This window comes from Rattus norvegicus, chromosome 5 (genome assembly GCF_036323735.1).
Source record: "Rattus norvegicus strain BN/NHsdMcwi chromosome 5, GRCr8, whole genome shotgun sequence".
In the NCBI taxonomy this organism is placed as follows: domain Eukaryota; kingdom Metazoa; phylum Chordata; class Mammalia; order Rodentia; family Muridae; genus Rattus; species Rattus norvegicus.
This window is the reverse complement of record NC_086023.1, coordinates 31146399-31290577: the sequence shown is the minus strand read 5'-3', so window position 1 is coordinate 31290577 and position 144179 is coordinate 31146399. Positions and strand designations below refer to the sequence as shown.

At 37.6% G+C, this 144179-nt stretch overlaps 1 protein-coding gene and 1 long non-coding RNA gene across 3 annotated transcripts; one reads left to right on the top strand and one right to left on the bottom strand.

The window, feature by feature from the left end:
• The first annotated feature begins 24326 nt into the window (after positions 1-24326).
• LOC120102833 (uncharacterized) lies at positions 24327-31882 on the top strand. Its single transcript, XR_005504658.2, has 5 exons — positions 24327-26149; positions 26269-26360; positions 29850-30002; positions 30595-30666; positions 31021-31882. It is a non-coding gene; the product is annotated as an uncharacterized LOC120102833 (long non-coding RNA).
• On the bottom strand, positions 28873-101762 carry Triqk (triple QxxK/R motif containing). Of its 2 annotated transcripts, none has more exons than XM_006237906.5 (5): positions 101628-101762; positions 90310-90465; positions 55738-55816; positions 35415-35500; positions 28873-29963 (listed from the first exon to the last, which is right to left on the bottom strand). In XM_006237906.5, the coding sequence occupies exons 3-5, from the start codon at positions 55796-55798 to the stop codon at positions 29850-29852; spliced, it is 261 nt and encodes an 86-aa protein (XP_006237968.1). In that variant the 5' UTR covers positions 55799-55816; positions 90310-90465; positions 101628-101762; the 3' UTR covers positions 28873-29849. The 2 variants fall into 2 exon arrangements, with proteins under 2 accessions (XP_006237968.1, NP_001165273.1); NM_001171802.1 differs by having other exon boundaries at positions 55738-55819; positions 101628-101744.
• Between the last annotated feature and the right edge of the window lie 42417 nt (positions 101763-144179).

The following is a 144179-nucleotide window of genomic DNA, read 5'->3' as shown; positions in this document are numbered from 1 at the left end:
AGAAATCATCAATTGCTTTGGCATTGCCAAGATTGTGTTGATACTTATTATGCAGCAGGCGATTTGTAGCCATAACATCGCAGGCAGACATCCGTTCTTGGAAATATTAAATCTAGGGGCACTGCCATGGACACTCTGTTCTGTCAAGTGCCAGGGGTACTTTAATCCTTCAGGCAATTGCTAATTGTAAGCCAGACTTGCAATTAGCCTTAATAAACAGAGCAAAAGTGCCTTAAATTAACTGCACTTATGTTGGTTTTGCCTCTTGTTTTGATTTCAAACACATAGCCAAACAGGATGACTCTTGGTCATTATCCTAATGATATGGGTCTCCTGGCCATAGTCAGAATGTGCCAGACACCTGTGGCCATTCCTTGGCATTCTTCATAGGAAATGTGTGATGGCGTCAGGCAAATGGATGCTGAGTGTCAGCACACTACAGGGAAAGCATTACATGGAATCTCAGAATTTTTGATATTTCGGACATAAGATTTTATTAAATTGTATTAGTGTATTAATTATCTTTGTCTTATCTGTGACACAAAGCGACATAAGGGATGAGTGTATTTTGTGTCATGATTTAGAGAGAGTACAGTGCATCAGTCATAGTGATGTGTGAAAGGGTCCATGAGAGTAGGACATGAAGCTGGTATTCTTCACGTCAGCGGACCTGGGAGTAGAGAAAAAGGGGAATGATGATTTCCTTTTTATGATATTTAGTTCGGGGCATATCATCTGGACCGTCCCATTATGGGGAAGTAGATTTTAAATGGCAAGTCTACTCCCGAATCCCAACCTCCCTGAATCTTCAAATCTCTTCATTTATGTTAAGCTAAGGGATATCATCAGGCTTGCCTAACTCATTCATGGTAAACTATCTTTTCAACCATACTTTAGCCAACAGATTAAACTATTAACTATTACCATTTTTAAGCAGTTCAAGATTTAGCATTAAATAAGAACCTTCGAATTCAACAAAATCTAGTTTTACATTTCTTCTACCAGTGTCTCCAGTCCTTAAAACCTATTTGCATATGTATTTCCAGCTTTCTGTTCACACGCATTAAAAAGCTCCAGAAGTCATGTGTGAGGATAGATCATTTCCTTTTGCATTGTTCTCTGTACTGCACCTCTACAGGCTTGATGAGGCTTGAATCTGGTTATCAGTGCAGAGGCAAAGTTGTAGATGAGAATTGGCACTGAAGAGCATCAGCCTTGTAGGCATCTCATTCAGAGAAGGTCATTGTTGTGTCCATTGACAATGGAGGGTTAATTCCCTCAAGCTAGTGCAGAACTGCAAATAGCACAGAGGTGGGATGGAGAGAGCTACCCCTAAGGGTGGGGGAAGTTCAGTGTCCGAGCCTCATCCCAGTCCTTCCACATGTGTTTGACCTGTGTTTCAGGAGTTGTGCTTTCCCCATTCCTGCTCTTACTCTAAATCCAGATACATGTTGGGAATGAAACTTAATATACGTTCTACTCCACTAGTTACATGGTGATGGCTTGTACTTGGTTTTTAGTAAGTTCAGATCTACAGCTGCAGAGAGAGGCATAGTTAGAAGCCTTCAGAGTTCTTTCTGCACATACATTGCTGACAAATGGCACCTTTGAATACTTTTCATTTGTTACTTTATAAAGATATGCTTTTTAATTGGTTATTTTATTTATTTACACTTCAAATGTCCGCCTTCATAGTTTCCTCTTTGCAAACCACCTATCCCACCCCTCCCCCTGCCTCTTGAGGGTGCTTCCCCACTCATCCACCCACTCCTGCCTCACCACCCTAGCATCAATTCTCCACCTGACTAAGTGCTTCCCTTCCCATTGATGCCAGGTATGGTCACCCTCTGCAACACATGCAGCTGGAGCTATGGGTCCCTCCATGTGTACTCTTTGGCTGGCCATTCAGTTGCTGTAAGCTCTGGGGAGGATCTGATTGGTTGTTATTGTTGTTCTTCTTATGAGGTTGCAATATCCTTCAGCTCCTTCAGTCCTTCCCCTAACTCAGAGATGCTTTTTTAAGAAAACTAGCCAACATCAATTTATTGATGATCTTTCTAGAAACGCCTACAGGAACTATGTTGAGATCCACTAAACTCCTTGCCTTTCACAAGTGGTAAACCAGAAGTATAAAGTATATTCTGTATCTTTATCAATGCTTTCCTTACTCTTTGAGTGTCTTTAGTAAATATGATTAACTAGAGATCCAAGTCCCACAACAAGAGAAAGAAGTTTTTAAAATTATGTGTCCCAATAACTGTCTCACTTCCAGCACCAAATCTGTATGAATCAGGGTTCTCTGGGGAACAGAATCATTATGATGTAAATATATTTTACATCTGTAAAAAAGGATTAATTTGACTTGCTTGTAGAGGAAGAACTAAGTAATCTAATTTTGTCCATCTCCATGCTGACAATTCAATGTCTGGTCCAAGACCTTAGAAGTCTCTGCAGTACCCATAAGTCAGTGAAGGTTGAGTCCACATTGGAAGGCTGAATTTGCTGGAGTTTGGCATCAGTAGAGGATGGCAGCAGGGGTGAGCTGTGGAGTTGTCATGAGGAAGAAGTAATGGCGTATCTTTAGTCACTCTGATTTTTCTCAGACATTTACATATCATCAATAAAACCATTGGAAGGCACTAGCCACTTCAGTTCATCTTCTACGAAAACTCTTCCATAAACACATCCCAAAATGGGTTTGCTAGCTCATTCTAAACCCAGTTACACTGACAATCCAACCATCAAAATCAATAAAACATCCTTGTGTAACTCTAAGGCATCCTGAGGCATATATTATCAGTGTTTAGTGGTCAAAAGCAGGCAGAGAAGTAAACGCTGAATACTTCACTACTGTGAGAAGGTTCTTATCACCAGCTCTGTGGGCGTGTGTGTTTTAAATAATTTGTTCATCTTGGAAAATAATACAGTTAGGTCATTTCACTCACCTGGTCTTCATTTGTATCTTCCACCTGTCTTGGCATCCAGTTTTCTCTTTCTGTATCTCTTTCTTTTCTTTTTATTGCAAAAGATTTATTTTTATACAATATACCTGATCATTCTTTCTCCTTCCCTGATCCTCCCTGATCCTCCCCGCCTCCTTACCCACACAACTCCATACTCTTTCTTTCTCTTAATCTTTAGAAATCAAATACAACACTATCAACTAAACCAGACCCCTCAGAGCCTCCAGAGACTAAGCCACCAATCAAAGAGCATACATGGGTTGGCCTGTGGTACCTGACACATATGTAGCCTTGCTTGGGAGAAGATGTGCCTAATCCTGCAGAGACTTCATGCTCAAGAGAAGGGGAACTGGTGGGGGTGACGTGGGGGAGCACCCTTTCAGAAGCAAAGGAGAGAGGGATGTGAAAAAGAACTTGGGGAGGTGGGACCAGGAAGTGGGGGGAGCAACATTTGAACATTTGGAGTGTAAATAAAATAATTTAAAATCAAATTATCTTTTTCTCATACTTTCACTCACTCTTATTTAACCACTCTTCAGTATGTTTGCTCTCTCTCTCCCCCCTCCCTCCCTCCCTTCTTCCCTCCCCCCCTCACTCCTTAGCATTCTCTGATTCTCTGCAGCTTAAATGACAATGACAGGGCCTAGGTTATTATCAGTTATCATAGCAAGGTGATTCACCTAGGTTCTTATCAGTTCATGGAAATTTGAAGAGATCCCACTTTTATCTCAGTGATCACCACAAAGCCAACTGCTCACACCCAACTCATGCTCATGGTGTTGGTTTTACTAATCCGTGAACATGCAGGTATCAGAAAGGACAGTGAAAGCATACACTCAATTGATTTGGAGGAATCAGAATCTACTCCCTAACTCATGAACAGTCTTGGTTTCCTTTGAAACAATCTTCCATTGGCCAGTGAGAATATGTCAAAATAAAACTGGCATTCTATTTGGAAGAGTAAATTAGAAATATTGTTAATTGTGACTAGTGGTATGCTCTTTGGTAAAAATTATTTGTATGTTTAAAGTACAGCAGAGAGGGAGACATAGGGTCTGAAGAAAAATTGCCAGGATGATCACCCAACAGTCAGAAAAATGAAGTCCATAGAACATTCTGGTGAAGAAGCAGAAATGCATGTTCTGTGAGACTGAGGATGCCACTGTTGGCAGTCAGCACTGAGACAAGTCTCAGAGGACTTGCCTTGTCCTGGAGGATAGAGATAACAAATTAAACACATAAATAAAGGAATTTCTGAATGTGATGAAGTCTGTGTTCTTGGTTTAGAACAAGAACTATCATGGCCAGACTTGTCAGGGAAGGCATATTTAAAGATGTAATGGTCCAAGTTCAGAAGGAGAACAGTGGCACCATCAAAATTAAATTAAAATGCATGTTACAGAGACTTTTCTTGTGACTTCATTTCTGTAATGTCATCATAATAAGTAGAAACATCTTTATTCAACAAGTCACCTGCTAAGAACTTAGATTCATTCAATGACTCTTCACTAAGTATCTATTATGTGCAAGCTGAACACTAAAAAACAGGATTAACAAAACCAACACTATTCCTACTGAGGATCTGATATTCTCATCATAAAAACATTCAACAACCAGAAACAATGTGATAAATTGTTATCATATTTAGTAGTTTACAAATATTTGTTTTGTAAATACATATTAAAATTCATTTTTAAAATTATGTGTGTTCATGTGTGTGTGGTGTGCCCATGAGTACACATACCTGGATGTGGAACTGGAGTTACAAGCAATTGTGAGTCACTCAACATAGGTACTAAAAAAATCTCCCTTAAGTCCCCTTAAGGGACAGTATGTGCTCTTAACTGAGAAATCTCTCACCCCACAAAAACATATTTTAAAGCACTTTCAAATTTTAAGTTATATACATCTCTTTAAAGGAACAAATAATATAGGAAACATTTGTGATTTAAAAATATAGGCAGTAACAAAGTCATATGACCTCAGTCTCCTATTTGCTCAGTGAGGCTGGTGGGTATGTATGAGGTCCTAAAACAAAAATTACTAAAACTAAATTATTTATATTAATTAAATTATCTTAATAAAAATTTAGATCCTAATGATGATGAAAATGTAAATATCTCTAGCAATGGGTTTTAAATGGAATTTGGTCCTGAAAGACCTGTAAATGAATATGCCTAGTTTGTAAACTCCTGGCTTCTGTGCCCTTCAGAGGAGGCATCATTGTGTGAAGATGAATGCCCACAGGTTTCAGGGACATTTGCTAATTGAAAATAATCCAGAATCATCCATTTAGGTGTCATATAACTCTGGAGGGACCTTTCTAATAGATTTCAAAGTACAAGAATACATTCAAGACCACATATCACCCCTAAATAAGAAAAATTCTTTAAAAAGTATAACACCAAAGAATACTACCAGACCGTACGCCCTGAGTTATCTGAGGTGACTTGAAACCTGCTAAGGACAAATATCACAGTATCTAATTTACACCACAATAAGAGGAAGGGCAGATTTGCCACTGTCGGGTTAAGGTCCTGTGATTTTGCTCCCTTCTTCATAAAGAAACAATCTCCAGATGGGAAATGTTGTGTGAATAACAGGAAGAGAAAGCCGAAGCAAAAATTCCCCCAGACAAATTGAACTGATCTCTCTCAGTTGCACTTCTGTCTCCTGGTATTTCCCAGAGTCCTTTAATAGTTACGGAAACCTTGCTTCTTCCGTTCATCACTGTACTTGGATATCCTTTAGAAAATCGTGCAGCATTGACATTTTTACTTCCAAGTTTTAGAAGACTACAGGAGGTTAAATGTGCCTGATCCTCAAAACCGTATTGGAGAACTGACTCCAAGCGAGGGTCTGACTGGAGCTCTCCTAAAAACCAAGAATTTTCAACCATGGACCTTTTGAAGCACATTCTGATTAAAATCCATTGTTAGCGATAGTTCCATTTTTATCCTTATTACAATGATAAAATTTTCATTAAGGCAATATAATTAACATAAATAATTCAGTTTTAGTAATTTTTATTTTAGGGGTCTCATATACATTCCATACACATTCGGCTTAAGTATGTGGAGGAAGATTTAAAGTAGAGATAATGTGGGGCTCGGGAAATGGCTCAGTGAGGAGAGTGTTTGCTGAAGAAGCGTGGATACATAGGTTCGAATCCATACAGCCCCCATAAAAAGTTCCGTGTGTCTGTGTACACCAGTGATCAGTACTGAGAAGGGGAGTCAGAAGGATCCCAAGTTTCCACTAATCAGATTTCCATGCACTTGATGAGCTCCTATTTTATAGAATGGGTCCAATCCTAAAAAGTAAGGCGTAAAATTATAGAGGAAAAATACTGACATCAACCTCTGATCTTCACAGCCCATGCACAGTCCCACACCCACACCTATGCATGGGAGCATGCTTCTGCAAATGAAGCTGGCCCTCTAAAACCTATCTGAGGCTCACTTTTTAAGCTAATCGTTCTCAATTCACATAGCATGGCAATGAAATAAAGACTGCATGCCACAGAGTATTTATAAGTTCCCTATTAGGCGATATTGCGGGTTTTCCTATTAGAACACTCAGTACAACACAACCTTGGATGTTAAATCCAAGAATAGGTCAAGTGGATTAACAACCTCAAGCGTGCCACTCATGGAGAGCGGAAACGGTAGCTGAAGAAGTATTCCTGAAAGGTTCGGTCTGAACTCCGACACTTTCACTGGGGAAGCACGAACTCCTAATTTCTAGACTGTGACATTGGAAGAATTACTTCACATATCTAAGCTCCAGTTTCTTCGTGTAAAGTGGGAGCAACAATGCTAATCATGGGAATTCCCGAGGCTCCAAGAATGCCAGGCACTTAGAGTGCTCACTGATCGGCGAGCGTGGCAGAGGCCTCACTGACTGATAGCTGCTGCTGCCATTATCATTCCTAGCTAATTAGATTTGGTGGTTTTGGAAGTGGCGAGCCCACACAATGCTCAAGGAAAAGGGGGCTTGTATAATGGCATAATAAATTTTAAACTGTTAAGAGAAATTATCATATGAGAAAGCCCTAATCTCACATGTTAATATAATACTCCATTAAAATGTTGTTAATAATCATTAATGTTAATTTTATTTCAGGGTGAGCTCTGCCAAGGTAGTCATAGAACAGTGAAATCATACATAATAAATGTCTAAAACATTGTAAAAACATGTATTAATGCACACATAAATGGCTTGCTGACAGTAATGAAAGACAGTAACTATTGCGTGTATAATTTCATGTGTGTTTTTCTGTTTTAGTGGCCAGCTACTTGCGATTATGAAGAAATACACAGTTCCCTGTAAATGTGAGTGGTGTCTACTGATATGTTCTGGGAAAATAGTTTTCTCTGACCTCAGTTTGTAAGTACACTGCTCAATTTGGAATACTTGCACAATGGTCTTTGCCTGGTGACTTACTCTGATGCAGAATATTAGCTATTTCTAATTGGTCATTTGCATGTTAGTCATGAAGAAATATAAAATAGATGGCTTTCTTGCACGGTACATAACTCATTGGACTTCCAATGAGTATAAACACACACAGGCTATAGCCACTGCCATATAGGAAAGATGAATTGGACATGGAGCCAGTCCTCAGGGTGGTAGGAATCTGCATGCACCACTCCAATTGTTGCCAAATTCTCTAGCAAAGGGGCTACTGATATAACCAGAAGAGGAAGAAAGTGCCACTGTCAGCGGGTTAGTGGTGAGAATGAGAACACTGGGAAGTCGGGTCAGAATGATTGAAGAGAAGATGTGTGGGTAAATGTTCAAGAATTTAAGTGGATGGAAAAAAGGACTTCGTGCAGATTAAATGACTTAGGAAAAAGGAAAGAGCACCCCGGACTTATCCTTGAAGACCATTGCCATTTATATGCAGAGACAAAGGAGGGATAACCTAGGTTTTCAGGAGGTTCAGGAAAGCTAGCAAAAGCATGGTGTGACAGGAACTAGAAGGAGAGGCAGCATCAAGCAGAAGTTGATGAATGCTGTAGATAGGTAAGGCGAGGATGAGGAATAAGTGAAAAGGTGGGAAACCTGGTAAAAAATCAGCCAGTGAAACTGACATCTCAGAGAGTTTAGCTAATCTCAGGTAGAACACATGTGGTGTAGAGATATCATGAGAGACGAGAAACAGAGTGGATGCCGACAAAGGGCAAGGCACGTGTTTAGATGATGTTCACTGCCACACCTGATTAGGAAGAGAAGCCAGTGCTAGAGACCTACAGCAGACTTGGGCAGAAAAGCTCAAACAGCAAGGCTGGGACACAGATGTGAGAGACACAGGAGGTGTAGCCAAGAGGACAAGGACTCCAGCAGAACAAGCTGTGCAGTCACAGAACCTGGCCATTGTTGGGTGAAATGAGCTGAAACGGACATGGATCCTGTGCATAATGGAGGGAAACTGTTTGAATCTTATTTTCTGGATCAAGGTTTGTTTGTTTTCTTTAGCGTTTAAGTGCACTCTATTATTTACAAAATATACATTACATTTTTCTTTAAAACAAACAAAACCCCCAATGTCTCCACTCCAAGTAAACCACAATGAATATTTAAAGAAAAACTCACTGGAACTTCCATTGCATTTGTCTTAGGTCTGCTTTTGTCTGGGTGATAAGCATCAGCCAGTCCTTGTAGCAGGCAACAGATCCGAAGCAACTTCCCATTTTGTTAATATTTTCCCTTAAAGAAAATCTTATCTGGTATCTCACCATTCATAAAGTAGTCCAGAAAGCTACTCTGCCATCTCAATTCATGTTTTCACTAACCAGTAAGAACGCTACCTCCTGACGTTTAGTGAGGTATGTTTGGATTGCCTTCCAGCCCCATCACAAAGGGGTTGACTCTTCCTAGTTCCTATTTCTCTGTCTGCCTTTAAGTGCTTTCAGTAGTATTTCACATACTAAGTCTCTTATGTAGGGCTGCTTTCTTGCAAGTGATGCTACCTGACGGTGTTAACACTCGCCTTGTTGTAGTTTGGGTACCTAAGTATATGGACCTTCAGAAGAGGAATTTCTATCAATGAGCAGATCACGTTACCCCGTGTCTGACTATTAGCTGGCACCACCTCAAAGCTCGGCCCATCCTGGGTTTTGCAAACGTTGGATAACTGCTCTCCATGGCTGATGAGGTCCAGCTAGACGAAAATGAAGGCAGTGAGAGGAAGATGGTGGAGGGTCTATCTTAGAACATTAATGTGAGTCGGTCTAAATAGAGATGGGATGGGGATAGGGAAGACAAGAGCCTGGGAGAGAGGAGTAGGAAAGTTACATCAATGGTTTCTACAGTGAAATATGTGCATCATAAGGTATTCAAACTTTTTTGATTCATTTACTGAATTACACTACAGTTTATGAATTATAATCTACGTGACTAACTTTTAAAAACATTTTTAAATCCTTATAATACTTTGCCATGAGATTGGAAGTAACAATAATGTATTTTTACCACCCAAGGCAAATATGTCTTACAATACTTTGCAATGAGATTAGAATTAAAAATCAAATATTTTTAATACTAAAGACAAACGTTATTTTGTGTTGGGAGCACAAAGGTCCTATGCCCACAGATCACTAGGAAAACCAGGAATGTTAAACCCAGAAGTTTGTCTCCTCAATAAAGGAAATAAATAGCTGTTTTATATTCAGAAAGCTGGGAGCGGAAGTTGTTAGTGATCTGGTGACCTTTGCTATCTACAGAACCAGACCTTCCCCAAATCCCCCAGAGTGTTTGTCCCAGACGCTCCCTCCCTAAACCTTTATCTTTAGCTCTCAGTTAACAAAACCCATCCTTAGAGGGAGGCATCACATGCCCTTCATGTAGCCTACTGACCTCCATGCTATGTCAGAGAATACATCAGATCCTAGGCCATTACGCCATAGAATTCATCTTCATAGTCACAAGTGGTTTAAGTTGGGTTTCGAAGTAATAATGACTCTTTGTGCACCAAATATTGGATTGTACCAAAGAGGTTTTGTTCTTTGTTTTTTGTTTTTGTTTGTTGTTGTTGTTGTTTTACTGAAATTGTATGGTGTTGAACTGCACTTACAATAAACCACCTGGTGTCAGACTCCTGAGGGGACTGAACCAGCACCTACTGAGTCAGGCTGAACTGAGTTTTCCTTCTTCCCACTTTGTGATTCATTTCCCTGCCAGCCACGAGGTTCACAAGGACCCCTGTAAGAGTTTAAAGGGTAGGGAATCCCAAAGAGAGGATACAATCTAGTCGTTAACAGAAAGGAGATGACACAACGTTTTCTACATTCGGTGGCTTTTCCTTGTTGAAGTGCCGTCTTTGACTGGCCATAGGATGCACACTATAGGTGCGCCTTTGTCCCTGTTCTGTGGCCAGCTCTCCTCAGCCTCCTTCTCTGACTCTTCTTCACCTTACTGGTTTTTATTTAACATTTTCTGGGCTGAATGGCCTTGGGTCTTGTCCATTTTATAGTTTTCCCATGGGACTGATCCCAATTTTCAGAAATAAAATTTCCTTCTTTATAACTTCTAGATTTTTAATTCTATGCCTGATGTCTTCTTAAACTTTGAGTATTCTATTCAACATAACCAGTATAAGCATAAAATAAATATCTTTGAACATTCTTGTTCTAGGGATTAGCTTCAGCCCTTTACACATTTTATTGACTAGGCAGAAAACAATCTAGTCCATAAACAGAAGAATGAGATATAATCCATGAACATTAAGTTGGAAAAACTGGAAATAGACAGTATGCTTAACAAAAGTATATATAATTCTCAGAAGGGATATGGTTAAGGAGTGAGGACATGGCTGTGACAAGAGATTCGATGGTTCAGGGTAAGGATGAGGCATCAGGTTAAAGTTTAATAAGTTGTGTGCACCTAGTTAAGAAGGTGGCATATGAACAAGTGTTAGGACATTCTGAGAATGCAAAGTGGGAGCCAAAAGGCTCTGTGGGAAGAGTAAAATCATTAGTTTAAAACCATTTCCAGCTACTAAAACTGCCTTGCACTTCACAGAAACCCAGTATTTGCAGAGTGAATTAATGAAAAATACAGCAACATTTTGTGCCAATTTCTACCTACTTTTATATATCTTTGATTTAAGACAAAAATATTCTGGATCTCCCTGTAGTCATAGGCAGAGGACAAGACACAAATAAACTGCAGATTTTACATGGCTATGAACACTTCCTAGGCATGTAAAGCAAATATGTAAAGATATATATCAAAATAAAAATTATCAAATAACATCACAGACTATTTGTATAATACAATTTATCTTATTTTTTCTTATTAAAGGGTAAATATACCTATGTGCATGATCTAAACCTGTTATATAGGCTGAATTTATCTAAACTTTTGAGACGGGATAGGATGGTCAGTATACACTAAAGACTCACCTTGGGATCTTATTATAATTTTCGCCTCAGTAGACAGAGTCTAATTGTGGTGTACCTCCACATGCCACAATTTAATGAACCTGGAGCCTCATTTCTAGGACCAAGGAAGACAAGAAACCTGGAGCTCAGTAAGACTGTTTTGTTTCATTAAATGTTCTTAACTGTTGGTGTGGAAAAGAATGTGACTTGTCCCTGACAGATGATGAAAGGCAGCGGACATCATTAGTGTCCATCACATGACTTCTGACACCTACTGGAGAGAAGGCCTCTGTTTGCTCATGATCACAAGTAAAATCTTTGCACAGATTGATGTGAAATTGCTGCTTAACTCGGTGTTCAGATTGAGCCATGAAGCCTGGGTGGATCCTGTTCCCACCTTAAACACCTTCTCGGGTTTTCAATCACTTTAGCTGCACATTTCAGAATACTTCAAGGGGCAGCGAAGCTTACAGAGGAAGAAGGTTCCAGAGAATGCTTTATTAGATTTTCAAAAAATACCATCTCTTGCACTGCTCATTACTTGAAACAACCTGATGCCAGGCAATTTATGATTATTAAAACATATAATTTGCATTTAAATTAAATGAATTAATAAATATGCAAGATTAAAATAATGTATCATATTTTCTTATTGTTTGCTGCTTTAATTTTCACAAAAAAACAATAGGAAATAAAGCACATGAGCTTTTATTTTTATTATTATTATTTTATTAACTGAGAAAGGAAGAACTGAGAAAATGTGAATTGGGAAAATTTGTTTTTATTATGTCCAGCTTTGTCAGGAGAATATGAACTTGTGTGCATTATTTTACATAAAGAGTATTTTAAAGAAATTGCATTATATTGCATTTGTTTCATAAAATATTTCTCGGTACACATCTATCTAAGAAACTTTTAAAAGGACTTGTAATATAAGTGATACAACATGTTATTATAAATTTAATATGGAATAATTTTCTTAGAGCAGTAATAGTCTTCATAAGTAATGTACTGTGAAAGCTATATGCAAGGTATTATATAAATAATACTATGAAAATCGAACTACAATGTCCCTTCCTCAAAGTACAGAGTACAGTAAATCAAACCTGTGGAAAAGTTTAAAATTCAAGACATAACAAACCTATTGGGGAAATTTCAAAGTAATTTTTTATACTTATATTATTAAGTATATTAAATATATACTTTTATTATACTTTATTTTTATAGGTATCTTTGGAAAATGATAAATTAAATTTCTGTTTCCAGTGATTCTTGGACTGAGGATAATAATAATTAACCTGAATCCATTCTTAAAACCCATCCAGGCCTCACACCAGTACTATAAAAAAAAATTAGGGGCAAGGGTACCTGTAATCTCAGCACCCAGCATGCAAAGGCAGAGAGGTGATGAGCTCCAAGCCTGAACTGCATAGTAAGACCCTGTTTTAAAATTACAAAAATGTACAAGTAAGGCAAGAAAGGACTGAATGGTAGCTTTATTGAGAAAAGGAAAATGCTACATTTATCAATTTATTATCTGATATATAATGCCACGTGACAACAAAAATCTGGCATGACTGAGCCAGCAGGTGCACCAGAAAGCCTAAGGGTTACACGGGAAAGCTGTGGTATTGTGCACAAGCCACAGACTCCAGTGATTTTTAAATAATGAAAGTTTTAACCTGATTTTTGATATTTCGTCTGATATTTTTTTAACACTGGCAACCAGAAGTTCAGTTGCTAAAGTACTTGGTTTGGCATGCATGAAACTCTGGGTTTGATCCCAAAAGCACATAGATTGGATAGAGTGGTGCATATCTATAAGTCCACCGTTTAGAAGTTGTCACAGGGGGAATAATTCAGTCATCCTTGAATACACAGTAATGCCAGCTTGGGCTACATACGACTTGTCAAACAAAATGAGGGAGGCTGATGAACTCAAGAGGAGTATGGTGTCAATGAGCGGGAAGAGAGAAAATGTGGCACTGCTGAAGTGGTACAAGTGAGAAAGAAAGACAAGAGGAAAAGTGAGGGATCTTCCAGAAGTGTAAAAGAAATGAAGGGTACCATTCTTTGCCCAGGACTTAAGAAAGACTGGCCTCACACCACCTTCTACTGTTACACTAGGGACTTGACTCTTCCTATCAATAAAAACTCAACCAGCAGCACTTGGCAAAGCTAACAGAATAAAAAAAATTGTAAATACTTTAAGGGATATCTTGTCTACAAAAAGAACAAATGAAGAGTGTCTCGAACAGGGTCTCAAACATAATCCTAGTGTTAAATTACTCTAAAAGAGTTTGACAATTAGAGCTCTACATGATAAGAAGGTTAGGTAAGTGGATGGATGAATGTAATAAAGTGTAAACAAAAGAATAAAAGTGAAATGAAGGCATAATAGAGCAAACACACACACACACACACACACACACACACACACACACACACACACACTGAAGAAAACAGATAGTTAAGTCCATCTCAGAAGAAAGTTAAACTATGCCCAAAGTATAATGAATTCCAGTGAAAATTCGAGGGGGGGGGGTCAGTGAATAATCAAGGTAACAAAAGTGAGATAAAACTTCCCGGTTTCATCTTAGTCTGCTTTGTGTTGCAGTGATGAAACAGTATCCAATAGCAACGAGGGGAGGCCAGGCTTGCATGCTCTGACCACAGCCCATCACAGAGAGAAGCCTGATATGGGCCAGGGAAGGAACCCATAGACCCTTGCTAAATAGCAAAGCATCAACAAAGGGAGAAACATTACATGGCACAAATGTCCATGGACACGAAGACGTGAAGTTAACCATTCCCAAGTGCCAGCCAGTTTCAAAGTGTAAGTGACCTTTAATTCATGTGTTTCAGGGAAAAAAATCATGTTAGGTCAAATGGCAAATCTCAAGACAATGTTTTATATGAAGAATTCATCTGATACTCAGTGATTTTAAAAGTCTGGTTTTTTAATATTTTGGATAAAAGATGTGTAAATGGTAATATAGAGAAGAGATAAGATGAGAAATAGAGAAGTAGATGATAGATTCAGATAAAACATAGATGACAGATAGCCAACAGATAATAGGTAGATATAAATAGATTATATATCAATAGACAGACAGATAGATAATAGATAGAAACAGATTAGAAATAGATAGATTATACATACATAGATCATGCTTCCATTACACTTTTACACAATGATGTAACAGAATGAGTCAGTAATGTTATAAAGATGACCACATGTTATACCTGTCAGGATAGCTAAGATCATTAACACAAGTGACAGCTCATGATGGAGAGGATGTACTTACTGTATGGGGAACATTCCTCCATTGCTGCTGGGAGTGCAAATTTGTACAGCCATTGTGAAAATCACTATGGTGGTTTCTCAGAAAATTGGGAATGAATCTATGTTAAAATCTAGCTACACCACTTCTGGGCATAAAAGCTAAAAGTCAGCTCATCCTACTACAAGGACAGTTGTCCAACTATGTTTATAGTGGCTTTATTCGTAATAATCATAATATACATGATATATAAAAAACCCAGATGTCCCTCAACAGAAGAATGGATAAAAATATAGTACATTTATACAACTCAGCTGTTAGAAAAAGTGACATTATGAAACTTGCTGGCAAATGGTTTGTAATTGGGAAAACAAACAAACAAAAACCATCTTTCATGAGACAACCTAGATACAGAAAGACAAACATGATATATACTCACTGACTGATAAGTGGATATCAGCCCAAAAGCTCAGAATACCCCAGATACAATTCACAGACCATATGAAGTTCAAGAAGAAGGAAGACCAAAACATGGATGCTTCAGTCCTTCCTTAGAAGGGGGGACAAAATATTCACAGGAGGTAGAGGGTGGGAGGAACTTGGGAGGAAGAGAGGAAAGAAAAAGGGGGGAAGAGGAGCAGGATCAAGTATGTGAGGAGACAGGGATGATATACAGAGGGTTGGGAATTTGAACAGAGGTGTATAGCAATGGGGGATGAGAAACTGGGATTAGCAACCAGAAAGTCCCAGATGCCAGGAAAGCAAGTGACTCCCAGGACCCAAGATGAATGAGATTAGCTGAATTGCCCAACAATGGGGAGAACCTGTAGAGACCATATCCAGAGGTTAGGTAAGGCCCCCCTGGTTAGGTGATGGGACCAGACACTCATCTCCAATTTCTTAACCCAGAAGGGTTCCTGTCTAAAGGAAATACAAAGACAAAGTGTGGAGCAGAGACTAAAAAAAAAGGCCATCCAGAGACTACCCCACCTGGCGATGCAGCCCATATGCAGCCACTAAGCTCAGACACTATTGCTTTTGCCAAGAAGTGCTTGCTGACAGAAGCCTGATATAGCTGTCTCCTGAGAGGCTTTGCCAGAGCCTGACAAATACATAGTCAGAGGCTCACAGCCAGCCACTGAACTGAGCACTGGGTCCCCAATGGAGGAGTTAGAGAAAGGACTGAAGGAGCTAAAGGGGTTTACAACCCCATAGGAAGAACAACAATATCAACCAACAAGACCCCCTCCCAGAACTCCCAGGGTCTAAACCACCAATGAAAGAGTACACATGGACCCTTGGCTCTATCCGCATATGTAGCAAAGGATGCATTGTTTGGTATAAATAGGAGGAGAAGCCCTTAGTCCTGTGAAGGCTCGATTTCCCCAGAGTAGGGTAATGCCAGGGCAGTGAGATGGGAATGGGCAGATGGGAGGGGGAACACCCTCATAGACACAGTGGGAGGGGGTATTAGAGAGGTGGGTTATAGAGGGGAAACTGGGAAAGGAGATAACATTTGAAATGTAAATACATAAAATATCAAATAAAAATTACAAAAATTAAAAATGACAAGGCATACATCACAAAAACTAAGTGGACATTATCTGTTAAATAAAGAATCCACAGACCCAGAGAAGGTAGATAAAGAGGAGATGTCCAGTAGGGCATTCATGGATTTCCCTGGGAGGAAGAAAGGGAATAGATTCTGTGGGTGATCTAGGGGCTGCTTAGGATGGGAACAGGAGGGATCAGGTCTGGGAGGGACAAATGGAGGGAGGGAGAACTGGAGAAGAGACAGGAATAGGTAAGCATGAAGAAGTGATGTGAAAGCCTAATGTACTGGAATGTTCCCAGAACCTTTGCGTATGACCCTCTTGATGACTCCTAGGAATGGAGGACAGGGAGCATGAACGAGTTTTCTTCTGTAACCAGGCTAGGCTCCCAGTGTTGGGACAAAACCTTTGACTCACAATCTGTCCTGCTAATCAGATGCACTGGCACAATGGTGGCTCAGAGCTTTCGGGAGTGGTCAACCAATGACTGCTCGCTCTAACCTGAGATTCAAGCCATAAGACCGAGCCTATGACTGACCCTGCCTGGATGACCAGGGTTCAGAAGCTAGATGCCTCAGAGACCTAGGGTAGACCCAATTATGGTCTACCAGGGGGAGGAAATGGTCAATAAAAAATTCCTAATGATAGTCTGCTATACTCCGAGATCAGTGCCTAGTCCAATTGTCATCAGAGAAGACTCATCTAGCAGGTATAGAGACCCACACCAAACATTAGGCAGAAGAGGGGGACAGAGGATTGTAGAAGTCAGAGGGACCCAAGGCAAGGCCTAGAATCAATTAACTTGGGCTCACAGGGGCTCAGAGTGTCTGAAGCAGCAACCATGGATCTTCCATGGAAGGCCCTCTGCATACATGCTATGGTTGCTTAATTTGAGAGTTTTGTTGGACTCCTAACATGGGGGTTGGGGTAACTGACTATTTTGCCTACTCATGGGGCCATTGTCTTTCTACTGGGTTGCCTCATCTAACCTCAATATGAGACTTGATGTCTGGTCTTATTGCATTGTGTTATACCATGTTCGCTTGATATCACTTGGAAGCCTGCTCTTATCTGAAGGGAAACAAAGGAGCAGTGGACCTGGGAGAGGAGAGGTGGGAGGGAATGGGAGAAAGAGGGAGGGAAGGCTGTGGTTGGGATGTATCCTATGATAGAAAAATAAAGAAAAAGGAAGGAGAACCAGCATCATTATTACTGTTTCACATTATCCTAATATCATTCTTCATTTTTTATTGCTATTTTATTTATTGGCATTTCAAATGTAATTCCACTTCTTAGTTTCCCCTCCACAATCCCTCATCCCTTCCTCCCTCCCCTGCCTCTATGAAGGTGTTCCCCCACCTGCCCACTCACTCCTGCCTCATCACCCTAGCATTCCCCTATACTGGAGTATTGAGCCTCAATAGGACCACGGTGCTCTCCTTCCAGTGATGCCTGATAAGGCAATCCTCTGCTACATATGCAGCTGGAATCATGTGCCCCCCTCATCCCCATTGGTACTCTTTGGTTGGTGGTTAAGTCCCTGGTATCTGTGGGGGATCTTGTTGGTTGATATTGTTTTGATGTTCTTCCTATGGAGTTGCAAACCCCTTCAGCTCCTTCAGTCCTTGCCCTAACTTCTCCATTGGGTTCCCTGTGCTCAGTCAGATGTTTGGTTGTGTGCAACCACATCTGTATTGGTCAGGCTCTGGCAGAGCCTCTCAGGGGACAGCTATACCATGCTTCTGTTAGCATGCACTTCTTGGCATCAGCAATAGTGTCTGAGTTTGGTCAATAGATGGGATGGATCCCTAGGTGAAGCAGTTTCTGGATGGCCTTTCCTTCAGCCTCTCCTCTACTCTTTGTCCCTGTATTTCCTTAGGACAGGAGGAATTCTGGATTAATATTTTTGCAGTGGGGGGGTGTCCCATCCCTCAATCAGGGACTGTGTCTATCCATTGGATAGGGTCTTTACAGGTTCGATCTCCCCATTGTTGGGTATTTCGGCTAATGTTCTCCCTATTGGGTCCTGGGAACTCTTGGGTCCCTGGCATCTGGGACTTTCTAGTAACTACCCCCCATGTCCCCTCCCCGAATGCTACTCTCCTCCTTTCAAATTCCCGACCCTCTGTACTTCTCCCCCACCTCCTCCAGTACCTGAACCACCATCCCCCCTCTCCCCTTCCTCTCCTCATTCCCTCCCAGATCTTTCTCCTCTACTTCCAGAAATTATTTTCTCTTCCCTTCTGAGTAGGACTGTAGCACCCAAACTTTGGTGAGGTCTTCTTTCTTCTTGATGATCTTTAATAAAGATGATTGTACCCTTGCAAATCTTTACAGAATCAAGAGTAAAACCAAGTAAAACCAGAAAATATTTTGTAATACAATATAAATAGCAATAATTTTAATCACCTACTTATTTGTCCAAAACAGTTTTGGTAACAATCCATGTTTCATAGTAGTGACTGATAGATGTATAAAAGGCTGGCATACCTAAAACACGACTATATTAGATACCAATAACTGTTACAGAAAAACAAACAGAAACAGGAAAAGTGCATAAGAAGCCCCCAAATAAATAGGATTTCCAATTTTAAATAGGGTAGACTTTGTAAGACAACACTTATGTAAAGGTAAGCAGGCTCTTCCATAAACAAGTCTGAGAGACCCAAGTTAAAGTTTACTTTGGGAAGAACTGGGGGCACTAACTCAGTGTGAGATGTTCCAGAAAGGTAACTAGCACTAGAGATGGAAATGGACAAAGTTACCATTTATTTGAACTCAGTGCCCTATGCTTATTCTGTGCCTTTACAGTACTTCTTAGAATATTAGAATCAACTCATTGTTTAATACTACTATGTCGATGTGATTGATATGCAAACACTGTCTTTCTACACAGCAATAAAAATAATTTTAAAATGGTTACATTTAAATAGATGGGGACTTGGTGGGAGGAGAGGAGATTAGCTCGGCAGCTGTGTGGGATGGGGACAAAGGTGGGTGGATGAGTGTGACCAGAATGCATTAGACACGTGTGAAATTGCCAATGAATAAATTCATTTTAAATGGCCAGGATACTATAAATACTGAAACATATCTAAGAATGTCTCTGACAAAATATTCACAAAGTTTTTAGGCAAAAACTTATGTAACTCCTTTAATGAAATGGACAGAATAAATAAAAGTAGCGTGTTCCACGGACCAGGTTTGGATTTTATGAAAGCAGACTTTTCTCTTGTCGACTTGAACAATTATCAAAGAAAGAGGACAACCATTGGATGCATGGAAAAGTGTACAAGTCACATGGTCTTCTACTCTCCGAGGAATTACATGGAGATCTCTCAGGTACGGACCTCAGAATGATGTTCCAGATTACAATCTTGATCTTACATTGTTCAGAACGTTTCAGAGAGGTACCTCAGGTTACTGGGACAGGAACCAGACAGCTGCTCATTAATAATATTGTGACAATACACACAATGCTGCCTCCCAGGGTACTAGTGGGAAAATCAAGGTTGGGATAGGAAAGGCTACCCAGAATAAGTCAGGTGATCACGGCAGACATCACTGAAAATAGAATGACAGTACTTAAGTCAGTCCTGTGGGGTACCTAAAACTCTGCCAGGTTTTTAAAAGTATCAAAGATTTAATTGTAACAAAAAATAGGAACATTGAGAGGAAAATATGTGCATGGCTCTGGAGGAAGAAAGCTTGCTCTAATCTCAATAATTAGTGAAATAATGTTTCAGCATTCATCATCATGTGATGAACATTAACTTCTTTTGACCAACTGACAGCTCAGAGAAAGTGAGACGGAGACACACAAATCCTCATATTAGATTGGAAACATATAGACCCATACAAAGCTGATAAAAATTTGTTAGTAAATTATAAGAATTCTACTTTTAGAAATATGAACACTTTAAAAAGTTTTCTGTTTATTTTTCGCTATGTGTCTGTGAGTGGATAAGTTTACATGTGTGCATGAGCACACACAGGTCAGGAGCGTTGGACCGCCTGGATCAGGAATTGCAGGCACTTGTGAGCCACTTAATTTGGGTGATGAGAACTGAACTTAGGTCGTCTGCAAGAACAGTACAAGCTCTTAACTGCTCAACTGTTTTCTTCAGCCTCCACAGCTTCAAATGGACAAAATATGAACAAAAATTTTACAACTATAGAATGTAAATGAATATAAATATATATTAAAAGTTGCTTAACTTCAAGATCAATAAGTAAAGCAAAAGATTACAATAAATGTATTTTTATATTTCAAATTGTAAAAATGGAAACAGGAAATAAAAAATATTGGCATGCTGGGGCATTAAGTATGTGGGTGTGCTAAATTTTTAAAAATCATTCTTTCAATATCATATAGGTATATATGAATTGTCTCAATTTTTAAAATGTAATTATTTGCTATTGAATACAAAACAAAATAAAAGTAGACATAGTGTATTAGTGATAAAGAGTTAACACAGGAAGTTCCAAAAGGCTTGCTAAGAGTCAAACACATTTTTAAAACTTTTCAATTGGCTACAGTTTAAGCTACTTGTCTCATACCTGTAACAAAAACCTGACAAAAGGGAGTGTTATTTTGACTTAAACCATCCCAGGGATGCAGTCTATCATAGCAAAGAAGATACTATCATAGCAGGGAAGGGATGGGTTGGTGTCAGGAGAAGGTAAGTGTTCTTGTATCTAGAGTCAGGAAACAATGATAAATGTCTATGCTCAGCTGGTTTACTCCTTTCAAGGGCCAAAATCTTTCAGTGGGGAGTGTCTTCCCACGACAGATAATCTGAAAACCCAATTATAGACAGGTTTAGAGGCTCCTTCCCCTGGTGATCCTAAGTGTTACCATGTTGACAGTCAAGGCTCACCTTTAAAGCTATGGATGCATAAAAGTTCTTTATAGTGAATAATATTTTAATAAAAACCGAATACCAGAATGTAAAGCTATTCCAGCTCTGCATATATAGCAGAGGATGGCCCTTTCGGGCATCAATGGGAGGAAAGGCCCTTGGTCCTGTCAAGGCTCAATGCCCCAGTGTAGGGGAATGCCAGGGTGGGGAGGTGGGAAGGAGTGGGTGAGTTGGGGAGCACCCTTATAGAAGCAGGGTGAGAGGGAATAGGAGAGGAGGTTTCCAGAGGGGAAACCAGGAAAGGGGATGACATTTGAAATGTAAATAGAGAAAATATCCAATTAAAAAGGAAAAAGAAACATCCAGCAATTTTCTCAAAAAATAGAAAGAAAACGTTAAGAGATTAAAATCTGTTAAGAGTCTAAAATGTCTTGAATAAAATTAGCTTATTTGAGTGACTAAATATTTTAAAGTCCCCATTCCCCTCCTCTGTGAATATAACAACAAAGGTAAGGTTATGTTATCATCAGGTATTTGGAGAGAAATGTCCTATACATGATGCCCTCAGTGTCTCACTACTCAGGTGTCATCTTTAGCGCAGGGTTCAAGTCCAACAAATAATGTACATTTAGGAACACCTATATTTAATCAAAATGCCTCTCATCAAAAAAAGGCACTGGAAAGGGTCATCTTGTGCTTTCCCATTTCCACCTAAGGGTCATTGGGATTATGGTTATTATTGTTTCTAGGGCTTTGCTTCTGAAAATTACACGGTGATTGACGCTGACTCAGGGGCATCAGCACACACTGAGCAGACACATGCACAACGACGGACCTGCCCCTCACCTTGTCTGCGGTAGCAGCGCCATTATTGAGGACCCATTCTCGGGCACGGAGTGTAACAGTGTCACGCTCAGTCAAAGGTAAGTCAGGAGCAATGCAAGGAACTGCAGAGCCAGCAATGAAAGCCAGCGAGATTTTCTCTCCTTAGATTTGAGTAAGAAAAGCAGTTACAATATAGATAACTAGTATGGAATATATTATATGAAAGATTTCAGTAGGAGTTACCTCATTTGGCTTTGGGTGAGAGTGAGGAAGCTCAGGGAATTCTGGGAACTGATTCATCTTAGATGATATGCACATAGGAATTTCTCATTTTGAACTAGAGAAAATCATTTTGAGATAGTGAAAGGAAAGACTAGTGAGCACAGCGGATGTTAACAGCCTCCCAGGCCTTCAGCACCATTCACACAGTTTATTCTAGATAGTAGATGGAAGGGACTGGGCAGTAAATACATCAGCACTCTTTTCTTGACTTCTCCCATACAGTCTCATATCATCTCACCCTTTTGCTCATTTTCCCCTTTTCCTATTGGATAAAAGCATCAACTTCCATCAATACTACTCTTATGAGATAAGAGTGCATTTGAATATTCTCATTTCTTTGGAGACTCAGTTCAGTCATGTGATGTTTTTCTGGGAACTGACTTATGAGAGGATGTTTTTGCTGAAGCAGACACATGAAGGATGTTTTGCTAAGAACAGACACGTGGTGTTCATCTGGAAGCTGTTTGGAAAATGTGCCTGTGCTGTTTTGCTACAGAGGACTCTTGGAAGAATACATGCTGTTTGGAAAGGGTATAAGTATAACCCTTCAGAGAGTGGGCAGTGCTATGTTGTATCGGTTCACCCTTCGCTGATCATTGCTTATTGTGACTTCATAGAGAGAAATGCACCAAAGAACTTAGGGTGGTCCTTTCTGAGCCTTCTTGTTGCTTCTGCTGACGTTGGCTGATTGGCAGAGCCTAGTGGTTTCTTCTGGATTGAACTGTCATCTGATTCATGACTAGTATTTCTGAGTGGATCTAAACAGGTCTCCTTTGTCCTACTAACTTTTCCTTTACACTACCTATGGGGGCTAGAAGTGAGGTTAAAGCATTTAAGTACACTTGTTAAACTAGGATTTGAAAAATACAAGAACAGTATTGGCCATTTTTTTTTCCTATGAGCACAAAGCACAGTGAGTGGAACTCGGAAAATAAACGATAGTTTGTGTATAAATAATGAATAACTTTGTCACTGTGAAAAGAGTAAAAATATGTCAGCCCTGGTACTTATTCTAAGGAATGTTAAAGGCTGACAAGACACACTTGGTACCTAATAGATACTTAAGTCACTTGTTAAGTGACTGAAAAAGAAAGATACATGCCTAGTAGGCATTTGGACCTTTAAGTAGCTCAATGAGTCATTTTCTTCTTAGCACTCTCTGAAGAATAGAGACGAAGAACTCAGCTTAGTACAATGAAGGAAATGAAGATTAACTTGTACACAGAGGTCAATTCTCTTTCTAAATGCCCTTTCTATGCATTTAAAATACACATGTACAGAGACACACATATTTAAACAAAACAGAATTGCATGCCATGTAACTATATAAGGAACTTTTCATTCTCTGATCATTCAGTGAAATACTTACACTTTAAGGACTATGTCATGCTTCCTTTATTGACAGTCATAGCTCATTTGTGATCCTGTGTGAGGCACTTACATTGCTTTTGGTCCTTTGGGTATTATGAAAGGTGCTTTGGCTAACATTCTTAGCTCCTTTCACACTATTGGTGTCATCTAGCAATGAATGTGTAAACTATGTACAGCATTTGAAGCTTTAAGGTACACTGTAAAAGAGCCTTCCAGAGAACAGGTTCCATGACCACTCTCAAGCAGTGTGTGAACGACACTGTTTCTTCAGATCCTTAATTAAGGTCAAGGCTGCAATGTTAGATGGTATTTAATGTGCGGCTATCTAAGAGTATTTATATTATGATGGTTAATTCAGAAGTCAATGTTTAGACATAATTTCCTATTACAAGATTCTAAAGATCTTTGTAATTTATCCTCATAACTTATATGATTTCATTTTTTGTAGAGAATGACAATCAGAAATTAATTTAGTCATAAGTCATACTATACAGGAATATTTATATTTATAATTTAATATTCTATCTCTTCATCATTATTATATATGTTCATTAAATAAATGTATATGTTTAGATCTTACTACATAAGGCATCTCTTTTCTTGCAGCTTTGTTTTCCCTATGAATACATACTATATTCTACTAAATGTTATACTATGTTAATAGTTTACATATTATTTCTTTATCCTGAAAATATACTAAGAGTTCATATATTAAATTTCTCTGTACTCAAAAGAATATATTAGTACAACTAAATCATCCAGTCAGGAGAACTGGGAATTTCTTTTGTATCAAAGCTTCCTTATGTTCTTGTGTAGAGTTTGTATTTTTTTAACAAAGATTCATCATACTTACTAAATTATGTATATGCACAATAACTTAAGGTGACATTAACAAAATTACATTTGAAGTTATATTTACTAACTTGTGAATTATTTCCATATATATGTAGATTACAGAAACTATCATCATTTATGTTCTAATAGGGTATGTTATATAAATCTCATTCAATATTCAATATGGTATATTAAAAATCTTAAATTAAACATAGTAGTTCATGCTGTAATCCATGTACTCTGGAGGAGAAAGCAGAGAATCAGAAATTAAAGGTCATCCTAAACCTGCCTGTGCTATATGAGCCCATCTCAAACAAACCAATTCACAGAATACATACATACATACTGACTTACATAATATATACACATCGAACCAATTCACAGAATACATACATACATACATACATACATACATACATACTGACTTACATAATATATACACATATACACACATTCATACATACCTATGTACTGGTTCACATGCATACATAAACATATACTTACATCTATATATGTACATAAAATCTTATTGCACTGGCTCTTGCTTTCATAGAATGTCAAATAATGTAGAGGAACATAATTCATTATTTTAATGAAAATACTGTGTCAATCATGATAAAATTTTCATTTCAGTAATAAAATGGCAGTTGCAATAGCCAAAATATATCACATATAAAACCCTGTTATGTACAATAACAAATGCTATAGCAACAGCAACAGTAAATCTCCCTGGGTCACAAATAATTGGGACTACCAGACAGCTAGTTATCCGGCCAACTTAAGAGTCCCATTTTGGTGTTTCAAGAAAAATACCATGGGAAGATGAGTGTTATAGCCTCCTTTATTTTAGTCCTTTCAGCAAAAATGATAGATACCATTTTCTGTCGCTTAACTATAAACCAATTACGGAACTTCCAACTTAAAGTGTGTGCAATGTTATGTAAATATGAGAAAAGGAAGGAGATTTTTTTTTGAGTTTTTGCTATCATCAGGCACATCGCACAGGAAAGGCAGTGAGGGACTTGCCCTCCCACTTCAGCAAGGCAAATGCAGACGCGACTTGTCAGCTGCAGACAGACAGCTGTACACTGAAGAGGTTCACAAAGGAGGACGAAATTAGATCTTGATATCCACTCCTTTTCGCTTTACCAGGAAAGTTGAGCTCCACACAGACCATTTTATTTGATGAAGTTAAAAACATAAGACATACTAAGATGGGTGCCCGCGACAACAGAACTGTACACATGCTATAGCCTTTATACTCACCATGTACTTCATTGGTCCAAATATTTATAGTTCATTGTTGTGACTGCCGAAACTGGCAACCACGAGGATTGTTGTCTCAATTAGGACAGTAAACAGATTGTCTCTTTTTTTAATGAAAAAATCTAAAATGTAATACTTCACAGTTTCACATGTTTATTCATCCAAACGAGCTAAAAAATAATGGTGCGACATCTGTTCGAGAAACACTGGTACCTCAAAATTTGGCTGCCTCCCCACCAATTTGGTTGTTGTTTTAAAAAATGAAAAATAGGAGGGGGCACTGTCATCAAAAATCTTCTGGCGTGTAAAGTAACTTATTTTTCTCGAAATAAGCATCCCCTATCTGTTGCTAAGGATACAAAAAATTGTGTAACAAGGCGTTACTATGCAGAATAGGGCTGCAGTTCAATTGTTTTAAGTGGTTCTCTGATGCACTGGGACTGGTCCACAGTTGTGCACCTCTGCACACGACTCTCCGGTTCTCCTTTGTACTTACCTATGCAATTACAACCAAGGGAAACGGTGAGACTGTCTCTGTAGGGGCTGGATTCCTCTGCTACAATTGTGTTTTGATGGAAGGTTGTAATGATCCTAGAAATGGTGTCAGTGGAACACCATCTAGCTACCATCTTTCTATCCAGGTGACACTGGTGTAGTGCTAAGAAGACAAGGCAGCGCTCTGCTAGGGGAGAAGTAGGAAGTGCCCCTCCCCCTGCCCCCAGAGAAGCCCCAGGTAAGTATAAAGAAGTTTCCCTGTTGCTGGAGAGAGAAGAAAGACTCAGCTTCGGATAGTCTCTGGCTCGGAAGTTTGTTACAGATGCAGTACATTAAAATAGAAACATGTTTAATTTCTAAGCATTTATTTATGAGGCTTATCTAATGTACAATTCACTGTGATGAATTATTATTGACTATATACTTTTAGAGCCTAGAAAACTGAGTGCTTTAGTATTCACGTAAAACATTATAATAAAAATTTAATTTTATTTTCATTTGAAGTGAATACGTATGGTAAGTTGAAGTGAAATGCTAAGAATGTTTTTAAATAAATATGCATTGATCTCCTAAAAGAGACCGCTGTTCCTAATTCATATTGACTTTGTACAGTTCTTTAGATCTGCAAGAAATAATCATATATACATACAGTTTATACATAGATTATCTTGCATTACACCAGAAAAGCAAAAATGCTAATTTCTGGGTTGACTAATACTGTGTTTAGATTTATTATTAAATTTAAACTTTTTTAAGCATTTAATATATGGAAAATCACCGAGTCATCTAAAATGAATTAAACCAAATTCTTGCTTGCACTTAAATTCATGAGCAGAGGACCACAAACCGGAATGGCAGAAATAAAACAATCCATGTTCTCAGGATCTCTCTGTTGACTGGAGTTAGAGTTCACCATTAGTCTATATGACGAATTGAAAGAGAAACTCTTGATATACGTCGTACTTGGAAAACAACTATATATTTGCACTGAAGTGGGATTTTCTTTGCTTAGAAAGACTATTAGACGATGTTATACTTTTACAATATTTTCCCCAAATGAATTTAAATGGCTTTATCTAAACCTGCATGTGAGATCATTCCCTCTGTATGCTATTCACAGCTCTCTACTGCTATGTGATCTTAGTTGGACATGTATGCCACAGTGCACATAGGCAGATCCCAATATTTCTTAAAGACCATTATAATGTCTCCCTATTTTTGTCTCGATCATTCTTGGAAGTGTACATCATTATAAGAGGAGTAGCCACGTCTAAACATTATACTTGACGCCAATCCCGCATTTATGACAAATGCTACTCACTAATCAAAAAAAATGTTGTCCCCTGAAACAGCATGGAGTTAACATCTTCCTGTCTGGAAATATTCAAACTAGACTTTCAGTCTGGTATTTCTGTTTGGGAGATTGGCTGCTTCCTGGGAATGTGAGTTCATGAAATTTGCAATTGCACTGCAGTTGCAATGTAAAAATATCATTGTCTCTCTTTCCCTGCTATTTGCTGAAATCAAAGATTTGAGCCTGGGATTTGTTCTCTGGGAATGTCATAAATCAACCAGCTACACAAACAGACCCAGAACACTGATAAATTCAGGTAGTGAAACCTGCTTATTATTACAGCGGATTTCAATTGATATTTACTATTATAGAAACAATACTTTCTCCCCAGAGCACATGTCATGAGTGAAACAGGAAAGGGGGGGCTTTTCTCAGAACAGCCACTTGTCAAACGTTTCCAGGAGACGCACTGAGAACTGCAGAACTATCTGACCTGGATAGGTATCTGATAAGCAGTTATTACATGTCCTTTCACTTCAGTTACCACGGAGAACCAGAAATAAGCTTCATTGGATGTGACTGTTTTTACCACCATATGGGAGGGAAATAACTAAATGAAAATTGCTCACGTAAATGTGATGAGACTGGAAGAAAGCAGCCTTTCTTGACATGTGGCGTGTCACTCAGGAAAGGAAAAGGCCCATCAAATCCAAAATGCCAGCTTGGATATTCCCTTGCCTCCTGCTTCGCGAGCAGACATACCACATGGCATAAAATGCTGCAACCTTTCCTAAAAATGCCACTTGGATGAGTCCTCTGTGGTGAGTGTGCAAGAGCTCTTGTTCCCTCTCTTGAGCCTGTGAGTTCAAAAGGAAGAATCCAGCAAATAACTCTGGCCACATTTTGCCCTCAGATGTTTGGCATAAATAATATGTGAGGATATTGGAACCTTTGGCTGTTTCACACTGATGAAATAAATTATGCTACTTAAAAATTTCTACAGAACAAATGCTATACTGACATACTGTTTTTCTTTCTTTCTTTTTTTTTTTCAAAAGTACCAAATAATATCTGTTCCTTTAGAAACCAGGCTGAAAAGCCTGATTTACTCCTTGAGTATTTATTAGAGCATCCGTCTCCTGGCAAGTGCAGAAAGGACCTTAGAATCATTTTTAGTTTTTTCATAAAGTGAATGTACAGTCTTAAAGTCCATACCTATTTCAAAATAGTTGTTTTCTATGCATCTTTATATCAGATAGGAGCTAACAAGAATGTATTATATACTTAAGTACATATAGGAATATATATGTATATATATATGTAGTTCTAGGCTTTGTGTGCATGTGTACTTTACAGTTTTGTTAAAATTCTGGTTACCAATAAAAATATTGAATAGTCATTACACTAAACCACAAAATACATAGAAAACATTTACAAAAAGAACTACACATAAAGGTAAAATGTGACATATTTTTCTATTGTTTATTTTACTCTACAGAGTCTTAATTAATTCACAAGAGACAAAATGCGATAAAAAACTTTGTAATGCTCAAATTTAAGAGACGAGCCAATAAAATAATTCGATGTACGTACGCCCCTGCTAACTCTGCAGCGTAGAAAACCCTGCACGATTAAATGGCAGATTGTTACACAGCTCCCTAAATGAGGGGCAAACTGATACTGCAGGCAGCCAGAACAACATAATTAATATAGAATCCCAACTTTATATTAATGGTGTAATAAGTTAATTAAAATCAAGATCAGCTGAACTTTCTATTTACACCAGTTCAGGCAGCCCAGGAGACGAGGAACTCCACTTTAGGGACATATGTGACTCTTTGAGCTTCTGTCATCCAGGTGCCATTTCTGACGCAGCACATGTGCACGAACAGTTGGCAGGAAGGAAAAGATTACTGTAGATATATGTGCAGATAGTCTCCCTAATGACATAAAATATGTCTGCAAAGAAAGCATGCTTCTTTGTAAATTAGAAATTTCCTATCACTTTCTGTTCCTTCTTGGATTCTGAATATAATTTTGAGTATGCTTCTTCAAATGGCAATATATAATTTTCTCACAATATACATAGGATATAATAGGTTTAGTGACTTGTAACCGATGGAGTTGTACATGTAAATTGGAAAGAAATCTGAAAAAAAAATGTTTCCATCTTGTTAAACGGTACCCTGAAGAGGATATCTGCCAGGGCAGAGAGATTTATAAAGTATCAAATAGATACATGATCCTGGATTGCTGGGTAAAGTCTTTTTTCTGATACCCTATGCCATTAAGCACAAAGATAATTCTGCAAACTGACTGACAGTACCAAGAAGCAAATTTTCGAACTGTTCTAGTGTTGGAAATTGCAACGTATTTGTCCCCAGAGATGCTCATATCAGACTTAGTTCTTTTCCTTTTCTGATTCCTGCTCAGCTAGTCTTCATCTGGGTCCAGATCAGCGTCGATATTCGTGGACAGTCGGAGGTAAAAGAAAGCATAGAAAGCCAGTAAGAGGGCCAGTATAGCTGCAAGCATGAGGCCAACCTCCTGGGGAAGAGAAAACGGGAAACCTGAGCAGATGAAGAGGTCAGCTTCAGCACATACAATAGCCTGTGCTATTGGTGTAGGATAATAATAACAGCTCTATATTATCAATTATTAATCTATTCTCCATAAACAGCAAGTAAATAGTGTGTATGGTGTTTCTATTATGATTTTTCTAGGGGTAAAATTTAAATTTATTGTTTTAATATATTTTCTTAACCTTGACATTCAAAATTTTAAGTGCATTCAGTGAAGTTTATGATTTTATATTCCGGTTGTTCTCTGAGTACACATTACTGGTTTTTAACTATTATGTTATTCATTAGTGATGTAATTTAACAGAAGATATTTTACAAATTATCACTGTTTTCTATTGCAAAGAAACACCCATGATAATTGATTTCAGGAGATAGATGCTATACAAACATAGCCATTCACATTTATTCTTGGTATTATTATGGAATTATAGATTCTCTTTCCCCCCTCCTCCCCTTTGCTTACATCCTTCCCTGCTCAGTTCCACATCCTCCACTCCTCTGCACTGTTATTAAGCTTTGCTTCTTTTCCCTCTTCTCTGTTTCCTCCTCTCCACATCTCTCATTTTTGTTTGTTTGTTTGTTTTTATCTTTTTAAGACAAACTGACCTCTACCTTGGTAAATGGCTGACCCTGGCCTCCAGCTCCTGTTCGTCCTTCTTCAGACTAAGGTTGGAGTTCTGGGATTGTAGGGTTATGCCAACATGCTTAGCCACATATTCCACTTTTTAGAGCCCTAAAAATCTGTAAATTGTAGAGTGGGGAACAAGAGTGAACCCTGAGCTCATAAGACATAAACTAGTGTGGTTCACTTTTGCTCGGAAGACAGGGATTATATGCTACCGTGGTATTTTTATGTTAATTTTATCAATCATTGGTATTAAATAGTGGATAAAATTTAACATACAATAAAGCCACATTCCCTTCAAAATGTGTGTGTGTGTGTGTGTGTGTGTGTGTGTGTGTGTGTATGTATGTTCTGAAAAGTACTTTACTCAATATTAACATGTTATTTTACTGCACAGGAAGAAAGAACAGAGTCAGTCCATGACCCAGAAGGCTCTAGAATACCAACTGGTTTCCACCTTTGCATCACACTGCTTACCTTGCTTTGTTTCATGGGGAAGCAATTCATTTGCATTTGTATGAATATATTTTACATTTCATATGAATGTAAAATAAATAATTCAACATGTGCCACCTAATAAACTTTAAAAAACATTAAAATGGATCTGATGTATACCCAAATTTCAGATGAATGTTGAAAATATGAATAGACGTTATGTACAGATTTTCCGATGCTTGATTACATTTATTTAAATATCCAAAGTATGAAAATAAATATTAATAAAAAACCCATGTCAACAAATTTTGTGTTACTTGATTTTTAAAATATCATACATCCATGTACTGTCAAACGAAAGTGAAATTTTCTTTGTTACAGCTGGACCACTTTGACATCTCTAAAGGGCAAGGAGGCATCAGACAGGTTTCATTTACTGTCTCCTATCCACAGCTGTGCCCCCAGGCCCATCTGGGTAAACGGCCACTAATTTTAAGAGGATGTAATAAACAAGTGACACAGCCACCAACCCCATCTGCTCTGTAAAGTGGACAACAGGATTGATCAACAGCAGCCGTCGCTTACATAAGCTCAACCAAAGAATGACTTTTTATTCTCGAATCAAGACCCTGTTTCTCATCTTACTGGTAATCATTCTTAATGACTGCTTTCCCATCCACTGTTCTTAAGGTAACCTGCCATTCCCTCATAAATGAGTTCAGGATATTCACAGGTAGTAAGAAGAGGGTTGGCCATAGAAAGCAAAGATTATGTATATAGAAAGGCCCCTGTCCTTCAATGCAAATGCAGATGAATTAAAAATCACGGTGGACAATGTCTCTAACAGTTTACTTCAAAATGCATTTTCACAGAGGCAAGCACTGTGGAGGGTGACTGTTTTGAAGTTTTATGCCATGATCAAATCTTGAAATAAAGCTTTTAGATTGGCGGAGGCTGTGACCATAACCTTAGACACCTGTAGGCATGTGACTCCCTTTCCAAGTCTTGGCTGCTATTCAGATTTGAACCCGAAATAACAAAAAGAACAAACAACATTTCAAGCTGTTCATCCCAAAGGGATGCTGGCAGGATCTGCTTGACACTGAATATTTTATTTATGTGGAGAAGCTAAGTTTTCTATCCTTACTCCTTTGTGATGACTATGTTTTTCTAATAGACTTTTAAAATTAGCAAACAAAGATTTGTTTCCTTTTTCTTGTTGGGAACACAGGTATCTGCATTGTGTAAGAATTTTAGTGACATGTACACATGTGTGTCTGCGTCCATGCGCGTCCCATGCTTTTGCTTTGCCTCTTTTTCTTCTCCTTAATGGTTTGTTCCTATTACAGCTTGTTTAGTTTTGTTTTATAGTATTATTACTATTATTATAATTATTTAAGCGCCTGTATGGCTACTAGGGAGAGACAAAAAGGGTGTGGATTTGGATGGGAGGGCGGTGTGGAGGATCTCAGAATATTTGGGGGAGGGGAAACAATAATCAGAATATACCATATAAAAATTTACTTTTAATAAAAGAAGTAAAAATTAATTTTAATGGTGGAAAATTAATCTTCTATTTGAAAAACAACCTACTATGAACGTTGTTTGTAGAAATACTTTTCAGTGCCACACGCAGCCGTTTTATGTCTTAAATTATGATACTGATTCATACTTATGAAGCAAAAAAAATAAGAGTGATTTCTAAATTAGAAGTGAATTCTACTCAATGTGATATATTCCTGTATTAAGCTGAACTAGTTTCCTTCCAGAACATTTTCTATTACTCTGCTGGGCATGTACAGCTAAGCAGCAGAAGCCTTACTTGGTCAATGCCCTACTTCCCATCTCTTTCCATCTCAGGGGCCAGGGTACTTTGGTTTAACATGGTGACTCAATCTGGAGGGGATTTCCTGCATACTCTTTTCAAGAACACCATGCCTTGCTCACCACCTTCCATAGATTCTACAATATTGTAATAGCTCAGAGTGATTTCTCAGACACACTGGATCAAGTGATACCTATATGACTTTGATAGTAAGCATATTAAAACTGGGACAGTTTCAAGACTTTAAGTCATGAATATCCACAGTACTAACTCCATAGCAAATGCAAGAGCACTTTGCATTATATCGCAATGGCTCCATTACGCAAGGTCAGCTGAAGTCAGGAAGGCTCTGACAAACACTCATGGGAAGTCTTCTTTATCCAAACCAGACACAGCTAAGTTTGAGTTTTCCCTGTCACTTAACAGTCACAGAAGCCTTCAGCCTGGCCAGAACAAGGCTCTGTACTGCTTGCCCTGTACAGTCAGCTCTGTGGACAGCTCTGAGGTAAATGATAGCCTCCAGCCCCAAATACAGCTTCTCAGGCTTAGATCACCCCCAGCCATAGGGAGAGCCAGAGGGATGAGATCTCAGGGCCTTCATTGTATACTTAGATTTGTAGCCATTGACATTTTTTCTATTCTGTGGAATTGTTCATAGTTTCTAGGGACATAACTCACTCAAAAGTAGGCAAGTAGTAACATAACATTATGGACATCGTGTATTACCTGGATCAGAGTTAAACATGTTTGATGTTCATTAGTCCTCAGTTACTTCTCTGACATTATCAATATAGATAAAATCACTCACCAGGGAAATTAAAACACATTAAAAGACAATTGCTGAAGGAAACTCTGTTATTTAAAATCCTATGCCAAAATGACAAGGTACTCAAAGTTTGATGGGGCAAACTAATCACTATGCTAGATTCAAAGTGCAAGACACCGTCATGGTTCTGATTCTTAAAAGTTTCATACCACAGTAATGGCTGCAAGGAAAATAATAGTTTTTTATTCTCTAGACTTAGCAATCAGAATGATATGTTAGATTGTTAAAATATATCTATATTACATACTTTTAATACATACTTTATATTGTGAGGCAAAGCTAAGAAAAATTCATTCATCATAGATTTTGAAGCAGATAGTAGCTAATAGTAGTGTGCACTGGACTTTAACTTATAATCAGAGCACAGTGATTTCTTCTAAGCATTCCAAAACAAAAGTATAAAAGCAAACTAAATGAGGGGTGTGTATAAAAATGTGGTATAAAATATATAAATGGCTATATTGTTCTTCAAATTTTAATATTTAACTATTCATTAAACTATGTTAGGAATATATTTTGTTATATTAGTATTTCCTTTTAAAATGCCTAGCATATTATGAAACAAAAAAGATTATTAACTGTTTCCTTGGGGGACAATGTGAAAATTGTTCCTACTACAAGATTCAAATCACCATGAGACCAAACAGAAAATAAATGCTTAGCGTTGCTTTTGAAAAATTCATACCATAGTGTCTTTTATAAATGAATGCAACTTCATGTGTATTTGAAAAAAATATAAAGTAAGTTTTTCTTTTAAATGAAACATTATTTTATCATTAAAACCTACATCATAGTGCCAACTGAGGAAACTGTGCTGTGCAAACAGCACAGTACTCAGTAAACCTGGGTCAACATCAGCAATCAGAAGCAAAAGGAAGGCAGTGTTTCATGATCATAATAGCAAGCTCTGGAAGATAACCAAATATATCATCTGGCAGCTGAACAGCTTTACAGCTTGCTGGTAATACCTTGGCATTTGTTATAAGCTATAACTTAGAAAAATTGATTTTTTATCTGCCAGATGAAAACCCAAATCTTCTTTTAACAGTTTAATATTTAAATAAAATATTTGAATTGGTCATTTTTACTTTACACATTTGGTAGTATTATTTCCAAGTGTCCTCTCCTACCCAGCTACTTCATTCTAAGTCCTGGGTGAACATTTGATGAGAATAATAGTGAAGATGATGACGTTGGCTTTGCTAGCACAGTAAACCAGTATCTGCTGACATCATCCTCAGTTGCAATTATCCCACCTAAGCAGATAAACACTGGTTTACCAAAAGGACAACTTTGAGAATGTCATTAGAATTTCATTATACAGAGTACTGGAGACAATAAAACAACAGAGATATTACAACAGTAGCGTAAACAATTTTGTAGGGGAAATTTACTCAAAGTCCCAAAATCTGATGAAGACACATGACTGAAATGTTTGAACAATAGTAATAGCAGCTAGAATAATAAATTTAGCAATAACTTACTTTCTATTTACTGTTTATGTTATACACTTTAATTATTCCTTTTAAGAGTCCTCAAAAGATGGTAAAGAAATAAGTAAATTTACAAAACCCCTCACGTTTGATATTTTATTGAGATTTCTCCTAGCTTAGGATGTTCAGAATTCAACACTAATACAATTCAGTTGTGTCAAAGGAACTGGCATGCACACATCAAATCATAACTTTATCACACAGAAGCATACCTTTATGCCGATCGCTGTTTTCTTCGCTTCTGCTTTTAGTTTGGTTGCTCGTAGAATAGGTTTGGTTTTTTTATAATCTTGTTTACCTAGAAAGAAGTAGTTTCAGACAATGAATTATGTTTATGTACAATGAAAACTTCACAGTCACCTATGAAATTTCTAAGAATGTTGACATAAAGAAAAGCATAGACAGAGAACGACATGCGCATTCACAGTTGAGATTAGCATAAACATAGCTAAAATCAGTATGTCCTTTTACTCTTTTAGGAAGAAGTCTCTGACAGACATCTTGATTCAAAGTGCAAAACATGTCAAAGCAAAATTACAACTTTAAATTTTTAGACAGTAAGATATTCAGAGTAAGTGCATCTTTTGGAAATAAAGGCACTGATAAATAATAAACACATAATTATATTATCACATTATTTTGTAAAGTTAACATTGTTTTAGCAATTATAAAATAACTCCTGATAAATTTATTATATTGTAGATAAACTAAATATTCAAATGATTAATTTAAGAAATATTCGGAGCTCCTGCTCCCAAACCCCGTGGGAGAGAGCGCGGACCACCCAGATGTGTGGGCAATCCTGAGACACCAGGGCAGGAGAGATCACCACTTCTGCCCACCTTTGCCCACCTCCTTGGCCCAAGAGGAAACTGTATAGTGCCTGTGGGCAGAGGAAGATTGCGGCAGTCAAGCTGCAGGAGCCCTGTAGTCCAGATAGCGCCCAGATCTGAAAGGATCTGGTCAAACAGCTCCCTATATCCAAATCCCGTGAGAGGGATAGCTAGACCTTCAGAGGGGTACATACACCTGGGAAACCAGAGGAGACTACTCTCTGACCACATTTCTGACTCTACAGGAAAACACCTAGCCCATTTTGGTACCCCTACCCACAGGGAACTAGGAGAAGTAGGGGCAGGCCCTTTTGGTTCCTGCCCACAGGGACAGCTGAAAGCCAGTGGACAGGAACAACTGACTACATGTCTGAGAACAGAAAACTCTGTTCCCATAACTGGCTGAAAGAAAACATGAAAAAAGGTCTATAACATTCCTGAAACACAGGCCTATAGAACGGTAAAGACACTCTCAGAAATAGTAGAACAAAAACACCAGAGACAACCTGATGGTGAGAAGCAAGCATAGGAACCCAAGCAACAGAAAGCAAGAGTACATGGCATCAGGGGTTGGGGATTTAGCTCAGTGGTAGAGCACTTGCCTAGCAAGTGCAAGGCCTTGGGTTCAGTACCCAGCTCCGAAAAAAAGAAAAAAAAAAAGAGTACATGGCATCATCAGAGCTCAATTCTCCCACTAAAGGAAACACTGAATATCCAAACACACCAGAAAAGCAAGATCTAGATTTAAAATCACGTATGATCATGACGATGGAGGACTTCAAGAAAGACATAAAGAACTCCCTTAGAGAAACTCAGGAAAACACAAGTAAATAAGTATAAGACCTTAGAGAGGAAACACAAAAATCACTGAAAGAACTACAGGAAAACACAATCAAACAGGTGAAGGAATTGAAAATGGAAATAGAAACAATAAAGAAAGCACAAAGGGAGAAAACCCTGAATATAGAAAACCAAAGGAAGAGACAAGGAGTTGTAGATACAAGCATCACCAACAGAATAAAAGAGGTAGAAGAGAGAATCTCAGGAGTAGAAGATTCCAAAGAAATCATCGACATTCCAAAGAAATTATCGTCAAAGATAATGTTAAACAGAAAAAGCTACTGGCACAAAACTTACAGAAAATCCAGGACACAATGAGAAGATCAAACCTAAGAATAATAGGTATAGAAGAGAGTGAAGACTCCCAATTCAAAGGACCAGTAAATATCTTCAACAAAATCATAGAAGAAAACTTCCCTAACCTAAAGAAAGAGATGCCCATAAACATACAAGAAGCCTACAGAATTCCAAATAGATTGGACCAGAAAAGAAATTCCTCCCATCACATAATAGTCAAAACACCAAATGCACAAAACAAAGGAAGAATATTAAAAGCAGTAAGGGTAAAAGGTCAAGTAACATATAAAGGCAGACCTATCAGAATTACACCAGACTTTTCACCAGAGACTAAGAAAGCCAGAAGATCCTAGACAGATGTCATACAGACCTTAAGAGAATGCAAATGCCAGCCCAGGGTACTATATCCAGCAAAGCTCAATTAACATAGATGGAGAAACCAAGATATTCCATGAAAAAAACAAATTTACACAATATCTTTCTACAAATCCAGCCCAACTAAAGATAATAAATGGTAAAGCCCAACACAAGGAGGCAAGCTACACCCTAAAAAAAGCAAGGAACTAATTGTTTTGCAACAAAACAAAGAGAATGAAAGCACACAAACATAACCTCACATCCAAATATGAATATAACAGGAAGCAATAATCACTATTCCTTAATATCTCTCAACATCAATGGTCTCAACTCCCCAATAAAAAGACATAGATTAACAAACTGGATACGCAATGAGGACCCAGCATTCTGCTGCCTACAGGAAACACACTTCAGAGACAAAGACAGTCACTACCTCAGAGTAAAAGGCTGGAAAACAACTTTCCAAGCAAATGGTCTGAAGAAACAATCTGGAGTACACATTCTAATATTGAATAAAATCGATTTTCTACCAAAAGTCATCAAAAAAGATAAGGAAGGACACTTCATATTCATCAAAGGAAAAACCCACCAAGATGAACTCTAAGTCCAAATCTATGCTCCAAATACACAGGCACCTACATACATAAAAGAAACCTTACTAAAGCTCAAAGCACACATTGCACCTCATACAATAATAGTAGGAGACTTCAACACACCACTCTCATCAATGGACAGATCATGGAAACAGAAATTAAACAGAGACATAGACAGACTAAGAGAAGTCATGAACCAAATGGACTTAACAGATATTTATAGAACATTCTATCGTAAAACAAAAGGATATACCATCTTCTCACCACTTCATGCTACTTTCTCCAAAAATTGACCATATAATCGGTCATAAAACAGGCCTCAAGACATACAGAAAGATAGAAATAATCCCTTGTGATCTATCAGACCATCACAGGATAAAGCTGGTCTTCAATAACAATAAGGAAAGAATCCCCACATATACATGGAAGTTGAATAATGCTCTACTCAATGATAACCTGGTCAAGGAAGAAATAAAGAAAGAAATTAAAGACTTCTTAGAATTTAATGAAAATGAAGGTACAACATACCCAAACTTATGGGACACAATGAAAGCTGTGCTAAGAGGAAAACTCATAGCGCTGAGTGCCTGCAGAAAGAAACAGGAGAGAGCATATATCAGCAGCTTGACAGCAAACCTAAAAGCTCTAGAACAAAAAGAAGCAAATACACCCAGGAGGAGTACAAGGCAGGAAATAATCAAACTCAGAGCTGAAATCAACCAAGTAGAAACAAAAAGGACCAACAGAATCGACAGAACCAAAAGCTGGTTATTTCAGAAAATCAACAAGGTAGATAAACCCTTAGCCAGACTAACCAGAGGACACAGAGAGTATGTCCAAATTAACAAAATCAGAAATGAAAATGGAGACATAACAACAGAATCAGAGGAAATTCAAAAAATCATCAGATCCTACTACCAAAGCCTATATTCAACAAAACTGAAAAACCTAGAGGAAATGGACAATTTCCTAGACAGATACCAGGTACCGAAGTTAAACCAGGAACAGATAAACCATTTAAACAACGCCATAACTCCTAAAGAAATAGAAGCAGTCATTAAAAGTCTCCCAACCAAAAAGAGCCCAGGTCCAGATGGGTTCAGTGCAGAATTCTATCAGACCTTCATAGAAGACCTCATACCAATATTATCCAAACTATTCCACAAAATTGAAACAGATGGATCACTACCGAATTCCTTCTATGAAGCCACAATTACTCTTATACCAAAACCACACAAAGACCCAACAAAGAAAGAGAACTTCAGACCAATTTCCCTTATGAATATCAACGCAAAATATTCAATAAAATTCTTACAAACCCAATACAAGAACATATCAAAACAATCATCCATCATGATCAGGTAGGTTTCATATCAGGCATGCAGGGATGGTTTAATATATGGAAAACCATCAATGTGATCCACTATATAAACATACTGAAAGAACAAAACCACATGATCATTTCATTAAATGCCGTGAAAGCATTTGACAAAATTCATCACCCCTTCATAATAAAAGTCCTGGAAAGAACAGGATTTCAAGACCCATACCTAACATAGTAAAAGCTATATACAGCAAACCAGTAGCTAATATTAAACTAAACGGAGAGAAACTTGAAGCAATCCCACTAAAATCAGGTACTAGACAAGGCTGCCCACTCTCTCCCTACTTATTCAATATAGTTCTTGAAGTTCTAGCCAGAGCAATCAGACAACAAAAGGAGATCAAGGGGATACAGATCGGAAAAGAAGAGGTCAAAATATCACTATTTGCAGATGACATGATAGTATATTTAAGTGATCCCAAAAGTTCCACCAGAGAACTACTAAAGCTGATAAACAACTTCAGCAAAGTGGCTGGGTATAAAATTAACTCAAATAGATCAGTAGCCTTCATCTACACAAAAGAGAAAGGAGCCGAGAAAGTAATTAGGGAAATGACACCCTACATAATAGTCCCAAATAATATAAAATACCCCTGTGTGACTTTAACCAAGCAAGTGAAAGATCTGTATGATAAGAACTTCAAACCTCTGAAGAAACAAATTGAAGAAGATCTCAGAAGATGGAAAGATCTCCCACGGTCATGGATTGGCAGGATAATATAGTAAAAGATGGCCATTTTACCAAAACAATCTGCAGACTCAATGCATTCCCTATCAAACATCCAATCCAATTCTTCAGAGAGTTAGACAGAACAATTTTCAAATTCCAGATTTTCAAATTCATCTGGAATAATAAAAACCCAGGAAAGCTAAAACTATCCTCAACAATAAAAGGACTTCAGGGGGAATCACTATCCCTGAACTCAAGCAGTATTACAGAGCAATAGTGATAAAAACTGCATGGTATTGGTACAGAGACAGACAGATAGAGCAATGGAACAGAATTGAAGACCCAGAAATGAACCCGCACTCCTACGGTCACTTGATTTTTGACAAAGGAGCCAAAACCATCCAATGGGAAAAAGACAGCATTTTCAGCAAATGGTGCTGGTTCACCTGGAGGTCACCATGTAGAAGAATGCAGATCGATCCATGCTTATCACCCTGTACAAAGCTTAAGTCCAAAAGGATCATGGAACTCCACATCAAACCAGATACACTCAAACTAATAGAAGAAAAAGTGGGGAAGAATCTCAAACACATGGGCACTGGAGAAAATTTCCCAAACAAAATACCAAAGATTTATGCTCTAAGATCAGGAATCGACAAATGGGATCTCATAAAACTGCAAAGCTTCTGTAAGGCAAAGGACACTGTTGTCAGGACAAAATGTCAACCAACAGATTGGGAAAAGATCTTTACCAATCCAAATCTGATAGAGGCCTTATATCCAAAATATACAAAGAAGTCACAAAGTTAGACTTCAGGGAGACAAATAATCCTATTAAAAATGGGGTTCAAAGCTAAACAAAGAATTCACAGATGAGGAATATTGAATGCTGAGAAGCACCTATAGAGATGTTCAAGATCTTTAGTCATAAGGGAAATGTAAATCAAAACAACCCTGAGATTTTACCTCACACCTGTCAGATTGGCTATGATCAAAAACTCTGGTGACAGAAAATGCTGGCGAGGATGTGGAAAAAGAGGAACACTCCTCCATTGTTGGTGGCATTGCAGACTGGTACAATCATTCTGGAAATCAGTCTGGAGGTTCCTCAGAAAATTGGACATTGAACTACCTGAGGACCCAGCTATACCTCTCTTGGGCATATACCCAAAAGATACCCCAACATATAACAAAGACACGTGCTCCACTATGTTCATAGTAGCCTTCTTTATAAGAGCCAGAAGCTGGAAAGAACCCAGATGCCCTTCAACAGAGGAATGGATACAGAAAATGTGGTACATCTATACAATGGAATACTACTCAGCTATCAAAAACAATCAGTTTATAAAATTCATAGGCAAATGGAGGGAACTGGAAAATATCATCCTGAGTAAGGTAATCCAATCACAGAAAAACACACATAGTATGCACTCATTGATAAATGGATATTAGCCCAAATGCTCGAAATTACCCAAGATGCACCAAACACATGAAACTCAAGAAGGCTGACCAAAATGAGGATATTTCATTCCTTCTTTAAAAGGGGAACAAGAATACCCTTAGGAGGGGATAGGGAGGCAAAGTTTAGTACAGAAACTGAAGGAATGCCCATTCACATCCTGTCCCACATGTGGTCCATACCTATACAGCCACCAAACTAGATAAGATGCATGAAGCTAAGAAATGCAGGCTGACAGGAACTGGATGTAGATCTCTCCTGAGAGACACAGCTGGAATAAGGTAAATACACTGGTGAATGCCAGCAGCAAGCCACTGAACTGAGAACAGGACCCCCGTTGAAGGAATCAGAGAAAGGACTGAAAGAGCTGAAGGAGCTTGAGACCCCATAAGAACAACAATGCCAACCAACCAGAGCTTCCAGGGACTAAGCCACTAACAAAACTCTATAGATGGACTGACCCTGGGCTCCAAATTCATAGGTAGTAATGAATAGCCTAGTAGGGGCAATAGTCGAATGGGAAGCCCTTGGCCCTGCCAAGGCTAGATCCCCAGTGAACGGGATTCTTTGGGGGAGGCTGGTAATGGGGGGTGGATGGGGAGGGGAATACCCACATAGAAGGGTAGTGGGAGGGGTTAGGGGGATCTTGGCCTGGAAACCGGGAAAGGGAATTACAATAGAAATGTAAATAAGAAATACCCAATTCAATAAAGATGGGGAAAAAAAGAAATATTTGGTTGTTTTTCTCTAAGACTACAAAAAGAACCTATAAAGAACCAACTTTCTATCCCCTAAGTTCATTAGAACAAAATACTTTACTTTCATTTCCTCCCCCGAGGACACACAGACCTGACTAAGTACTGTGGCAAACAGCAACATTTAGATGTGACACTCAGTCTTCATTACCACACTTCACAGCCAAGAAACAAGCAACAATGAGTCCGTGTCATATCATGTTTAGTTTTGGTGTACCATCTGGTGACCCTACTGACAAGGCACAAAAGAAACATCGCTCAGCCTCAGGGGGGCAAAAGTAGATTTCACAACAAAAGGTTTATCAAGAAAACGTGTATTCAAAAAAACTCTCAAAGGAAATATATGGGAGTCACATTACGTGTGAAAACTGAGATGTGATTCTGAGCAATGGTCACATGACAATAGAGGTAATTTCCAATCTCCACTCTGCGCTCCTATTCTCACCTCAGCCCTTCTCCTCTCAGTGGTCCATTTCCAGAGCTCATGCACACACTTCCTCCTTTAAATGATACTGTGACTCTCTCTAACTCCACATCTTCCTCACATGCAAGCAAATCGGAAAGCAGTTGATCTAAAGTATATCATAAAAATTTAATGTGAAATAAATCTGCTTCTTAATGTGTCTACTAATGATTCAAAAGTACCTTTAAACTTTCATATAGATCTTTAGAAGTAGAAATGGCGGAGGAGTGAGGCAAATGGATAGCAATGAAGAGTTCTACAGTGGGGTAGAGTTCATTACACATACAAGTGCTTCTCTGCCTGCAGAGCTGTGTGTTAGTTCTTAAAGCAAGAGCGTGTGGTTCACCCTGCTGCAGTGCAGCCGCTCTGAATCCAACAACAGAAACTTAATCAGTTGTTTTTGTTGGTGGGGTTTAGTGATTTAGAAATGAGTCAATCGTAAAAGAAAATGCATATCAAATGTTCTAAGATTAAATCAAGGAATAAATAATTTACAGAGAAACATGACTCTAACCCATTTTAAATTAGTAACATTTAATTTTGCTGAAAAAAGAGAGAGAGAAGAAAGCTTGACAAGTGTTCATTCTGATTTCACATCTCAACAGTCAGGTTATTCTTGTCATTATTCCTGCTGTGATATAAACACCTCAGAACGATGAACATGGCGACACAGTCCTCCACTCAGGGTTACCAAGCACATTCCTAAGGAAAAATCTAAAAACAAATGTGAAAGTCTCAGAGATGAGCAGAAAGACGACATTCCTACTCATCTTCTACATGCTAAAAAAGGGAAAAGGTAAGAATGAATGATGGTTTCAAACAATACAACTCATCAATAATGTGCACTATTTTTATAATGTTGTCATAACACATGGCAGATTGACATTAGAGTCATGTAACAGTAAGAATTTACCATTCAGCTTCAGTGCCATGAAACCATTGGTTACGTTACTCTCTCCCACCTATAATCTTTTATAAAACAAAACTTTTAGATTATCATTGAGGTTAATGTGAACATCTAAACGTGTATTTATAGTAGATGTTATTAAAATTAATATACAGCTGGCACATTTCCAAGCAGCACATCTGGCATTAATTTTCCATTCCCCTTCTGGTCCATGAGACACAAGAGCATACACTGCACAAAGCAGTTTGCAATGACAGCACTTACAAGGCCTCTTCTAAGGTCTTCAGACTCAGTCTACACTTCTATTATGGGCAAGAACTTTTAAACCTTGAATCTTCTTGTTCTCTGAAATGTCTTGCTATGTAGCCCATGTTGTTCTAGAACTCAGGGCAACAATCCTCCTGTGTTCATATCCTTAATACTATAGTTATAGATGTGTGTTTCAAATGTATAGGAAATCGATACTCCTATGGCTTGAAGACAGAAGTCTTTCTCCTTAATGGCTGTAAAAACTGTAATACACAGAAGTCCCTTGTGTTTAGAGTACTTGTATTTAAATATCCAAACTAGATAATCTATATTTTATACGTAAAGTATTAAGCTTGCATTTGTTTCTGGACATGCCAATAATGCAATAGGAATGGATAGAGTAACACAGTGATTACATATGTATTTAGCATCCATGAGGCCCTAGATTCAATCTTCAAGCACCTATAACAGTGAGTAAACAGAAATAAATGTGCCAAGTATTTCCAAGACAGTTACTTAAGTTGTATGTAGGGAACCATAAACTAATAATTCAAGACAATGAAGATAATCATAGTGAGATTTGTGTTAGCACAAGATTCCCTGTTTTTAGGTATAGGTTGCCAGCTCATATGTTAAATATATGTATTTATCATGTATACTTATATCATGAACATATTTATCATATTTGTGGAAGAAGCCAGGCTGAAACTTCTGTCATCTGCTCTCTTATGATTTAGATATGAAGTGCAGTGAAGGCTTGGCTCTCCTCTGGCCATGTCTTTGGGGGGTGATGGACACTTTAGAGGGTTGAACATACCTGGAGGTGGTAGGTCATGGGAGACAAGCTTTCCAAGGTTAGACCTAGTCCCTAGACCCTGTCTTTTGTCTGATTTCTGTGAGCCGGAAGATGAGTAAGCCTCTCCTACATGCCCCTGCTGTCAAGGGCAAGAATGAAAAGACTGTAGACTGCCATACTGGAAAGCATGAGGCAAAATTAATTCTTTCTTCCAAAGATATTTTGTCAATTATTTCACATACTATATGTACTTCAGAACACTGTATGCATTATCTCTGTGTACTCAATAATAATTATATAATAATTTTCTTCCCAACTCTATTTCTTATCACTTGAATTATACTTCATTTCTGCAATTTAATTCGGATATGTTTAAAACTGGGTTTCTTCACTTATTCATTGTGTGTGTTTATATCGGCTATAGTTCATGTGTGGAAGTCAAATGACAGATCTCTGGAGTAATTTCTCTTATTCTACTATGTTGATACTTGGGATCAAACTGAAGTTGCTAGGCTTGTTGGCAAGTGTCTTTCTCTCTTAGCTATCTTGTTTGCTCTTATGATAGTCTTTCAAAAAATCATGTGTCTGATGTGTGTGTATGTGTAGGTGTGTGTGTGTGTGTGTGTGTGTGTGTGTAGGTATATGGGTATGTGTGTACTTGGACTAATCTAGGTTCTGTACAGGAAGAAACAATGATCTTTGTCTAAGCCTTACTTATTTTGCTTAATATAATCTTCAGCTCCATTTTTTTCTACAACTGACATAATTTCATTATTTATACTTAAGGATATGTCCACTGAGGCAATAGTGGCATAAATGTTATGGAAGTCACTAATAACATTCTAGGACCAGCTCTTTTAGATAGCAACCATACCTGGCACTGTTAATGGAGCCAAGAGCCTGTGGATAAATAGTTTATAGGCACTTGGAATGAAGCCAAGACTATTCTGTTAAATGGATATACCCATAGATAGTGTATCTGTCAACACTCATCAAAGAGGCTTCTTTTTTCAGTAGATGACAATTAACATAAAATTAACATAAAGACCCTCAACTGGTCTGAGGTACAGAGATCAAGGAATGGCAGATACTGAACCACAACTGGTCAATGTACAGAGATTAAATATGGCATATACAGACCTACAACTGGTTAATATACAGAGATTAAGAAATGGAGGATACAGAAGAAACCTGGAAGTTGGGTAGGTAGGGAGATGAAGACAGAGAAAGCAGATCTCAGAGATGTTAGGGAGGTAAATGTGATCAAATTATATTGTACGATATTATAAAAATTTAATAAATAATACTGAAAATGTATTTTATATATTCAGTAATACTAAAATTTATCTAAAAAGTAAGAAATATTTAAATGAATATAACACTTATATACTGAAAACACATATATAAAATATATTTAGTAAAAATCATACATTTTAATAGTATACTAGTTATCGATATTCATTCACCATATCACATTGTTTTAGCAAAGGATATCACAATTTATATGATGCTCTAAATTAATATATCATCTATATATAAGCAATTATTTCCTATTGAAAGTAATTTATGCTTTAATATTACAAGTAGGAATTTCCTTAGTTTAATAAAAAAACAAACCAAAAAGCAGACAATTGACTTTGGTTCTTGCCTAGTCATGTCTTTATCATTGGGCTAACTTGGATGCTTAGGCTCGTTATCCAGTGACTGCCTGGCTACTGTCTTGTAAATGGTCATCTTTCCATGAGCGTGCAGCTCTTCTCTTCACTCCACACTGGCCATGTTCACTATCATCACACAGCAGCGCTGCTCTTCCTCAGCCTGCACTGCTTTCAGCATTAATGCTCTCTCTTTTCTGAATGCCGCCTAAGCTGCTTATAACTCCATTATGCTATCAAACGGGCGCATGCAGAAAAGCTTCCTAAACTGTTATTCTCTAGATGAGAATGCAGCTGGTTCTGCTTCAAAGGCAGAGCCTTTCACCTGCAAATGGACTTGCTCCTACACTTATTCCTTAATTCATTGTCTTTTATTTGTATCCTCAAATCTTTAATTGCCTTTAATTAGAAAAAAAAGTAAATTTAGTCCTTTAATCTTTCAAATGCATTCCATCATAATTCTGTCTGGGATGAATACCAAGCTCTATTCACTGTCTGATCTCTATAACAAAGATATATAATTTATTGTCCATTTATATAGACCACACCAATTAAGATACAATAGAAAAGAAGAGAGATAACAGTCAAAATATTTGAAAAGAAAAATTTGCAATCTAAATTTAATTACTCAAATGAATTATTGGGAGATGAGTTATTTGCAGCACTGACAAATAATATTTGCTAATCAACAGTAAAGACTTTTATCTTGCCTTCAACCTTAGAGTAATTTTCAACTGCTTCAAATACCTCCTCTTTTATTCAAGTCAAAAGTATTATATAATTGTTTCTTATACTATCAGAAGTAAATGTAAGGCCAAGACAATTTGTTACATAATTTCCAAACTGCCATTGAACTGCTGTAAGATATCTTTACTGTATTACAAACACCATATAGCTGCAAAAATTACACTACAAAAGCAAACTCAACAGTCTTTCTCAGAGTATTTATAGAAAACTCTAGTGTCCGGGTAAGTAAAAACTTTGTATTTTGATGTCTTAAAGATAAACCAACTTATAAATACTCATAAGAAAATGTATACTTAGAAATAATAACCAAGTTGGTAGAATTACTACATAATGTAAAACAATTAGAAACATTGATCTGTAAGGATATACAAAATTAGCTGTTTCAGTCACTTAAAATGATGCCATATGCTTTTTAAAAGATAAAGGTAATATAATAGTAAAATTTTAAAAAGTCATTTATTTTTAGACAGGAAGAATTACGGGTCAGAGTTTTGACTGTGGGATAGCAACCTCAACCCTCACTTGATGCTGTCTTTCTGCTGGAGGTGGGCTCTAATTCTTCCTGTCTGAAAGAAATTCAGGGAAAGAAATGGAGAAGAGCCTGAGAAAAGAAGGTCCAGTGGCAGCTCCAAAGTGGGATCCAGCTCAAGGGGAGGCCCCTAAACTTGACACCATTACTGACGCTTTGGGGCACTCACAAAAAGGGACATGTCATGACTACCCTCCAAAAGACCCAACAAGCAGCTGAAAGAGTCAGATGCAGATATGTGCACCCAACCAATGGACAGAAGCTGCTGACCCCTCTGTTAGATTAGGGAAACCTGGAAGAAGCTGAGGAGGAGGACAACTCTGTAGGAGGACCAGCAATCTAAGTTAACCTGAACCCCTGAGATGTCTGACACTGGATCACCAACCAGGCAGCTGAGATGAGGTCCCCAACACATACAGCAGAGGACTCTGGGACTGGGTTCAGTCAAAGAATATGCACCTAATCCTCAAGAAACTGGAGGTCCCAGGAAGTTTAGAGGTCTGGTCGGGTGGGTGGGGCGTGGGACATCTTCACTGAGACACGGGTGGGAGGGGAGGAGGCATAGGAAGCAGAAGAGTTGGAGGGTGGACCAGGAGGGGAATAAAGTCTGGAGTGTAAAAATAAACAAAAGACTTAAAAGAAAAAATCATTTTTTTTCAAAATTATACAGACATCTGGATTACAGCAAGCAACCTGGTAAACTAATCCCTAAACACATAAACATGGGCCAAACATTTAGTTTAATGATGTTACAGAGATAATTAGAACAATTCCCAGCGGTAGGTAGAACATACTGACAGCTATCATAGATTTCAAAGACCACATCATCTACTAATACCATATAAATAAACAAGCACTAAGATTTATGGTACTAAAGGAAAATAAAACAAAAAATGGCTAAGCATGAGAAAATAAGGTATTTCAGAAGAGTTACATAACTATACCAACTATATCTTTTAACAAGTTACAGGGACAAGAACACTAGACATTCCAAAGTGGACACTGAAAGCCCATGAGAGAGATGTCAGCCCTTCATAGGGTTCTGCAGGTAACTGAAAGGTGCCGAGGGCAGAAGACAATGTCTTCTTCACCAACTTGTTTTCCAATAACAATGCTCAGACCTAAAGACATACACACAAGCAACATTCCATAGACTGCGCAGGTAACATTTAGAAATACATGTGCACATACCTGTACATATGTGTATGTAACAGCAATTAATGAAAAAGAGATTATGAATTTGAACATCTTGTCAAATGCTTTCTCAGCATCTAATGAAATGATCATGTGGTTCTGTTCTTTCAGTTTGTTTATATAATGGATCACGTTGATGGTTTTCCGTATATTAAACCATCCCTGCATGCCTGGGATGAAGCCTACTTGATCATGGTGGATGATTGTTTTGATGTGCTCTTGAATTCGGTTTGCCAGAATTTTATTGAGTATTTTTGCGTCGATATTCATAAGGGAAATTGGTCTGAAGTTCTCTTTCTTTGTTGTGTCTTTGTGTGGTTTAGGTATAAGAGTAATTGTGGCTTCGTAGAAGGAATTCGGTAGGGCTCCATCTGTTTCAATTTTGTGGAATAGTTTGGATAATATTGGTATGAGGTCTTCTATGAAGGTTTGATAGAATTCTGCACTAAACCCGTCTGGACCTGGGCTCTTTTTGGTTGGGAGACCTTTAATGACTGCATCTATTTCCTTAGGAGTTATGGGGTTGTTTAACTGGTTTATCTGTTCCTGATTTAACTTCGATACCTGGTATCTGTCTAGGAAATTGTCCATTTCCTGAAGATTTTCAAATTTTGTTGAATATAGGTTTTTATAGTAAGATCTGATGATTTTCAGCAATGAGGGGTAGAAGGGAAGGGTTTGCAGGGAGGAAAGAAAAGGGAGAAATTATAATCTAAAACTAAGAAATTGAAGATATTTAAGCAAGTCTTTATTAAGTTCTTCTGTGACATCAGTATGGATACAAATAAATAAGAGCATCTGCCTTTAAGAATATTAAATTGAATAGATGCAAACACTAGCCCCATATGAGAAATAAGAACCCTCAGTATGATTTCAAAGTTGATGAACATTACATTTTAGTAAATCCAATGTGACAGAAATAAAAACAGAAAATATAAAAAAATCCCAAGAAAGAAAGAAATGAAATACTTATGAAAGAAAAGATGTAGTCCAAATATTACAGAGCTGTAGAATAGGGTGCAAACCAATAGAGAACATTAACTTTAGCTGAATATAATTTTAAGCTAGAATATAAAGAACTTCCATTTAAGCTACAAATTAAATTTGTTTGTCCCAAAATAAACATTTTGAGGACTATATATAAGAACATAAAATCAAAAATTTAAAGTCCAGTAAAAAGATGATTGAGAATTAGACAAAAGGTAGAAGGAAGTTATCAATACTACATTAAAACAAAAGGCTCAGAAAATAAACAAACAAAAGACTTTTAAAATAGTTTTTAAGTCATTAAAAGACAAATGGGGAAACAGAATAAAAAAATAAACATTAATTTTCACATATTAAGTGACAAAAAGATATTGTCATTATTTTGGAACATTTTAATTCTTCTTTCTTAAACAGTAGAATGTATATATATATATATATATGTATATATATATATATATATAACACAAGAGATCTGCAAATCATGATTAGATGAGCAGTACTATATCTAAATGTAAGATAGTAGTTTTCTTTCAACAGCAGAGAGGATGTTAGCAAGATTGACTACACAGAACAAAATATTTAGCAAAACCTGATAACACAAAAAAACCTCATTCTTTCCAGCTTTGTATGCAATTTAAGTTGTTACCAGCCTTAGCTGGACTATTATGTTTCATGTAAGCTTCTGAGCAATTAGAACCAAACATCAATAGTAGACACAGAAAAGAGAAAGACTTTATAGCATTAAAGAACCATCAAATTGCAAAGAAACAACAAGGGAGGAAAAAACTTAAAAATTGAAACCAACAAAATGGCAAAAGTAATTCATGTTCTATTGACAATTATTTTAAATGTAAATGCATTAAATGTACCAATAAAGAAACAAATAGCTGAAAAGAATTTTAAAACACACAATTAAATTCATTCAAGATGAGATTCACTTTAGATTTAATGATACATAGGCTGTGTCATTACAGAAACAGAAAGGATATTGAAGAGTGAGGCGGAGGGAGGGGGAGAGGGAGAGAGGGAGGAAGAGGGATAGAGAGAGAGAGGAGACAGAGACAGAAACAGAGACACAGGGAGAGACACACAGAGAGAACTCTAGAACCAGTCAGCCAACAAGCACAGAAGCATCTAGGCTTACATCTGACAAAACAAACCTTATAAAAACTGTGGTAAATAAAGAGTAACAATGTTATTATAACTGAGTTAATTTAAGAAATGGATATAGTAATTATAAATGTTCCTTTGTCTTCAGAAGATGGTTTCAAGACCTCCTGTAGAGGCTCATGTCCAAGAAACCTCAGATGCTATCTACATATGCTGCTAGCGTAGAGCTAACATGTAGACCTCAAAACACCTCTGTTTCTTAGAGTCCCCGATGCAGTACAAAGCCTACGGTAAAATGCTGTATTCTTTACAAAATGGGTGAAAATGAAAAACCATACTCATGTTAAAGTCAGGGAAAATGTTTTCATTCTGAGCTTAGCTGACTCCATCAACTCTGAAATATGTGGATTAAGAAGATATATTTGGTATCCTCTAAACTTTAAAGTACATACACATAAAAGCATATATATATGTATATATGTATATATATATGCATATATCTGTATGTATGTGTGAGATAGATAGACAGACTGATTGGTAGATAGAGACAGATACTAATACATGGATAGACAGATGGATTAATAATAGACAAACTAATCATGAAACTCAAGAGATCACTATGATTAGAAAATAATTTATTGACAATATGCAGCTTTTTATGGATTGATCACCAATATAGAAAGAGTAAAATTAGATAACACATCTCATAGGTGAATATAGAGTATCTAATTCTGTATTAACAGATTACACAGTTCTAAGTGCATGCTTACATTTTCCAGGATGATTCACATGCTAGGGCACATGACGAATTTTATCAAACACAAGAAAGAAAACTAAACTCAGTCAACATATCATTACTGTATACAATGGAATCACACACCAGCAAGTCAAATGGGAATTCACAAATATGATGTGAAAGCAAGTAACCAACTTAAATCTTCACCAATTTTGTGCCTGAAAATGAACAAATTAATTGCATGCTACAAAAGTAGATGCCGAAGTTTGAATGCCTTTTTCAAAATTCACGCTGAAATGTAATAAACAACCCAAATGTTGCTAATGCTTGGAGGTAATTAGGGTCAGGCAGGATCATCAGGACAGGACATGGGGGGGCTGGTGACTGAGGGCAGAAACATAGACTGAGCCAACTTAGGGTTTTTCTCACTTTCTACATGACACGTGATGACATTAAGTCACATCGAAGAGGCATATGTGATATGCCAGCCAGTGGGTAGTCCCCTGAACATTTCTTCTTCACATACTACTGGCTTTAGTTCAGTTTTGTTAAAGCAGCAATGGGCTAATACAGAGTGATATATAAACTAATAACTACCTGAATTGAAAAGAATCATTTCTACTAATCAACCCGAAGTGCTCAAAAATTATGTAACAATAAATTAAGTTAGTACAATAAAGGAAATAATACTAGATGCATGATATATGGACCAAAATACAATAGGAAGAACATTAACAAAAGAGATTATGAATTTTTCTAGACTGAAACAAAGTGAACAAATATCAAAATGAGGAGAGCGTGTAAACTCAAACATAAAAGCCTGTAACAGGCTATCATGAATAATTATATACCAATGAGCTAAATAACTAGAAGAAATGCAAGTATTTATATAAACATGGGTATATTCCTAGAAACACTGTTTCAGCTCATGGAACCAAGAAGGAATCAAATATAAATAGAAAACCTAAAAATACAAATAATAAATAAAGATACTGAATTACTAATCAGAGATTTCCTGACTAAAAGCATCCTAGTACCAGATGCCAGTACAGATGAATTCTACCAGACATTTAGAAAAGAACATTCTTCATAAACTCTTCCAAAATATATTAGAGAGATCACGTCATTTTCAAGAGAGTTTAACTTACATTCTGAAGCTAAACAAAGACATTACAAAGCAAAAAATAATGCCTCATATTCATGAGAAAATAGTTGCTAAGATCATCTACAAATTAGTAGAAAAGGAAATTTGATACTACATTCAAAATATCATTCACACTCTCCAAATTATATTCATCCAAACTGTTGAGGTTATTTTAACTTGTCAATTCACCTAGATTTGGAATTATTAGAGAATTATACCTTTGGGTTTGTCTGAGAAGATGTTTCCAACAATGTTTAGCTGAAGAGGGATACCTACAATGAACTGTGTGGCTACATACCATTGCCTGGGCTTTTTGCCTGAATAAGAGAATGAGACTTGAGTAGTATTCATTTCTCTTTGCTTCTGCCTATGGGAACAGTTTGACCAGCTGCTTCTCAGCCCCATCAATATGCCTTCTCACACAGACTAGAATACATCCCGTGAACCAGAACCCAAAATGTACCTCTCCTTCCTTAAGTTGCTTTTGTCAGACATTTTGACCCAACTGTGATGAGAAGAAGTAACAGAAAATTGGTACCAGGAGAAGGGTTATGACTATGATGAACCTGATCATTTGTTTTGGTGCCTTTGGAACTAACTTGTGCGAAGAATGTAAAAACTTTTGGATCTGCAGGCAAGAAGTGCCCTATAATGTTGTGATAGAGCTTGACTGACAATTCTTGGTTAGCTAGTGGTGAGTGGAGGTCCAGACCATGAAGTTCAATCAACAAATACAGTATGTGAAATGAAATAGAGGCCATTCAAGTTGTCTTCTGCCAAAGAATCTTACTTAATTTTGCCCACAGCCTGATAACTTGAATCAACTGAATTAAGGGTGCAGAAACTGAAGGAAGGGCCATTCAGAGCCTGCCCCACTTGGGGATCCAGCCCATATACATAGAGCCACCAAACATAGACAATATTGCTAATTTCAAGAAGTGCATGCTGACAGGAGCCTGATAAAGCTGTCTCCCGAGAGGCTCTGCCAGAGCATGACAAATACAGAGGCGAATGCTTGCAGCCAATCATTGAACTGAGAACGGGGTACCCATTGGAGGAGTTAGAGAAAGGATTGAAGGAGCTGATGGCATTTGGAACTGCATAAAAACAACAATAGCAACCAACCAGAGCTCCCAGGGACTAAACCACCATTCAAAGAGCCATGGCTCCAGCTGCATATGTAGCAGAAGATGGCCTTGTTGGGCACCAAAGGGAGGAGAAGTCCTTGGTCCTGCCGAGGCTGGATCCCCCAGTGTAGGGGAATGTCAGGGTGGGGAGGCAGGAAAACATTGGTGGGTGGGTTGGGAAAGGGGATAACATTTGAAATGTAAATAAAAATACTCAATAAATAATTTTAAAAAGAGAAGTAATATCTATATAACAACAATAAATGAAAAAAAAAAAGAGGCCATGAACTTTAAGTAGAATAGGGGAAATAGGGAATTTGGAAGGGGCAAAAGTAAAGAAGAAATGCTATGATTACAGTATGATCTCAAAGAGAAAAGGATTTAGAAAAGAAGAGATGGACGTCTTTGGTTCTTATACAAGTTGAAGGACAGAAATGGGAATATTCAAGTCCAAAAGTGCAAAGCTGTGGCATCTAGAGATCTAATACCGGCTACATTTAATAATATTGTATCGTGGTCAACAGACAACTGACCGATAGAGTTAAGTGGCCATTATATGGAATAACTGATATTTGTATTTACTATAGCCACCTGATATTGATATGTGTATGTATGGATACATAAATATTTATAGATTTTATAAAGTTATATATAATACAAAACACAAAAATTTATTCATTGGCCTATGCATTCTTATTTTTGTTTTTTAATTTGTATGTTTTTGTAATTATTTAAATTTATGGAGTTGCATGCTCTGTAAATATTATAAAGTAGATGCATATTATTAACAGTTAGTTGACCTATTGTATCTGAATCCACTGAAACTTTTTTATTCTACAATTATGTAAGGAGGTTTTATTAATTCATTATATTTCTGTTTAAGTAAGTACGGGTAGAGGTAGAGAGAAGAGGAAGACAGTGGTATGTTGACAAGTTGTTGTTTAGCTTCTGATCTCTACTTTATTACACTGTTTTTTTTTTAAAAAAAAATGTATCCCTAGGCTACAAGCTCCCTAAAATCTCAGATTTCTCTTTGTGTACTGCCCAGTGCACGAGTATTCTGTAAGCTAATACTTTGTGGGTACATAGAAAAGAAGCATGTGTTCACGAGCAAGCTGCTACCTGCTCTCTCCCTATATGTGTTATCTTCTGTAGATGGCCATCTTCACCAAGGGCTCTTCTACTATCTGAAGATATGCCTGGAACTTTAATTGACAAAGCCTTGCATCTTGTCTCCGATAAGTCTTTACTTATGCCCTTTCTTTCTTCCTAAGCTCAGCTCTCCATGTGACACTGCATCTGTATTTATTCAGCATAGTTTAATGAGGTACTCTGAAAATATAAGTCACTGCAATGGTGAGACAATGAAACTAAATATTTGGATGATTATAAAGGGATAACTTATTAGAAGGTAATATAAAAAGTACTGTAAAGCAGCATTTATTTATAAAAATAACAATATTAATTTTGCTTTTATTCAACTCATAAAATGCCAAAAGCACTTGAAAAAGCAAATGCATGATGTAGGTCCTTTGTAGGAAGCACTTTTACATTTGCTTTTCCTCCTAAAGACTTTAAGGTACTTCCTTACTCATGTTTTTCTGTGAGTCATATACATTATAGGAAATGGATTTTTTTATGGACTTTTTTAATCGACATACTGTCTCTTTTTTAGTTTCTACTCACAGAACGTCATTGCTTACCAATTTGCTTTCTGTACTGATCAACAGGAAGTTTTGTAGTGGAAGAGTCCTTTCTACCCATCTTTGATCTCCAAAATACCTGCTAAAAAAAGAAAGAAAACCGTCATAGTGAAACACATTTTTTTTTTTTTGGTTCTTTTTTTTGGGAGCCGGGGACCGAACCCAGGGCCTTGCGCTTCCTAGGTAAGCGCTCTACCACTGAGCTAAATCCCCAGCCCCGTGAAACACATTTTTTAAAAACTATCTACACAATTTCCAAAGAGTTCAAGATCTTTTGAAAGCACTGAATAATAAGTCTGCCAACTTAACTTCAATTAGATGTCTACAAAGAAAACAACACTCTTCACATACATCATCAGCTATATAATTACTGGTGATAAAAATCTTTATTCATTTATTCTAGGTCACATTAATTTCATCAAGAACTAAGTTCAATTAAACCAGAATACTAGAGAGGTGTCTGTAAATGGTAAGTTTCTTTGCAGTTACCAACTGTGTTAAATTGAATAGAGGCGACAGTTCGTGAGTTGAATAGTTTGGACTTTGTTTTCAAATGCCTCAAGAGTGTGGCCAAGGTGAGTGTGTTTAGGCTTTGCTGCACCCCTAATGCAGCAGTAGAGAGCTCTGCCGTGTGTCATTACTCCCACCTTTGCAAGATGTGCTTTATCTAGTCCTCAAACCGGTATTCACATTCTGTTTTCATTATGTTTAACTGTTGCACCAGAAACTGTCCTCTTCTCACCAAATCCATGATCGCTTCTTAGTTTCACTGTTAGACTACACTGCCTAGCTTTAATTAAAAGAGTAATTAAGTTCTTATCATAGGGATTGGAATGTATCATTTTCAAGTGTGTGTATGGAAAACTCATAGGCACGACCATGGGTGCTCTCCCCCACCTGAAGCAATGACATCTAAATGAGACTCAGACAAATTTAGAAGACCCTGTTTCCAGAAACTTGATTATCCAAGGAGTGGGGGAAGCATTTTTAATAATTTTTCATCCTTGAGGAAAGAATTAAATTCTCTTGTGAGTTGGTAGATATCTGTGGGCTGTATTTACTATAGTCACACATGTTCACACATGCAATGTAAACCCCAGTATGTGGAAGTCAGTCCTTTCTCCTTCTGGCATAGTTCTGTTTGAATTAGATAGGTGAAAAAGATATGGCCAAGCAAGAAGTCACTTTATGATTAAAAACACAAAGGCCACGTTTTATTTCATTATTACTGTTACATATATATGCATACATATATAAATACAGTCTGCCTTATCTATTTACTGTGACCTGACTCATGATTTCAGGAATATTTTGTACTGTGTACCCATTAGGGGCTGCATTCCTGGGAGAGGCTAACTCTTCCTCTCTAATCAGTCATTAGCTGCCTTTGCCTAGAGAAGGGAGGAAAGGAAATAGAGAAGTTATATAATTATATTTTAATTAATTTAATAAGTAGAAATACATAAAGGCACAGGAGTTCTAAGAACTTGGGGTTTAAAAGGCTAGAAAGCTAAGTTCTAAAAGGCAGACTGGAAGAAAAAACTGAGAAATCTTTGAAGATCAGTTTGAAAGTCAGTTAATATTTCTCATCTGAGAGGACAGGGAGAGAGAAAAGGGAGGGATAGAGAGACAATAGAGGAGAAGGTGAGAGAAAGAGAGAAAGAGAGAAAAGAGAAAAGAGAAAGGAGAGAGAGAGGGGGGGAGAGGGAGACAGAGAGAGAGAGAGAGAGAGAGAGAGAGAGAGAGAGAGAGAGAGAGAGAGACTTTGTCCTGGATCTATTACTTCCGGTTATCTCCAAGTAGAAATTAGAGGATAAAATTAGCCACCCGGAAGCCAGAAGCCCAGAAGTTCCAAAGAACAGATGAAAAGTCAACAGAATTGTATTTAAGAATGAAAATGTGACAAAATTACAGGCACGTGAAACTCCATGTGAGTGGTTACAGAGATTAGCAAAAATTGAGAAAGCTATTTCCAAAGGAAGACTCAACTTTAAGCACAGGATTGGGTGAATGAAAACAGGCTATGGTCCTCATTTTCTGAAGAAGACGATATAGTGCCATGGGAGGTAACTGTACAGTGTGATGTCACCTTCACTCCAGAGGAGGCAATCACAGACAGGAACACACACAGGAGTTTCTCTAAAATGATCATGATTTAGTTAGAAACAAAATCTCCCCATGGTGACACTAAAAAAGGCAGGAGTAGGCTATAACTTTCATAGTCTGGAAACCTCAAGGAGCACAGGGCAGAATTTGAGATAGGACAATCTATTGTAGTCTCTCAGGTTTGGACTGGATTAATAAGAGGGGAGCTCTTTCAGGCTCCAAATAAACAGAATTTTCCTAATGGGTTTTATCAGGGTCCTCAGATACCAAGTATGTTTGAAGTCTGTTCAAGTTAAACTACACACTCTTTACATATCTTCACAGAAAGAGCCAATAATGTTATCATTCAACACAGCAAAAAGACATCTTATAATAATCTTCAGATTGATTGTGCAACAATACCTAGGAATATAAAATATCTACTGATAACAGAAAGTCAAATAAATTAAGTCTTTATCTCTAGTAAAGCACAGTTATTACATCTAAGAAGACACATACCTAAAGTTTTCTAAATGAAACTAAGACATTACCAAAACCTATATACTCTTACTTGTTATAAATCAAAACATTAAAAATAGTTCTGTCAAGACAAGCCATAAATAATGTCAATAGATTTAATGTATTCATATAGCAGTTCTATTTTGCATAGTGTTTGCATTTATTAATAGTAAAGTGGAGTCATTATTTTAATCTTAATTGAATGGAGCTTGAAGACATATCCATTTCAAGAGAGAAGCTAGTTTGCATGAAGAAAACACAAGATAATATTATTTTTTCAATATAGTTTTGTTCCTTTGTGAAATATGCTTAAGATAAATACACAAAACACAGGAAATTGCTAAGTCTGAGCACCAAAAAGAACTGCTCATACACAACCCTTTTCATCCTGGTCCTTCCAATGCCCTTGCATTCTAGTCATTTAACAAAAGAAACAATTAAGAAGTCAGTACTGTAATGATTAATTACTTACAGCAATAAAAAAAGTATCTTAACCTGAAGTTTATTACTTTCCAAATGTGCTTTTCTTAATATTATGACAAAAAGTTTAACAAATCTAAGTTGTCATAAATGTCTGTAGGCTGTAAACAGAAAAAATATATACATAAACAGCCTATAAATAAGATATAGAATTATTGTATGTAAAATTATAAAAATTTAGAAAATTTAAAGGTCTACACAAAAGGAAAACTAGCTTATAATTATTGTTTGTAATTATTTTAGTGATTGATAATGCTTGGTCAGAATTATAAAATTTTAACTTTCTTATTTTGTTTGAAATAACTATATTCTATTCTTTTAAGCCAAAATACAACATTTACCCAAATGATGAGTAAAATAATTAAAAGCCTAAAACCCACTACAGACATGACTAAATTTTGTTAGGCAAATAAAGCGAAAATGGTTTAATGTATTTTGCCTTCCTCATAAATGCATTGATTCTATTAAAAGGACCTGAAGACATGCCCGTGTATCTGTATAGCACAAACTCTCAGTGTTCAGACATCTAGAACTTACATGGCTGTGTTCTGCTCTTCAAAGCTTTGCAATAATCAACATTCATTTCTAGTGCTTTGATGGCAAGATAGCAGACCCCCAAGAAACCCAAGGAGACACTGCGATATCCGGCCATGATTTCTAATGAGACAGCTATTTGCATATAAGATCAGCCACAGTTTAAAACGTGTTGTGATAGATGTGGATAGGGAATAACAGATTTATATTAGTATGTGTAATACCAAGATTGCATTCACAATTTAATTCCTTAGAGGCTGTGTCTCATTGCCTTCTCTTATAAAGGCCACTGCATTCCCTGAGGAGGTAACTTGCTCTGAGACCCAGATGAACTAAAATATGGATTAATAAGCTGCTATTTATTATTTATGAATTTTGCTGTAGAATAATTCTCAGATTAAATCATCAGAGAACTTTTTATCCTTCTTGAAACTTGATGACATATTTAAGGAAGAATGAATACCAATGTTATTCAAAACATAGACCACATACTAAAATAATTCATAGTTAAATTTGTTAATTAAAACTTTACACTCTGGAAGTTTTAAGACTGAAGATGTCTTTACCATTTATATATAGTTTCTTAACTTGAATTAAACACAAATTTGTTTCATATGTAGGTTTAAACATATTTTGGGTCATTTAGTTGGGCTAGAGATAAGGCTCAGTGATTAAGTGATCATACTCTGTGATATAGGACCCCGGTTTCTTTCCAGAATCCATGCTGTACAGTTCACAGCTGTCTGTACCTCCAGCTACAGGGACACCTGGTACCTCTGACCTCAATGGGCACACACATTCACATGCATAGACCAGCCTTTCACCTCCAGTCACAGAAACGAAATCTCTAAAAACAAAACAATTCATATTCTCAATCACATTGAAATCACATTTGTTTTTCTAATATATGTAATATATAACATGTAATATATATATAGAGAGAGACAGAGAGAGAAAGAGATAGAGAGACAGTGTGTGTGTGTGTGTGTGTGTGTGTGTGTGTGTGTGTGTGTGTGTGAATATGCTTGGCCCATTGGAAGCAGCACTATTAGAGGTAGTAGAGGTATGGCCTTATTAGAGAAGTGTGGCCTTTTTAAAGGAACTATGTCTCAGTGAAGGCAGACTTTTAGAGCTCATATAATCAAACTCTGCCCAGTGTGGAATGAGACCCTCCTCCTGGCTGCCTGCAGAAGACAGTCTTCTTCTGGCTGCCTTTGGATCTAGATGTAGAACTCTTGAGACCTCCAGAGCCATGTCTACTTACATGCTGTCATGCTTCCCGCCATGATGATAATGGACTGAACCTCTGAAACTAAAAGCCAGTCTCAATTAAATGCATTAAACGTTTTCCTTTATAGGAGTTAACCTTCGTCACGTTGTCTCTTCACAGCAATGGAACCTTAACTAAGACTATATTTTTTTCTAGACATCTGGATCATTAATGGTACAATTTAGAGAAGGTCTGAATAAAATTTAGTGTTTGAACATTTTTATAAAGCCCAAAATGACAAAGTATAAAAGCGGGAAAACCAAAGTCGTTGTATATGTTTCTACTTCCAAGAAAAGAATTAAATTTAGATTGTTATATTCAAATCCATATCAAAACATGGGTCATTAAAAGATTTAACTCTTGCCCACAGAAAAAAGTTAATGCATTAGCATTATTCCTAATAAAAAGCAACTAAACTATGAAAATTCTTCATTAGATATCAAGTAATATTTAAGCAGAAAAGATACTTGATGTAAATAAAAACATCACAAAATAGAGCATTATGTAGGATACAATGGTGGTCATAGCTGATATTTCTTCCTGATTGTTGACACATTCACTGTTTCCAGACTATTCAAAACTCTGACTATGCAGTCTTCTGAGTGATGACAAGACTTTTGAATCATTTCTTTTCTATATGGGTTCTACTGTGCTATCAAACCCTATTTTGTTTAAACAAACAAAACAACTGAAAAATAGTGATTCACAAAGTCAAAGCTGGCCTTGAAATTTCGATCCTTTTATTTCTTCCTACACATGCTGGGATTGCAGAAATGCAAGACCAAGACTGGCTCACATTAGCGTTGGGTTCCACCATGGTCACAAGCTTATTCGCCACCATTTCATAAATTTACTCAACCTCTTCAATTTTTAAAAATATATTCTCAATATGTAATCATATTGTACAACTCATATTTAAACAATTCATATCAGGGTCATCTGCACTGAAAAAGTCAGACATTGCCTAAGTGGCACCATCTATAATCCAGCTTTCCAGAGATAATACTCCATACTTGGAGAAATGACAAAAACATGCAAGAAGTGAGCTTTGGTAGGAAATAGCATGGAGGGTTTGGTAGCACAATTTCCACCTTGAAATATGAGGCAGTGTTATAAGCTACCTGTGAGAGGGAAGGTGCAAAGACAGAAGTCAGAAATTGGACAGTCGGAGACTGGAATTGATACTTTGATGAACTGTAGAATTTTGAGAAGACAGACTGGTAGATAAATACCTATAAAGACATGGATTTGGTGAGCGTTACTCTCAGGAACACATTCTGACAGATGACACATTACTTTTGGCTCTCTCAATGGCTTAATGTTGACACAGAGAAAGATCGTATGGTCTAGTAGGATGTGTATTTTCCAGGATGGGCAAAACAGAAAGAGAGCAAGGAAAGCAAAGGTCTAAGACAGTATAAGGACAAGTATCCCACTCTGGGGCCTAAAGCTCCAGAGGAAGTATGGCTGTCAGAGCACAGAGTGAATCAGAATTATTAATAGACCAATCTTTAGACTCTAAAGCTCTGGTAAGATGAAATACCCAATTTCTGGAGTTAACAGTACACAAATATTTGAATGAAACGTCCTTGTTAAGGAAGAACTGAGACTCATAAAACTGTGGAGCAAGTGACTACTGAGATGGAGCCTACTTTGGTTGAAGGCTGTCAAAGTGGAAGACTCCAATGTGGCAAATAAAAAAAGGAGTTAAGAGAAAAGATAAAAGTTTCCACTGTAAATGTAGATAGTGAAGGGACATGGATATAGATAGCCACCTACAAGCATGGATACAGAAAGTCACATGCAAGGTCGGACACTGAGAGCCACGTGTAAGCATGGACATGGAGAGCCACGTGCAGGCTTGGACACAGAGAGCCACATACAAGCATGGATACAGAAAGTCACATGCAAGGTCAGACACTGAGAGCCACATGTAAGCTTGGACATGGAGAGCCACGTGCAGATTTGGACACAGACAGCCACCTACAAGCATGGATACAGAAAGTCACATGCAAGGCCAGACACTGAGAGCCACATGTAAGCTTGGACATGGAGAGCCACGTGCAGATTTGGACACAGACAGCCACCTACAAGCATGGATACAGAAAGTCACATGCAAGCTCAGACTCGGAGAGCAGTGTTTAAGGTTAGACATAGAAAGTCACGTGCAGGCTTGGACACAGAGAGCCACATACAAGCATGGATACAGAAAGTCACATGCAAGGTCAGACACTGAGAGCCACATGTAAGCTTGGACATGGAGAGCCACGTGCAGATTTGGACACAGACAGCCACATACAAGCATGGATACAGAAAGTCACATGCAAGGTCGGACACTGAGAGCCACGTGTAAGCATGGACATGGAGAGCCACGTGCAGGCTTGGACACAGAGACTCTGAAGTTAGACTAAGGAAGGATGGGGATGTCCATAGATAATAAAAAGAATGTTTGAAGGCCTTGCAGTCACACGTGACAAAGGAATGAGATGGGGGTCTTTGGTTGACTTTTCTGGCTTGTTTTACTCAATATTTAATATTAAGTGACAAAGCAAAAATATGACGATTACCCATATACTGACTCAGAGGTGAGCTTTGTGGCACAATGGCCCCTTAATTCCAGAACACCAGAGGGAGAGGCAGGAATAGCAGGTATCCAAGGTCAGCCTTGAGATCCAGCTAGGTTCCTAAAATAATGTCAAAAAACAAAACCTAAGCAAACAAACGAACAAAAAGACTTTGTGAAAATGATGTCTCTTCTGAGTAACTGGCTAAATGAAAAAAAGTGACTTGCTTAGGATTGATGGATTTCAAAAATAGAAAATACACAGGAAGCCAATGAAATATCAAGGGTGTATGTGGGACATGAGTGTTCAAAGGAGGACTTAGGATTAAATGGCTCTTATCAGAAAATGAGTAAGAAAAAAAAGAAATGTGTCCTGTCCGGAACTAGCTTTCTCTTAAGCTGACACAGAATTCCTGTGGCTTACCTGAGTGATCTGGGGGTAGGTGGGATGGGGAAGCACAATCCCTCTGGGAAAGGTTAGTTAGATAGAAGTCAGCCCACAGAGGAAAGTCTCCAGTTTCAAGGGGCAGGGACACTGCTCACCAAGCAGGACTAGCGGCTCTAGGTTGGCAACTGTCAACACATCTGTCCATTAGTTGCTTATTATCTACTGAGCAACAAGTTCCCAGGCCCTTTCCAGCCCCGCTAGATCAGAATCCCAGCAACTAAGACTCACAGAGAGTCAGTGCTGTTCTGCTTTTAGACTTCCCAAGTAACCCTACTGACCACCGACTCTTCTTTATCAAGCTCTCGGGAATTCTTCTACAATGATACATTGCAAAGCTGTTGCATGAACATGCTTTATGTCAGACGGTGACTTCTTTCAGATTTCTTGGTAGATGACAGCCTGCTTGAGCAGCGTGACTAGATTGTTGAGGCTTTTAATTTTGATGGGCTTTCTGAACGCAACAGGAGCTTACAAAGGGTTTTGTGCAGTGACAAAACCAACTTCAATATATTTTTACTACCATTCCATGTACACGGCAATTTGAAGATAATAAACCTAAGATATAACTCACAAGTAAGGAAATTTCAAAGGTAGTCCACCAAGTGAACAGGACATTCACACATACGCATAAAGTGATGCATGTAAGCTGACTGTTTAGAACTGAGTATCTACCTAGATGGGTCCATGAGGCAGAAAAGCTGATATTAACAATGAGTCACAACTTCAAGCATAGATCTCTAAAATACAGATTCTAAGGCCTCACTCACTCCATAAAGAATACTCAGTAAGGCTGGAGAAAGGGCTAAGTAAATTCAACAAACACCTACTACTTGCCAGAGTTTTCAAACGTAAGTAGTTGTAGGCCACATTTTGCAAAATATTGTGCTAGACAGATGGAAACACCACCAGCAGAAATAAGTAATACAGGAGAACAAAAGGGATAGGTGGTCACATGGGGGTGTGACAAAGCCATCTGATAAAACATATATAACTGCTCAGGAAAGCAATGGACCTGATTTTTCCTCAAGCCTAACAGAATTTATTGTTTCAGACATAATTGTATCAGAAATCCTTCAGCACCCACCAAAAGATATCCACAAATATTTTGCTTACTTTTCTCTTGGTGCTTTTTAAAGCACAGACTGTTGTGGCATCTGGACACACAACATACTTGAAAACAACACATTAAATTTATACTGCCCAGAATAGACAGAAAGCTGCCTTGTGTGTGATGTTAATAACATTCTTCATTCAGGGAGGTTGATATGACATTAGCTGGGACCCATGGAATAATTTTTATAATTCTAAACTTTTCCCAGACATACTGGGAGTTGGCACTACAAATCTGAAGTGCCATCTAAGAGAGATAGTCTCTAATGAGTGACCATCTCTAACGAGTGACCAATTTTCCAAAACATGAAAGTAACCATTATAATAATTCAAATGTTTCACTAGATAATATAGATGTCTTTTTTTTTTTTTTTTTTTTTTGGAGCTGAGGACCGAACCCAGGGCCTTGCGATTGCTAGGCAAGCACTCTACCACTGAGCTAAATCCCCAACTCCCAAATGTTTCACTAGAGAAAGTGACAACCGGGCTTTAGCTTCCTATGCTATATTTCTAAAGGAGATACAATACTTAAATACAAATTGTCTGCTATTCATATTAATTTGCGGTTATTACATGAAAGTCACTAATTGGGTTGGGGGAGTATTCAATAAGTAACAATGCTTATAAAGCAGGCAGTCTAAATGCTAATTTCCAACACAACCTTAGAAGCCAGGCATGGCCACACAAGCCTACAACCCAAAGCATGGGAGGTGGAAACAGGCCAATCCCAGGAGATTGCTAGCCAGCCATCCTAACTGAAATTGCAAGCTACAGATTCAGAACCAACCCTGCCTCAAAGATAAGGTGAAGAATGGTAGAAAAAGACACTTGAGGGTCTCCTCCACTATTGGATGTGTGGTTGGAACAGGGAGCATGTGGAGACACCTGTGCTCGTACACCTTCCTCAAACATGCATACAATATGCTTTCAAAGGTATATATTTACCTAATAAAAAGAATTCTGGCATTTAAAAGAGTGAAGAAAATTTTAATCTGACAAATTACACTGTCTTTTAAACAAAGTTACATTTCATATAAATTGTTCTTTTAAACAGGTTTCTAAAGGGGACTACAGAAATGGTTCAGTGGTTAGGAACACTGTCTGCTCTTCCAATGACTACGACTAAAATCCTAGCACCACACAGAAGCTCACAATCACCTGTTACTCTAGTTCCTGGGTTTCAAACCCTTTCCTGGCCTTCTCCAGTGTCAGCATTAAGCATCCACAGGCATACAGGCAGTCAAAACACACATTTGAATAAAATAATTCAAATATATTTTTTAGTGCTAAAGATTCTAATAATATAAAATGAAAAAATAAAAATGTATATCCTGGTTTTACTACAGTGCTGAAGGAAGAGGCATATAAAATCAATGAGGTAAATAATTTGGACTACTATATATAAATATTTAATAATCGAAGAGAATGAGAGGCAAGATTGTATATTGCAAGACTCAAGGATATCATTGTGGTTTGACTGAGGTCCCCGTAGGTCCATTTATTTGAATACTTAGTTTCCAGTTGGTGGAACCGTTTGGGAAGGATTAGGAAGTGTAGCCTTTTAGGGGGAGGTGTGTTACTGGGTATATGCTTTGAGGTTTCAAAAGGCCACTCCCTACCCACTGCAATGGTCAGTGACTCTAATCCTTTAGAACTGTGGGCCCCAAATTCAATGCTTTCTTCCATAAGTTCCCCTGATCATAATGTCTATTCACACCAATAGAACAGTAACTAAAGTAGATACTAATATTAAGCAAGGCAGGGTAATATCCACCCTCAGTAATAAATGGCATCATCCAAACTGTTTTCTCTAACAGCATAAAGAGTCATTGAAACCAGAGTTATATCTGCAACTCCAAACCCTGAGTTCCCCACGTGCATCTTCCTTTTAAGTTTCTTTAAAAGATGTCTATGACACTGAAGCTTGTCTGCTTTACTATGTAAATAACGGCATTCTCACTTTACTCAGCTGGTACCAAATGCTGATTCCAAAGGAGAGAGGAAAGCAGTAAGCCATAGACATGGCCACCTCAGATGACATTTTCTCTTTTTCTCCAATCTCTGAGTAAGCAGAGGTGATGATCAGTGATAGTTGTAATTTGACAAAGGATAGAATCATTTGAGAGATGGTCTCTGTGCGTTCGCATGGGGGTGTGTCTTGATCACAAGCATTGATACAGAGGACCTGCCCTCTGTGGGTAAGACCATTTTCTGCAGTGATCGTCTTGATGGTATTGGGCAGACGGAGTGAGCAGAGTACAGTAAGTATTCATTCCTGATTGTGGGGATGGTGTAGTTAGTTGTTTGAGGCACCTGTTCCTTTACTTGCCCACTGTGATGAACCACAGTCTATGACTAACAGCCAAAGTGGAATGGTTCACTTGAGCTGCTTTTCCGGGGTGCTACATGTGAATAGAAAAAAGCAATGCCCCAAAGGAGCAGACGCAGCCATTTATCACTATTCTATGTGAACGCCACATTTTAGGTCTAAGATAACATTAGAGAATTATGATGACTAAATTTTTTCAATAGGTGAAGGAAAGATGACTCAGCACTTTAGAGTATATACTGTGCTTGCTAAGAATCAGAGTTCAGTTCCTGGTACGCACTCGGGCAGCTCACAACACCCTATACACATTATCCCAAAGGAATCTGACTCCCTCTTCTAGATAGACACTGTACTCACAGGTCCACAAAGATGCCCCTCTCCCCTGACAATTAAAAACAAAAGTAAATTCTTTAAAGAAGTTCTTAATGCATTTCTGTAAGGCAATGACTAAGAAAATGCACTTAATAATAAATTTCTAAATAAGTTTCACATGTAAATGAAATGTTCTGACAGACTCTAAATCATGACTTTTACCCAACTTTTACTAATTAACTAAAGCAATGTTAAATCTTTATGTTTCCTTATTATTCATGCATATACATTTAAGCAAACATGAACAACTTCTAGTTTTAGACTACTGGCAGAGTTTGAAACTCTACTTGAAGACTTTCTCAGTCTTAACATGCATCTTACAAGTCTCTAGGAAAGCTTGGATAGACCATATTTCTTATTTTGGTCCTTGTGCAACTTTTAAAATTATCTATAATTTTATCTTGCAAATCTTTTTATGAAAAGTTTAAGCAGTAAGATGCTCATTTACTGAGGATCTGATTTAAAAAGACAGGGAAAAGCAAGCATTTGATTACTACAGAAGACATAAAGACTGTCATAAGTATGTTCTTACCTATTAGTTCTATAAAAATAATCCTGTTAACAGAAACCTATAGAAAGATCTACCACACAATTTACCTTCTAAGCAATTGACTTGGGGCTCCATCAAGAAAAGCCAAACAAAACAAAACAAAACAAACAAACAAACAAACAAAAAATACCCCAAAAAAACCAAAAACCCCAAAAAACAAAAAAACAACCATCTCAGGACATCTTAGGATATCTTTGCATTCTACACTGTGAGCTAAGAATTTTCATCTTTTTAATTCATAATAATTTACAATAAGCTTTGAAACTATATAAATTTTACCTTGCGTTTCATAAGATTTGAAGCTACTGGTCCAGACTCTACTTGTACTGAATTAAAATTTAACAGCCATTATCTAATGCCAAATAATACTGTTTTAATTTCCTCTGCCTACATCTATCAGTTGAAAATGAACACACTGTTCTTTTCTTTTTTTCTTTTTTTTCTTTTTTTTTTTTTTTTTCGGAGCTGGGGACCGAACCCAGGGCCTTGCGCTTGCTAGACAAGTGCTCTACCGCTGAGCTAAATCCCCAACCCCCACACTGTTCTTTTCATTTGCACACATTTATCAGTATACAGTCACAGAAGGCTATTCTATCCACCCAGTAAGAATTCATTTTTATTATCTTGATGGTCCTATTGCCCAGTGTCAGATTCTTCCTTCAAGATGCTTGTGTCCAACTGACAAATTATCATCCTTTGAAAAGCACTTCTTTATTTGTTGTCCTAGAATTTCTCAGGGGTCCAGTTTCCTTTTATCGAGATTTTTGTTAAGTCAACATAAGTCACATGTTTATATCCGGTGGAGGCATCAGGTGCCAGGTTTAAATGGACAGTTCAGAGGGTAGTTACTTCCCTCATTGGATAAAGTGCTTCAAAACCAACACTTAAGAGATAAGGGTTTACTTTGCCCCATGGATTAAAAGAATATAGAGCACCATGACTAAAGCTTGAGAATGGGAAAAAGAGGAGCAGGGACACATGGCACAGTCAGGAAAAACATGAGGCCCATCCCCAGAGAACGACTGAGTATAACTAGATCCTCTTTTAAGTATTCTAGCTATGCCACTATTAAGAGGTTCATGGTACTGGAAGGTACTCTGCATGCTACCAAAGAAGAAAGGTAAACACCAGCCAACCTATAAAACCATCACTCTATAAGGATCAATTATCTCCAGATGTGCTAGAGTAACAGAAGCACAAAGCTTGTGGGAGTAACCCACCTACATCTTATTTGATTAAAATTCCATTGTCCTGAGATTGATCCAATTCCCAACATTGCTCAGTTGGTCACGGACTCAACACTAGATAGGCAACAGACTTAGAAGAAAACCAAATACTGTTCTACTAAAGGTACATGGCAACAAAATGGCTCCTGGTGACACCGTGTTATTCATAGGTCAGTGAGTTGCTCAGTTGTCATCAGAAAAGCTTCCTCCGACAGTAGATGGGAATATATTCAGACACCCATATCTGGACAATGTGAGAAAGACTGTAATCATCAGTCCCAGATGAGATGTCTCCATCACATCGCACCCCTCAAGGCTCAGGGAACCCTGTAGAAGAGGCAGAGCGGTTTTAAGAGCCAGTAGGGTGGAGAATGCCTGGGTAATAAGGCCTTCTAAACCCAGAAGGACCTACGTACATATGAACTCACAAAGACTGTGGCATTATGCACGAGGCTTGCACAGGTCTATGTCTGATGGGCTTTCAGTGCAAAGAGTGGAAGTGCAAACAAACCCCCATCCCTTGCCCACAAACTATCTCCAAGTGACTACCACTGGCAAATGAAAAACTAGTTTTCTCTAACAGCATCTCACTTGGTGTACAAGCAACCCTTAAGGCCAGGACCCATGCCCAGCAGTAGATGGTGGACGCAAAACAAACCCAATGCTAATAGCAGAAGGATCATGCTGCTGCTGCTGCTGCTGCTGCTGCTGCTGCTGAAATGATTTGTCACATAATGCGTTGTCTGTTCTTTTTTTTTCTATTTCTTACACTAAAGGTATTCTACTTATAGTTTGTGTCTTTAGGGAAGTCAATGTGTTTGTCTCTGCATCTATACCTGTTACTTGTATTTTTCTTTAGCACTTTGTTTTTGTTTGTTTTTCTGTGTGTTGGTTTTTTACTACTGATGTTTGTTTTTCTCTTGTTATTGATTATTTTATTTATATTTCAAATATTATCACCCCTCCACATTTCCCCTCTGAAACCCCCCTATACCAGCCCCTTCCCCCTGCTTCTATGACAGTGCTCCCGTACCTACCAACCCATTCCAACCTCATCAGCCTAGCCCTCCCCTATGCTTGGGCATCAAGCCTTCACAGGACCAAGGTCCTCCCCTCCCACTGATCCCAGATAAGGCAATCCTCTGCTACAAATGCATCTGAAGCCATGGGTTCCCCCCCCCCTCCACATGTGTACTCTTTGATTGGTGGTTTAGTCTCTGGGAGCTATGGGGGGTCTGGTTGGTTGATATTGTTGTTCTTTCTATGGAGTTGCAAACCCCTTTAGCTCTTTCAGTCCTTCCCCTAACCTCCATTGAGGTCCTTGTGATCAGTTCAATGGTTAGCTACAAGCATCCTTGGGTGTATTTTTCAGGCTCTGGCAGTCTCTCAGGAGTCAGGTATATCAGGCTCCTGTCAGCAAGCACTTCTTGGCATCAGCAATAGTGTCTGGGTTTGGTGGTTGCATATGGCATGGATCCGCAGGTGGGGCAGTCTTTGAATGCCCTTTCCTTCAGTCTCTGCTCCACTCTTTGTCCCTGTATTTCCTTTAGACAGGAGCGTCTTATTGTTTTACATTTTTAAATATAGGACCATTTGTTTTGTAATGATAAAGACCAAGAAGGATGTGGACTTGATTTGATGATAAGGATCAGAGAGGAGAGGGGGGAACTATAATTAGACTATATAATATTAAAAACTCTATTTTCAATAAAAACTATGACTTTAATAATTATACAGCATGTATATATAGTATAAATTCAAAAGTAACTACATATAGCAAATTGCTAAATTTTGAGATGTTTATTGTGAATTATGAATATATTCTATCATAATTTAAGGTCTTTAAAATATGATTTTCATATTTTTGACTAGAAAAAGTATAGATGTTATCTTATACATTGAGCTTCTCGGATTTATTATTATGATAGCAGTAACTGTATTCATTGCTAGTCACTTCAATATGTGCCATCTCCTTCAAATTATCAGGCATCCAAATGTCAGAAAACTACTCTAGAAGAAGATAGATAGCCAGGGTTACACTGAATGTACAGAAAATACAGATGTGTCTTTTCCCTATCTCTGCATATGTAACTACTTTGGGAATAATAAACTCAAACAGGAATGTATTTTGTTTATAGATAGCTTCCAAAAGACATTCATTGTTTCCTCCTTGACAAAGATGGGATAATGTACGAACACCCTGACTAGAGGGTAGACGACCGTAGAGTGGTCTTTTCTGCTCAATAGAAGAATATATATGGCCTGACAAACTTTCTTCATAAAATATTCCTAACCCCTTTTGTACAATTTTTAAACATAGCATATATGAATCCATGACTAGGCTGAGAATGATTATTTTAATGCCTAAAAACATATTTTTGCATATTAGGAAAAATCTAATAATACTAATACATAATATTTTAATATACATTTTCTAAAACAAGTGAAAGATATGAAGTGAACATAATGTAAGTGTTGAGGGGGGAACCAAGTAGCTTAAGTGAGCCATAGAATGTCCTTTGTGGTTACTTAGTTTCTCATAACTTTGTAATTCTGCATTACTTATTTAAGAAGAGCTATATTAGTAAGTAGATGTCAAAAGTATAAAACAACTAGTATGCCTTCAATTGGACAGAAGTTACATTAAGAGTATTCATTATATTAATGTCCCATGTGATATGGTCATTACCAATTCACTAATGTAAGAATTTCTCAAAGTGGTAGTTTTAAAACAGATTGCAATATTAAATTTTATATTTACAAACCATGAGGCGAATTACACTTAAAAGGTACCAAATTACCCTAGAAAAATGCAGTAATGAATACTGAATTCATAAAGCTGGGAAAATAATATGGAAAAATTAACAAGGAGAAGCACTGTGATATCAATAATACAATTACACTAGAAAATAAAAAAATGGAATACTAAAAGTCATAAGTAAAGTACATCATAGAGACAAAGGACTGATCAGGTAAAACATATGATCAAGACATTGGAAATTCTACTTTGCCATCCGTTTCCAGCCTCCACCTCTTAATCCAACCTTTCTATTTCATCAAAGGTACAGGAGTGCCCTTTCGCTTAAGGAGATGTCAAAATCGATTGACAGCAATCCTGAACATTTTTGAAGAATTCAGTTTTAAAAGCAGACATAAGACAGTTATCAGAAATGAAATTATGATAAATACATATTTTAAATATATTATCCAAATGAAAATGAATTCAAATTTAAGCCATTTTGAGAACAATAGATGCTAACCTGCAAAATGTCTAAAAAATTTGGCTAAAACAAACAGGATTTTATATGATATATATTCAGGAGTTAATCATTCTAAAAGGAATGACGCTAAATGTTTTAGAAAAAAAAAATTTAGACGGACCAGACTTAAAAAATGAACTATAAAATCCATGCCAGCCCTACCAGAAGCCTGGGAAATGAGACACTCTCAGGGATCAAAGGGAGAGACCTTGGATGAAGTGCTCTACACTGAGGAGGGGGAACTTGTAGAGTCCATTTCTGGTGGAGGGACAGGACATTAAGTAGAGGGATGGGGTTGCCATCCCACAGTCAAAAGTTCTGACCAAGAATTGTTTCTGTCTGAAGGAACTGCAGGGACAAAAAATGGAGAAGAACATGAGAGAAAGGAGGTCCAGGGACAGGTTCAAATTGGGATCCAGCTCAAGTGGAGGCCAGGGGCCCTAACACTGATACTGATGCCAGGGTGTGCTTGCAGACAGGAGCTGCCCTCTTAGGGGCCCACCAAGTGGCTGAGTCACATGCTGATACTAGCGCCCAACCAGCTGACTGAAGCCAGGGACCCCTGTGGGTGGATTGAAGAAAGGCTAGAGAAAGTTGAGGAGGAGGGCTGCCCCATGGGAAGACCAGCAGTCTCAACTGACCTGGACCCCAGTGACCTCTCAGACACTGAGCCACCAACAGGCAACATACACCAGCTGATATGGGGCCTCCAACATATGCAGCAGGAGACTGCCAGCTCTGGCCTCAGTGAAAGAAGATGCACTTAACCCTCAAGAGATTTGAGGCCCCAGGAAGTGGGGAGACCTGGTGGGTTACGGGTGGGAGGTAGAGACATCCCCATGGAGACAGAGTTGGGGGACGGGGTATTAGATGGGGAATGGTAGGAGGGCAAACCAGGAGGATGAAATCTGGACAGTAAAAAAAAAAAAAAAGGATTAAAGAATTAAAAAAAAATAACCACAAAAGAAAAATTTTAAAAAGTTAACAAATGACAGAAGCATGTCTCTCAAATTACTGGTAATAAAACAGTAGGTTAAAAAGCAGCTTAAAAAATTAGGAAACAAGATCTCAGACATGATTAGAACAGACAAAAAGAGAATTGTTTGAAAACATAGGAAACTAGAATGCATTTATTCTTTTTTTTTATTAACTTGAGTATTTCTTATTTACATTTCGAGTGTTATTCCCTTTCCCGGTTTCTGGGCAAACATCCCCCTAATCCCTCCCCCTCCCCTTCTTTATGGGTGTTCCCCTCCCCATCCTCCCCCCATTGCCGCCCTCCCCCCAACAATCTAGTTCACTGGGGGTTCAGTCTTAGCAGGACCCAGGGCTTCCCCTTCCACTGGTGCTCTTACTAGGATATTCATTGCTACCTATGAGGTCAGAGTCCAGGGTCAGTCCATGTATAGTCTTTAGGTAGTGGCTTAGTCCCTGGAAGCTCTGGTTGCTTGGCATAGTTGTTCATAAGGGGTCTCGAGCTCCTTCAGGCTCTTCGAGTTCTTTCTCTGATTCCTTCAACGGGGGTCCCATTCTCAGTTCAGTGGTTTGCTGCTGGCATTCGCCTCTGTATTTGCTGTATTCTGGCTGTGTCTCTCAGGAGCGATCTACATCCGGCTCCTGTCGGCCTGCACTTCTTATGCATTTATTCTTATAATGTGCTCATCTTGATTTTATTTCAAAATTGTGTTAGCCCCAACAAGTAAGTTTGAGGTTGTTTCTGTCTGTGTGCTTCAAAACCATTTAGTTCGTACCAAATGGATTTTTTATAGTGATTATCTTCACTTGATTACATAGTAGATCCTAGCTGCAAAATCAGTTAGTCTTGCCTATTTTGTTTTCTATATTTAAGTATATAAGGGTATAAAGGCTTAGCACTAGGATCTGGGTTCTGTCCCTAGCATTCCAAAACAAAGGCAAACAAACAAAGCAAAGTACATAATATTGTGAGTAAAGCTGATATAAACGTCAAAATGAATGGAATACTTGTTGAATTAGAAGTTCTTGGTATGATCAGGGTTGTCCTAGAGACTCTCAAAAACATGTAGACATTTGCTGTTGTCCTTGGTTATGTTCCAGATTTAAAGACTTTAGTGCTAAAGATTCCACACTTTAGACACAGAACTTGGAAGAATCATGCTGGATCTTACCTGGAAGCCTCATTCCTGCGAACTATGTCTAACAATATCCAAAGATGCTTAGCAAGGTACCAAGGGCAGAAAATAATCAACAGACTTAACTAAGCTATAAAGTATCTGGACCATAGCAATGACCAGCCCAGCAAGACATGCCTACTTGAATAACAGTACCTTGTTTATCTTGACAGTAACCAGTAACCATAAAACTGAACTTCAAGATAGCTCAGTCGGACGGAGTTCATGTCCGGTACTTAGACTCAGCCAACGATCCATGGCTGGAGAAGGCCTGTTATAGAGGGATTTTTAATCCTGGCAAGGAATCACAGTCAAAGATCTAGGTGTACACAATCCATCCAGAATGCAGACACGCCCTGGATTACAGCATAATCGGACTGGATATATTTAATCCCTAGCATGGAAGGTAAGACTAGAATATAGAAGAAGCAGCTGTGCTTGAGAGTGATTAGTTAGACGGCAGACAAAGTGATGAATCGAAGAAGGTTTGACAGAATGAGTCAGAGAATGGATATTTCCAATTCACAGGAGAACAGCACAGAAAAGAGAGGCTATTTAAGAGAAGCTAGAGAGAAAAAAGGTGTTTGGTATATGTACAGCAATTATTGGGGCAGTTTTACAGAGACAGGTTGCAGAGAGAAGCTAAGCACAGGTGAAAACAGAATGAGCCAGAGAGTGAGAAGAAGCTAGAAGATTAGACCATACCGCCAAAGTTAGAACGAAACCAACAGAGCAATTCAGTCAGATGCTGAGAGAAGCCAGACTGATTTAGTCATCCTGGAAGATTAGACTGTATGGAGGATAGCACTTTGCAGGCCTAAGATCCTGATAGATAGAACAGAAAAAGAAATGTTCTGGTCTTAGCCCAAGCCCTGTATTGGCACACTTTGGGTGTGGCTCTCATCCCTTTATCTGAGGAAATAAAGCCACCTTTACAATTGCATCCTGGATTCCAGAGGCAAAACTACTGTCCCTTTCCTTAACCAGCCTGATTACTCACTGCATTCTATATGTGTATCCTTATAGCCACACAAAGGTATAGCTTTCATGACTCATCAAAAAAGATTGCTTTGTTTGTTTTTGTTGCTGTTGTTGCTTGTTTTGGCAGCAAATAGAGACTATTAAAGAAATCTATGACTAGTTAAAAGTAGCTTTTAGCCCAAATGCTTGAATTACCCTAAATCCCTAGAACAAACGAAACTCAAGACGGATGATCAAAATGTGAATGCTTCACTCCTTCTTTAAATGAGGAAAAAGAATACCCTTGGCAGGGAAGGGAGAGGCAAAGATTAAAACAGAGACTGAAGGAACACCCATTCAGAACCTGCCCCACATGTGGCCCATACATATACAGCCACCCAATTAGACAAGATGGATGAAGCAAAGAAGTGCAGACCGACAGGAGCCGGATGTAGATCGCTCCTGAGAGACACAGCCAGAATACAGCAAATACAGAGGCGAATGCCAGCAGCAAACCACTGAACTGAGAATAAGTCCCCCGTTGAAGGAATCAGAGAAAGAACCGGAAGAGCTTGAAGAGGCTCGAGACCCCAAAAGTACAACAATGCCAACCAACCAGAGCTTCCAGGGACTAAGCCACTACCTAAATACTATACATGGACTGACCCTGGACTCTGACCCCATAGGTAGCAATGAATATCCTAGTAAGAGCACCAGTGGAAGGGGAAGCCCTGGGTCCTGCTAAGACTGAACCCCCAGTGAACTAGACTATGGGGGGAGGGCGGCAATGGGGGGAGGGTTGGGAGGGGAACACCCATAAGGAAGGGGAGGAGGGAGGGAGATGTTTGCCCGGAAACCGGGAAAGGGAATAACACTTAAAATGTATATAAGAAATACTCAAGTTAATAAATAAATAAATAAATAAATAAATAAATAAATAAAAGTACAGAGATCAACTGACAATAAAATGCCCAACTTTCACTGATGTATCTGCAATCCCACCCCTACCTCACAGAATACCATCACACAGTAGGGAACAGAAAGACTGTAGAAGCCAGACTGCAAGACTGAATCATTTAGAAATTACAAGAAAGCTACACCCTTGAAATCTCAACAAAAGGCTGCTTAAACAAGACCAGCACAATGACATCAGTTGACATGCCAATAGGGATGGGGAAAGTCCCACCCATAGGTGAATAGCTAGCTATATGCAATGAATGACCACTGAGAGAGAATCTAGGGATGAGTCCCCTGATAGATTATGCAATAGCAAATGGTTAACCCTAAACACATGTAAATATAAACAACACTAAATAGACTCAATGAATGACTCAATGGATGCCGTATTATATATGTGATGTGTATATCACATATAATATGCATTGTATATATACAGTATAAAATTTATTTGTTTTATGTTATACATAGATTACAATATATAACATATACAATAATAATTAAGTCATGGATTTGAGTGGGAGTTGGGGTACAGAAGAGAAGTCAGTCAAGGGGAGGAAGAAAGGAATGAAAGTAATGTAAATACAATATTCATGTAGAAAGTTTGTTGAAATTAAAAATTTAAGTTAAACATGTCTCTTAAAGCCTCACTGTTATGAGTTGTCCACCGGATATGGCGTTTAATTGCCTCCTCATCCTCACTTTGTTCATGGGTAAATCCTGTAGTTACGAGGAGATTCTGTGGCTATGCTATGTGTAAATAGCACAAGGGATATCGAGCTACAATGAAGTTCCCACATCGGATGATTTTAAAAGACGGATATTATCCTGGTGGGACTGATCCAGTCCCATGAACATATTAAATCTTGGTCTAAGAGTCAGTTAGAGAAATTTAAAATTCCAAGTAAATATGAGAAATTCTCCATTGGTAGCCAGGCCAGTGATGATCCAATCTACCAAAAAGGCAAATGTCTGACATCTGTGCCAGGCTCTGTGGGATATTTGCAGAAGAGATTATCAGTAGTTTGCTATTTGCCTCAGTAAACTAACAGAATAACAATAACTAATGTTCAAAAATGAGAAGCCACAAGCACAGAAATTCAAAATGTTTCCTGAATTCAATAAAAAGAAAAAGTAATTCACACCTTTAAAACAAAAGTAATGCTTATAAATAATTTAAAAAATAAAGACAAAATTGCATTATAATATTAGTCATTAAGAAATACAACCTAATAGTTTCATTGAATAAAGGCTTTCTCCCCATGAATCCAATTCTATTAATATGGTTCATAAGTATTTTTATTTCAATAATTTATATGCTGTTACTTCTATAGTGGTATCATGAGACACATTATCTGCCTCGCCTTGTCATTTAATAAAAGAATGCGCTTTGCAAAATGCAGTGTTACTCAGCTCTTTAAAAAATAACATCACAAAATCTACAGGCAAATGTATGGAACTTGAAAATTCATCCTGAGTCCCAGAAGGACATATGTGGTATATATTCACTTATGAGTGGACATTAGTCATGAAGTAAGTGATTACCAAGTTGTGATCTATAGACTTTTAGAAGTTAGGTAAAGAGGAGGGTATAGGGGAAATCACAGATTTTCCTTAGAAGGGGAAAGAGTGTAGATTTTACAGGTGGACTAGAGTGGGTGGGGACTGGAAGAGATAGGGAGGTCAGGTTGTGGGGTAGAGTGTGGGGAGAGATAGCTGGAATTGGGGGACATTTGGGAGATAGTGTGGAAACTTAGTACAGTGGAAACTTCCTGGAATATATGAAGGGGATCCTAACAAGAATCCCTAGTAATGAAGAATATGGAGTTTCAACAGGCTATCTCTTGTGTCCTGGTGAGGATTCCCGTGGTGGGAATGTGTTTCATTCAATTGAGTTGTTAGCCAAGAAGGTCCCATTTAAATCCCTAAACAATCCAGGCAGCTGCTAAGATAAATGGTTTCTCTCCAAAAGCTAATAGCAGTGACCCCCATTCTCAAGGTCAACACCCACATAGCTCATTGAACATGAAGAAGTTGAGGTGGTGCCTACATGAAGCCCTTACCCCTACATTCTAGTATAGTGTTATGGGAAGGTACTCTGCAGGATACCAAAAAAGAAACATGGACACCAACCCAGCCACACAAGCTTTGACCTAAAATATGTCCTACCCCCAAAATATATGCGGGCAATGGTGCTGCAGAACTTGTGGGAGTAGCCATTCAATGTCAGATTAGACTTAAGGCCCACTCCTCAAGAAGTCTAAACCTGGCACTGCTTGGGTAACTAAGAACCAGAGACTAGATAGATCAGAGACCTAAGGTAAAACCAACTGACTGATATAAGCATTTAAAAAAAAGTCAATAAAATGATTCCTAATGATATTCTGCTATACTGTTAAATTAGTGCCTCATCCAGTCATCATTAGAGAGGCTGCCTTTGGTATCCAATGGGAACAAATACAGAGACTCCACAGCCAGACATTTCTGTACAGAGTCTAAATTGAAGGTTTCCATCAAATCCTTCCCCTCGGAACTCAGAAAATCCTTCCACAGAAGAGGAGGAAAGAATCTAAGACAGAGATAACGGAGAACACCAGAGAACAAGATTCTCTAAATCAACTATTCAGGGCTCATATGAATTCACAGAGATTAAAACAACAAGTGCAGAGCCTGCATGGGTCTACATCAGATCAGATATACTGTAGTGTTAGGTAAGTATTTTTATGGGGCTGTGAGGAGAAGTGGATCTCTGACTCTTGTGCCTGCTCTTGGAACTCTCTTTGCCCGGTCGGGTTGTCATGAGCAACTTCACTGTGGTAGCTTTTGCTTCATTTTATCATATTTTATTTTGCCATGTTTGGTTGTTATCGCTTGTAAGTCTTTTGTTTTCTAACACATAAAGAGAGTAGATCTGGAGGGAGGGGAAGTAGACAGTACTGGGAACAGTAGAGGGAGGGGAAACTATAATCCACATATATTGTATGAAAACAATCTATTTTCAATAAAAGAAAACAGAAAACTTAAAAAATATGCTTAGTTTTTTGTTTCTTTGTTTTTTTAATTATGGGAAGATTGCCATTCCATGCTTTTTAAAAGGAAATTGAGAACTATACTTTGGGTCCCCTGTATAAATAAATACAAAATAAATATAAACAACTCTATGCCACGTGGCTCATACAAATATTAGTCAAAACACATGCAGCAACACAGCAAAACCAAAAATAAAAGATTGAGAACATTGTATTTACAAAGCCACGTACCTGTTAAAGAATCATGAGTTTTACTCTATGGTCAGTAAACAATAATGGAATATTAGATGCCTTAACTAGCTACTATCTGTCTTTGCAATTTTGAAAACTTTATTTGAATTTTTCTAATCTCACACAATGAAAGCTTATCCAAGTAAAGAACAGTATGTGTTCAATCCAGAAGCATAGGAGAGTAAGAGCGGCGTCTGGCAGACAAACGACACACTCACTGGGACTCGTATTCTTCTCTTTTCTACTTGAAGCCATGACCATTACATAGAGTAAGGAGAGCATAATCTAAGACCTAGAACTGTCTGAGCTGGTAAACTAAGACACTCGCGGCTCTGACTACAGAGATCAGGAGAGACCCTTCACTTCCTGAGCTGAGGACTGATGCTTGTGGGGTTTGTTCATCAAACAGTAGGAAATGTCTCTGGAGATGATGAAACTGTGGCTCCGAGGTAGCATCAGTTCTGTAGATTTAATAACATCCTGACGTGCATGATTTCCAAGTGGATAGAGAAACTGACTGGTGCCAGAGAAGGTACAGAAATCTTTAAGTAAAATCCCAGATTTCAAAAATTAAAAAGGGAAAAATTATATTTTAGTCATCACAATTTATATAATCTTTCATATTCTGGAAAATAATTCCCACATAAATAGTGGAATGACCTGTGTTTGAGGAGCATGCTGCTATATTCATTAATAATCAATGTGTATGTTCACATCATATTAATTACAAAGCCATTCTTTATGGAATAGTATATATGTGTTGGTATGTACACAGACATACCTATATTCACAGATAATATGCATGGAAATTCAGCCTTTAATGACATGTCCCCACTGAGACAGCTCCATGTATTGTTTAGCGTATAAAATGCAGTTAATTCTCAACCAAATTGTGAGCAATGGTGTCAAAGATAAAATGGTAGCATTTATATTTAAAAATAAAAGCAAACATAAAAGTATATTTATATTGAAATATCTTAAAAGTATATTTAACTGTAAAGAGAAGCAAAGTTAATTTCCCAGTGGAAAAGATGGTTTGTTAATGATATAATCAAACTCTGAAAAAGTCTCCAGCATTTCCTAGAATGCTTTGATGATATTTGTACAAAATGATGAGTAAATTATTTCCTGAGTGTGATGTATCGAGGAAGTAGACCAGAGAAACAAAAAGAGTAAAATCACAGCACACAAACAGAAAATTCACATTTAGACAGAAATCTCACAGTTTACATCACATTCATGTTTAAAATTAAACAGCACTTTTTCACATTTTGAAGATTTCCCCCCTAAATGTGGAAAGAACAGCAAGCCAGGACTTTAATATAATATTTTTTCCAACCTGGAACAGCTGCAAAAAGAAACAAATCTTGCTGGAGATAAGCTCGGTTATAAATATCAACATTTTCTTTAAATAAGGGAGTCCAGTTTTCATACCATCTGCCTCTTTCCAAACATGGGAAACCAAGAAAATTATAAGCCAGGACATTCCTCTCAAATAAAGCATACAAAAATGAATGTAGTGAAAAGACTGTGGATTAATCCCAAGCATAGTCTTTACACTTGCCTTTCGTAGCTCAGGTCACAAAAACAAGCAAAGATTTCAGAAAAATAAATAACTCATATTCCATGAAAAAATTAATAAATCAGCCAAGGGAAAAATTACCTTTCAAGTTTTTCATGTACTGGTCACTATTATAATCTCTGGTTAGATCATGTTTTAATTTATCAGATTTATTTTCATTTTGCTTCAGTTCTATTACTGCTACTTTTTTCAGATTTATTAGAGTTTATTTCAAAAACCTGCATGTTACCTAGCAGAACACAAAAATGAAGTCTCTGAGAGGCTGGAACTTTCTTTTAACATAGACTCTGTCTTATGAGGAAAACCTGCCTTTACTTCTCTGAGCACAGTACCTTTCTTCTTCTTTCTTTCTTTTTTATTAAATGTAGACCTTTTCATATCATGTGTCTTGAGATTGTTTTCCCTCCCACTATGTCTCCTACTTCCTCCCCGTGCTACACCCCATCCCGCACTCTTTTTTTGTTTGTTTGTTTGTTTGTTTGTTTGTTTTGTTTTGTTAGAGAACACACAGGCTTCTAAGGGATAATAATAAAATATAATAAGAGAAGGCAAACGCAAACACATCAAAATAGGATTAAGTAAACAGAAGGAAATGAGCCCAAGGAAACGCACGAGAAACATATAGAAGCAGAGACCCATTTACCTCAGGAATAGCAAAGAAACACAAAACCAGATTCCATAACATATAAACAAGGGTAAATGTGAAAGGAAAAATAAACTTACAAATAATTATCAAACGTAAAAGTAAAGCCCTTATATGGCATTCTAAGTCAAGGTTCCTCCAAAGATGCCATTGAGTTCATGTTCTGTGGCCCATCTTGTGCTGGGCATGTGGCCTATCCTTAAGAGTAGACCTAGATAGGACAGGAACCTGGAACAAAACCAAACACTACTGTTCTACTAAAGCAACACAGCAGGAAATGCCTCCTAATGACATTCTGCCATTCCCCTAGATCAGGGTCTTACTCAGCTATCATCACAGAAATCTCCTCCTATAGCAGATGGAACATAATACAGAGAGCCACAGCCAGACAATATGCAGAGAATGAGAGACCTTGGAAGACTCAGCCCTAAAGGGGCCATGTCCATCAAGTCCCTCTTCTCCAGGCTCAGGAAGCCATGTAGAAGGTGGTGGAGACCACCATGGAGGCCGCTAAACACAGCAGGGCGGATGACGCCTATGGTGCTCACAGAAACTGAGCTAACATGTACAGGGCTGCACCCAGATGGGTTCCTCGAGCTGAAAGGAGAAGCCTTCTTTAAACCAGAAGTTACTTCCAATTGATAACCACTTACAAACAAAAAATCTACAAAGGAGACACACTTGGTAAAGCACAGTACTTTTTAAGGCCTTCTTTTTCTCTTTTCCCGTATTTATTTTCATTTTTGCCAATGTCATTGTGATTCGTTATTTCAATTTTTCATTGTATCACAACACTCTTTCAATAGTTAAGTCTATAAACTGCAGTTATTAACTCATAAAAGTATTTTAAAAAGATTAATATATGATGGTCTCACAAACACAAGTTTCAGAGCAGAATGCTAGACCAACTCACCAAACAGAAATATTACCATGGTAATACTGAAACTCCTTGAAGGAAAGCAGAACAATCAGCATTCTCCATTTTAAAGCATATTTGTGAGCGTTTGTGAGTGTTGTTTCAAGGAAATTGATCAGGTACTTAGAGCAAATATAAAAGAAACATGGCCACATCCTGGAGGTCGATTACAAAGAGTCTGTTTTGAAATATGCCAGAGTACCTGTTCTGCTCACACAAGATACTAGTTAACCAGCACCTATCTGATAATGGGGAAGAGTCAGCCAATTCCACTGTACCCTTCAGAGAAGAAGAAGGAAATATCTAACTCTGTGTCACCACAGCCATTTGTTCTGTCCAGAAATCTTCTGGAAGCGGTTAACAATTTCAAATGACAGGATACAAAGTCAACATAACCACAAGTAGCCTTTCACTGTGCCCCCAACAAACACATGGAGAAAGAGGTCATGGATACTCCCTTTCACAATGGTGTCAGAGAAAACAAAATATCTTAGAATAAACATAACCCTGGAGAGTAAAGTCATACACTATGAATATTTCAAATTGCTGAACAAAGACATTGAGAAAGACAATAAAAATGGAAAAACATGCCTATTTGTAGATTGGTAGGATTAATATTGTGAAAATGAGTAGGTACCAAAGATAATATATAGGTTCAATGCAATCCCAATCAAAATACCACAACATTCTTAGTAGAAAAAAAATCCTAAACTTGATGTGGAACTTTCAAGACTCCAGTTGGTCAAAATAACATTGAGCAAAAAGTATAATACTAGAGGAAATGTCATTTCAGACCTTAAGATGTATTATAGAGCTATAGTAATGAAAATAATATTGTGGTACAGGCACAAAAACAGGCAGGTAAACTTAAAAAAAAGACCCAAACATGAGTACTCATAACTATAACCATCTCATATTTGACAATGATAAAAGATATATGCTGGAGAAAAGACAACATCTTCAAAAACTGGTGCTCACATGTAGAAGAATGAAATGAGATCGGTATCTATCCATCACTCTGTATAAAAGATAATGCCATGTGAATAAGATACCTCAATTTAGAACCTGAAATATTAAACCTGACAGAAGAAAGCGTATAGTCCCTTACAACCTGTAGATACAGAAATTGGCTTTTGGATCAGGACTTCATTTGCCTAAGAATTAAAGCCAACAACTGACACATGAGACTTCATTAAACTAAAAAGCTTCCATACAATAAGGAAATAATCAAGTGAAAAAGAAACCCACCGAATGGGAGAGAATATTTGACAGAATATGACAGGGGATTTATATATTTCGTTTTTGTTGTGTGATTTTTTTCATTTTTCCTTCTTTAGTCTTTAATCTCTTTTTACAGTCCAGTCTTTATATTCATAATATATTTTATGCACAAAGAACATACAAAGAACAACAAAAAAATCAATAACTTATTTTAAAATGGCCTAGGAACCTAAAGAGAGTGTTATCAATAGAAGAAATAAAAATAGGTAAGAAAGGTGTTCATCATCCTTAGCAATTAGGGAAATCCAAATTAAAATAACTTTGATATTCTACCTCACCCTCGTCAGAATAACTAAGACCAATAAAATAAGTGAAAACAAATGCTGTCCAGTGAGGTAATGGGGAAAGGAGACCTTAATTTACTGTGTAAGTACACATTTGTGTAGCTACACTGGAAATATGTATAGAGAATACTCAAGAATCAACAAAAAAATAAACCTACTATATGACCCAACACTCCTTACATGCTCCCAGGGCTCAACGTATCCCCAACAGATACTTGCTTAGCCGTGCTCCCTGTTTAAATGCAATAATTAGGAAAATGAAACTACTTAAACGTCCTTTCACAGATGAATAAACAACGAAAATGTAATGCATATAATCAGAAGGATATTATTAGGCTATAAACATGAAAATTTCGGGTAATTTGATAAGCCTAGAAAAGATTCTGTTGAAATAAGTATAACCCAGATCCAGATAAACTCAGCAAATTCTCTCAACCGCGGTTCAGTTCCTAGCTTAAATGATCAGATGTGAGTATGCAATACAGGATAACCACAAAACCCAGGGAAATATAAAGGGCCCATGGAGGATGGTTTGAGGAGGAAATAGCAGGATGAGGATGATAGGAAGCAGAAAACAGCAAGACAGGGAAGAGGATCCAAATGGAGATGGGAGGAAGTCATTGAGGAAGGAGAGTGAGAGCAGGTGAGGGACAAATAATACCAAGGTTGCTTGATAAAACCTTAAGGGATCTTATTATTTTGAATCTACTTAAACTGTTGTACAACACATACAAGTTTATGCATCTACATATACACATACATATAATATATAACATATCTTTACACATACATATATATGGAAAGTTTGGGGCTAATGCCAACAATATTTCCTACAACAAAAAGTGATTTAAAAAAAAAACCCCAGTATCAGGCAAGAGAACGAACCATCCCTTCAAATGGTTGGTCAGAATAGTTCAAGTGCCTCCCAAAACTATTTAGACTATGGCTGTTACCCCAGGTTGCCTCTTAGAGGCTGAAGGGAAGCTTCTATTTCTGAAGAAACCACAGAACTCTGAAGATTCAAGTTGAATTTAACCGTAAAGTCCCCTCCTTCTTGTGGTCTACTTTCCCATGTACAGAAAATACCATACAATCTGCTGAGGGAGGGAAACAGTTAATAGCCCCAATGAGTTGTGACAATATGAACCACAACAGTGACCAGCATGAGAAGATATCCACAAAGATGTGGTAGGTGGCACTCACATGTTGGTGAAAATCCATCTCTGTCTAGTTGGATTTAAGGCTCACTCAAGGTGGGGGAATTATGGCTGGTATTAGAGACATAGCAAATGTTCCAAAACAAGTGAGGACATTGACTGTAGATGGTAATATATTACTGCCACTTGGTTGGCCAACGTAACTCCTAACTATATTTAAAGTCTTATCCTTGTATTCACAGAGACGTCTATCAACCCCACTAAAGAAACTTTTCCCAACAAATTGAGATTAATACAGACAACTCCAAGGAGAACCCATGAAGAGATCTGTAGATCATGGGGAACCCTAGCCCAATGGATAAATCTATATCACAACTCTCGCATCTACGACTCAAGGGATATCTAAGACTCAAGGGTGGCTTAAAGACGGTAAGGGTCAGAACACCAGGAAGTCTGCAGTAAAACAGTCTCTCACAGGAATGACTATGTAAACAAGATCTGAACAATGGTAATGTCAGTAGACACACTGACATGGTGGGGGAAATCTCATGGGGTTGCATTCCTGGACAGGAGCTATAGGCAACTGATGACTGTGAAGAGGAGAGCAGCTTCTTCTGGGGATGAGCCACACTTTTGGTAATTTAACAGAAGCTTCGCCGGTGTTATGAAGACAGAACTGAGTCACTCTGGAAGACTGTTGGGCATTTTCTTACAAAATTAATCATGTCCTTGCTTTCCATTGAACCAGCAATTTGGTAATTACCAAAAGGAGCTGAAGATCTTTGTTCACACAAAAACTTATATATAATTGCTAAGGCTTAGAAGGAGCCAATATATCCATTAATAGGTTTTACAGCTATGATACTCCTACACAAAGGAGTATGATATGACAAAGAAATGCACAACCAAACCCAAAACAATTGAACTTCACCTACTTGGTGAATGAAACTAGTCTGAAAAAAGCTATTATTCCTTTTATTCTTTTAAATTAGCACACTGAGTAAATAGGTTTCAGCACAGCCATTTCATGCACACTTTGTTCTTATTGTCCTCCCTCTACCAGCCCCTTCCCCTTACTCTGTTCCTCCCACATATGAGAGAAAACATGTTGTGTTTGCTTCTCTGGATCTCACTACTTTTATTCAACAAGATACCTACTATCAGTTCTATACTGTTTTCTACAAATATCAGAACCTAATTTTTCTTTATAAATGAAGTTACATTGTGAAAATCTACCATACATTCCTTATCCAACCACCTGCTCATAGACATCTATATTAGTTCTATTAAGTAATAAGAAAACATGGGAAGTCAGCACTGATGTGCAAAGGTCGCTAGGGTAGGACTGCATACTGTGAGAATGAACACAGGAGGGGTACAACTGGGTAACATGATATTTCTACCTTTAATATTTTGAGAAAGCGACGGGTGTAGAGTCTATACCAATTTATAATCACATGAAGAGTGTAGAAGGGCTCCTCTAACCCCACATTCTCACTAGCAGGTGGTAGTGTTTTGCTGATGGTAGCCATTGTGAAAGGAATTAAATGGGTTCTCAAGGCACTTTTACTTTTCATTTTCCTCATAGCTAAGCATTTAATTCTTGTCAAATATGTAAAATTATATACATGAAGACAAAAAGGTAGATTTGTCTATAAATAAAAATAAGAAACTGGCATACTCAAATGTAAAAGACATTAGATACTTGTCTTTAATCCAGCATGAAAATCAACTCCCAGTGAGGCAAAAACTGCACTATAGGACTTTAAGCCCTGAAACTGCTGTGGAAAAACCTCCAAGATATAAAGTTAGGAAAACTTCCTTTAAAAAGACTTCAATTACACAGAAAACAACCCTAAGGCATACTGAAATTTAAAAGCTGTATAGCAAAGAAACTATCAGCAGAGTGAACAGACTGCCTAAAGAATGGATGAAAATCTCTTCCAGCTATACTTCAGAGAGGAGTGAAATGTATAACATGTAAGGAACTGTAAATATTAAAAACCTACCTGCCAATAATTGAGGTAGTGAAGAAAATGGATAGCACTCAGAAGTAGAAACACAAACAGACAGTGCAAATTTCAAAGTGTTCCTCTCGATACATTACTCCACCGATATGAGATTCAGGGGGAAAGGCAAAATTATGGACACAATAAAAATCAGTGTCATGTCAGGGAGTTGTAAGCCCCAGGGAGGATGAAGATTCAGGAAACTCCCAGAATGGTGAATATACATTCCGGTGGACACAAGTCTGTATGCACAGATTCAAACCTACAGAATATGAAGCCAGCAGTGAAGCCCACAGAGTTGTGAGCTCAGAGTGATCACAACTATTTGGCCCTCCTTAGACCAGCACATGCACCACTATGATGGGGGATCACAGGCAGGCTACATGTGTGTGGGGATCTCTATATCTTTCTCTTTATGTTGCTGTGATCCTAAGACTGATCAAAAAGTTCTACAATTAAAGACTCTCATAAAAATGCTTCTAGATAGAGCTAGGTAATTACCTAAGTTTCAGAAAGTTTTCTTCTATTAAGCAGTTTTATTATCATGCTATCCAATACTTTTATCCATAAGTGGGATCACATCTCATGAGGCATTTTCATAGAAACTACACGGAATCATTTTAAGGGATATATTTTCAAATTTTTCTGAATTTATAACAATGTGAAGATACTGATCTTCTTGACGGTTTTTGTAATAAACTCTGTAGTCAAGTTTACTAAGTCCCTAATGCTGTGTTGCGTCTGTCCCTCTAATTCGCTGTCTCTCTTTCACTCCACAGTAACACCCATTCCCCTGCCTCTCAAAATCTCCATCCACCTTCATTCTAGTCTGAACATATCATCTTGTTTCCCGGGTCAAATACACACACACACACACACACACACACACACACACACACTGTTTATATATATATATATATATATATGTATAATGTTTATATATGTATGTATGTCTATATGTACACATGTATTCTGGCACATGTGGCCCCCTACACACACACACAATGGAAGACAGCTTTGGCAGTTCTGACATGACTCAACTCTTCTGCATCCTTTGTCCTGGTGAGAAGAAATGTTGTAACAATCACTCCTGATTGAGAGTAAGCTATGTGCTTTGTCTAATGAAACTCTAAATGAAATGCACAGCCCACGAAGCTGCTCTTGTCTCCCACTGCCACAGTGATCATACATGTGGGTTGAGGTGAAGCCTTTGGTGTCTGGGCTCTTAAGCTTTTCTAGTAATGAGTTTGGGGTATAGTGCCTGTACAAGAAATAAACATTTGTGCTTTTAAGACACTGAGATAAGGGCTCTCTATCTAGTGGAGACTGAGGAGAAACAGAGCCATCATATGCTTCATTATTAACTCTTCTTCCAGTGACCAAATAACTGCAAAAGAAACAACTTAAGATAAGAAGAATTTATCTTGGTTCACTATTGGAGTTCCAGTCCATTGCAGACCTGAGGTGTGGTGGGAGACACATGTCACAGTCTGACAGCAGGAGCTTGAAGCTGCTTGCTTACCCCTCCATGGATCAGGATCAAAGACGGGACAGGAAGCAGAGCTGACCTACATATCCTATGGCCCACTGAGTCACTCCTTCCACTAAACCTCAACCAGCAGAGGTTCTCCAGCCTCCCTGCACAGCACCCAGTGTTCGAGAACATGAGCCTGCGAGGCACATTTCAGAATAAAACTACAACTGAATATCATAACCTTGCTAGGGATAACCACAATAAGCAAGGTAAGTATAAAATATATGACTTATTAACTATAGATGAATACTGCACGATAGAGAGCAATACTCTGCGTTCATGGCAGACCTTCTAACTGAAGTGACTGTATCGTACAGATAGATGGTGACATTTTAACGCAGGGCGAAAGGAATAAGACAGACCAGAACAGCAAGCACAAGCTTGCTGATATGGGAAAAGTCTGGGATGCTCAAAGACGTGCATTTTAACCTGGAACAAACAAATGGGAACGAGAGCAGAGATAAATTTAGGAACAAAACAAGGGGACGGGTTTCAGAGAGGAATGCTGGCTAATTTCAGTGCCTCGGCTTTCACCTTGAATGACTAGGGAGCCTTTGGGGGATTGTGAATTGGGACTGAGAAAGGGAAGATGTCATCAGCCAAGTGAGAGACTTGATGCTTTATTTCCTTCCTAGTACTCTTTTAAAGCCACGTATCAGTAAATTAAAGAACAGTAAATGTAACATTGAATAGCTATGCTTATGTTCACTAATTAACACATTGCAACATTGAATACAACCAACAAGTAATTACCAAATATTATAATGTACTAAGCCATATAATGTACTAAGTATCAAGAGATTACGTGTTAAATGTGGTAACAAGTCAGTACACAATAGTACAGTATTATTTAACAAATAAGCCAGATAAAATTCACAGTTTATGAATCTTGCTTGATTTACTTTGATACGTCTAAATTATACAAAATAAAACCATATAAAACATTTTCTCATTATAATAGTGCCCTCTGTAACAAAAAGCCATGTTCAGAACCCAAGTTCTTTGCCAGAAGCAAACAATTCAAACCAGGAAAAACAAAGTAGAAGGAAACAAACCACAAATCAAATCCAAGCATTCAATCAAGAAAACACACCTTACGCTGTGTCCTTGAGGCTGCCAAGTTGGAACTCTGGAAAGCGGCCAAAAAAAAGAGAGATGTTTCCGGAAGCACAGTCTCAGAAGCTCGGCTGCGTTCCTGGCAAATCCAACTCCAGTTGCCAAAAATCACACTCTTGGTTGATTTCTCTTACTGTAATTTAAAATGAGAATGTATGGACAAATTAAAATCAATGATTTTCAGTTACCTCATTGACTAAGAACAAGACACACTGAAGGGGCTAGAGACAGATCAGTGAGTAAAGAGTTGCGGTGCAAATGTAAAGACTAGAGTTCGGGCTTCCAGAATGCATGAAAAGTCAGGTAAGGAGGGGGGACCACCAAAACCCTCAGTGCTCGGGAAGCAGAGATGGGCTATGTCTGATGCAAGATGGCTAGCTGAACTAGCCAAATCTGTAAACTCTGGGCTCTAGTACCTGACCCTATCTCAATATATAATGTAAATATAACTGAGGAAGGCTCCTGACATCAGCCCTGGTTCTCCTGATATACACACCAGGAGAAAAAATAATCTAAAAATTAAAATGAAACAACTAAAAAGATAAGAGCATCTTAAGCTTTGTATGGTTCCTTTTGTTTCATTCTATGATTCTTGGTTTTCTAACTGTTAGCATATTGCAACATTGACTGAAACCAATAAGTGATTTCCAAATGTTATAATGACTAAACTATAATAATGTACTGTCAATGGACAACATGATAAATGTGGTAAACAAGTCAGTACACAGTAGTACAATATTATTTAACAAATAATTTAATATTTATTTGCTTACTTATTTAACAAAAAATCTTTTCAACCCAAAACAGATTTAACTGCCAAAGTATATTTGGAGGATAATGCATCTTTATTTTTTTCTTTTTTTATTGGATTTTTAAATTTACATTTCAAATATTGTCCCTGTTCCCAGTCTATAAGCCCCCATCCTATCTCCCTCCCTTTCTTCTATAAGGGTGTTGCCCTTCCCCAACCACCCACCCTTCCCGCCTCCCCACCTGATATTCCCCTACAATGGGGGGGGGTACAGACTTGGCAGGACCAAGGGCTTCTCTTCCCATTGGTGCCCAACAAGGCCATCCTCTGCTACATATATAATGCATCTTTATAAGGCACAATTCCATAATAATGGCTGGGAGAAGGTCCCTTATAGGAAAGCATTACAAAAATTTACTTGACTTAATATAGGTGCGAAAGTCATTTGAGAAGTAGTGGGAGAATGTTCTAGTTTACTCTGAAGCTATAGTTCTCAACCTTCTTAAAACAACCCTTTTAATACAGTCCTTCGTGATGTGGTGTCTCTCCCACCATAAAATATTTTGCTGCTACTTCCTAACTGTAATTTTGCTAATTCTATGAATTGCAATATAAATATCTGATATGTGTAATATCTGATATACAAGCACCAAAAGGGGTCGTGACCCACAGGTTGGAAACCACTATTGTAGAGTCATGCACGAGGTATAAAAGACAAATTTCAAATTACTTTTTGCTATTTCAATTTGTATATCATTAACTCATAAAGCAATAGTACCTAATAATAAACTTCAAAGTACATATTACTTCCTAAACAGTTATTAACAATAATACTGCAAATAACTGTGTATATGTAAACACATGTATTCACTGAACATAAGAGTAATATATATTACATACATATTATGCACCAAATTCTGAACTTTTTTCTAGTTTACACTGAAATTAATCTGATATATATGATAATCAAATTTATATGACTCCAAACTACTTTCTATTACCAACTGAACATTAAAATCCATATATTTGAGAATATTTTTTAATTCCAATAGGATAAATATAAATATCTTACAGTTTTAGGAAAGACTTTTAAAAAAATGTATGTGTATGCACTAACACGGGGGAGGGGAAGGAAAAGGGGAGGGCGTACACAAACTTACATACTCATGCACACATGTGTGAGTGAGGGTGTCTGTGGAAGCCCGAGGGGGGCTGCAGATCACCTGAAACTAGTGAAGCAGTAAGGAACCTGTGGCTGCTGGGAATTCATGTTCAGTACTCTGCAAAAGCAGCAAGCACTCTTCACTGCTGAACCAGCTAACCAGCCTCGAGGCCATTTATAAGGACAGATAAAAATTAAAGTCAAGAGTCATAAAAGGACAAAATGGCTTTTAAATAAATAATGCTACTACTGAATAAAGCTTAATGCTTATCTCATACCACCACCTAACGATAACAACAAAATGATCCCAGTCCTAAATGCAAGGGCTAGTATTATAATACTCTTCAAAATTGTGTGACTTAAATGTCATGACTTTGAGCTACATAACAGTTTTAGAGACTAAAGATAGGATCTTATATGCTCCAAAGAACAAAAATAGTTCAAAGATATTCCAAACAACAGGAGAAAATATTTATAAATCAGTTCATGGATAAAAAAGTTTTGTAGTGAGATTATATGAAAGACTTTTACTATTCAATAACTTTAAAAAATCAGTAATAAAATTTTCCAATAATCAAAGAATTTGAAATGACATCTTCCCAAAGGCTTTTCAAATTTCCAACAATCACATATTTTATTTGATGTGGAAATTTAGAATAACAGCACAGCACTTTCACCTCTACATGGTCAACTAATCGAAAGGAAAACAGTGACAGTGGAGGAAGATGCCAGGGGAGAGATCTGAACCCTTATGCATTGGTTAGCAATGTTAAAGAGTAAACTCACACTTTAGAGAGTCAGCAATTGCTCCCCAAAAACCTACACACAGAACCATATGTAACCAACACTTCTGCTCTTAAGTGCATGCTCATGAGAAATAAAAGGCTTTCCATACAAAAAGAGCATGTGTGTCTTCAGAATTATTCTAAAAGCCTCAAAGAGGAACCAACCCACAATGAACAGACTGAAAAATCAAGGTCACATAACTGGCTATTGGTCAGAAAAACTAATCAATTACTGATGCTCATTGCTACATAGATGGTCCTAGAAATAAAGCTAAGGGAAAAAGAGCAGGTGGAATCGCTCACTGAATGTATCAGGACAGTGTTCTCTTTACAGAAAAAAATTCAGGATGGGGAAAAGTCAATAGTGAGAGTAAAGCCATTATGCTGTCGAGATAAAAGAGATAATTTGTGTTTTTTAACAGAGAAAAGAGTTCTTGCTGGAATACAAAAGTATTTCAAAATTAGATAGTGTTGATGGTTGCACAAGTTTGTAAACACTAAACCTGTTTGACCATACTATTTTATACAAGCACACAGAGAGACAGACAGACAGACAGATAGATATAGATATAGATATCCCATCCCCTCCCCCTTCTTTTATAAGGGTGTTCTCCCACCCATCCATCCACCCCTTCCTGCCCTGACATTCCCCTGCACTGGGGGGTTGGAGGATCCAGCCTTGGCAGGAGCAAGAACTTCTCCTCCCATTGGTCCCCAACAAGGCCATCCTCTGCTACATATGCAGTTGGAGCCATGGGTCTATCCATGTGTACTCTTTGGATGGTGGTTTAGTCCCTGGAAGCTCTGGTTGGTTGGTATTGCTGTTCTTATGGGGTTGCAAGTCCCTTCAGCTCCTTCAAACCTTTCCCTAACTCCTCCAATGGGGACCCCATTCTCAGTTCAATGGTTGGCTGAGAGCATCCACCTCTGTATTTGTCCTGCTCATATCAAATCTTACGCTTGTGAACTATGTCTCTCAATATGCAGTTTGAAATACAAGTATTATAATAATAATCTACTCTGAGGTCCTTAGCTAAAATCTTGGGGCCACATGTTCTGTGGGAACATTGAAATTACGTAAAGGTAACATGTCCATCCCTCGCAGTTGTGTATTTGAGATCCTTGAAGTAAAGGGAAGACGCACAGTGGAGAAAGGCCACACCCACCGAAAGCACAGGCATTCCGCAAACAGGTTAGCCCTGGCTGACACCTCAATCACAGCTTATGAAAAGCTTTAGAAACGGGCATTTAACCAAACTACTGAATTTTCAAAATGATAAATCGTGGGCCCTGGCCCCTTATAAATGGTGATGAAATTAATGGGAATATGGAGCAGTTGGCATTTATTAAATGGCAGTTAGCATGGCAAGCACTGATATTATGTAAGCAGCTGTGTGGTGGGGACTTGCCTTCGCATCCCTCTGGAGCAAACACAATTAGCTGTAACTGACGAAATGGTTCCCTTGGGATTTGATAAGTGACCTACTTGAGCATGCCACCTTGGGAGGGAAAAAGATGGAAATCTGCATTAAAACCTATCTGGAGAGTTCACTCTTCACAGGGAACTACTACGTGTTCTGGGCTGTGGACTGACATTTGAAAAGGAGGAAAGGACTCTTTATGAGATGAGATATGAATACCAGAGTATATATAAATAATATGTTATTATCAGAAAATTATTTCATCAGCAACTGAACCTGTATTAAATTGGAAGCACAGATAGTCAAGTTCTCTTTGAGTAATGAAATGTTAATTTTATCATAATGATAGGGGTTAGTTTAGAGATTGCACTATCTACATCTAAACTATCAAATATAAATAGATCCCAGTGGTCCCTAACTAAATCACCAACTTAAGTTTTCATGAATTTTCTGTAGGACATATTTAAAGGTATCACAGAAGCCAAACATACATGGCTATGGACCATGTTTTGTCTAGTGATATTCCTATGAAGACCAGAAAAAATTATGTTTTGTACCTTATAAGTAACTTCATCTTCTAAATGTTGAGTGATTTTTTTTATTTATTTAGCATATACATTGACATGTGACATGATGTTATATACTCTATGTGTTCCTAGGGTGGCTAAGAAACTGTTTATATACAATACTTTAAAGGAGAGTAATAAAAACAACCAGAGGTCAGAATTTCTCACAGTTGCTTTCATTTATGTGATAAGAGAATGAAAAAATTTAGAGGAATACTATGAAATGTGTGAGAACTAATATTCTAAAGGGCTAATCTGATCATTTATTGTACTATTTTAAAACCTACAGTACGTCCTCTGCTAAATGACTTAGACATTTTTTGCATAGCATATACCAGCGTTCTTCACTTGGCCATACGGACTCTATGGTCCCGCTTTCAGCCATATGTTACAAGTTACAAGTACAAGTTACATATCACACGTTACAAGTAGTCTGTCTTGCCTGCTAAACACCTTTCTACAAACTTCAGCTGTTTCATAGCTCTATTCCCTTTACCGAAATGCAAGCTTCCTCCTAGACTAACCAACCTTGGCTTCATGGAATTCTTAAGACTTCATTTATTTTTACACTTTATCTATATAATTTACCTACTCCACCAAGGCAAACCTTTGGTAATATGCTTTCCACTTATTAAATATTGCCCGCTTACCTTGATAGTCACTTGGTTTTAATATACGATGGTTGAATATTTATAATATCAGGTAGGAACTTATTTTTGCCTTTGAAAAGCAAAGTCTAAAATCTTTATGGAAATGTTGACCCATCCCTATAGATGATAAAAATAAAATCACAATTATGAAATGTGAAGAAAAGTAGACTTTTAGTGTTGGCAGCAGTTCATTGAAGATCAAGAAGATTCCGAGGCAAGTAAAACATTGATAGACATTTAGAGCAAAACTGTGAGAAATGCAATATTAGTCCTGTCTATACATTAACATTTATCATTTAGGCCAAGAGATGACAACATTTTACAACTTAAAAAATTAAAAATTAAAAAGGCCCGGAAATGCAAAAGGTATCTTTTTATATAAGATATGACTACTCAAAAGACAAGTTTTAAATTATAATCATATTTCCCATGCAAATAAAAGAAGGTATTTTTCAGGAAGGGAATGTTCATGGTTTCCCATCTATTTTCTGAACTGCCCAATTCCATAAAAGCAGCAGAGCAATGGTTTGGGAACTTCAAGTATATTTCCATGTGTTTTGTATTTCTAGGGTTTGAGCAACAGAAATCTGCTACTGTATGGATACAAGAGTCTAGCTCTTCGTTTGCTTCCGGAGGAAAACAATCAACCCGATAAGGTATTTTAATTATAAGAAATGAGCCGTGAACATAAATGTGTATGTGTATGCTACTTAGGCTGATGGAACAGTGTCTCCAAATACTTTTATTAAATCTAGTTTAATATTGAGAGCACATGTAAACAGAACACATTAATTCAATAGTGTAATATGTATTTGAATAGGAATAAAACATGAGAAACTTCTGGCTTACTGGTATCACAGAAGAGATTACACTGCCTGGCCCAAAGATATACAAATTCTGATCCCCAGAACCTAGGATAAGTTACTGAAGGGTCCTTGCTGTCCTTAGGAAATGCATTACAAAAGACCTGTCAGACACATGCAAAGTATTGGCAAAAATGATTAGTTGATGAAAGAATAGGGCCATAAACATAGGAATGTGGGTGGCCGTATAACCTGGGAAAGGAATAGCAACAAAGATTGTCTACTGTAAGTTATACAAAGAATACAGCCCTGAAAAAAACTGTCATTTCCAGTACGGTACATGTCAAACTCCAAATAGGAGTATGAGATGTTAAAACTACAGTTTATAAAAATACTTAATGTTTCTCATATATTTTAATTTCATGACATCTTTTATCTTTTGTACTATCTATTATCACTTTTTCACTGTCATTTTTGGATGGAGTTCTAAACACAGGGGCCATGCATTATGAATGCATTGGCTTCCAAAGGTTCCCTGCGTTGGTCTTCTTTGACTTAAGGCATGCCTCTGGCTTCTTTGCTAATTTCCTTGATTTGATGGGGGTATTTTCTTCCACTTGGTTTCACTGTCAAACTCTATATTGTCCAGAATATTTTAGCACGTAAAAAGCTGTATAGGACATTTCTGCATAATCCCACGTTTCACACATTTGATGGACACAGATTTGAGGAGTGGAATGAAACTGGAGAATGGTAAATGAAGAAGCAGAGAAAAGATAGGTTCAGAATGTAGATAATCTGCTCTGGGCTGCTCAGAGACTGAACGCTATCACTGTAAACAATGCATCCCAATGCCCAAGTGTGGTGGTGAAAACAATAGCAGAAAGACACAAACCTCCAGTCCTTCCTACACAACCAACTGGAGGCCTAGAAATGTTTTAAAACCCAATAAATGATGAGTCTGCTACCATGGTCAAAGCCTCCCATCAAGTGTACTTCCCACTTAAATTAAGACATAACCTATAATCTTGAATTAGGATCTTGTGAAGGACATCCATATAAATTATTATTCAAAATCCAACAAAGGCATTTAATGTAAAACCAAGTACTCTCTGGATTGAGTCATCTAACTTTTGTAATAGTTAACATTTTTAGGTTTTACATTCTAACTGGACTGCTACTTTTCTAACTATAGAAATTATTAAAGAAGAAGGTTTCTTTATTCTTACTGCAGTTTGCACCATGACTTAAAAGGCATGGTGTTGACAAGAACCTTCATTTTATGATATTCTCTTACCTGTGACTCAACACAACGGCTGAGAAGAATGTTTACCTTGTTAATTCTTCTTGAAATGTATGAGGTAAAAATGACCATTTCACTAAAATACATGCACAAATGACTGTACTGTTTCAAAAACACTTAGCGCTTCTATCATACAAAAAAGATCAAGTATATTTAAGAGGTTTGTAAAAGAATTAGTTCTAGGATGAAATGATTCTTATTTGTTTAACAAATTTCTTGAGGAAATCAGATATGAATAAATATGTGGTGCTATTTTCTACTAGTGTCATTTTAGTTATTCTGAGAGAGTACATGCATACTCTATTCTAAAAGGTATATTCAAGACCTTCATAGAGGCACAGATATTGCTATTCAAACATGGATATATAACATGGATAGATGCACAAAGTTGGGTGGTGAATATGGCCTCACCTCATGCTTCGACATGGATGAACACTCAAAGGTATGCTTTCCAATGGGGGCACTCAGAATTTCAGTAAGAAGACTATTCTTCCTCTAGCTGACAGATCTCCCTCTTAGCCAAATCTGTGGCCTTAGAAGTCAAAAGTAGCTGCTTGAAAGTCATTGTAATGATGCAAAAAAAAAATGCCATTGCATACTTCAAAAAGACCAAGAAATATCACTCATTATAAGAAATCAGAGTGCTAGATTAACAGTCTTGGCCTACAATCTCATTTACTTGAAGCTTCTACGTAAGAGGATATGATAGTTACATCAATTATCAACTTGACTGGACCTACCATCATCTAAGAGACATGGTACATGACTCTGAGAGAGTATCATCATTATGCTGACGTGGAAATGCTGTTCTCTGGGCTGGGTCTTGGGTTGCATGAAAAGGAGAAACTCAGCTGAGCCCAAGCACTTATTACTTCTTCCTGACTGTTGGTGCAATATTCCCATCAGACCCATGCTCCTGTCTCCATGCCTTCCCTACCATCTTGGACTAATTGGGTATTTTTTCAGCAACAAGGAAGTTAACTAACACGGAGGAGTATCTAATCAGTTACTCCAATGATGCATGACATGAATGGTGCAAAATGGTATGTCTGAGTAAGCGCATCTATTCTGAAATCTGAGGGTTTTTCTACAAGGTGATTAAGGTCTAGTTTCTGGGAAAGGAAATAGAGGGTCAAAAAGGATAGGAGAAATCAACAGTCATTTTGGTATCTGATCAAAAGTACTAACATCTAGTCAGTGTGTTAGCAGAAAAACTGTTTCATCACTGTTTTCAAACTCAAGAAACAAAAAAATCTATCCTTGAATGTTAAAATGTGCGTGCCATTGAGATGCTAAGTCTAGTCTATCTTTACTCAGTTTCTCTACTAGAAATGAAGAGGCCGGTATAAGAAGGGCAGAGTTCATCGAAGAGTTTTAAGAAATACCAGGCCCTTTCGTACACTCAATGCTTATTACAAAAGATATGGATCCTTTCTATTCTAAGGCTTTGCCTATTCAGAGGTGGCATGTCTACAACTGGTACCAACTTGTGTGGGTTATTTGAGCAAAGTAAATATTTAACTCTACTAAAAATCTATTTAAAAATAAAACTGGGTAAAGAACTACATGTAGAGAGACTCTCTTGTGTAGTGTGTGGAACAATCGCCTGTCAATAAAAATCCAACGGCCAATAAGCTGAGGGAAGATTAGAAGGTGGGACTTCCGGATAGGACTTCCGCTGAGGGAATCACACAGGGGATTTGCCACCTGACCATCTCTGAGAGAGTCAGACAAAACTGAAGAGAGGTTACCAGCCATGTGGCAGACATAGAATAGTATCAACAGGATAATTGAGTTAAGAGCTAGTTGGAAAACAACTCTTAAAAGCTTAAGGCCTAGGCATTTATTATTAAATAATAAGCCTAGGGTCATTATTCAGGAACATGGAATAATGACCCAGGAGCATGTGTGGAAAAGCCAAATGGTTACAGCTATCAGAAACTGAAAGCAACCAGGATTTTTTTTTTTTTAGCCTACGCATATTAAAACATAAAAGATCTCTCACATGAGCTGTAAGAAAGAATCAGGTAATGATTTCACAGTTGCATGAACTTAGCATAATCAGCCAATACAACTTAGCACTGTCCTATAGCATTACATCTTTCTCACCTGAATATGCGTTCATAGACAGGATCAATGGCTTACATGGAAACAAAGTAACAAGTTTTCAACATTGGATGTTTCTGTTGTTCAGTAATAAAAATGAGACAGATTGGAATGACCTTATTTGGATAGTTAAATGGGTAAAAGACTATTTGAAAGAGTTAAACAAGCAAACAAACCAAAAAAAAAAAAAAACAAAAGAAAAACAAAAAACTCTGCTCCAAGTTTTCCTTAGTGAGACACGGGGAAAAGTAATTATCGTGTCTTAATTAAAGGAAAATTGTGGTCTCAATATAGCTTCTACTTACTATTCAAAGGCTGCCCAATCTACAGGATCACTCGAAACTTTCTTTAGCATCTCCAAATGATCATCAAAATGATTAGATTTAAGAGGAACATATCCTAATGTCTCCAAGAGCCCCAACAAAACCACACCCCCTTCTCTATGTGTTCATGGGAGGTGGGGAACTAATACTACTAAGGACAGATTAAACCATGCAAGGCCCTTCATGTGCTACCTACACAGTAAAAACGCTGAATCAACATAGGAGAGATGGATGGGCTTAATCCTCTCTTCTCAATGAACCAAAAAAATAAGAAACATCAAGAACATTTAAAAAGACATTAAGATAAACAAATGGACATTATAATCAACAACATTTTGAATTACCGAAGATCGCTATTTTAATTATGCTTTTAAATCAATCCTGCAAGGTAGATACTCAATCGACAACTTTACAGATGAGATGGTTGAGGGTTCTCACCTAAGGAAAACTAAGGGGCTTTCTTACTGATGGTCATTGTTAATAGCAGAAAAAGGGAAGCTCTCTTCCCGAGGATTTACACTGGCAACCTGGCGTTTTCCTATAGAATGTTTGTTCTTCTGAACATGTAGGGCCAAAATGCACAAGGGAAGAAGATATTTGCAGTAGTTGCCTATGTTACCTTGTAGTTGATAATTAAATATGGATTCAATAGTAGGTGCTTAGAGCTTTGACATGCTTCACAGTGGACTGCAACGAAGACCGTGTATGAAAGTGCTTCCTGTATTGAGATGCAACTTACAGAGGATAAGGTCAAGTGGAAGACAGTTTACCCAAGAGCCTCTTTTCCTAGCCATCCACATACACAGCAACATAGTTTCGGTTCAGGGATTGGTTAAACATCAGAAAAAGTAACCCCACTTCACCACTACCACTAAAAAATGTAACTCTAGTCTACAAATATTTTGGCTTACAAAGACCGTTCCCATAAAAGGGAAGCAGGAAAGAATAAATCGGAGTTAAAACACGTGGGGAGGAGGCGGCCTGAGCAGGATTAGCAGACACTAGTCACCTGTAACTACAAGGAGGCCTCTCAAGTTAGTGGACAGCACAGGAAGCTAATCCCCAGGCCAGGGTAAACCTGGGGAAGTGGGTGGGACTGAGAGTTTCAGGACCTGGAGCACTAGGACACGCTGGCAGGGCGCACCCCGCGTTGCAAACCAGGCGGCCACACCCACCCCGGTCTGGCCATTCTTTCCCGGCCGGAGAAGCCAGAACCGTCGAAAAGGAGGTCGCCCTGCTGGGCTCGGAGCCCAGGTCCCCTGGAGGAGCCTCCCGATGCTCAGGCCCAGCGCCTGGGGCTGTTCCCCGGGCCAGATCTACAGTCTCCACCGGGCAGGGAGACGCTGGGAAAAGCGCGATTCCAGCCCTGGGCCCGTATCCAGAGAACTGTGACCCCGAACCCCCAAGCCCTTGCCGGAAACACACCTCAGCATTGCCCAGCGAGGGCGGCCCAACTGCGGGTCCGGCCGGGTGGGCAGCTGTCCACGCTGCTGTCACTCAGAAGCAGGGGCGGGACGACGAGCCGCACACCCCTACTCCAGGAGGGCTAAACGAGGAGGGGCGGGGCCAGCCTTTAGTCTGCACTCTGATTGGCTAGGCCTTTCCTGCGAACCTTCGGGACTGCGCGCGCCCTTAGGTCCATCTTTTCTGTACCATAGAGAGTGACCGACGGCTCCAGTCTCAGACATAGCAGAGGATGGCATTATCTGGCATCAAGGGGAGGAGAAGCCCTTGGTCCTGTGAAGGCTCGATGTCCCAGTGTAGCGGAATCTCAGGGCGGGGAGGCGGGAGGGAGTGGGTGGGTGGGGGGGAGCACCCTCACAGAAGTAGGGGGACAGGGGTTGGGCTAGGGGGTTTCCTGAGTGAAAACTGGGAAAGGGAATAGCATTTGAATGTTAAATAAAGAAAATATCCAATGAGAGAGAGAGAGAGAGAGAGAGAGAGAGAGAGAGAGAGAGAGAGAGAGAGAGAGAGAGGAGAAGAGAGAGCACACTTCAGTACTTCTGAGGATGCAGAAGGTAACAGAGGGGAGCCTGTCTTCTTTTCACAAATATAAAACGAAAACCCAAAGTTATTTTTATGAGTGACCAGCTTCTATCTTTTACAGCCAAACACACCCAAATCTAGTCATATCCTTAGGAAAACATTCCAATAATGAAAACGTTCAGAGAAGGGATTCCAGGGGCAAGGCTTGGGGTGGGATAAAAAGAAAATGGACCGGATGCTCTTAATTTTTAGCTTTTAACAAGAGAGTCAATTTGGGGAAAGTAATTCCTGAAATGTGACCAACGACTGTAACTGAGGGTCAGGAACTTAGTTTTGCATCTTCAAAACAGGAACAAACAATATTGAGGTATTAAACATTTGGAATGGTTTTGATAATCAACTGCTTTCTAAATTATGCTTTTACAATCCTGAAAACGCCTCCTGGAAAATGTTATAATCCGTAGGGTATGAGGCACAAACTAGAAGCAGTTCAGTTTATTTAATAACTGAGCAGACCACTGAGAATCAGCTGTGATTCTCTTCATACTGATGTAAACTAAATTTAAAACCAAGACGGTAGGAGTCGTAGGGGATGGAGGACACCAGGAGAACATGGCCCACCAAATCAATTAAGCAGGTCTCACATGAACTCACCGAGTTAGTCTGTGTGGCTGCTGCACGGGTCTGTGGCAGGCCCTCTGCATATGTTAGAACTGTTACTGTGTTCTCCTGAGACTCCTTACACTGGGAGCCAGCATGTCTCTCACCCTCTGGCCTGCTTTTGTAACTGCTATTGGGTTTCTTTGTCCAATCTCAATATGAGCGTTTTCACCTTGTGTTACTATATCATGTTTTGTCCAGTTTGGCTGTTGTCTCTTGGAGACCTGCTCTTTTCTGAAGAGGAATATGAAGGAGTGGATGCAAGGGAGGAAGGGGAACCTGTGGTTGTGATATATTGCATGATAGAAGAATCTGTTGTCAATCAAGACGTAAATATTAAGATAATAATATCCCTTCAACTGTTAAAAAATTTGTAGAAGGCAAAATATCATGCAAAAAGAATGTAGCTATGTATATAAAAATAGATTTTTCTGAAGTCTCCCATGGTATCATTGAGAAATGACACCCAAAATGTGATTATTTTCTATACTTTCTGGTATTAAGGATCTTTAAACCTAAACAAAGATAGAATTCAATAACACTAAATTAATGTTCTTAACAAAGCTTCGTGTGTAGTGTGTTTCTTGGAGGAGGGAGGAAATAGTGAAGCCCCAATGTATATGCTTCCTTGTTCAAATAAAATGGCCATCATGCTGTGACAAAAATCACTGGAATAAAAGGAGTATATTTTGTGGAAAATGACTTAATTTTCTAATCTTGCTGAACTTCCAAATTCTTCTTACAGCCTGAACTTAGAATGACTCCACCTAAAACTTTCTTGATTATGTGTAACCTATGCTCCCATTTCAGTTTCTTTAATCTTTTAAAAATATTTCATTCTGAAAGACTTATGATTGTGTAATAAGTATATTGTATAAATAAATACTGTTAGCTTTAAATAAATGTGGAGAATGGCTGTGAGGCACTTTTCAAACGCGTATTCACATAGAGAAAATGCCCTTGTTTGAATTTCTCACATGCATAAAATATACATTTAAGTAAATGTATTGTAGGCATGTAAATGTGTTATCTTTGGAATAAACACAGCTGTACGCTCCACATATGTATAGCTGCAGATGTTTGAGGCATTTGTTCTGATTGCTGGAACTCTCCACCTTTCTATTTAGTCACACATCCAGTGGAACACACTTGTGCTCCACCAGCAAAGAACAGCAAATAATGAGTCTCTGCCACTGAAATTCTGACTGTGAACATCCTCTAGAGAGGGACGTTGTTGTTACCTGCTGCACGAGCACTTCCTGCTATCCAAAGTGGCATTGGCCACTTTAGAGTATGTATAGTAACTACTACAAAGTAACCTTTAAAACAATTATGCTAAAATGTTATCTTCAACACATACACACACACACACACACACACACACACACACACACACACACACACACACACATATATATATATATATATATATATATATATATATATATATATATATATATTGACCTAATGTAAATGACCAATTGCCAGCCAAATAAACAGGCAATATATTCATTGCAAGGCACTGTGGTGCTACATGCTGCTGTTCTCAGCATATAGGAGGCCAGGGCAGAAGAATCCCTGCAATTTCTAGATCTTAGTTGATGTTCTTTTTGCTCTGAAAAGACACCATGACTAAGGCAACTCTTATAAAGGAAGGTATTTAATTGGGACCCATTCAGAGGTTTTTGTCCATTATTATGATGGCTGGGAATATGGCAGCATGCAGGAAGGCAAGATGCTAGAGAAGTAACTGAGAGCTTTGCATTCTGATTCTCAGGCGGCGGCAGCAGCAGACAGACAGACACACACAAGGGCCCACGAGCATGAGCAAACACACACACACACACACACACACACACACACACATACAGAGAGAGAGAGAGAGAGACAGAGAGAGACAGAGATAGAGACAGAGACACAGAGAGAAATTGATAGAGATAGAGACACAGACAGAGTCAGGGACACACACACACACACACACACAGAGAGAGAGAGAGAGAGAGAGAGAGAGAGAGAGAGAGAGAGAGAACCAAAAAGACACATATAGGAGAGAGTCATGGACAGACACATAGAGACAGAGAAAGACTGGGAAATCTGGGCTTTCTCTGGCCGTGGTATGGACTTTTGAAATGTCAAAGCCCAACCACAGTGACATACCTCCTCCACTAAAGCCACATCTCCAATCCTTCCCTGAATGTTCAGCCAGGGACTAAGCGTGTAAATAATACATAGGCTATAAAGGCCAATCTCATTCAAACTACTCCAGTCAGCGTGGACTAGACAGTGAGTACTAAGACAGTAGAGAATACATAACTAGACTGTCCCAAAAACCCAAACCTGAAAACATCCAGATGGACATTATGAAGTGTTCTTTGTTTCTGACATTATCTGCTATGAAGCAAAATTTTCTGTTATTAGTATAATTATGTCTTGTGTCTTTATTATATTATATTATTATTATTATTATTAAGATAGGTTCCCTCATGTTGTAAAAATATAAAAAATAAAAGGATATCTTTTATCCCCACTAGGTCTATACCGAAGTGCCCCAAGATATCTGCTAGATATCTTGGCGGAAACACATCTCAACTCTGAAGTGGTGGCCCAGTGTCTCCAGCCGCCTTCTATCCTGTACCTGCCCCACACCTGTATTTTACAAATTCAATGGGAGAGAAGGTTCTGGTGAAGTCACCTGAGACCTGAGTAAGTGACTAGGCACCAGTCCTTGGGACAGTGGAACATAGCCCAGGTTGACCTGGAACTCATTATGTAAGCCTAAGTTGACTTTGAACTCATAGAAATCTTCCTACCTCAGCCTCAACAAATAAAAGATTACATGCATGAGCCATCACACCAGGCTCTACCTTCTTTTGCACACTGTTGAATTATTTCAATTTCCAAGTTTACTTTAACCAGCCTGTGTCCACATATCTAAAAGTGTTTATGACTTCACTTACCATGTGATGAGGCGGTTAAGAATTTCCCGATTAATACACTTCTTTAAATGGTTGGGTTTTCTTGCTTTCTTGTTATTTTTTCTCTCTCTCAGATCTTTGTATTTTTGTTCTCCTTTGTGTTCTATTAGGGAATATTCTTATAATCCAAATCTTTTTCTTTTACTGGTTTAACATGAATAAAATTTAATGGTTGACACATGGCTACAGACTTTACATTTACCCTGCCAGCACCTATCTGAGTAATATTTGTAATTTCGTACTTAATGAAATTAACTTCACTCAGTCCATACCATATTTTTAGCTCGTGATATGCATTTTGCTTTTAGATGTGCCATAAATGAATAATGCATGGGTCTACTGGGGGGAAGGTGTCTTCCTTTAAAGCAGTGGATCTCAGCTTTCCTAATGTTGCAGCCCTTTAATACAGTTCCTCACGTTGTGGTGACCCCTAGCCATAAAATAATTCTCATTGCTACATCATAACTGTAATTTTGCTGTTGTTCTGAGTCATAATGTAAGTATCTGTGTTTCCCATGGTCTTAGGTGACCCCTGTGAAAAGGTTGCTCAATGCCCACAATGGATTCGTACCTACAGGTTGAGAACTGCTGCCTTAAAGAGCATTTTAAAACCTGAAAAATGAATCTTGAGCATTCACCCAGACAGTAATCACAGTTCTTTTCATTACTTTCTGTAGATAACCATTACATCATGTAATATTATTTGTCTTCTACTTCGCTGGCTTCCTTGAACATTTAATATTGCATTTGTCTACAGCTGTGGTTTTAAGCCGTTTTGTGTGTTATAATTAGTTTTCATTTTACCTTTTATTTTTTTCAAGGATATTGCAGTTGAGCATAAAGTCCATGTGCTGGTTTGTATTAGTACCTTCAAGATCATGTCTAAATTCCTTCTGTCTTGTATATTTCCAACAAAACACCTGTTCCTTTGTAACTACTGAACCTTTTTTCTCTGCCTGCTCTGATTTTTCCCTTGAGCCCACCATGGAGCAGTGTTAATTTTTCTTGCCTTTTGTGTTTCTGGTCTGTATCATTTCTTACAAGGATTTATAATTGTCTTTGAATTTAAAAATATTCTAGTCACAATTTTAAATATTTTTATTCTCAGGGACAAAAATGTATTCTGAGTACTATTTACTTTCAGGAACTTTGACGTGTGTGTGTGTGTGTGTGTGTGTGTGTGTGTGTGTGTCTGTGTGTGTGGGAGGGTGTGTGTGTATGTGTATGTGTGTGTGTGGGGAGTGTGTTTCTGTGTGTGGGGGGGTGGGTGTGTCTGTGTGTGTCTGTGTGTGTGTGTTTGTGTGTGGGGGAGGGTGTGTGTGTATATGTGTGTGTGTTTGTGTGTGGGTGTGTGTGTGTATGTTTGTGTGTGTGTGGGTGTGTCTGTGTGTGTGGGAGGGTGTGTGTGTGTTTGTGTGTGTGTGTTTGTGTGTGGGGGTGTGTGTATTTGTGGGGGGGATGGGTGTGGGTGTGGGTGTGTATGTGTGTATATGAAGTCCATATATATATTTGACTTCTTAGTTTTTACTTATCTCCATAAGTTTTAATAGTTTTTATTGTTTTATATTCAAGCTCATTGCTTTATCTCATTCAATGAATATTTTTATGCCATACATTGTTCATTCTTGTATTCATAACTTTGAAGTAGTACTGTTTAAATGACATACGTGTTCTCTGCTTAACATTTCAATTGCCTTAGTGGGTTCAGATACTGAGGATCCATGAGACTTTGTATGCCTCATACTCTCTTGATTTTCATAATCCTGTATTTGTACCTTACAATTGCTGCAACTGTTCACGTGGATAAATCCTTCAGTTTACATGGGGATCTTTTCTTAGTAGGCAGCCTTCACTTGTAACATCAATCCCCTCCTTTACTTAGGGGGACAGAAAACAAACTAAACTGACATTGACAACTCAAAAATGTATGTGCTATAAAAATATTTAGACTATATTTTAAAACTGTAAATCAATTGCTGTGAAACTGTCTCTCCTAGACACGGCCGCATAAATCAGACTGGAAAATGGCAGTATCAATGGACATGTTAATGTGGAAAAGGGAGAAGTTTTCTGGGTCTTACCATAGACAAAGAAATGCAGGAACTAATGACTACCAGGGCAAGAGGCCTCTCTTGAGTGAGTCCCCTTACATTGAGAAACACTGAGTGAGCGTTTCTCCAATACTCAGTCCTGAAGCCACATACATACAACCAACAAAAATAGCCTTAGCAAATTACATGTTTATATATCTGTGCATGTGTGTGTGTGTGTGTGTGTGTGTGTGTGTGTGTGTGTGTGTGATTGTGAAAGAAAAAGAATAAGATATATAAGAGGGGTTTGAGGGATGGTAGCTAGGAGGGTTTGAGGGAGGGAAGGGAAAAGGTAAAGTGATATAATTCCATTTCAACTAAAAACATATTTTAAAAATAGGCAACCATAAATAACGGAAGATTGCCCAAAAAAGATAAATGACTGAAACAACACTTTGTATTACATTGTATTAGTTACTTTTCTTGTGGCAGTGACAAAGTACCGGATGAAGTTAATTTGTGAAAGGTTGCTTCAGTTTGCCGTCTGAGAGGATACTGTGGTGGTTCGAGTGAGCGTAGCCCCCAAAGGCTCGTGAACTTGGATGTGTGGTTACACGTTGGTAGGATTTAGAAGGGATTATGGGATAATTATTGGAGAAGGTGTGTCCCTGGGGATGAGCTTTGAGGTTTCAAAAGCCCATACCATATCCAGCCACTCTCTCTGTCTGATGCTTGTGGATTAGAGTAACCTTTCAACTTCTGCTCCAGCACCAAGTTGCGTGCCTTTGGCCATGTTCCCTGCCATGATGTCATGGACTAATTCTCTGAAACTGCAAGCAAGACCCCAACTCAACTGCTTTCTTTAATAAATTCCCTTGGCCATGATGTCTCTTCACAGCAATTGGAGGGTAATTAAAACAGAAGTCATACATCATGAGGGACTGTAGAGGCGGGAGCACTGCATAGCTAGTTATATTTTAGCTGCAGTTAGAGAACAGAGAGGGACACATGCTGGTGATCCACTAGCTTTCTCCTTCTGTTCAGCTTGGGCCTGAAGCACACTGGATGGTGCTGTCCATAATCAAGGAAAGCATTCCCTCCTTGGTTAATCTCCTTTTGAAATACTGTCAGAGAGGAGCCCAGAGGTGTCTCTCTCAGTTGATTCTGAATCCCATTAAATGGAAAATCAAGATTAAACATTATAAGCCCAACCCTTGTTAGTTTGACACAAAACACATCGTGTTAAATTCTAACACCCTAGCTCCCAACCAGCCCCCAAACTCCCATCAGACTAGATTATTAAGTCTTGTTTATAGATTCCAGAATGTCTCTAGCCCATCGTCGCAACCAATGTTAAAGGCCTATATTTGTTAACACTCTATTAAACCATGGCTCCATTCCTAGTGCCAATTTTCTGTATTAATCACAGTGTTTTTGCTATTGAAAGAAAATACCCATGAATGCTTTGTGTTTCAGGGTGGGTTTGAGCTAACCAATTTAAAAGGAAATGGTCTATCACTAACAAGAACGTCTCTAACTAAGGTGTCAGATTATATTGCATGTACAGTCAGGAAGGATAGAGAAGTGCACGTCTCCTTTCCATTCATTAAGGAGAGCCCTCTAGGATACCATAGCACTCCCTTCTTCAGTTAATCCTCCTGAGAAATAGGCTCAAAATCCAGAATGTATCTTGTAGATAATTTCAAAACCATCAAGCTGATAATCAGGACTAACCATCATATTTGTGATTTCTAGGAATCATCGGCAATTCAAGATCTGATATTATAAGAGGTAATTTAGAATAGAGAACTGTTGTCACAGTGTTCAGAACTGGTCAGAATGGGGCAAGAAACCCGGAATCACCTGCCAACCAGTGTAGCATGCTTATTGTTCTTTGATACAATGAAGTGACAGAGTTCATAAAGCGTTTCTCAAATGTTGGAGGCTTCTTGTCTTATTTGTCAATTTATAAAAATATTAAACTAACCAGAACATCTGTGGCTCTAAGTGTTCAGTCAATTATGTACTAATATGGATGCTATTTTTGCACTGATGCTCTTTTTCATACTCACTGTGTTTTATGTTTGTGTCTGCATGATGTTTTGTATGATAAGACTTGCCAAGATCAATTTGTATCATTGGTGTTTAAGTTAAAATGTAGAAAACATTTTTTTTATTTCTTGTACCAAGCAGGATCTGCTGATAACAAGTGAAAAAAAACTGATTTTGATTCAAAATAAAATGTATATGTGCGTGTATGTGTGTGTGTGTGTGTGTGTGTGTGTGTGAGAGAGAGAGAGAGAGAGAGAGAGAGAGAGGGAGAGAGAGAGAGAGAGAGAGAGAGAGAGAGAGAGAGAGAGAGAGAGAGAAGTCACTGGGGAATTCACAGAATTGCAAACCATGAAGGAGGTTTTGCTAGCTAGTTTTTATAAACTGGACCCAAATTATAGACACCTGGGAAAGGGGATCTTCCGTTGAAGCACTTCCGCCATCAGATTGGCCTATGAGTTGGTTTTTAAAGCATTTTCTTGGTAATGATAGGATATAGACTGCTATGGGTGGTGCCCATCCTGTACAGGTGGTGCTGGGTCATATAAGAAAGAAATTTGAGAGAGCCATGAAGAACAAGCCAATAAACTTTACTCCATGGTTGTGTCTGCTTTAGTGCCTCCTTCCAGAATATTGCCCTGAGTTAGTGTTGTGGCTGCCCTCCATGATGGTCTGTAAACTAGAAGCCAAAGAAACTCTTCCTCTCAAGTTGCTTTTGGTCAGTGTTTTATCACAGCAACACAAAACAAAATAGGATGAAGAATGACATGGACCTGGGGAGAAAGGACTCATAGACAAATGCAGCTAGCACTGGGGAGACACTGTATCCCTTTGCTCTCAAAGTCCTGGGATAAAGATTTCAATTCTTTAGCAAATCTTCATTAATTTGAGTAGTTTGTGTATTTTCAGTTAAAATTCCTAGGCTCCCTTGATATATGTAATAATCACCAAGTAACATTGTTTCTTCCAACCCTAATCATGTTGTATTGAATATTACTTTAAAAGTAATATAGAATAAATTACTTCGCTTCTCTATGTATTTGGCCTAGGTAATTCTTTCTCCAGGAGCTAGTCAAAGCCTATAGGATAGAGCAAAGAGCAAAACACAGGAAACTCTCTAATCTCATAATGTTCACATTTGGAGACTATGATATTAACCAGAAACTTAAATAAATAAATGAATAAATAAACACTAATGATGTTTTGCATTTTAAGTGTGAATAATAAAAATAAAATATGGAAAGTCAAGGCCATTGTTGCAAGTGAGCTGATAATGAAATTCGCAAATAATTCCCTGTTTTGTTTCTAATTTCAAAAATTAGAGTCTCACTATGTAGAATGACTGCTGCTTCTATGAAATCAATCTAACTTATATTTCATTAGTTTCACTTTATAAGTAAAGTCAGTGCATGTTGTCCAATTTTTACATTTGTCTTAAGCATAATCAAAATGTAATATATTGATAATGTTTAAGCTTATTCCTTGCCAGTTCTTTAGAAAGCATTAGGATCTTTTTCAGCAGCAACAGTAGCTAGCATTTATATGAAGCTTAACATAGTTCAGAGTTCCATTATTTTATGTATAGAAATGGTCCATCATCAAAGTAACTCAGATGAACACCATCAGCACCTGCATTTTATTGAAATCAGAGAAGTCACTCACCACATCTCCTTAACCATAAGGTTGTGACAGACTCGTTGGGTGCCTCACTCCTGGCTGGAAAATTGCTCTACTGGGGAGCAGCAGTCACCTCTAAGGAGAGCTATTTGATAATAGGATTTTATATTTCCCTTATGATCTACTCCTATGTTCTACCTCTTGAGCTGACACTAGTACCATATATTTTCTTAGAAAGGTACCAACTTCTGTTAACCTTCACTTTCAGAGCAAGTGTCATAACTTTTTTAATTATGATTTTTCATTGTTTTATCTTTATTTTCATGTTCATATTCAAATCACAAGTACTTTTACTTTCATGGGGGTATTTAGCTAATTTTTCTCTCCAACAAATATATGTTCAATTTAGAATTTATTATTACATCCTATATTATTTAATGTTCTACTGCTTTATTAAATTCAGATCTGTGGTACTTTATTTTTATATTACATTATCAATATTTTAAAAAGATTGTAAGTCTATAATATTTCCTCCTCATAGAACTTTCAGTTTAGTTTCAGGACACCATGTTCAATGTCGCATTTTGCCTACTAGGTGGTAATAGTTTTATTTTCATAAATATCTTAGAACTACTAATTACAATGAATAATGGATTATAGTTAGTACAGAAATATTTTGGAATTTTATATTATTCTTGCATAATAGTGTATATTCTATACATATTGCATCTTTAAAGTTGTTGATGTTCTCCTTGTATCCAGTTCTGATTAATGAATCTACATTTGCCAAGAGTGTAAAGAATGAATAGAACATGTTATTTCACCAAGTTCTCTGTGTGTTTGCATGTGCAGGAACTCATAATTTTGCATAGAACTGCATTCTCTTTATTATTCATATATGTTGCCCTAGCTTCTGCCCCCAAGATGGTCCTTGGGGATATAGGGTCAGAAGGGACAGAATCAATGAAAGATTCTGGGAGTCAGATGATAAGCAGAAGCAAACTTGCTTATTAAAGTGGAGAGTGCCTTTATATCCTCCACCCATGCTTGCCTGCACAGCTGGCACCAGCTGATTGGCTGCCCAGTCACAAGCTTTCTGTCTTCGTCACTCAGTGTCAGGCAGGTTGTGGGGTTAGTAAATGCAGAAACACTGGGTGGGCATGCGTGGGCCACTGTAGGCCGTTTGTCGGAAAACGCTGAGTCACTCCTCCTACCCACATATTGATTTCAAAGAAAATAAGGAAATTTCACAATTTTTTTTTCTCGGAGGTGAGGACTGAACCCAGGGCCTTGCGCTTGCTATGCAAGCGCTCTACCACTCAGTTAAATCCCCAATGAAATTTCACAGTTTAATATGTGTAATCATGACAGTTAAGAGTGCCAATCTTCAAGCTCCTTTAAACTGGATGTAGAGAGAGAAGACATGAAAAGAACTCAAAAGACACCAACAGAAACAAGATGGTTAGAGCAAGCCCACTACAGAATGCTGCGTTCCAGGATTCTTCTTGAGAGCAAGCTCTATCAGGAACAATAGTTTTGATTTCTATCATCTTCACTAATGTTCAGGTCCAGTGTAATCACATTTGTGTATGCTCTGAGACTCACAGGAAGAAGTGGGGTAGAATAGCATCACTTCGTCGCTTCATACACATCCACGGCACACCTGTTAGGTTTTGCCATTGTTTGGTGCTTCATCAGTACTGAGGAATCCTCTCGAAGATATTAAGCTCTTAAGCATGTGCTTTTGTTGGCTGTCCAGCAATATATTCAGTTCTAAATGCAATAGAGCAAACACTCTATTGGATGTTACTAGCACATCCTGAATGCATTCAGGTCCCCTCCTATCCTTTTCTTTCCTTTGTTCCTCCCCATGGTCAGGCAATGCCTAGCTCCATCAATGACTAAGGTAAAGATTGACTCATTAAGCTCCTGGCAAGAAATTTTCCTCAGTCTTAAGATCTCAGAATCAGAATCATTCCACTTAGTCAGTTTTCTTTTTGCCTGTACCACAGCACTGATGTACTCAACACAAACATACTCTGAAACATAAATCTTTACATCCCTATACTAGGAAGTAGCCCAGGGACTTAAGAAGCAAAACATTGGTTAGGAAATCTCTGTAGATACACAGGTCATATTTTTGGAAAATAGTTTGTCAATTTCCCAGCATCATCTTTGGATCCATCTCAAAAGGAACCCAAATAAATAAATAATAAATCAATAATAAATAAATAAATAACAAAAAGTTTAAAAATTAAATTTGTTGAGAAGAAGAAAAAGGGCATACTTGGTCAAGCATTTACTGTGTGTGAAAACACTGCTTTAGTTCATGGTTGTCTTTCCACACAACTACATGTAACTGTAAAGTGAGAATGGCCTTTGCTTTATATATAAAGGAACTGAGGAATAACCAAGCTGGAAATTGTGATTCTAGCATGAATGGTATTTGAACCCTGCTGAAATCTAAACTCCTGTCCTAATTCATGTGCCTTCTTCTGTCAAAGGTAATTTCGGGGGATGAAGTGAAGTGACAGAAGCAGACAGTCAAGAGTGGGAAGGAGAAGGCATATATTCATAAAATGGACAAAGAATAAGAGAGGCCATGAAGAATAAATAGTACTTGATGAGAAAGGCAAGGGAGAAAACTGGGAGAGCAGCAAAAGCTGATGGGAGAAAAATTAGAAGTAGTATGGCAATATGGAGGAATATAGTCCACAAAATTGAATAAATCAATTATCCCTTTGTAAGTCCTAAATCAAAGACCTTATTTAATTGGCAAAGGTTTTTTCTCTCCAGTTTTGCTTTTCATATTAAACATAGTCATCCTTCAGTCTTTTCCTTGTCCTATACAATATCTTAAACCCAGCAAATGCATAGGAATTGTCTGTGTCAAGGATCAGGTGTCATGCTGACAGGAACCTAATATTGCTGTCTCCCCAGAGGCTGACAAAGACAGAGGTGGATGCTCACAGCCAACCATTGGATTGAGAACGGAGTGCCCAATGGAGGAGTTAGAGAAAGGACTGAGGTAACTGAGGGGGTTTGCAACCCCATAGGAAGAACAATATCAACTAACCAGACACCTCAGAGCTCCCAGGGACTAAACCACCACCCAAAGAGTACACATGGAGTGGCCCATGTCTTCAACCGCATATGTAGCAGAGGATGGCCTTGTCAGGCATCAATGGGAGAAGAAGTCCTTGGTCCTGTGAAGGCCCCAGTGTAGGGGAGTTCCAGGGTGGGGAGGCTAGAAGGAATACCTCATAGAAGCAGGGGGAGGTGGGATGAGATATGGGGCTTCCAGAGGGGAAACCTGGAAAAAGGAAAACATTTGAAATGTAAATAAAGAAAATATCCAATGAAAGAAAAGAAAATAGGATTGGATGTCTAACATTTTATATGTGTGCTGGTCTCATCCATATATCAACTGGATAGGCCAAAGGTAAGCACCATCACAGAAAGATATAGTGCTTTTAGTATGGTGAGTTCTACAGAATATTTATTAATATCTAGTGCCATACACAGCAGTTCACACTCTGATGCCTAAGAAAAATCCAACTAGACAAATTACAAAAAAAGGGGGGGGCTGGGCTTTCACTCTCTTTTGTTGTTATAATATTCAATTTTAATCCAAAATTCAGATATATTCCAGTCTTTTCAAGTACTTGGAGACTGATACAAAGACAGGAACCGAACAACAGTGACAGATCACCACTTGACACAGATAAATTAACTCCACATTGAGCTTAATGTTAACAGCATGTGCTAGTAGATTTGATGCATCAACCCCACCCCTCAAAGCAAAGGTTACAACAGGTTCCTGAATGCTGCAGTTCAGAGATGATGTCATCTGAGAACATGTTAAAAATGCAATTGCTACACTTCTCCCTGAATCCGTTGAATTAGAGAAATATGAACATGTGAACTCAGTATTCTGTGCTTTTCCAGACATTCTGAACAATTCAGATGCATATCAAATCTGAAAGTCACCAATGTCCTGGGTTATTTGTGGGAGGATTGTTGGGGGAGTGTGTGTGTGTGTGTGTGTGTGTGTGTGTGTGTGTGTGTGTGTGTGTGTGTAGTGAAGGACAATGTAGGAAATACTACATTTTACACAAGAGGGAGCAACCAAAGTGGCCTTGCTAAATATGCCATGTTCTCTGACACAGTGTTTGTTCACAGACTTAATTAGTGAGTTTCAGCTCTCTGTGGAGGTCAGAGGGAAGAATAATATACAATATTCATAATAGTCTACCCTCAAAAATCGCCAATAAATAGAAAAACATTTAATGAGGACTTTAATAAGGAATGCTTTAAATATTTGATTTGACCCTCTCACTCAATGTAAAAAATAATTTTCTGGTCTGGAGATGTAGTCCAGTGTAGAATAAAGTCCAGTATGCCTAGGGCCCCTAGTTAAACGCCAGCATTACAAACAGAACAACAGCAAATAAACATAATCATGATTAGTGTATGTGTGTTTTGGCTTATCCTGGAAAGTAGGAATTACGTTGTACGGACCCAAAACATAGTGTGTTGTCAAAACTCATCCACTGAAAGAAGGACATAAAGGGAGGTGGGAAGAAATTAGAATGAAATAAATAAAACCCCCCAAAAAATTGAAGCAAGCAAGGAAGTCCAATAATGATTTTACAGTGGTACATGAATTTTATTTCCCACCAGTGTGGTCTGTGAAAAAGGAGCTCCCTCCCATCACTCAACATATAATAAAGCTACAGAAGAAAAATCTGTAGGGAAGCAGATGCTCTCAGTGTTTGTAGATGCCAATTTTACACAACCCTTAGAAATATTATTCATGCAGTTTTCCTGCATGCTTTTTTTCCTATGAAACAATCCATTTTCTTAAACAATAATAATTGCTAGCAGCCTAACTTTAACAAACAACTGGACAGTAATAAATCAGGTTGTGCCTCTGCAGAGGAAGAAAGAGGATGGCTTCAGAAAGCAGATGTTAGCATTCAACTTCCAAGAATTTATTATAAACAGAAAAGAGGAAAGAACATGAAAAATTCTTTGGCAGAGCTATTTGAATACAAAGCTAAGGAAATGCCATTTTCGCCATCAAATAGATGCTAACATCCTAATGGCCAGAAAAGAGCCACTATTTTTGTGGGAGCAGTAATGCTAAAATACTACTACACTTATTTAAAAAAATGGTTAAGCAAACTGAGAAACAGCGGAATTAACTTTCCACTGGGAAATCCATTGCAAGAAAATAGCATTCTGTTGTAAGAAATAGGAAATATATGCAAATAATGAATTAGAAATCAGTTTTAGATAAGTAAATAATGCCACAGAAAAGGAATTCCAAGAGCGAAGCTTGAGAATTAGCATTCCTTGTTTACTAACTCTTCTTCACTGTTCATTCCAGCAAATACTTTAACAACAAAAAGTAACAGACACATATAAGCCTACCCTAGCTAACTCAGAACAGTAATTTTATCATGGTTTTGTGCTGGCCTTTTTGCTCCATGAATAAACACTAGCAAAAAAAACTATCATGTTCATTAAGGAGAGTAATATTTTTTAAAACATAATTCCATCATGTAATTCTTTGAAGCAAATGTTTTATATTTCGCAGGTCGTCCTTCATACTAGTATGCTATTTTTATTGACTGTTGTTACTATTTGTTATTGCCCATGTTTCTGAATACCAAGTCAATGATACCATAAAAAGTAACTTAAGGAATTGTAATCACATATATTTCACACCCCAAATAGGCTATTCTAACAATGAGCTGCTTGAGAGACCCTATTACGATACATAGTAACATGGGGCGAGGAGATGCTACATTTATTTTAAGAGGGAGAGAAAGAAGCCTCTGGATTTCATTTGTTACACTGCTAACTTCACTTTAGGTAATTGCATTCAGCTTTATTATTGCCCAGAGCAATAACCGATTGTTAGTTATTGAAGTCTGAAATGATTTTCTCATTTCCCAGGGGAATCTAGAGATTTACATGGTGCACAGCAGTAACTAATAGATATAATCTGGTCATAATGTATCCATATAATGTGTTATTTACTTGTAGAGAACATAGATGCTCAACATTTTAACATTTCCTTCAGAAGGGTGACAGATTTTACTGAAGATATGTAAACATTGATTGCATACCACAGCACCTTTTAAGACTATCAGAATGGCAGAAATCTTTTGCAAAAGCGGGTTAGAAATAATACTTCGTTAGAATTTGTGAAATTACACATTCATTCACAAATGTATATTTTTATCCTTTGGTGACTTAAACCATTTTACATAGAAACTTTCAAAAGATCTTTGAACTCTGTTTTGTGAGTAACTTTGTGACTGTTACTCACAAAACATCTTAACGTATAAAAATCCCTTTATAATTCTAAGGTGTCTTTAATTCCAATCCCGTTTTGTGTTAATATAATCAAAGTAAATATTATCAAGTAATTTTATTTGTGGCTATGCAACAAGAATGCCTTTTAAAAATTAATTATTTCCTTTATTTCATATTTTAAATCATAATAACCACTTAGTTAAAACATTACATAAACATAAGCTTCTTCTGTTTCTTTAATATATTTTTTTAAAAAAATAACTTAAGTCTAAATTACCAAAAGTGTAATGTACAAATACATACTGGAAAGAGGATTGTCAGGCAAGTTTCTACCTAAATGCTCGCCATTTTTTTCTGTGGGAAACTTTTCCTTTACAAAATAATAATCCTGACATGCTCTCATTCTGGGTAAAATGCACATATCATTCAACTATATTGCATGTGATGTTGAATAAATAAAATTCTAAAGCATTATAATGTAATAGGGGCAAATGTTTTATTAAAGGAGGTTTTTCTTGGCCTTTTTTCCCTCTCCACATGTTATGAATGATTTATGAAGGCTTCAGAGTGTCCCTACTGGAAACATTATGTGGACTGTGCATTTCACAAAGCAGGAGACATTTTTTCATCTTAGTCTCAGTAACTCTGTGACTGTTACTCACAAAACATCTTGTATATTAAAAACAAAATTTCCTCATATTTTTCTCAAAGTAAAATAATGAAATAAAAAATTTGGGGTATAATAGATATTTGGTTTTTTCAGGATTGAACTTAGCATTGTGATGTGTGCTTCTGTTTATTAATTCTTCTCCTAATTTTTAAAGCCCTCACATAGAACTGATGATTCTCAATACTTGTGAGCAAAGATTTATTAGACGAGAACCTCAAGATAGACTCAACTTGTGTAACTATAAAATACAAGAGCTTAAGAGCTCTTCATAAATGATTTAAGCTAGAATACTTACTACAATAAACAAAGAACATTTTGTAAAACAATGCCCCTGAATTTTAAAAAGAATGCCGACTTGCTAATTCAAAAAAAGATATGTCTCCAGTATTGATTTCATAAGGAGTCTTAAGTCAGTGGGCACTTACTATTCTAATCAGAAATTATTCACTGAAACACGTAGACAGGGGCATATTAGATGCACAAAACTGATCTATCAACCATTTGTCTGCTTTGAAATTGTGTTGAAATCCAGTACAAAGTCTTTACCAGTTGGATGTTTCAAATATTTCATCTGTAGAGAACTCAGTCAAGTGTTTTCAAATTTTGGTCCTCCTTTTGGATTGTCAATCTTCTCAACTGTGAGGGGAAGCATCTCTACAATGATGGTCAGAGAAGGAGGTACAAAGGCAGAATGACTAGACCAAAACCTAAATACTGGAACTAGGCTGGCCTTGGGCACTAGGAATATGGGTGGTACATAAATAGGTTGGCAGAGGGAGTGTGCCTTGCAGAAGTAGCACATGCAAAAGCCCAGAACTGGGCAGGGTTTTCCCAAAAGATTAAGTGGCCTAGCAAAGAAACACTATGACAGGCAAAGATCCTACTACATAAGGAATAATAAAGCCTTTAACGTGAATTCCTACGGTTAATATCATACACTAATTAAAGATAAACTTTCTATTTACACACTAGTGTAAACACAATTTAATAAAAACTTCAGTGGAAATTAGCTACAGAATAATCAATATATGGCACATTTATATAAGCTTGAAATAACATATCAAACAATGCTGTTTTATGGTTAATCATAAATGTGAAAAATTACACAGGCTAGGAACCTTTCTTTTTGAGAGAATGGAACAGAAACAGGATTTGAGGTGCATGGCAAGACCCCACGGGACTCCAGACTTTAGTTTAACAAGCAAAGAAATTAAAAATATAGGGCAGGATATCACAGTCTGGCCATGATTCTGATCAGATCTAAGTTGAACTGTATGGCAGGATTATAGGGAAGCAGGCTTCTGTCTACAGAAAGGACACTGGCCCCACAGCTCTGGGCCCACCCAGGTCACCTGTGCAGGGGCAAGGCTTCTTCCTGTCCACTCAATATTGTGTTGTTGGGGAGCAATGCCTGTATTTCCCGGGAATAGATTTATAAAGGCTAGGAGGGACACAACAACTAAATATTCAGACGATTCTCCCCAACAGAAACTACTTCCTCTCATAAAAGAGGCAAGGTGCTGGAGACACTGCCTTGCCCTGCTAATGGAACTCACTTCCATCAGGAGGAAACAGCAGGAGTGGGAAGTCATTATTTCTCCTCAAAAAGGTTGACAAGATATCCCAAGCACCAAGAATAGGAGCTGGCACACAGTAGGTACTCAAATACATTTATCACACCAAGATATTATTCCTTATGAGTAAAGTAAGTATGGTTTACATATACATGGGCATACTATTCAGCATTTTAAAGGGGAACTTTCATTTTTAACAACACGGATGGCTCTGAAGGACTTTTTGCTAAATGAGATAGGACAGACACAAAATGACAAACACTGCTACCAACCTATGTGTCTGTCTGTCTGTCTATCTATCTATCTATCTATCTATCTATCTATCTATCTATCTACTATCAATCATCTACCTTCTATCTTAGATCTATCTATAATCTATCATCTATCACTGTAAATAAATAAGTACATATACTTATTCTTATGTAATATAACATTACATATATTTATATTTATAAAATCTTAAAAAGTCAAACTCATAAATAGTAGAAAAGTGGTTAGCAGAATATGGACAGTGGGATGGAGGGAAATGAAACAGGAAGCACAATCTTTCATCTTTGCAGGACTAAGCTTTTGAGATCTACTGCAAAACATGAGAGCTGTAATCAGTAGTTTCTGTCTCTGAGCTGTAGAGATAACACAGTGGAGAAAGCAATTGCCATGCAAGAATAAAACCAGAGTGTAGAACTCCTAGCACCCATGTAAATGCCTGTCATTTATTGCAGTCCACCAATACTTCCAATGCTCAGAAGACAGAGAGAGGATCCTCAGAGTAAGCTTGCTAGCTTGACTGGCCATATTGGCAAACATGGGTTGGAGTTTAGATACCCTGCCTCAAAATGAGTAAGGTAGAGTACAATAAAGTAAGACTCCTGAGGATAGCCTGGGACCGCTGTGAGATCAATCACATATGTGCACATGTACCAACACACATTTGTGAACCTGCATATATACTGTACATGCATAAACATGCAAGATAAGTATAATAATTATAATTATTATATATTGGAAACTGGTTAGAAAGTGTGTTCTTAAGCTCCTCACTATAAAATCTAAATTCATGAATTATGAAGATAGGTATGTTAGTTCAATTCATTATTCCACATTTATTAATAACATAATTCAGTAAAAATCAGCTGTCATAGTAATTTGTGGAACATAGAGTTAAACAGTGCCAAGACCAGATGCAACAAATGTGTTGATGTGCATAAGAGATGCTGTTTCTGCAGAGACAGTGAATAACCAGGCAATCACAAAGGCAGGAAGCACGCAACCCAAATCTACCTCTAAATCGGTCTCCAGGATTAACTTCCCTAAGTGTTTTCTGCTTTTAATTAGCTTCTTTTCTACTTGCTGAACTTCTGATCACTGAGATACTGAAGAGCCCAAAAGAAAAAATTATCGCTCAGTAAGATCACACAGATAAGCAAAACATCCCTCAAAGTCAAAGTGACCTGTCCCCTGTCCTTTTAAGCATTGCTCTGTCAAACACATCCTGACCCTGTGATGTAGAGAGGCTCTGAATTCAGTCAGGTTGTAACAAAATTCTGACCTCGACACTTGATAAAGAAGATATTGATCTAAGTATTTTAACCTTTCTATAGCGGTTTGCTCATTTATAACTGAACCCAATTAATAACAGCTAGTTATTGGTTTAGAACACTGAGTAAGTTAATTCCGGGTTGGTGGTATAGTTCACCAGCAGAAAACGTTTCTAACATGCTGGAGACCCTACATTTGAAGCCCAGCATCACCACCTGACTAAGTAAATACATTAGTTAACTATGGAGAATATTCTGCACATGATAAGTAGACAAATGTTGGCAAATGGGCTTTTTATTTTACACTATTAATAATAACCCGTGACTTCGCATACTATGTCATGTCCAGTCAAATTTGTATGTTAATGTTATACAAACTGCTAACAATGAACAAAAGGAAAACTAACCATATGATTTGAGTGCATGTTTTTTTAACTTTATTTAATTTAGTCAGAGAAGCAAGTACTTATTGTTTCATTCCTTATTGATAGAGCCTCATGATTGATATTCCTAGAGCCCCAAGCCTTGTCTTTATTTCATAAACAATTTGATATTTTGGCTAATATTCAGTATTTTTACATGAGTTTGTTCAGAAGAAAATGTATTTGCTATTAAATGTGGGTTTATACCTGCTTCTTAGAAAAATAGCAGCATTTTGAAAATAATCTACCTTTTTCTTGAACAAAGAGTACTAGCTCAGAAAATGGAAGAAGTTCCTTACCATACTGGGCAAGGATTAGAAGCAAATATTAGTAATTCAGTAAGTCTCACGCAGAAGGACACCAAAGAGCTGCATTTCAGCCATGGATAGTCATATCCAATACATGGCCCCACTATCTTTATCCCTGGACTTACATGGGCGGGCACTTCAGGTCAGGGTAACAGAAGACGTCTTAGGTATCACAATCAGGAAACCCTGTCTCTAGCCACAGTGACATCTTGTACTAATCAAAGTGTCCCCTGGATGAGAACGAATAGCTACACATTCAGTGGTGGTTCAGTCCTGGTTGGAAACAGAAGTGACAACATACAAAGGAAGGTGTTCAGGTAGACACAGAGGCTGAGGAGGAATGGTCCACTTGCAGCCAAGGCAGAAATGAAGTTAAATGTGGTAGGGTGTGAATTGGCGAAAACTGCATTCTACCAACCACAGTGCTTGGCATTCATGCATCCCTTTTCTTGATGAAACTAGTTCACTTCTCTGGTGACTGGATGATTCCTTAATCAAAAATAACACAAAAATTGCTTTAACATGGGGCTTAAACTGAGTACCACACATAAGTATTACATCGCTGTTCCTATGTTTATTGATTAGAAAAATCATAATAATAGTGCTTTGGTACTGGGAAATTCCTTGTATGCTGTACAAGACCTCTTTCTCTGTTACTTGTTTTTGGTGCCCAATTTTTTAACATATTTGAGTAGACTTTCAGAAGCAGTCCACATTTTAATGACTTATGTGGGGATAAAAACCATTGGTCGGGTTGGGGATTTAGTTCAGTGGTAGAGCACTTGCCTAGCAAGCGCAAGGCCCTGGGTTCGGTCCCCAGCTCCGAAAAAAGAAAAAAAAAATTGGTCATCTTTTACTGACTTCATATTGTTCGTTTGTAATAGATCTATGTTTAAAAATAAAAACCTCATTGTTTCATTAGTCTACATCACAGAAGCTGAAGGCTAGAGAATTGCTAAACACACAAATGAACAAAACAGTATGCAATGACTTCTGGGTTTATAGATAGGAAAAGAAATATATCTCCTCAGCTCTAAAATATATAGATTACTGACAAATTACATAAAGCAGTTTCAACTGCAGATTTTGCTCATTTCCTTTAAATCTTTTATTAGCTACTCATTAAATACTTTATATATAATAGGAAGATATATACTCTAGATAAGTATGTATCTATACAAGGGAGAGACCATATAGCGATGCTTTTGTTTAAAATATACATGTGATGTGTATCTGTGAATGGTTTTGTGTTGTGTGTCTATGTGTGTGGGGGGGGGTGTAATTTTATTTTCAAATAAAAAGGAAAGGTAAAAGGAAGGGCTGATTACCCAGTGTAAGAATAGGTTGTTTTCCCAGCTGATCCCATTGTATTATAGAAATTCCTGTCTCTCTTTTTGTTGTCATAGTATGCCTCTCAAACTATTTATGTGCTTGTCAGTGCCCTTCAGTAGCTAGGGCATTCTAGAAATATAAATCTGTGTCCCCTGTGTCTTGTATCCCCAGTATTAGGATCCTAGTGGGCATCCTATAAATATGTGTTAAGTTACACATGGGAAATACATAAAACATATATAACCGTGGTTTAAAAGACTAAAATTGCTATTCTAAGCAAGCCACTAACTGCTTCCAGGAAATACAACTTTTAAAGCCACTGTTGGACTTAGGAGGCCATTATGCTATGAAGATGACAATGACAGATAGAATGGTTCACTCTTTTATTTCAGGAAGGAGGAAAAAAAAGCAATCAAAATTTACTATTAGAGGGCTAAATTAATAGGGTATCAAAACATCATTTTAAACCTACCTTAACATGTACTCCTGTGGCGATTACAGACTTTAATTTCTGATGACACTCTTGATACTAGTGACCTTTGATATTGAGGAATGGGAAATATAGCAGAGCTTGCCTGCGTGCTCTTTCTTTTTTTGTGTTCATTTAATATGGAGAACTATGTTTGCTCGACTTCATGCTGATGGAGGTGGAAGGGGGAGACGGAGGTGGAAGCCTGCCACTGAATTTGAATTATGTAGGGAACATAGCCGTGTTGAACTGTCTTGTCAATATCTCCTTCCAGCTGGTGCTGACATAATTAGGCACATCAAGCACAGAAGAAGACATTTGAAATTCAAAGCACTGTTCCAAGTCCTGTGAGTAGCTATGAAAGGTGCCTAAAGTAATCAATGACACATGGTAAGGTGTACAGATCTCGTTGGTTATCCACCCACTTCCAAGTCTATTATAAGACGTGGAGAAGTAGAAAAGCCAAGATTTCTGACGTCTTCTGCAGTGGCCTTGTTGAAAGAGTTTGACTTATTAGAGTATGTTTCCTTTTGAAACACACACATACACACACACACACACACACACACACACACACACACACACACACACACAAACACAAAAAAAAATATGACACCAAATCCTCCTGCATAAACACAGAGCAGATAAATGTAATTCCTGAAGTTGGAATGACACCTCCATTCACCTCACATATTTCCCTATGTACTAGCATATATTAATTAGAAACATGCCAATTACTATGTGCTTCAAAGTATAAATATATAAACAGGGTGTCTTAATCCTATTTACTTTATAGACAAAGCAAGAGCATATCTGATCCTAGGGTATTAAAAAGTTGAAAGTAATTCAATAAACTAAAGTTTCTGTAGCACATATGTGACATTCCCTAAAAGGAAGCCCTGTGTAATTATACCAATTGGTTGAAAAGTTGAAAATAAGTCAATAAAATGAAGTATTTCTGCCATATAGATGATACTCTTTAATGAAAGCACTATGTGATTATACCAAGTGGTTGAAATTATACTGGTAAGTATCATCCATTTTGGATTTTACAAAAATAATTCAGGCTTCTACCCATCTCTGTTGCTTGACTCTTGTCTGCTCTTCTTTCTCCCAACTTTCTCCTGCTTCCTTGTCAAACTCTCTAGTCTTTATACATTTCTTTGGCACAGCAGGTTACTTGTCACTTTCAAATGTGATGTCAAAGCCCATGACTTGAGAGTCTCAGCTGCTAGTCTATAAAAGACTTATCAAAGTATTTTGCTAAACAAAGGCAATTGTCTCCCTAGAAGAACTTGGGTGGCAGCTTCAGATATGTAATGTCTACTGTCATTCATAGAAGGTTCTGTCACAGTTGTAAAAAGACACCATATGGAGTAAGGTCCGTAAATACCTTCCTCCAGCATGTGGGGGTATATAAATTTAGTCTGAGATTGAAAAGGAGGCAGTAATCTGAATGGCAGCTTTCAAACTTTAAGGTAAAAGTCTAAAAGCCCCTGTAGGAAAGAGACCTTGAATAGTTGAATACCAATATTCTTAAATATGAAAATTCTCTGTTTGCAGATATTACCTGTTTTACAGGAGATAATCCATGAACAAAGGAAAGATTTGAAAATCACCAGACTAATTACACAAAAGGAATAATCAGCAAATAGTAGTTTAGTAGAAATTAGCAGAATATAAGGTAAAGGTGTTTGATGGTCCTGTACCAATGTGTTCCAGGTTATTTTCTATTTTCTCTTCTATTAGATTTCGTGTATCCAGTTTCATGTTGAGGTTCTTGAACATAGACTTTTCTTCTATGCAGGGTGATAAATACAAATCAAGTAGCATTCTTCTACGTACAAAAATCCAGTTACACCAGCACCATTTGTTGAAGATTCTTTTTAATTCAAGTGTCCATTTGTGTTTGGGTTTATTTCTGAGTCTAATTCTATTCCATTGATTAACTTGTCTATTTCTGTACCAATATCAGGCAATTTTATCACTATTGCTCTGTAGTATAGCTTGAGGTCAGTAATGGTGATACCTTCAAAGGCTCTTCAGTTGTTCAGGATAGTCTTCGCTATCATGTGTTTGTTTGTTTTGTTTTGTTTTGTTTTGTTTTCATATGAAGTTGAGAATTGATCTTTAAAGATCTGTAAAAAGAAAAAAAGGTGTTGGAATTTTGATGGGGATTGTATTGAATCTGTAGATCGCTTTTGGTAACATGGTCATTCTTACTATCTCACCTATCTATGATCATGGGAGATCTTTCCATCTTCTGGTATCTTCTTTAATTCCCATCCTTAGGGACATGAACTTCTTACCGTAGAGATCTTTTACTTGCTTGGTTAGAGTTATGCCAAGATATTTTATATTATTTGTGAGTGGTGTTGCTTCCCTACTTTCTTTCTGTACCTGTTTACCATTTGTACAAAGGAGGGCTACTGATGTCTTTCAGTTAATTTTATATCCAGCCACCTTGCTGAATGCATTGGTACAATTTCCTGAACAGAACACCAGTAGCTCGGGTTCCATTTTTCCTAAAGATCAACAATTGTTAAGTAGGACCTCATGAAACTGGAAAGCTTCTGTATGGCAAAGGACACTGTCGACAGGACAAAATGGCAGCCTACAGATTAGGAAAAGATCTTCACTAACTCTATATCTTACAGAGGGCTAGTATCCAAAACACATAGAACATCATGGTTTATATTATGTAATCTAAGGTAGAATCCAGGGCCATCAAATGGGTACATATATTTCTACAGCCTACCTTCATATCACCAATCTCTAAGTTGAAGCCAAACAACAGAATTATAGCTTGTCTGATAGATGCAGCACTGGTTTGTCATGGTTGTAAGTTGTATCCTAAAACATCTGATGCTCTCAGAAACCAGACAAATATGAGCTGGAAGGTACTCTATGTGTTTGCAGAGAAAGTCACAACCAGAACTGTATCATTTTGAGAGCTATGAATTCTCTTTTAGATAGGAACCAATTTACTAATACATAGATGAGCTAGCAGGAATCAGTGAACAAAGTTTTATGTATTACAGACCTATAAGACGTAAAGGTAACAGTTAAAATTAACGAGGAGGAAACTTGGGGAGGAAAAAGGGTAGGAAGCTTGGAAACACAGCCCTCAGATCCCAAGACCAATCTAGATATCTAAAAGAAGGACAGTCCTTATGCAGGAAGAGTATTGTTCTGCAGCATGAGCCTAAGAATGCTCTGGTGGATTCAGTGGAGACCCTCAGCCCAAACCACCCTTCAGAGGAGTCCTGACCCTTTTAAACTCTAGAAGCCCCTTAGGGAAAGAGTGTCCCTGAGCAAGCAGTGGCTGTGTGCAGTCAGGGACAGTAACTGGATCTGTCAGTCAACTTCTTCCTGTGTGCAGTCAGGGACAGTAACTGGGTCTGTCAGTCAACTTCTTCCTGGAAGAAGACCTATACAGTGTTTTTCCATGATCTCCATAGTTATCAAATAGGAAGAGGAGCATTTTTAGAGAGTGGTTAACGGTTGCAATTTGATGCACAATGAATCCAGATATGCATTCTTATCAGGTTGTAAAACAAACAAACCTCATTTCTGCTTTCCTAAAAAATTTTTTCCTCCACAAATAACCTATCCTGAAATAACAGAGTCTTCAACTGAGAACTGTAATTGTCTATATTTTCATATTCAGTAGAATTTGTTAGCCCATGGACACAGTTACTCACTTAACATACAGGCAAAGAATACCAAACACGAAGTGAAGTACATATCATTTATCTCCAATCATAAAGTTTATTAAATTAGCTACTATCATTTTCATAATTCAAATTCTAGAATGTACACCATTCATGAGCAGAAAGTGCTCAACATATATTAATGAACAGATGGCTCAATCAACACCATTATATAACATGCAATTCCAGTCAATGTAAATTCTTTGCACTGGAGCGTTGGTAACGTACTGAGAGTTCTGATAAAATTCTCTGCCTAGAATGTGCACTCAGATAGTATATTTTGAATAACAACTAAATAAAATGTTATTGGTGGTTAAGGTATATTATATTTTAACAATACTGTTCTGGGGGTGGAAAGCCCTATTTTTATGTTTATGTCTTTTACACTACATTTTATGGCTATGCTTCCTACAGTTTAATCTTTGAAAATAATATAAATCCAGAAAACAAACCACACACTGAATGGTGAGAGCTCCTTGAACGTGCAAATGATCATTATAAACCAAAGAATATTTCAGTCTGAACTGAGGACTTTTATTTTTCTGTTTTTTTTTTCTTTTCTTTTCAGCTAACCACACCAGGCTTTATAAAGTTCTTCCAATAGGTACCTATTCTATTAAGTTTAACAAGAAACATTAATAAAATAAAACCATAACTTTAGAAGCTGCCATGACATATATTTGACAGTTGTTCTTTGCCAGTAATCCTTGTAGGAAACTTAGTGAAACTTCTATAAAAACAATATTTACTGCTTCTCTCAGCTCTGTTGACATTTAAAAGATGGGGGCGGGGGGCGTCTGTCATCGAAATGAGAGAAAAATTCAGAAGTACTAAAATCAACCTCTACGTTTACACACAATTTTACAAAAACTTACAGAGTTTCCTGCTTCCTTCAAGTAAGAATTCTGAGGGTTAGCTGTGACTTTCTAAACAGAAGGGCACGTTTTGTCTCTACAGGATTTGCACAAAGCATCAGATTCAACCAGGGCTTGTGAGACCATTTATTATGCATTCATCATTTGGCTCATTTTAGATCTTGTCATATAGATCTATACTTTTAAATAATAAAAATCACCACTCGGTAATGATCAAAGAGAGCTTGACGGAAATGTCTACTTTGGGAATTGTGTCTAAGGGCATCTTAATTGCTGTTTTGTGAGCTTCACTCACGCCTGCTAGTGCCTACAGAATAACTAAACCCATTTTGTAGTTAAAGTAAGGATATTTCCCTGCCGAAAATTGCCTGTTTTTATTATCGCAAGAATCGGTGCCCTGAACTAGCTCAGCTTCCAAAGTCTCAGAGAGAAAGCCATGATTAATGAGGTAGCCATTAATGTCAGTAGATTGAACAACCGAAATCTGATTATATCAAAGTGCTTCCCAAACATTAGGGTCACATTAACAGTTTATTGAAACAAGCTGATAAAATTTAAAATGGTCATCTAATTCCCTTGGGTTCCTAATTGTTGTATGATAAATCACTCTGTAGAGAAATCTATTACAATGTTCCAAATGAGAAAATATAATTTACTAGGGTGTTTGAAGCACTTCAGTTCTTTACCAGGAAGATTCTGCTAGAGTGGGAAGGAAATGCTCAGATTTTTTTTAAAGTGTCTGGCCTTGAATAAAAAAAACCTCTTAATGATAAATCTTCCAAGTATGAACTGGCTAAGAAAAATGATGCATTTTATAACCCTGCCTTATGTAAAAACAAATTACATTAAAGTTCCTTGTGAGTCGATTACCAAAAGTTCAGCATGAATGAGCTTTTATTGATGCTCCTCTACTCTTCTGAAGGAAATTGCTGCAAAAATCAACAGCGTCTTATAAACCAGTTGACTATTTCCTCTCTCTGGAAGTCTGAGAATGTCCCCTACAGAAATGATGTCTCTGCTTTGAAAGATAATTTGGGGGAATCTCAAGCATGTGAAGGTTCATGTTCGGAACATTCAATCTCTGAATGTTTTATTTCCAGGAATGGCCTAACGCTTTGATACTATTGTTATGTTGTTCACATTATGTCATTGCTTATTCCTGGAAAAACCACTGGCTAAGGCAGGGGAGGAGGTGAGCATTTCTGGGAATGGCCAGAAGAGGTGATGACTCCAACTGCTTTGCTATAATTAATGATGAAATTAAAGGAAATGAATGATCATCTATGAGATGCTCATATAGAATTGATATTCTGAGCTTAGAGATCTAATCTAATAATTATCATTAAAAACCAAAGGAAAATGCTCTCAAGATGCTTTTGCTGAATCTCTCTCCCTCTCTTGCCTAAGTTGAGATTAAGTTTTAGGCCTTCCTCACTGCTTTCCTAAACGAAGGGTTTCCACAATTAACAACAGTGTAACCACAAATTATACCACAGTAGTTTACGTTTCTACATTATCTACAGATGCTCACGCTTTGAATTTTTTTATAGCAGATCATTAAAACATCCAGATGTTTAACAAGTTCTTATTGAATAAAGAATGGCTTAGTAAATTAAAAAGTGAATGGATATCCAGAAGGATAAGGATAAGTAGCCCAGTGATTTCTTGTGATTTTTTGATGGACACTTTGCCATCAAGATATCTTAAATATTCTTTCTATAGTGTTCTGTACCCATCTCAACATGTTTTCACAAATTAGGACTCTGTTGTCCTTTCTTACAATGTGCTCATGTGACCTACCAAAAAATACTTCGTTGGGTAAGAGATGGTCAGTTTTAATCCATCTGGTGACTTTCAGAAAATAAGCACAGAGTGTCTCCAAGTAACGTATTTGAGAATATACCATGGCACCAATGCCATGCAGTGAGTTTGTGCAACAGTTACTGATGACAGAACACAGAAGTAGGCAGTTGTTGGAGAGGATGGTTGAGATACCTGAAAACTTACGGAGGCCGACCCTTAAATTACCTATTATAGCTTAAACATCCTCACAAACATTCAAATACACTTACTCTAACAGTTTAGGAATTTTTGGCAGAATGTATATGCTTTCTGCTAATATTCCTCTAAACCTAATATTCTTTAAGGTTTTTGTCTAGAGAAGAGAGGGATTTCAGGAAGAAAGGTGTTCAGAAATTATTGTGCTATGCATTCAAAATAAACACTTTCTCTTTGTTCAAAACAAACAAACAAACAAACAAAGGTGACTCACGCACTAAGCAAAATATCGGATCTTTTAAATCATACTCTAGAAAAAGATATTATGGGAATAAAAATTTGGTATATCTGTAAGGGATCTCTACTTTGTTGTGACTCGGGGCTGAAAGAATTGGCAAACCAGAAATAGAGAAGGTTGTTCAGAATTACTAAAGCCTAGCTCCTCCTCATCCTCCTCCTCCTCCTCCTCCTCCTCCTCCTCCTCCTCCTCCTCCTCCTTCCCCTCCTCCTGCTCTTCCTCTTCTTCCTCCTCCTCCTCTTCCTCTTCCTCCTCCTCTTCCTCCTCCTCCTCCTCCTCCTCCTCCTTCTTTTGCCACTGCTTCTTCAGAGAAATATGCTCTTGCCAGACTGTGAATTTTTAAAATATCTTTTTTTCCGTGCTGGCATGCTGTCTCTGATTTTAGAGTTTAAAACTGGCATAGTGCTAACCTATGGTGTGTACATTAATAACAAACGCAGAGAATTCTCTTTTGCTAACTGCATTGCTTGACTCTTCCCTCACCTTAGGCCTGTACTCCAGTTTTTTTTTATCCAAAGCCCTACCTAAAATATACCTCTCCACCACTCAATCTCAGATTATTTCAATGATAGACTCTCAAAATAATCCAGACACGATATATTGTATGTGATTTCTTTTGCTCTTATATACAAACCTGGAAAACTGATATTTTCATGGCTAGAATATCATTGCCTATAACAATGTTTGACACACCATAGGTGCTCAGTAAACAAAAGTTACGGAATATTTAGAGAACAGTGTCTATCACAAAGATCCTAGTTTTAAAGCAAGTAACTTACAAAGTTTATGGAGCAAATTTTGGAAAAAGCATAGTGACCACATTTTTATTAAGGAGAAATCTTTTAGGTACCTTGCACAGGATCATTTGTCTTTTTATTGGCTTTAACATGTAGCTTTTAAATTTTATTTTATTTTTATGTGTATGCATGTTTTACTAACATTTATATCCATGTTCCATGTATATATCTTGTGTCCACAGAGGCCAGAAGATGGCATTGAACTCCCTGGGACTGGAATGACAGACAGTTGTGAGCTCGTGTGTGTTGGGAATTAAACCCAGCTTAAACTTCCCGGGGCCTCCAGTCTCTTGAGAGTTAGGTGCATCTTCTCTGACTGAACCCAAACCCATGAGATCTTACTTTTTAAAATATCATTCACCAATTATGAAATATTCCTATTATACTATTAGAGTTATCAATATTTTGTCATCTGTAATATATATTAACTATAGACTGTACACTCAAGGGTACTAGATTATTAAAGAAAGGTACAATGGGACATTGTATATCTCTAAATGGAAGAGTCTAGAAAGTACCCTTTCCAAAAGAAAGAAAGAAAAATTAACTTAGTCCTGGCAGCTTCTATTTAAATTACCAATGTAAAGAAAATCAAAAGGCAAAGAAATTGGAAAACAGTATTACAAATAATTTAGAGATTCTGGGCCATGAGAAATGCGATTAGAGAGATAACTTAGTTTCTTCAATAAATTATAGGAAAAACATGTCTATCTATCATTTTAAAATGTGAATGGCTAAATATATAGTTTAAGGTTTTAAATATTTTCTTTATTTATTTTCAAGATTCTTAATTGGCATATAGTTGTACTATTTCTGATATACAGTGTAATAATTCAGTTCATGTCTAAAGATATGTTTTGATCAAGTTAGGACAATTAGGGATTCTCTCACCTTAAACATTTAGCAGGTCTTTGTCTTGGGAAGCTTCCAAAGACTTAATGTTGACTTCAGAGTTGTTTCCAAATCAACAGAAACTGCAGTCACATTTCAAATTTCCAATCCCATAACTGAAAAAGTTTGTGAAATTATTATGAAGTTAACATGAATAGATTAAATATAAAGATATTTGAGTAAAGGAAAAGAGAGTAGAGAGATGCTCACTGTATGAAATATACATGATAGGAAATAGATTGCAATACATCAAGTTTCAAAAAATCATTGTTAAATACCAATAGAATCACAAGAAGTGTGTAGGTGCACACGTACATGACTTTGTAAATGTAATAAAAACCTCACATGACTAAGATCAGTCAACGCCTTTTTTTCCTGTTTTATTCTATTACACTTTGCACTTCAAGAAAATCAAGACTCACTTTCTTTTAAAACATCACCATTCACTCAAATTGTAACCCACCCACTTGGTGTTCAAATGTTCAAGTGTTTCACAAATGTAAAAATAATTTTATAGTTTTCAAATTCAAATAAGGTCCATGTATTTTAATTGATAGAGCATCTTTTTCCACCAAATGTTTTTCCTATAATTTATTGGCTTATTTCTAAGCAATGAATATTTAATAATAATTATTACTACTGCATCACCGGCCATTTGTGCTGTGTTGTGGTAGGACTAATACAATACCCTACAGCAGCTAAAATACAGAATCAGGACAAGAACAATAGCTGTGAACTGCTAGTGTATTCATTATGTTAGGTGTTGTCCTGTCTAATTACGTCAGTGTTTTTCTCCCAGAGATAGTTGCCCCAGCATGACTATTTTGGACCATTGGTAACTACTCTAAATACTAGATCTACACTTCTCTAAATAGAAAATACTATAACCGTGTGTGAAAGAACTCACTGGAGTTCATCCATCTCTGATGGCTCATTTTAAATGAAGTACCCTACTTCTGTAAGCTTTGATGTTACAATTTGCTACCACAGCAACGAGGGATGTCATAGAGGAAGAGGAGAGAGCATTGCCAAGAACATTGCCAGGTGAAAATACAAGATGCACAATGAAATTTTACTTTAAAATAAACAATAGGTAATAATTAGTTACAGCTATCTCTCAAACATTGCCTGGCCTGGTCATACACCTTAAAAACAAACAAACAAACAAACAAACAAACAAACAAACCCCTTTTAATCATATATTCATTTGTGAACTCCTTAGGAGGCTATGGCAGCTGCTGGCAGTAAAAAGAATGAGAAATGGTGATCTTAGTCGTGACCACTTACAGCCCTAGATACTAACACCTAAATAGTGCCTGCCATGCCTTCCAGTTCTTCTCTGAAGTGCTAATAGTCTTTAGTTTGCTGTAGCTGTGGTGTTGCAATGCTATGCTAGGACAGGTGCAGCCATTTTGACATTGTTTCTGCCCTGTCTCGGGCTACTGCAAGCATTGGAAGCAATCCTAATAGAAACCAAAGTGCCGGTCAGTAGTAAGAAGAAACAGTGCCAACAGCAGCATCAAAAACCACAAGTGCCTCTTGGAGGCTGCTTCTCCACATCTATGTACAGTTCTCACATTTTAAATTTTACATAATGCGTTTGTCTTATTAAAAATGGAAACAAAGAGAGAACACTTTCATCCATTAGCCTCCTCCAGGTACCTTATCCTTTTCCTTCTCCAGCCGGTCCTTGAATCTTTATCTGTTCCTTGAAACAAAATCAACAATGAAAGTCAAGAAGCCATTAAACCAATGAAATCAGGGATATGGTTACAAATTTAAGTAGCACTTCATCTGAATTAGAGCTACTCTCTTAAATTAAGGAGACTGCTAGTTTATCGCAGAGTCTTATATATCTCTTCAGCAATCAATACCAGGTCATGGTTTGAAATCCAGTCAAACATAGAAAGCTTTGCCTTGACCTTGTACAGCCAATGAACCACCTCCTAAACGAAAATAATTTCCCATTCTATTCTTTTATCCAAGTCAAGCAAAAGCCAGCAAATCCATAGACAAGAATCGTATATATTCAGAGGGAAAGGTAGCACCATCACCCACCCCTAAGAGCTTTCCCTGGAGCACTCTGACAAAGTCCTCAGATTTGACAGTACACACACTTGGGTCCTAGATCTTCTACTTGTTCCACAGACACAGCAGTTTAGTTAATATCCCTAAACTTTGGTTTTCTTACAGGGAAACTGATTGCAGGGGGGCTTTATCTTTGACAAGGCTACTTTAGGAAATGTTTATCTAAAACAACTGATGAAATGTAACATGCTATAATCATTTTGGGAACCATTTTGGAAATTTATGTAATGATAAATTATAAACTTGCTATGCCATCTGGTCATTCCATGCATAAGTGTTTACCATACAAATTAAAATATGTAATCCTATTTAGCTTGTACATTAATAGTGAGAGCAAACTATCTATTGGCAATAGTCTGGAAATGACCCTAGTGTGCATTAGCAGGTGAATGGAACAGTTTGTGATGTTCTCATATCATGTAATATGGGCTTACAAAACATAAAGCTATGTAATGACACATGAAACAAGATTATGAATCACAAGACAATTACACCGAGTAGAAGCCAGAATTTTGCTATATTACTCTATTCATAGAAATTTTTAGAAAATTCAAACTAAGGCATAGCCAAAAGAAGTCCTTCAGTGCTTATGTGTGGATTGGAGTGTAGATGGATGCCGACTTAAAGGGAGCACCAGAGAATAAGTGAATAGCAGACTTGTGTGTCTCCCAGAGTTTGCTGGTCTGAGGAACATACATCAAAGTGAGCAAAATATGCATTTAACACATTTTTCTAATTAGCGTGTCAATACATCCAAAAGAAACAATCTGCAGTGAGACAATTTTTAATAAGCTCAGATACAATAGCCAGAAGTAAATATGTTCTTTGTTGTTTTTATGAAAAATTGGGATGATAATTCTCCTATATATTGTATCCAAAAATTTTCTTATTTCTGTTTTATTTCTTCTCGCCTAAAACTTTATTAATATTTTTGCTTAAAACATGCCAAACAAATATTTTCATAAGGTTTTGGTTCGTTGTAATAATTTTATGCTAATTAAAGTTTGCTGTGTGTATATATTTGTCTAGGTATTTAATATACCAATATTATCACAGTCATAATGTTTATTTTTTATGGTTTCCTTTTTCTATTAAGAAAGGACTCTATTTTACCTCCTTAAAAGTTAATATATTCACTTCCTAGACTAATAACCTAGTATTCAAAATTCCTCTTCAGAAATCATTGTCCTTCCACCTGTAACTTATTCCTTCTGGTTCACGCAACACCTTTGACCTCTCTTTATAATTTCATCTGTCAAGTGACTTTTAATCTCTTCTCCTTCTCCTTCAACAACACCATGAATACAAGGATTCCTTTTAGTTGTCCCGTAAAACCTAGCAGAAGAGCTTGAGAAACTCCTTTTGACTTTCCGGACAACACAAATTTCCTAGGGGCACAACAGATTCTCTTTGATGGTCTCTTGTTGGTGATTTTTGTCTCTTAATGTTTTTTAAGACATGCTAACACTTATTAAGATAGAGGGAGAAACTAAGTGGAAGAAGAAGAGGAAGATACACAAGAGACAAGAGGCCAAAGGAACTGCAGCCAAATTTCACCAACTCCATGCAGATACTGAGTGAGCTAAGCACATAAGCTATTTTTTGAAGTCAGCGCTTTTCCACAAAATTATGATTCCATTTACCTTTCTAGAATACCAGGTCCCTTATGTTTTCTGCTTGGAAGACTTCTGTCATTTCTTAGCTCTACTGACTTGCAAAGCTTCACTGTCTATATGCTCTAGTCCCAGCTTTCCTTTCACTGGCTTCTCCTCCTCACTATCATTTTCTACCCACTCCTCTTTTTTAAGAATACATTACAGCTTACCTCTTCCTTCCTTCTCCTGTTAGTCCTTTTTTCTCACAGTGTCTTAGACAGTGAACTAGGGCTTGATACTGACTGTATCATCAAGCTATATGTCCAGTTCCCCATTCTCCCCTTTTCCATTTTGAAGCAAGACCTTATTTAGTTGTCCAAACAGACCTTGGCATGTGGTCTTACTGTCTCTGCCTCAGGTGCAGTTGGTATCGTCAGGATTTTATTGCATCGTGATCTTTCCATCACTCAACTTTGGCCCACTGCTATTTACTCCTTTGACAAGCATTTCCATGAGTCTGTACTTCCTTCAAGCCTTTGTGGACACACTGGTCCTCTGACAAGTTCCTGTGAGGGGTAGAGATTATCTTTCTCCTCTCTGTCACTGAAAAACCGTTTTGTGTCACATGTGTTTGCATCGCTTTTGTTGGATGGCTGTCCTCCACCTGGTCTATTATATAAAGGGTTCATGATTCGTTTTTATTAGTTTAAATTTTTCAGTTTTTTAAATTTCTTTTTACTGTCCATTAAATTCATAGCCCTTTTTTAGTTTTGTGGGGACCAACATGGAAAGTTCGCTGACGGAGAAGGATCAAAAGATATTTGTTTAATGAGTGAATGAATTAATGGAAATGATGGAAAAATGATCCTGTGAAATAAATTCTTATCCCCTCATTACCCATGAGAAAATTGAGGATCAGAGAGTTTAAATTGCCAAGTTAATAATGTTCCATTATTTCTAAAAGAGTTAACAAGACAATAGGATGGTGGAGGGGGAAGGAAGGAAAACCTCTATGGAGAGAATAGACCCAGGCCATGAACATAAGCTTTATTACATGTTTAGTTGCATAGTACATGCTAAATCAGAGTCCTGATTATATCCATCATGGCTCTCTCAAAACCAATAACCCCAGACCTTTAGTTACATAACTCCCTGTTGCTATGATTCTCTGTCCTGGGTCACATCTCCTAATCCTGCCTGTGACTTCAGTTGTAACTGTGGTGAGGTGAGCAGTTCCATACAAAATCGCAGTCTCCTCTCACACTCTTTCTAGCCCTCGAGATTTTTTCAAACCCCAAGTTCTTACCTAACCCCCATCCAGACATGTTCAGGAAGCAAAGGGAAATTTTATTGATGATCCGAACATATATTCTACAAAGAATTTTCCTTGGGTTTACCTATCGTTTTGGCACACGTCCTTGCACAGCAGCATATGTCTCTATTTTACTCATATGCATAGCTTTTCAGGAATAACAAATCAAATCTTCCATGCCATGCAGGTGTCCAGATCTCTTATGCCCATTCTCTGAGACTGGACATGACATGGAGAATTACATGTAGGAAGTTTATTATGATGTGTTCCTATGCCGAAGAGGATAACATTAGATTATGCTGACAGCAGTTGTTCTAGATGGGGGGAAGCTTTCTATTGTGTGGCATTCATCACAAAGGGCTTAACTAGAGCTGAGGGGGCCATTCAGAGTTCACATGCAGAACCAAGAGAACAGGGCCAGGGTCAGTCCCGCTCCATGGACCAGTCTCTGAATGTGGACTCTTTCTAGGTGAAAGGAATAACCTGAGTCATAAGCAATAGCTCCTGCTTAAGACAGCCTGTAGAAAGGAGGTCAGCAGAACACTGTCAGCCACTGACCCACTAACCTAAAGAGGAATGACACAGGCTGATGGGGCATCAGTAGCACACCACAGGTTCACTGTGTTCTTATTGTTTGCGTTCTCCCATCCCTCACCTCCAAGAGCTGGTATGTCTCTGACTAATTCTTTTAGAGAGATTCTACACAATACAACTCGAGGGCTGTCAACAATTTAAAACGCAAAGACAGAATAAAATATATTTTTATGAAGCTATTTCTACTTAGTAATTGCTTTTGTTTAGAAAATAACCTGAAAATTCTAACTCTTACCAGAATGACTTTAAAGACTTTGCTAAAATCTTCTAAAGTGTCATAAACAACAAGAGAAAGAAGACACCATAGTGTATTTTTCCTCATTTTGTTCAATAGCGACCAGGTATGGTGATAAGAAAAGCTTCAAAAGGTAATTGGGATGTCTCCTGCAATGTTATATGGGTACTAAAGTTTCTAACTGCCTTAATAAAACCAAATGACTAGAGTTGAGTACTTTATGCCACCTTACTGACTAAAAATTAGTTCTTAAGTCAGAATTTTACAGTGTATTAATAACATTAAACTCTACCCTCCAAAAGATCCCCACACAGTTCCCCCAAAGAAGCACTTGAGCCATTAGTTTCTTGAGAACTTCCTATATTACTAATTTTCAAAGAATTTCCATCGGCAGTCTCAAGGCCTGCATTTTTCTGAGACAGGTTGTCCAACAACTCTCATCCTTATCAAAAAGCCATTCATTCTTTCCCGGCACCTTCAAAGTCATTCAAAGTATCAATAGATGTCTCTTCATAATTTGGTGTAAAAAAAGAAAAGCAAATTTTAAACTTTGTTTTCCTAAATATTTATTCCAAAGACTACATTTTCACAGTGGTTTTAATCCTAATGTCATCCCTAAAATAAATCATTATGTGTACTTCATGTGATCTTTTCAGAATGCAATAAAACAGATTGTTTTTAATGGCTGTTCCAGCAATGAAAAATATCTGTGTTAGGTGGGAACAGCAAATTGATGCTTTTTCAATTCCTTTTAATGGCACGAGGATCTTTGCAACCTGCTGTGAAAAATATTCTCTTAATGATAGGCCTGTGGCACAACTTAAGGAGTCATCAAGAAATAAATGTGCTGCTGTCTGCCTGGCAGCTTGGTGTCCCTTAATTGAAGTGTTATAAGATTCTGTGCAGAGGAAGCCTCCAGGGTTTCATAGCTAAATGGCACGGACACCTCTGATAATACATGCAGATGAAGATGTGTCAATACAATCTCCACCAATTTGCTGTAATAGCAGGGACTGATTAATTTTATAACCACGGGTGCTTCTATTAGCTAACCTAAGGAATGATTTAGACTTTATTAAGCAACTTATTTCTATCTTCTTTTCAAGAGACTACTGCAACATAGTTTATCTCTGAGTGCTACACTGGAGCACATTTTCTAATAAGAATTCTAAATGTATTATTAAAGAAAGGAACATGAGTTGGCCCTAGCTTTCAGGAAGCAGTAACCATAGGAACTTTGTGTGACTCCCACTATCTCAAATGCACTTGAGCAAACTTAGAGTTTCTCAAAAACAAAGTAACTTCATATTTGAAGCAATTGAGTTGGAAGCTCTGATATACATTTTTAATGTGCACAAAATAAAGGAACCGAATCCAAAAGCATGTGGCTGTATATTTTTATCTTTTTCGTGAGATAAAATTGCATTAATATTTTATGATAATTGCCCGTGGACATCTAACATCATTTGGTTACACATAATCAACTAATGCTTTATATTTTAAGGCTTTGTTCAATAAAAAATTAATCATCACGCATGGGTGGGCAATGTATTTGGATGTTTGACTACAAGATCCTATGCATAAAAAGGTTCTGGTTTATATACTGAAAATCAAATTGCAGATACATTCAGATAGCAATAAATTTGATAGAAGGACTCATTTAAAAATTGCAAAATATGAACTCAAGGACATACTTTTATAACTTGTGAAATCATAAACAAAGTGAAACTGCATTTTACTATAAGCTGAATGTCCACTACTTTATTTTTAAAGATGATGGAAAATCCATTGAAAACAATTGTACTATACAAACAGTGAGAGCATTATTGTTCCCTATTACTGACTTAGAGCCTGGAATTGAGGATGTGTATGGAATGTCTACAAGTAATTTCTGGGCAGAGCACTCACACTTCCACACCACTTGAGTACTTTATTTCCTTCTTCTACAGCATTTTGGGGTAAAGAGATTAATGACAGCCATTGAGGGAGAGCACATCCTCAAGTGCTTTCAAGACTACTTGCAATAAAAACTTTGTTTGCAGCAAAATTATTCTAAGCATTCTGGGTCTATTTTGCAATAATTATGATTACAGTGTGTTTTACATTCATTCTTTGAAAATTACTATACAATACAATTTTATTATACAACTTTGTCTACAATAGAAGATAAATGTCTTATAACCTCAAAACCTGTAGGAGAGATGAAAACTATATAACTGAGCAATACAGAGAACAAAACAATAAATTCTGAATGACATATGCTATCTAAGTAATATTAATCCCAGCCTGTTTTAACAAGTGTGATAGGTTAGGATTTGAACATACCTGCTACTCAGTAATGCCAGAATTGCTTTACAATCTCTAGTAGCTCTTTAATGTCTTGCTTATCATTTCCTACATTAAATAAAGCAGACATTACATCATATCTCCTTTGAAGTTACACTTCCCTTTGTTATTTTATTATCAGTCACAGCTACACTACTTTGGTAATATGCTTAGTAAATCTATACATGATTCAAAGGGACTGGAAATTTATATTACTTTTAGAAGATCACAAATTTTAGGTCACTTTTGCCTGTGGTACAAAGTCTTTCAGAGCTAAGAAAAATGCACACCAGTATATGACCATTTGTGTTTATGATCTTTATGTTTAAGATAACTGGCAAAAAAAAAATCCAGGCATTTTCTATCGCCAAAAAAACAAAATTATTTATTGGTTGCCATAGAAAAATCACACGAAGGTCACCAGTAGGTTTTTTTTGTTTTGTTTTGTTTTGTTTCATTTGCTTTTCTTTTATTGGATACCTTTTATTTACATTTCAGCACTGTTAAGACTGGTGGAAAGAAGCCTTGACTTCTGGGTTTGTGCATTTCTGATAATTTTCACTTGAATTTCAACCAAGTTTTCTCACCATCCATTTTCAATATGAAAAATTATCAAAATGCTTAACATTGAATAAAACACTTAGAAATAACAAGTGCTTGGTTTCTAGTGAATCAAAGATTCCAGGATTATAGAAAGAATAAAACTAAGGTTTGAGAAGACTGTAAGAAACCATAAGATGACATTTTAAAGGAAACATGGGAAGTGTAATCAACTGCACTAAAATAACTTTAATGTATGTCCCACTGAAAGTAAATATTTCGGCTACATTCACAGCATATCAATATGTCCTTATAAGATAGCCACATATCACTCGGGCACTTAAGCTGAAGGAGTGCTGAGGTCCAGACTGTGCCCAGATCTGAAGGGACCCAGTCAAACAGCTCCCTGCACCCAAATCCCGTGGGAGGGAGAGCTAGACCTTCAGAGAGGCAGACACGCCTGAGAAGCCAAAGGAGACTACTCTCTGCCCACATTTCTGATTCTAGAGGAAAATGCCTGGCGCCATCTGGGACCCTTGTGCACAGGGACCTGAGAGAAGGCAGGGCAGGCACTTCTGGTTGCTGCCCTCATGGAGAACTGAAGCAAAGCCCCAAGGAGCAACTTCAGGTCCAAGACCAAAGGTAAGACCAACTTTTCTGGTCCAAATGACCAGCCTAGTGGACTCAGGACACACGCCCACAGGAACAGCTGAAAACCAGTAGACAGGAAAGACTACAGGGCTGAAAGCAGAACACTTTGTTCCCATAACTGGCTGAAAGAAAACAGGAAAACAGGTCTACAGCACTCCTTACACACAGGCCTACAGGATGGTCTAGCCACTTTCAGAAATAGCAGAACAAGGTAATACCAGAGACAACCTGATGGCAAGAGGCAAGCACAGGAACCCAAGCAACAAAAACCAAGACTACATGGCATCATCGGAACCCAATTCTCCCACCAAAGCAAACACTGAATATCCAAACACACTGAAAAAGCAAGATCTTGATTTAAAATCACAATTGATCATGATGATGGAGGACTTCAAGAAAGACATAAAGAACTCCCTTAGAGAAATGCAGGAAAACACAAATAAACAGACAGAAGCCTATAGAAAGGAAAGACAAAAATCCCTGAAAGAATTATAGGAAAACACAACCAAACAGGTGAAGGAATTGAAAATGGAAGTAGAAGCAATAAAGAAAGCCCAAAGGGAGACAACCCTGGATATAGAAAACCAAAGGAAGAGACAAAGAACTATAGATACAAGCATCACCAACAGAATACAAGAGATAGAAGAGAGAATCTCAAGAGCAGAAGATTCCAAAGAAATCAACAACACAACTGTCAAAGATAATGTAAAACAGAAAAAGCTACTGGTCCAAAACATACAGGAAATCCAGGACTCAATGAGAAGATCAAACCTAAGAATAATAGGTATAGAAGAGAGTGAAGACTCCCAGCTCAAAGGACCAGTAAATATCTTCAACAAAATTATAGAAGAATATTTCCCTAACCTAAAGAAAGAGATGCCCATAAACATACAAGAAGCCTACAGAACTCCAAATAGATTGGACCAGAAAAGAAACACCTCCCGTCACATGATAGTCAAAACACCAAGTGCACAAAACAAAGAAAGAATATTAAAAGCAGTAAGGGGAAAAGGTCAAGTAACATATAAAGACAGACCTATCAGAATTACACCAGACTTCTTACCAGAGACTATGAAAACCAGAAGATCCCAGACAGAGGTCATACAGACCATAAGAGAACACAAATGACAGCCCAGGTTACTGTACCCAGCAAAACTCTCAGTTAACATAGATGGAGACACCAAGATATTCCACGACAAAACCAAATTTACACAATATCTTTTTACAAATCTAACCTTATAAAGGATAATAAATGGTAAAGTACAACAGAAGGAGGCAAGCTGTACCCTAGATAAAACAAAAAACTAATCCTTTTGCAGCAAAACAAAAAGAAGACAAGCACACAAACATAATCTCACATCCAAATATGAATATAACAGGAAGCAACAATCACTATTCCTTAAAATCTATCAATGTCAATGGACTCAATTCCCCAATAAATAGACACAGATTAAAAAAACTGGATATGCAATGAGGACCCAGCATTTTGCTGCCTACAGGAAACATACTTCAGAGACAAAGACAGACACTACCTCAGAGTAAAAGACTGGAAAACACCCTTCCAAGCAAATGGTCTGAAGAAGTAAGCTGGAGTAGCCATTCTAATAAATAAAATCGATTTTCAATCAAAAGTCATCAAAAAAGATAAGGAAGGAAACTTCATATTCATCAAAGGAAAAAACCCACCAAGATGAACTCTCAATCCTAAATATCTAAGCTCCATATACAAGGTACCTACATACATAAAAGAAACCTTACTAAAGCACACATTGCACGTCACACAATAATAGTAGAAGATTTCAACACCCCACTCTAATCTATGGAAACAGAAATTAAACACAGACATAGACAGACTAACAGAAGTTATGAACCAAATGGACTTAACAGATATTTATAGAACATTCTATCCTAAAACAAAAGGATATACCTTCTTCTCACAATCTCATGGTACTTTTTCCAAAATTGACCATATAATTGATCACAAAACAGGCCTCAACAGATACAGAAAGTTAGAAATAATTCCATGCTTCCTATCAGACCACCACAGGCTAAATCTGATCTTCAATAACAATAAGGAAAGAATGCCCACATATATATGGAAGGTGAAC

What these genes read in the sequence shown, in the direction of transcription:
- Triqk (XM_006237906.5), bottom strand. Translation starts at nt 55,798, where the DNA reads ATGGGTAGAAAGGACTCTTCCACTACAAAACTTCCTGTTGATCAGTAC. An exon ending in TCAGTACAGAAAGCAAATTG is followed by an intron (nt 35,501 to 55,737) that starts GTAAGCAATGAC and finishes ACTTCTTTCTAG; the next exon opens with GTAAACAAGATTATAAAAAA. An exon ending in AAACAGCGATCGGCATAAAG is followed by an intron (nt 29,964 to 35,414) that starts GTATGCTTCTGT and finishes TCTCTTCCCCAG; the next exon opens with GAGGTTGGCCTCATGCTTGC.